This window comes from Cyprinodon tularosa, unplaced genomic scaffold (assembly GCF_016077235.1).
Source record: "Cyprinodon tularosa strain WSP-4 unplaced genomic scaffold, ASM1607723v1 ctg11, whole genome shotgun sequence".
Taxonomy (NCBI): Eukaryota; Metazoa; Chordata; class Actinopteri; order Cyprinodontiformes; family Cyprinodontidae; genus Cyprinodon; species Cyprinodon tularosa.
In genome coordinates this window covers 3307738-3451916 of record NW_024037893.1, presented here as the reverse complement: position 1 = coordinate 3451916, position 144179 = coordinate 3307738, and the positions used below count along the sequence as shown (strand labels likewise).

General features: G+C 38.7%; 1 protein-coding gene across 5 annotated transcripts; it reads left to right on the top strand.

Moving 5' to 3' along the window:
* Positions 1-49382: 49382 nt before the first annotated feature.
* Positions 49383-128502, top strand: sema3fb (sema domain, immunoglobulin domain (Ig), short basic domain, secreted, (semaphorin) 3Fb). 5 transcript variants are annotated; one of them, XM_038296162.1, is made up of 19 exons: positions 49383-49865; positions 51739-51898; positions 102624-102784; positions 104618-104680; positions 105023-105142; positions 107270-107359; positions 110608-110701; positions 114357-114476; positions 114644-114783; positions 115857-115971; positions 121530-121599; positions 121690-121834; positions 121962-122184; positions 123328-123416; positions 123517-123558; positions 125021-125178; positions 125515-125582; positions 125675-125808; positions 127128-128502. In XM_038296162.1, the coding sequence occupies exons 2-19, from the start codon at positions 51778-51780 to the stop codon at positions 127578-127580; spliced, it is 2406 nt and encodes an 801-aa protein (XP_038152090.1). In that variant the 5' UTR covers positions 49383-49865; positions 51739-51777; the 3' UTR covers positions 127581-128502. The 5 variants fall into 5 exon arrangements, with proteins under 5 accessions (XP_038152090.1, XP_038152082.1, XP_038152075.1 ...); XM_038296154.1 differs by having other exon boundaries at positions 49384-49865; positions 125500-125582; XM_038296147.1 differs by having other exon boundaries at positions 49384-49865; positions 125491-125582.
* Positions 128503-144179: the final 15677 nt, after the last annotated feature.

Here is a 144179-nt window from a genome sequence, read left to right as displayed (position 1 = left end):
CAATGGTTGACGCGCGTATAGGTGCAGCAAAAGGTCCTGCAGCGCGTTTTGGTGCAGCACGTCGGGAGCGTTTAAGCATCTGATGCACCGCCAACGCGCTGCTGCTGCTCAGATGGAAAAATTGAAGTTTTGCTGCTGGACGCGCCGCATCAACCAATCAGAGAAGCTGATCTGGGAGCTGGCTGGGAGACAGACAGCGCTCTGATGACATATGATATTAACGCAAATGAAAAAGGCTGGATGAATGAGGAGATGATGAAAGGCAGGTGTATGTGAGGAGACCAGGTGCTTTTTTCCACGCATCACCATCGCTGCGTGCCCATCTCACAGCCGATGTGAAAAAAAGATGAATCAATGAACGCTGTGCTCGCCGTTATCCCGGGGGGTCTGACAAAGGAACTTCAACCGCTCGACATCGGTTTGAAGCGGCCGTTCACAGTAAGGCTGCGAGCGGCGTGGGAGCGATGGATGACAGACGGAGACCACAGTTTCAGGATAAGTGGAAGGCAGCGCCGTGCAAGTTACGCCACAGTTTGCGGATGGATTGTAGATGCTTGGACTAACGTGTCTGCTGGCTCTGTTGTTCAAGCTTTCGAAAAAGCCGGCGTTATTTCTGAGGAGCTGCGCTGCACGGAAAGTGACTCTGACAGCGAAGAAGGGGAAACTGGCATGTCTGATTTAGCGCAGCTGTTTTATTCAGAGGAATGCTGAGGATAACAGAGGATGATGACTTTGATGGGTTTGATTAATACTTTGTAATAAATACATGAATAAAGCACAATCATACTCAGGTTTGCTCCCGCGTCTCCTCCTCTTCAGCGCGGTGGCTGGCAGGTGTTTTTTCATCTAAATAATCAAAATCTTGCAGCTATATTTGCTGTGATCAGTTGGAATAAAGTAGTTTTAATATGTTTTTAAGTGAGAAAGTCCACCTGAAAACTTAATAATTGCAGTCACTTCATCCAGATTATCTATTTCTGTCGGAGGCGCTCAGACCCCCACATACCAGCGGTGCACCGACAGGAGAAATCCTTTCGTTCACCGCGGCTGCTGGCAGGTGTTTTTCATCTAAATAATTTTAGCTGCAGGCACCAGGATACCGGTAATAAAAGCGAACATATTCCGTCGGCAGGTTTCAGGATTTTAAGTTAATTTAGGAGTGACCACAGCGCTGTGTCATCTGCGATGTGTCTGTCTCATGGCCAGCTGCCAGGTTTGATTAATACTTTGTAATAAATACATGAATAAAGCACAGTCATACTCAGTTTTGCCCCCGCTGTATTTTTGAATACGCAGTAGAGGTATTTAAAGGTAGTAGAGGACATGTACCTGTATATAAAAAACGCGCCCTATGGTCCGGTGCGCCTTATGTGTGTGTTAAATACAGAAATGGGACACATAACTGAGAGTGCGCCTACTAGTCCGGTGCGCCTTATGGTCGTGAAAATACGGTATATGGTTGCCTTGGGCCAATGCAGCCTAGAACCCCTACTGCCCTCTAGACTTAATCTGTGTTTTGCTGCTCTTTGGTGTGGTGGGTTACAGGCCATCTTCTGTCTTCGCAACTCCTCCAACTGTGAATGTCGAGAAGATTAACCCGTTCATTCTAATACACTCACTCAGCACAAACACACTTATTTCTACACATAGTCTTAAGCACCAACACATAGGCTGCTGTAAAGTACACCCATCCAAGCTCCACCTTTGTAATCAAATTGTTCAAAGGTCATATTAACAAAGGTTACTTTTACATCAATTTGGCCAACCTAACTTGACACCTTACCACATCGGGATGTAATATAGTCAGTCCAGGAATTTAGAAACGGTCTTGGCACTTTGTAAATAAATGCAATGAGAGCTCAAATATGGTGGGAAATGACCATGATCCAGTCATGGCTCCTGGATTTCCAAAATGGGAGCATGTTTTGAGGGACAGGTGAACCTAGATGCACTGGCACTATTTGGATTCTCAAATTAAATATAACACTAATTGTTCTGTAAATTTTACAAAAATGTACAGTTTTAAGTCCTAGCATACTATTATATTAGTTATAGTCTGTTGGTGACCACGAAGCCAGAACTATGAAAATAAATGCAGGAAGGGCATCTAGCATAAAATATATTTGAAAGGACACACACTCTGTTTCCACACTTCCGTCCCAGTGTGGGACAACTAAAGATTTTTTTTCTATTCTTTTTTAAAAAAAAGTCCAACACAATACCTGCTGTACATATAAAAAAAAATGTCATCCAGTTGGTATTAGTGATCATTGCATGCTGGATGTGGTAAACATATAGTAGCGTGCCTTGGTTTCAGTATGAAATTGTTATGCCTTGGAGGCACGGCTGACTGATAAGGCCTGAAAGATGACAGTGGTGATAGCAGAAGTCCTGTATTCCAGTTTTCAGTCTGGCAATTTCACAAGAAACTCATACGATGAAATCAAAGGTCATGAAAAACAGATATAAGAAGTTTACATTTCCTTAGGATTAAATTATACATGTAGCTAGGTTGATAACTATTATTCCTACATAACATTTGGGCTGGAACAACTTATATATTCTTACTTAATTTGATGAGGGGAGTAAGGAGGGGGGGAAAAAAGTCAAATACTATTAAGTATATTCCAATTAAAAATCAGCAGGGTCCGAATAAAAAAAACAACCAGTAAAGGTCTGAAGACATTTTTAATTATAATCCTTTACTAAACAGCATTTTGTATTAAAATGAAATGAGGTGTTTCTGCATCCATGTTACGCATTGTCTTTTTAAATAGAAAAATATATATAAAAAAATTATAGAACATTTTTAAAGTTTAAAATCTAAAGTGTTTTTTTTGAAGAGAACATCAATCTTTCGGTTTGGTGTGTATATAGAAAATTTCCTGATTCACATATTTTATAAAAAAAAAAAAAAAAAAAAAACCTGAACTGACTGTGTGTTCTTTTCTTCCTTTTTTATGGCTCAATGAGAGAAGTGGGCTTTAGGCTAACCTTCAAGTTTTATAAACCTGGGTTTGAATGGTGGAAAAAAAATAAAATCAAGCACAAATCAAGGTGCTCATTCATGAGCCTGGATCAATATTTATTTTTGATTATGGTCATGGTGGAGAATCCTGCTTCACATTAGTAGGTTGAGCCAAACGTACTCTAAATGTGCAGGGTCATTTTTGAGCACGCTATTTCACTTTTCTGTCACCAGTTCACCGCAGTTCTTCCAGCAGTCTACACTGTTTCTGCTCTCTTTGTGTTCTCCTTCTTTCCCATTGTTCTGCTTGCCAGAGGTTTGCCTGCGGTGTCTAAAAGTGGCTAGCAGAAGCGACCCAGACTGACACAGCTCGTTGGCTGATTTCTATCACTTGTAGTCTGGTCCAGATGCTCTGGCGGTTTACCATATTAACAGGAGTCGCGGTGCAAGTGGATTTGGACAATGTCGTCGGAGTCGTCAATTGGTCAGAACTTCTCTATCCTTTCTTTGCCCTGCAGCTATATTTGCTCTGATCAGTGGGAATAAAGTAGTTTTAATAGGTTTTTAAGTGGGAAAATCCACATTAAAACTTCATCTGTGCAGTCAGTTCCTCCATTACCATCCTGCCTTCAAATATTTCTGTCGGAGCCGCTCAGACCCCCACAAACCGGCGGAGCTCTGTCAGTTGGAACCTCATTCCACATTAGCCTCTGACCCAGTCGCCTCCTCTCGGTTTTCGGCGGCGGCTGGAAAGCGGTTTTCATGCAAGTAATCCAAACTGCAGTCACCAGGATGGTAAAAGCGAAGATGTCTTGCCGACAGGTTTGAGCATTTTAAGTTAACTTAGATTTTAAACTGTTTCAGAAGAGTGATCATAGTGATCTATCAGTGATGTGTCTGTCTCGCTGCCAACTCCCAGATCAGCTTCTCTGATTGGTTGATGTGGCGTGTCAAGCAGCAAAAGTTACATTTTTCCATCTCGAGCAGCAGCTGCGTTTGTGGCTGCTCAGACTCGCTGCTCCTGCTGCTCAAAACGCACTGCGGGACATTTTGCTGCGCCTTGATGCACCTCAATCATTGACATTGCAGGTAAACTATCTGCCACTGCTGTTTTTGGTGTGAATGCAGCATTACAGTAGCAGATTTTCTCCTGACTGGCAACTTCATTCCTTTGCTTTAATTCATTTATTTATCTGAACTGACAAGAGTTAAAACTTTGTGCTCTATCAACCATCTTTTTCTAAATCAGCTTGATTTAAAATCCACTCAAAGACTACAGCCAAAGGTCAGTCTAGGAGCCAGATATCTGCTACACTGTAATACAATGAACTGAAAAGAAGGCAGCCACTTCCTCTGAACATAATACCATTTGCATTCTGTAAGGCTGTAGGTTGAAATATTCAGGCTAATAAAAGTAAGAATCCTGAGCTTACTCATTTAAACGCTAGATCAGGCCATCTGGCTTGTTTATCCATACATACCACTAACGTGACCTGGCACTTTCTTTAAGTTTCCCTCCCTAAAGCAAATGCTGTGACCATCTACCAGCCTGAGTCCATTGGAATTGTTTCAGATCACACAAAGCAGGCTGTATCACACTTTTTTTTTTTTTTTGCTCAAACCATTAGGGACACTGAATACAAACTATCCTTTTAAACTGTTTTAAAAAAACATCATGTTGCTAGTTAACCCTTTTATATGAATACAGTGTGTTAAAGTAATGTTTCCTACATGTGTTACTTACCCTGGGGAGAAAGCCTATGATAAATTATTTTCTATAATGAAAGAGATTTACAGGGAAATTGTAATTAAGATGTAAATGTTTTAGTATCAGATTACTCTTGTAAAAGCATTTAGTTACGGGAAAAGAGAAATACATTTTTTAATGTGTTTGGGGGGTTTTTGTATTTTTTTTTTTGTTCCTAATTTTAGTTTCTAACAGTTGTTCTAATGTATTGCATTTTACTGTATTACTACATTTTGAGTTATAGCACTTATGCTGATAATATTCAGTTAGTGTATTGCTGTTGAAATTTTAAATCTCCTGTCAATATACAGTACAGTATTTTTGCTAATGTGGGCTTAAACACAAACCAAGCAACACATCTACATTCTTACTAAATTAGGTCATTAAAAAAACAGTACATGTTAAATTTATTTGAATTTCTTCTTATCCACCAAAGTTTAAAGTTTTACAAGGAAAGTCATAACTCAGAATAAAGTATAGATTTTGTGACCAACTCAAAATTCAGGCCAGGTCGGGCTTTGATGTCACTATGGATGCAGATTGGGTCAGGCTAGGCTGTAAAAAATTGTGGCCTCCAACTGGTGTTCTGTTCAATTTCTTTCATCTACATACATTAATTAAGCTGTGAATACACTCAGTCAGGATGATACACACCCTGCAGCTGCAGGACGGATACCACATCAGTCTGCTCAGATCCGCTACACCCTTAGCATGATCTGCAGGGCGCATACCTGTGGGCCAGACCTGCTCCTGGCCAGTGCTCCCTGTCGTGTGCACTGTCCTGATAGCAGTTTAACAAAGCGTTCTTTAAATTTGCAGTCAGAGCAGTGGTGCACAACCTACTGACTGTGAAGTAGCAATATTACCTTAAATTATTTCATCACATTTCAGTTTCTCGTGGCCGACAGTTTATGTGTTGGTCTGGTTTTAAGCCTATGGTCAAGCTGTATTTACTGGGTCTGATCTAAAATCATTCTCACACGAGATAGGTATGTTCGCTTATATTTTAGCAGCCAAGCTTTGAGATTAAATCTCACTGGTTCTCTGTGTGATTCTGCATAAGGGTTAAAAAACTAAAAACAAACATGACACCCATCCCTAGCTTACAACAAGATCATCCACCTTTTTTATACCTTTTTTATAACTTGATATCAGGAATTTGCAAAGATGGATTATGTTGGAGTTATTATGATTTCTGTTGTTTTTTTATCATTTTATTCATTTATATCTTTTATATCGCTTATAATCATTTGTTTTTCTATGATACTGTCATCAGTGGGAATGGTGTATGCAGGTCATAAGACGGTCAAATGTTTTGCAAGAATGCTTTCCTGTTTTTCATTTAAGAAAGAAGTTAAAAGTTCATGACCCAAATAGATTTTAACTGCATCAAAAGGACTGATAAACACAACAGACAGGCTAGAGAGAGATTTGAGCTCATTAAAGTAACACACATTACATTTCAGCAAAATTATCTGTAACTGGTTCATCACAACCGTTTATTAGTTTTCAAAATTTCCAGCTAGTGTTTTAAAGTAATTAAACTCAGCCTTTGTCCTGCTAACATTGTCTTTATCATGCAGTTAGCTGAAGTGCTATGCTACTGTAATTAGTAACATAGTAACATAACAGCATGTGTGGGTTCTCTCTGGGTACTCCGGCTTCCTCCCACACTCCAGAACCATGACTGTTCGGTTAACTGGCTTCTCTAAATTGTCCTAGGTGTGAGTGTGTTTGCGCATAGCTTTGTGTCTTTGTGATGCCCTTCAACAGACTGCCAACATGTCCAGGGTGTACCCTTACCCATAGACTGCCCCACCGCAACCCTGACTTGGACTAAACGGGAGAAGAGGATGGATGGAGGAATGGAAGTGTTTTTCTATTCAGTTAGATTAAGCAAAAACCTTCTTTATGGTTTAGATAATCCCAAAAATGTAGTAATATAGATAAATAAAACTTTCTAAAAGGAATAAATTTAAACTATTGATAGGAATTTTTTTTGATAAGTTGAGGCAAGTTTATTCATAGATTGATTAACATAATTGCTATTTATGTGCCAAATAGACTTAATATTTTTGCATATAAGGAATTATTAGATGTAATTTTACGGTAAAGTTTGTTTTGTGTCCGAACTTATAGAGAATAAAATGAAAGGAAAAACAGAGGAGAGATTAACTTTCTCTAGTCTTATTACAAATAGCATGGTCTTTTATAAACACATGCCCATTCTTCCACAATGATAAATGTGAAAAGATAAATTTGACTTGGCCAGCCGATATCTCAGTTGTCTGTGTGACAGTCCTGCTGAGCGTGACTGAGCTGCTGGTCCACAGCTGTCCTCTAACTTAGAGACATTATCATAAATGACTTTAAAATGTAACATGTGTGCCAACTGTGAGGTCAATTGTGGGGAAAGCATAAGGCACTAAATAGGACATTTAGGGTTAGTAATGTTTTCTTTTGATTAATATCTAATGCATTTTAATGTTCTCATATATAACCTTTATTCCAGATGAAAATCTTGATTTAAAAATCCTACCACACAAATGATTGTGTTAAATGTCAGCAGCACACCTGAGAAAAGTGACTCTCAGACTTGCTTTTTCACCATCTCTCCATGTGAGGTTGAGGACCATTATATAGAAGAGTCAAAGATAAAAGGGGATGTCAGTCATCATCTGCAGCAAGGCTGCCCACCTGCTCAGAATACCACACAGCCCGGCAGCTAATGAAATGCTTGAGTAGATAAGCAGAGGGACATTGGGATACAGTATTACATCAAGAGTCGCCAATGGTTGGCTGATTCTAGTTCATCTATAAAACAAAATGATTGCAGGACATAGCTGAGAGACAACGAGATGATTATCTACTGTTTGATGAAGCTGCCAAATTCCTGCACTACTGTGATGACTAGATTGATATTACATGCTTGGAGAGTGTAGCACAGAACAGGAGGTGAACAGAGCTCAAACATGAGCACTATGGGACATTTTCTGGCATGTGATATGCATTCATACTACTTACAGATTTTTTTTATTTTTATTAATAGAATAACAGCGAAGAAAGAAGCAATGCGTTTTCTTTTTTTTTAGATGCCTTTATTTAATACCATTAAATAGATTTTAGTGCAACAAATGACTTTCATTAGTCCACCTTTTTTAAATCTAATCCATCATATGTTGATGAGCGAACTGCATCGAAAGGACTGATAAACACAACAGAAAGGCTAGAGAGAGATTTGAGCTCAGTGGAAGTGTGGTGTAGCTGAAATCAGCTGTCAAAAGTTATGCTTAAAGTGTGCCAAAATCCATGTGGACCAAGCAAATGTAAGGAAAATGTTGCTCATTTCAGATGAGGCTACAACTCAATATACCTGCAAAATATTGTGTATGGTATAAAAAATCTGGGGGCAGCAGAGTGGACACATGATCTCCACCATAGTACATAGTGGCAGGGACAGTTAAGCTTGTCAGAGCTGATGGGAAAATGGATGTAGATAAATTTAAAGTTTAAGCTTGGTTGGGACTGGGGTCGAGGTCGGCCTTGAAGCACAGCCACAATCCATGGCATGCAGTAAGAGATACATAACACTTAAGACTCGGGAATATTAATGGTTTGAAAAGGATCAAATGTAACTAAAAGTCTTTGGTAAGACTTAAAATTTTCTTTAATGCATGTGTAGAATTACCACCAAAAACTTGTAGTTGAATCTAACTGTAGTCGTCAAAAAATATTCATATACAACATTTCTAAGCATGTCTAAACAAGAAGGAATGAAGAAAGGTGTATATTTGGGGCCACAATGATTTCTTTAAACCCAACCAAAGAGGGAAAATGTCATGGCATATCTTTTTATTTGGACCATGGTAATAACCTATTTAAAAAGGCCTTGCTTTTCTATGCTGATTGTGTTTTAAAGTAAAAAGTGTTAGATAATGTTAGATAGTAAATACAATATAATCCAGTTTTTTTTTTTTAAGTATGCAGCAGCACCGATATACACATTACAACTTTAAATTACATGTGCTGTCCAGCTGTTCTATGTTGTAGTAACATGTAATGAAACTCCCACCTGAAGCTAATTTAAACTGGTTATTTGATTAGAATACAAATACCATATGTTTAGGGTCTCTCTAGCAATTATTCTTAGAATTTAAAACACTCTTCTGCTTTCATCGACCTCAGCAGGACATGGGGGCCTTTTTATTTAATGTGGGTGGGAAAATGGTGGTGGGTGGGTGGGGGGGGATTACAAAGTTGGAGCTCACTGCTGACACTTTGATGACTCAAGCTCGCAAGAGGAAAGCCTGCGGACATAAACAGGTGCTGCAGCATACGTTCAACTAAGACTTGGACATGGTTCTTTAACCTGTTCATTCAAACCCTGATGAGTTGTGACTTACAGTATGTTCCATGTCAGAGTGGGCAGTTGTTCACTGTCAGTTTCCTAAGAAACAGAACAGTTGTTAGCTTTCACTGAAGAATCCTGACACAGATGTTCCCAAAGTGAATGTTTTTCTTTTACTGTAGAACAGCAGAGAACCTGATTTTTAAGCCAAAGCTATATTTGGAAATAATCTTAAACTAGTTTATATGAATAGGCCTGTAGAATGACTAACATATAAAGATATATATATATATATATATATATATATATAGATATATATATAGATATATAGATAGATATATAGATAGATATATAGATATAGATATAGATATATAGATATAGATATATAGATATATAGATATAGATATAGATATAGATATAGATATATATATATATATATATATATATATATATATATATATATATATATAAAAATGTATATCTCTGTACTGGTATGAACATTAAATATCAGTAAAATTTCATACAGTTTTCTCGTTATTTAAAAAAAAAAATCTGCATTTCAATCATGTTGAATATTGTAGAAATTTTAAACACAAGAAACTCATTGTTTCAATAAGTGAATTGGACAATTAACTCAACAATGCCAACAAAGGTTTGTTATAAGACTCTAAAGATGCATTCACAAAGTACACAGTTGCAGTAATCCCTGTTATTTACGCGTTGTTAAATTATAAGCATGATATTTTGGCAACAATTCATGTGATCACCAGCGACAACACTGAGGTCATTTTGACGGGTCATGAAATAGGAAGAGTTCATATAGTCTTAGCTATTATCTGTTCCGCTCAGCAAGCACTAGGGCTCAATCACAGTTGCTTTCCAAGGTTTTCTCTGTGTGTCGACGACCTGAAACTGTTAAGGCTGATTTATACCCAGAAACCAGGTCATCTGCGTGTGTCGCAGTGAATGCAAACAGAGGAGGCATCGGATTGGTCAAATCGACATCCACTCTACTCATGCGTATTCCCTGTTTGGTACCTTACGGCTTGTTTTGTTTGTATGACCGCCATTGTGGAAAACGACCCGTGAAGATGGACCAACTAGAACAGTGAGGTGCGTAAGAATGCTGGGACCCTTTTTCCACCTGGATCCCCGCTCTTTTTCACCCTCATGTCTAGGGTTGGGAATTGAAAAGATTTTCACGATTCCGATTCCCTTTTCGATTCTATGAAACGATTCGATTCTTTATCGATTCTTTTTTCGATTCCAATTTGGGGGAAAAAGGAGAACAAACAGTTTGATTATCAGAATAAACTTTGTTTACTTAACTATTGCACAATCTTACAAACTCAACAAGATCAAGATGTCCACAGGAAATGTGAAACTGGAGTAACATCTGTGTTTAAATGAAAAATAAATATACAAGAACAAACTTAATAACCAACAATGTCTAATAACAAATGATAATAACCTATTTTAAATAACAAAGGATAATATCGTATTTTAAATAACAAAAAATACTAATTATAAAACAGTAGTAGGGAAAATTAACAATTCTTTTGCAGAAAGATGAGCATATCTGCTTTTTCTGGAAGGATACGGGATCTTTCAGGGCTTATGGTGTCTCCAGCCGTGGAGAACACCCTCTCAGATGGGGTGGAGGAAGGCTGCACACAGAGGTAGTTTTCAATACGGAACCGGTTCTTAACAGGAACCGGTTTTCGATTCCCGTCCCTACTCATGTCGCACAAACTTGCTCCCACTTGCTCACTGCCTCAGCCGTATCTACACCCACAGCTAGTTCATGTTTGTTCCTCTTGCATTGTGGAGTGGAATAACATAGCGCAGACCACGCTTAAATGTTTGGCATAAATCAAAAATATCTGCAACAAGCTCACTGCGACACAGTGCTGGGGGAGTATAACCAGCCCTTTATCCTACTCTGGGGACAGATCAACTGGACATCTAAGATAAGGTAGGTAGGGGCTCTTGGGCTCATACAAGAGTGCATAGCAAAAGACCGGGCAGAAGGACCAGGGGTGGCCGGCTACACTCTGCTCCGGAGTCAGAGGAGGACAGTGGAGTCTAGAGCAGCAGGCAGAGCAAAGGGCATCAGAGCAGCTGCCAAGGATGATGAACACCTATTTTGACTTTGAAGTCATTGATTTTTTTTTTGTGTGTGCTACTTTTATACATGGAAAGCCTGAATTGCCTTATGATTACAATAAAAATTTATTTTTATTGTGAAAAAAAGTTATGATATAGATAATCAAGCATTCAAAATGTAAATAATCATTGTGAAATGTTGCACTTTGGTGTTAAGTAACTTCAATAACTAACATGATGTGTTGTGAATCTGAACTATATAAACAAATTGAATTCCAACTGAATCCTGATCCCTGTCTAGCAAAATCATCTGGATTCAATGATCCAAACAGAACCAATGGGATCAATCATCATACTTTTTGAATTCTTGTTATTTATGTCGGCTGAATTATTGGATCTCCAGATTCTTTCCAGGCATCACAAAAGCTTTATATTATATTTTAAGTAACGTCACCTCATTATCAATATATGAAAAGGAGTTTTTTAAATTACCTTCTTAATTAAAAAGTTAGGCAGTTAGTGACACCAATATTATGTAATGCCATTACTCCCAACCTTGCCTAGAATGCTCTATAACTATGTCTTTCACTAGGAACCGAGTACCAAAGTCTGTATTTCTCATGCCAATAAAACTTACTAATTATGGCTTGTCTTCAATGTCAGTCTTTCCAGGTTGGAATGCAGCAATTACTCAAGGCATTTATTTAATATTTACATACATTTTTACTGGGCTTCTGTGGGTTAACACCTTTGAGTATCTTGTTCAAAATCAAACATTGAACAATGCTTTATAATTCAAAGGTATCAACAACCCTGGCAGAGGAAGAGAGTCCTTATGTTAAGCAATCTTTTGACATAGGTATGCTTATTTAGTAGATGATTTGGCTTCTTTAGACTTAAACAACTTTTATTGCCATTTTCTATACACAGAGTGTATACAAAACGAAATTTCATTTTGTACAGTTCTCATGACATTTCCATTTCTTAAGGTGCAGAAGAAGAGAAGAGATTATTAAGATATTATTCTCTCTTAGTCATACCAAGAAATATTCCTTAAATATTCCTATAAAAAGCTTTTCTTTTAGTGCATATTTTTTATTATGCCAAACATCAACAAAAGAAGCCCACTGTTCTTATTCACTGGTTTCTATAGTGACAACACAATTAAAAGGAGGCTGAGTTCAAGTACTGCAAAAACTAGCATTAGCATTGCTGTGATCTTGCACATGAAAGGAAGACACGCCAGAATTGCTTCAGTCGTCTGCCGATACTTCCCGCGTCTAGACACACACAGTGCTTGGCAGAGGATTCCTGCTCTTAAGTATGGGATGGTTGCCATGGATACCACATATTAAACACCAGTTTCTATTCATTTGCCCAAATGGAAATGTGTGAAGGCCACACCACCTCAGAAGTCCAATACAAAAGCATCAGAAATGAAAACTCTGGAGTCTTTCGCCAGGTAGAAAATGGCATCGGGGGAGGGGGGGTTGTTAGTAAACTGGCTTTTATTAACCTCTTCTTATTAAACATAATCCTTATATATGGCTTTGAAAATGATTTAAAAAACCTTAAGATATAACTAAATTAATAGAGCTTTAATTTGGACTCAACTGAATACAGAGTAACTGCATACCAAGTGATTCATTGATGTGGTATGTGGAATGTATTCATTGAAATTCTATTTAAACATCTTTGAATATTATTTCTACGTCAACCTTATAAATGCTGGAAGTTTAGAAAATTTTAGGAAGGTTTATTGATTTCCCTTTCATTTCTATTGAAACAAACAGTCTAACCTCCTCAGCAGATTGTCAAAAAATGTCCCCCCACCTATGGCTGACTTTTGCCTTTTCATTTAAAATACAGGATTGGTTGTTTTAAAAAATATCAGTTTGATAGGTCAATTCAAAGAATGCTTATTTTTGAAGGCCCACTAAAGGAAGAATGTAAGACAGCTATACAACCGTAAGAAGGACGGCAGCCACCATTAGTTGCTGCGGAGAAAAAAGCATTTCCTCTAAGGTTGTGTTAAAAGTTTAAAGGGGGTTAAAGATTTTGATGCAGAAGATATCTCTGTCAGTGTTTTCATAAAATCCAAATTAATTGGTTCAAGAACATACAACTCTTTTAACCAAAATACCTGATGAGGTCATACTATATAATTTATCTTTAACTGTTGTGATGTTTCCATTTAGTTGTAATTCACACACCCACACACACACAAAAAAACATTTCTTAATGTATGTGTTAACTTTTGGTAGTTGATGGGGTACCCCTATGATCTTTATGTGAAAAAGTAATAGGAACTTAACAGGCAGTCTGTCTTTTGGAAAAACCAAACTGAAATAGTCAAGGAGATAATTTCAAAGCAGTCGATTACCTTTTGCGCTGTTTTCTATCAAACCTTATTTCTGATCATATATGCTATTTTCTGTTATCAGCACGTTTCAAACCAAATGAGCTAAATAAAAGGCCAATCTGACAGAGGTGGCAGGTTTAAGGTGCAAGCTGTAAGTTAAATATTTTGTGATATAGTGCAGACTTATGAATCAAGTTATGAATTAAATTTTAAAAGTTTATTTAGGATTTAAATTACCAAAAAAGTGACATTACTTTGCAGGGGCTGCTTTTTTTTTAACAATTTGCATGGTTTGACTTCACATGGAGTCAAAAAGAGCAAATCATTAAGGACAATTAAGCCTATACAGAATTATGCAGATTTTTGTCATGAAGGTGCTGTCCAAAAAATGCTTGCAGTAAGAAAGGCAGTAGGAGGAGGAAGCAGGGCTCTTCCTATTGGTAGTTAATTTAGCATAGGGACATTTTGTAACGTTTTATCTGCCCCATAGCAGTTATGTGGTTGTCCAATATATGTGACAGGGCATGTAGGGAAAGCCCACATCACACACTTTTGCAAGACCACATTATTTCTTCATATGTGTCACAAGCAAATGTATGCATTTTCATTTGTTTAGGGTTTATTATGGACCGCTTCTGCTCTTAGCTACATTTGTCTTACTTTTGTTTTTGTAGTTCTTTTTTGAAAGGCTGTAGTCCCAAATTGACAAGCATTATCCTTGTGTGTTTCTGTTACATAATGGTCTGGGAAACATCTGGGAACCCGCCATAGGAATTGCCTTTACTGAAGGCTGGGCCTTATCAAAACTCCTTGCATATGATTGGATAAGCCACTTGTCTGTCATCTTTATTGACGTGCTATTTCAACCACTCACACCGAAGCTAACCTGTGACGCTGTGAGAGGAGGAGCCGTTTGGTAGATCAAGCTCTTGCCAAATCCGGTCGGAAGAAGGGCGAAAACATCGTTTCCACCAACAAAAGCCTTCAAAGTCGTTCTCTGATGTTCTTTTAATTAAACAATATCAGATAGATTGGACAACACAGAAGAAATAGCAGCATCAATGCTAACGCTTGCTTCCTCAATGCGAGCCGCCATTGTTGTTGGAATCTCACTGTCGCTTCTCCACTCCAGGACACACCCACCCTGCGTCCTGATTGGACAGACCATAAATTCGGTTGGGGAAATCACTTTCAATGAGCGGGTTCCCAGATGTATGTGAGTGGAGCTGGGCGGAGCGAGACATGCATCTGGCTGTTGTCAGGTTAAGTTTTCTTACTGTTGACCCTGCAAAAGGTGAAGGATTAGGAGCTAGGAACAGGAGGTATAATTTGCATAATTTAGAATCAGCTTTAATCTTACCACTCATTTTTGTACTAATGTAAGGTTTTTACATTGTGATCTAATGGTTCCCTCACTCCAGAGGTGCTCCCAATTCCAGGAGTCCAGGAGCTATAGTAGTAGCCTTACAAATGTCCCCACTTTTCTTGATGGGCCCTTAGCTGGTCCTCTACAATTCCTTTTTAAACATCAATCTTTGTACTTAAATATTTTTTTCTGTCATGATTTATGGACAGTAGGATCTAAAGGGTGGAGTCAGTTTAACAAAAATGCAAGCCGAGGAGAAGGCCAGTGGCTGGAAGTTGGAGGGGATTTGGCTGGGGGTCGCAGGGGAGTAGGCTGCCATTCGACTGGCGTTGTACTGGATAGGGCAATTTTGAATGGCTGCTACTGTATTTTGGCTGCTTTCCGTGAAGCTTGATCAAAGGTGAGACTGTGTTCTGGTGCTCAAACAGGAGATGCTTGTATCCTAGCGTTCACCTAGTTTTGCTTCGCAGGACTCCTAAGATTTCCTCTACATAGAGAAAACATGTAGTTTGTTTGCTCTGGGGGCAAAATGGACACCTTTAAGTCCCAATGTTTCCCTTTATCAAGGTTAAACTTTAAGACAAATTTTAGAATTTCAGAAATGTAATTCTTTTGCTTAAACAATGTCACTAACAGGTAATTTTAGCCTAACGGTCCTATGTAAATATAGGCCAAGGCTTAACCCATGTTTACAGGGCCTAATAATGGCAAGCATAAAAGAAACCTAGGTGTTATTATAGACAGCCTCTGAAAATGTGTTTCTAAATAAGGACAATATCTCAAAAAATGCCAGAATAAAAGCAATATTTCAATAAAAACAAGGAATATAAAAACTACAACTACTGCTAATCACATATGTTATTTAAAGTTTTCCTTTAAGAAAGCTGACATGCCCAGTTTGTCTGCATGTATGGGTGTTGGTGTTAGGTGGGTACACATATGCCATACATTAACACTTGACATTAGGCGTGCCTGGAATTCTATTAGTAAATCTGACAATGAATCATTGGAACTGACTCATTGGTGCCTGTGCTGCTACTTTTAGTTAAACTTGTTTCATCTGTTCCACCACAGATCAAAATGATGTAATAATAAGTTTCAGATTAAATCAGTGAGATGTATTTCTCTCAATTTTGGGTGGATTATATGTGACTGATTACAGTAGAAAATAAACCTGAATGGGAAAAATGAAGACATTTTCAAAGCAGGGTAAGGTTACAAACAATATTAATAGCTTTATAAAATCTACTTGAACACTGCCCAATCTTTCATTGTACAATTTAAAAGTGTACAGCACAACTGTAAAGATACCATGAGGTCACAGTCTACATAATCACCATGCATGGCAAAGAAGAGCGTCAATCAGATTAACACCTAAGATTCAAATGGTAGCTCTGATAGAACTCGGGACTACAGCTTAGACATGTGAGACTTTGTTAACAGCACTACAACTGGTCATGTATCTAAAAATACCTGGTCTTAAAAGTACAAAAGAGGCTTTTATATCTTCAAATATTATAATGTAAATGTGCTTCACAATTATTTCACTTGCTTATTTTAATTTCTGGAAAAAGTTTGGTGTCCCAGTACCTGTTGTTGCAAAAACCTCAACATGGCAAATCAGTGTGTTAAATATATTCTGCTGAAGACCTGAGACTGGGACTGGGTATCTCCTTCCAGCAGTCAGAGGCTACAGTAAGATCATTCAGATTAAAGCATATTCAGGTATCAGAATCGGGTGGTAGTCTTTAACATTCCCCAGAAGACTTGCTGGTGTAATCTGTTGTTTGACTCTAGAGTGGAATGCAACCACTCACCATGCTATCCCTTATTTATAATCAAAATAGGTATACCCTTTATTGAAAATTGAGAGACATTGATGTTTGTGGTTGTAACTTCGAAACACAGGAAAAAGACAAAAACAATATGTTAGAAATATGTCTGTAAGTGCTTGTAAGTAAATATTATTCAGCAAACTAGGATAGTTAGTGTGATATGTTATCATTTGGAAATCTTCACCATAAAATTGTAGAATATGAAACAGGCTCTGCAAAACAGTTGTTTCACATAATCTACGTATTCTGTGTGCCCCCTAAGACAAGAGTTCACAAAATTTCATTGTGTCTCACTAATGACAATAAGGATTACCTTTAAAAATAATTTCTACCACCCATGTGTTGAGCCTAAACCAAAAATACTGCCTTGATGTCATAACCCTCTATTCTTTCACACTGTCTTTTGTGTTGTAAGATATGTCTAATCCAGTGTTTCCCAACCTTTGTTGACTTGTGTACCCCTTTGCAAATTTTTATTACCATGAGTATCCATCTCAGTCAAAAGTATTGATGATTATCCAAAAGTGGACTGTACAATAACTGATTATATATATATTAAAAAATATTTTACTTAATCTTTTAATGTGAGCATTTAATTCTTAGGCATTTTATGCTTTCCATCTCAAATATCAGGATCGGGAGGTGGTCGTGAGAGGCCGACACACAACGCACGATCAGGCTGAAAGTCAGCCCGATTGAAAAGTTCTAACACGACTGGAAAGGGCAAGAAATCGTATAATGTATGATCGGCTTAATACCTTGGTGTGATGCTGGGACTGCCTGCTGGAGTAGGGGGATTATATATATTATATGATCACCTGCTCCAAGCTCTATTTTCAGGCTCCATTTAGGTGAGATGCAGGTATTGGTTTTGTATTTAATTCCCTCCTACTCTGCTTTTTTTCAGAGGTATTGCTGAGCTGGAAAAATGCTGCTGAAAATTATTTCTAATTCCCAAAAAAAAGGTGAATTCTAAACATACAGTTTTTTTCACTCAAAAAAAACTTCCCCTCCACCACGATAAGGTGGCAGCCCTATATATATATATATATATATATATATACATATATATATATATATATATACATATATATATATATATATACATATATGTATGTATATATATATATATATATATATACATATATATATATATATATACATATATGTATGTATATATATATATATATATATGTATATATATATATATATATATATATATATATATATATATATATATATATATATATATATATACATATATATATATATATACATATATATCTTCGAGACTGGACCAATTGATGTGAGAATTTATCTATATTTCTTCAAAGAGTCATTGATACTTCAATCCCAAAAGTAGATCCATGCTTTAAGCGAATGCGATAAGCCAGCAAGTAAATGTGCTGTTAAATCCTCTTTTTCTGACACTTCTAATAGATTACATGAGTTAAAGACAAAAGGCTTTAAGTCTAAAGTAGAAACCCAGCCAAGCCAAGAAACCAAAACGGTTTATAGTTCCGAAAGGTTCATGCAGAGGACTATTTAATGAAGCGTCCTACTTTTATGTGACAGCAATGGTAGCCATCAATATTTTCAGCAGTGTTTTACTAACAGGGCCCGCAGTTCTAAATCTGAGCTGAAAACGGTTGGAAGTCATGTTGATGGTATTTAAGGGAGCATGGGGAGCCTCTGTATTAACATGAGCCTTCACAGAACCTGCTTATATACCATGTAGGTAGGATCTGCTGCAGTATTCATCACTTATCATTACTGGAAGTGTATAAAACTTAATGATTTGTTCTCTTATAGACAAGCTTTAACATCTGTGCCCTGCAAGCATGGGAGGATATCTGATCATGATGACCTTTCCAGCTGTCTGCTGACTCTTTAGATCACATCTCAACAGATTCTTTCACAGTGGCTCTTTGTTGTTGCAGCTGATGAAATATATTTCTCTCCGGAGAGGGATACAATTTAGTTACTGATTTCTAAAACCTTGCAATAATTATGTGCTGCCATTTATTCAGAATGCAATTGGTTTTGAAAAAATTGAAGAAAAAAATTTTTATTTATAAACTGCATGCACTGAAAGTGTGGATGTCCTTCAATGTTCTGTCAAAGACTCTAACGAAAGAACAGTTATGCTTTATTAAATTATTAGGGGCCTACCTCTAGGGGCCTGCCATTTTGCAGTATGTCAGGTCAAGCTGTGTCACACCCTCAGTTTGACCAATCAACCACGAGCATCAAATAGTGTTTCACCGATTCCATTTTTTGGTCCCAATACCAATACCTGATACCTGGCTGTGCAGTATTGACCGATATCTATACCGATACCATCTGTTTGAAATTGGTGCGTGTGTGTGTGTGTGTGTGTTTGTGTGTGTTTGTGTGTATGAAGAACTGCATACCACTTCGATGTAAAATAATGGCTTTGTCAAGCTGCTACCTACCGTTGTGAAGCAGGAAAAAGACTTATTCAAAGTGAATCCGATAGAACTTTTTATTGCTTACGTGGAATGGGTGACAATAGTTGAATAAACGTTTTGCTCTCAAAATGGTATCGGTGCCCGATTTATTGCTGGATCGGGCCCCGCCCAATACTGGTATCGGTGCAACACTAGCTACAACAAAAGCTTAGTTATCATCATGGTTACATTTAAGGGTGAACTATCAAGCCAGAAAATGCATTATCTTAATTTCAGGTTGTGTTTGGCTTGTCCCTCAATTAATCTTCATTAACAAGAGTAGGCCCAAAGCATGAGCATATTAAAAAATCAAGAAAATACAAAAAGTGCTTGATTTCCATCACAGGCTAGAGATATGAGATTTTCTTCAGAATGATAATGCTTTTAATAAATAATAAATTCAAGCTCGGATAATTAAACTTAACCACCTCTCCCAGATTTCACCAAATCTGCATTAATGGCGGTGATGTCCTTAACAGAAAGATCGGCCCCAAATCTAACTCTACTTTGAGCTGCTGAAGATGAATCCCAGCCCCTAATCTTTTAAGATTAAACAGGTATAAACACTGGACGGATTATTTCCTCACTAAATTGTAAATGAATTTTCTTTTTACATAGTTTTTATTTTATATTTGCCATTCTTAATTAAACATTGGAAGGAAATATGAAAATTTAAACATCTGATCAGTCACCTGCTAACATTTTATTTAGTCTCATCTTCATGACGAAAACTCAAACCCATGAGTCGTCAAGTTCTCGTCATCAAAGTTCAACGTTTTGCCCGTCAGTTGTCATTATCGTCATGAAAAAAAGGAGCATCAATTAAATAATTTCGTCATTGTTGACGAAAACTACACTGCTGTGCAGAATGCTGTTAAACCAGAACAGATCCATTCATCCATCCATTTTCTTACACGCTTTCAGTACCAAAGTTGTCTCCAACTGGAATTGATCTTGGCCAAATGTCCCAATTCAGCCAAATAAACTATAAAAGCTTAGAGGAAATCATTCAGCAGCTAAGTTCCTCCTCCTGCTGCCTTGATGTTCTACCCACAGCTTTCTTTAAGAAAGTTTTGCCTGTCATAGCATCTGATTTGACACAGATAATAAACACGTCCCTTCTGTCAGGTGTTTTCCCGCAGTCCCTAAAAACAGCAAATATCAAACCACTGCTGAAAAAGAACAGTTTAGACAAACTACTACTCCAGAACTACAGGCCCATATCAAACCTCCCCTTTATCAGTAAGATTATTGAAAAAGCAGTGTTTCAACAGTTAAACACTTTCTTAGATATGATCAGCCGCTTTGACGTGTTCCAGTCAGGTTTCCGTGCTCACCACAGTACAGAGACCGCCCTTATCAAGGTGTTTAATGACATCCGTATAAATACAGACTGCGGAAGAACCACAGCGCTGGTACTATTGGACCTCAGTGCAGCATTCGATACTGTCGATCACTCCATCCTGTTAGAGCGCCTGGAAAACTGGGTCGGCCTCTCTGGTACAGCTCTCAACTGGTTTAAATCCTACTTAAAGGACAGGGACTTTTTTGTGTCAGTAGGCAACTTTACATCAGAGATGACAAAAATCACATGTGGGGTTCCCCAAGGGTCCATTCTGGGTCCCCTCCTATTCAATATCTACATGCTCCCTCTTGCTCAGTTAATAAAAAACAACAACATCAGCTACCATAACTATGCAGACGACACACAGCTTTACATCACCATGTCACCAGGTGACTATGAACCAATTCAAGCACTGAGGAAATGCTTAGAAGAAATCAATGCCTGGATGTGCCATAATTTTCTTCAACTGAATAAAAACAAAACTGAAGTAATAATCTTTGGACCAATAGAGGAGAGATCTAAAGTTAGCACACAGCTTCAGTCGCTTCAGCTAGTAACCACTGATCAGGCCCGAAGTCTAGGTGTAGTGTTGGATTCAGACTTGAACCTCCAAAAGCATTTAAAGACAATTACAAGGTCGGCTTTCTATCACCTGAAGAACATTTCCAGGATTAAAGGACTAATGTCTCAGCATGATCTGGAAAAACTAATCCATGCGTTTATTTTTAGTCGAATTGATTACTGCAACGGTGTTTTCACAGGTCTGCCTAAAAAGTGGATCAGACAGCTGCAGCTGATCCAGAACGCTGCTGCCCGTGTCCTCACTAAGACTAAGAAAGTAGAGCACATCACCCCAGTTCTAAAGTCCTTACACTGGCTCCCTGTATCTCAGAGAATAGACTTTAAAATACTTCTGTTAGTCTATAAATCTCTGAATGGCTTAGCACCTAAATACATCACAGACTTGCTATCAGTGTATCAACCCTCCAGACCACTCAGGTCTTCTGGCTCCAGCCTGCTCTGCATACCTAGAACCAGAACTAAACATGGAGAAGCAGCATTTAGTTCCTATGCTCCACTTATCTGGAACAAACTTCCAGAAAACTGTAAAAGTGCGGAAAGCCTGAGTTCCTTTAAATCAAGACTAAAAACACATTTGTTTAGGATTGCCTTCGACTGTTCCAGTTAAACATTTCAACAAAAACATGTTTTCTTTAATCCAACTGTTTTTAATATTCTTTTTTTGTTTCTGCATTTTTTATTTTATTTTATTTGTTTTTTATTTTTTCCTACTTGCTTTGATTCAATGTTTTATCTTCCTGTATTTTAATCATCTAAAGCACTTTGCATTGTCTTTGTACTGAATTGTGCTATACAAATAAATTTGCCTTGCCTTGCCTTGCCTTAATCCCAAGTGGGGTCACGAGGGGTGCTGGTGCCTATCTCCAGCTGTCTACAGGCGAGAGGCGGGGTACACCCTGGACAGGTCGACAGTTCATCGCAGCCAGAACAGATCAAGGATTTCAATATATATATATATATATATATATATATATATATATATATATATATATATATATATATATATATATATATATATATATATATATATATATATATATATATATATATATATATATATATATGTATACAATACACATGTATACACAGTAGACTATGTGTTAATGTGACGTAGAAGGTCTGGAGATGCTACGTTGGTGTAGCTTCTAGATTCTGAATAGGGGAGGGAGAGAGGCAGTGTCAGTGTCACAGAGTTCTCTGGGCCTTGCTGATAAGGCTGGTAGCGGATGGGAAGAAACTGATCTTGTGGTGTGAGGTTTTGGTCCTGATGGACCGCAGCCTCCTGCCAGAGGGAAGAGACTGATTATGGTTGTGGCTGGGGTGTGAGGAATAAGCCACAATCTTCCCTGCATGCCTCAGAGTCCTGGAGGGGTACAGATCCTGGAGAGATGGAAGATTGCAGCTGTTACGGCTGTCGCCGTCATATTTGTGTTTCTCTTTCTCACCTCTACTAAGTAGGTTGCATGGCCCTGTGGAAAATCCCGCCTACTTCCTGCTTTCTGGGAATCTGACTTCAGTCCCATCCATTGGCTCCCTCAGTTCCACCTTCAACCAATGGCTCATCACCACCTGCAATCACCTCCTGCTCATAAGGAGACCTCACCTGTTGATTGAGGCAGCTTGTCACAACTAGTTGACTTGTGGGCCTCGTGTGAACCAAACATTGTTGGTTAGCAGCTGCTTGTTTGTTTTAGTGGAGTAGGTCACTTATCTGTTTGGTTACCCATTTGGGGTTTGTACGTAGTAGCTTGTGTCAAGTGTTTTGTTGTGTTTGGCTTATGTGCAATCTTTACTAGCTTGATGCTAGAAAGTGGGTGGAGGTAGGGCCAGAGTCTGGACTGATTGCATCACTGAGGTTTTTCTTTGTTAGTTACATTAGGTGTATTGGTTGCTGTGTTTTTTTTTTTTTTTTTCATAAGAATCCCCTTTTGGTTTAAATCTGTAGTTAGGCACAATCCTCCTTTTGAGGATCTCTTTTATTTAACTTTGTTGTTTTCACAGCACCCTCAACCACCCTCCTTTTGTTTGTTTATTGCTTGCACCTCTTGTTACCAAATAAATAATAATTTTATAAGAACTTACCAGTTTCAGCCTCTATGTTCATGCCCCCACTCCCCTAGACATACAGGGGGCCGTAACACAGCCAATCACCTTTCTTGCAGACTGGTTGACACGCTGCAGTCTGCCTGGTCCTTGGCAATGGCACCAGCTCTAAGATGGTGACGGAGGAGGTGTCGGTGGACTCAATGATGGAGGAGTAGAACTGCAACATCATTGTCCTTGGCAGGTTGAATTTTTTCAGCTGCCGCAGGAATACACACTCTGCTGTGCTTTCTTGGGAGTTGATGTTCAGCTGTCCTTTCCTACAAAGAGCCACTTATGGAGCTAGTTCGGCATTATTTTCTCTAACATTAAAAAGTATTCATGGATTAGCCTTTTTAAACCCCAAGTCAGCCTCTACACAAGGCTACAAATCACCTTCTGTTCCTGTTCCTTTTTTGCTGGAGAGTTTTTCCTCTACACTATCACTACAGTACATGCATGTTCAGTGTGAGGGACATGACAAAGTAAAAAACACTATACAAACGAGCTTCTATAGTTGACATGCTCATCAATCACTATGCACAGATGTTTTCCATGAGTTTTCAGTGGGTTTCTCTGAATAACTCCAGTAATTGTTTTAGCTGGTGAACTTGTTGATGATTTACATTTACATAAGAATCAATTGCATCAGATTTCCCCACTGTCAGAGGTGTCAAACTCTTTATATATCGGGCTACTTCAGCACTATCAAGTTCTAAAAAATATTGCTTGTAGCTGTAAAAATTTAAATTTTTGTTCAATCATTTTATTTACAAAGAGCACAGTACTATGGTATTATAATGTAAACCCCCCCCTCCTTTTTTGTCAGTTTTAGACACTTTCAACACTTTAAATGAAAATATGTTACAATATGACATTTATACTCTCTCGGCTTCCCCTGCAGTCCTTAAGTTTGACACGTGGTTAAGATGAATGGTGAAAAGCTAGGATTTTCATACCTCACTCTTTCATTTTCTCTGACAGAAAGGAGTCTTTCAACTCATTGGTCGACACTAATCATCAAGTTCCACAGTAATTTTCTTACATTCTGTAATTAAATCTATAACTACCAACTATTTATGTTTATTTCCATGACCAAATGTGTCAAATTCTTTGACACATTTGATATCACCAGAGACCAATGTTACTGAAAACATCCCAGAGGCGCTCAGTGTTCAGTACCGCAGACACTCCCTTCACATCATGCAATCCTAATTTTTCAGTTCACACCCAAATGCAGCAACAGACAGACAAACATGGAAGTCAGGTTTGCAAAGTAACTTTTACAAGCTAGATATGGAAACAAAACCAACAATTGGAGTTTTTGTGTGAGTGTGTGTTTTGGCACTTATTTCCTTTTTATTTATTTTTCCAAAGCAAAAAAAAAATCTTAGATCATAATTTAACTGTGAGTGCCCTCCACAATGTTGAGTCTAAAAAATGAGAAACTGAGCAGCCCAGACATGCAGAACCCACAGCCCCCGAAGCATTACTGCAGACAACACAAAACTCACATAAAGACGATGAGTTTCAACAGCACTGGAAATACAAGGTTACTAAGTCTCTAGTCAGCCTCAGTACTGCCATGCAGGCATGTAGTTTTACTTTGTTGTACACTTCAGGGAATGGGGGGTTATTGTCCTGAAGGACATCAAAGTGTTCACACATCCTGAAATGCCACAGTTGCAGATGGCTCATAGATAATATTGAGCACAGGTTTGCACATCCGTTCATTCCATCTATATTGGAATCTTGCTAAGATATTTGTACCTGATACTGAAAGGCAGGTATGTGTGGTTTCTTTTTGGCTCATACCTACAGTCTAACTTACAGACACATGAGTTACTCCTTTCAGCATGGCAGAGATCAACAATAGCTGCCACTAGGCTACATCTGTAAGGAGAAAGTTTTAACTCAAAATTGATTTGTGATTTTAATGCTGGATTTGTAAGTTTTTGTAAATAAGATTTTGTGCATAACTTCAGGTACTTGTAAATGTGCTTAAATACAAATACAAAGATATAATGAATACAAAAAAATATATACACACAAATCTGATCTAATTAAAAATTCATATAAAGTTCTGACGCATTCAAACCATATACTCCAGCCTGCTGGTACTTTTGCTCCAATGTCCCACGTGATCCTCCCTTTCAAATTAGTAATTGCGGGTAAAAGTGGATTGGTCATCTCAGACAGAAATTGTGGGCAATGATGCCAAAAAATATAGATAACAAATCAATATATTTCGATTTATACCCAAAATAAACGTTGAAGTTGTTTGTAGGTGGGAATGTTACTTTGTTAAACTGAAATATCTTCCCTGTTGTTAATATTTTTACCAAATTTAAAAAAAGATCTCCAGAGTTTTCTGATACCTGAGGACTGACAACCTTTTTCCAAAGGACTTAACACTTTTTTTCTGAGAACTGACAACATTTCTCCTGAGAACTGACAAATGCTTTCATGAGAAGGGAGGATGTCCTAAAATATACTCCCTACTAGAGGCCATTTCTTTTAACATAGCAATTCAATTTGCAAAGCACAAAAATGCATGTAAATACACAACCATAGAACATTAAAAAGTAGATATAGGTGCATATATTATAAATAAGTTATCCGATTTTCGAAAGAAAATCCTCTTTGCCATTTTGACACAAGTATCGTGTAAAACAAGTTCTGGAAGAAAAGGCGTTAAACTGCATTTAAACTCACCATGTAGGTACCCACAAATCAGGTAGCCCTCCACAAGGGTGAAATGTGTCTCAAAAAGCTTAGTGCACTCGCAACTTGATTTGTGAGCAACTGTCATTTTGTCCACGTGTAACCATGTCCATCTGAATTGTGCACTTGGATTTGATGGTTTATATATGTAGGAACATTTTTGAATTTGTACTCATCAGATTTGTGAGTATTTTAACTTTGTATTCATATATACTTTTTTGACAGGCCAGACTAGACCAGACTGTGGGATTTGTTAGATACTAAGAGATAATCTTTTTGTCTGGGTTGTGATACTTCCTTTTTGTTTTAGCCCTGGCTCGCTATTTATATGCGGGATGATTACTGTATGCTAGCTGTTGCTGCATTCTGAAATAACACCTTCTTAGTTTTACACTGAGTTGATCTTTGTCAAGTTAGTTTTAAAACTAAGCTCTTGACACTACATTTAGGTTAAAATATGTTTATTTTAAAACTTGCATGCTAATAGTCTCAGTTTTAAAAGCAGTGTGTTTAAGTTCAATCTGAGACATTCTTGTGTGCTTACCTGTCATCACTCACTATATCAACAATCAAATCATGACTGGAAGCAGAGGTTAAACTAACCCAACAGGTTTGGAAAGCTATGTTTACTTCAACTTAACGTGGTGACGGAAGCTCAAAGGGCTCAGTTGGACATGGGTTTAACAGATTAGGTCAAGACCTTATTTTCCTGTCGCAAGGCAGGAAGAGCATATTTCAGAGGGAATGTTACATTCTTACTCTTCAAAAGTTTCTTGGCATTCTCAGGAAGCATCCATTGTACAGAGCAGAGCAGCAACAGATAGCAAGTGAGCCAGAGAATACGAAGTTTAGATTGTTGCACAAATCTCAATTCCTGACATCCGTGTACACAGTTCTAGATGAGGCAGTAATGCTGGAAGTATTATGAGCTGGACTTCCGGTTTTCAAAAATAAAGTAGCTGTGTTTTAAGAGAAAAATATTTTCATATGGGGTTTTTGTAGGAGATGAATTTGTTTTCTGGAAAGACAAATGTTAATGTATATTATGAGGGCGCCGCACAATGGCAGCCCACTGCTCCTCAAGGGGATGGGTTAAATGCAGAGAATTAATTTCGTCGCTCTGTACTTGTGACAGTGGAATGACAATAAAGTTGAATTCTATTCTATTCTATTGTATGAGAAGGTTAGAAATTCACATGATCTTTTTTTGATTGAAGTTGTTAAACAATACCTATAACAACTTTACCTTTAATATGTCTGAGATAACTGAGCAGCAAAAAAGACTTCCATTAGCCCTGTTGCCTTTGAGGAAGAAGTTTTTGGGTTCAATTCCCAGCCTGGGGTCTTTCTTTTTGTAGTTTGCATGTTCGACCCGTGCATGCACGGGTTCTCTCTGATTACTGTACTCAGTTTCGGCAGTTCATGTCTCTGCTTTTGTCTGACCATCCATCCATGCAGTCTGACCAGTAGATGTTGCTAATAATAACAAACTGTAGCTTTAAATGAACAAAATAAAGGGCTCATAAGGTCAAGGCAACTGTCAGAACTTAGAACTTTGGACCCAGAATTTCAAGCAGATAGACTGATGTCATTTATAATAGCGTTAACTGACAACATGTTGAATCTGCGACTCAGCAGCTAGGACAAAAAAGGCCAGAATCTCTGTAGAGGGAAAACTTAGGTTAGTGACAACATAAATCTGACAGAGGGTGATTACGAGCGTGTGAGTCACTGGTTTTAAAGTTCAGGCCGAGTCTAGAGGAAGAAGTGGAATCCAGCAGGATGATTTCCCACAGCATGCAGCGGACGCAGCACAGAGTTCCAGGAGCCGAACCGAAGAAGACTGCTGAACTGGCCGACAAGCAGAAGCAAGCAGACGAGAGAAAGCGGGAGTTTCCAGAAGGCGGTGTCAATGGGTTAAACAGGAGTCCAGGACAGAAGATCAGAGATCAAAGAGGTACCAAAGGTAAATCCAAGTTGGTGTTTGGAGACAGATCCAGGGTCGTAGGCAAGCAACTCTCACCAGTAATGAGCAACTGGGTGGAGCTAGGTGAATGGAATTAACCATTAAGCAGGTCATCAGCACCAGGATCATGAGAAAAACAAAATGTAACTCAGGCAAAAATGTAAAGAAATCAACTGCCTGGAGAAACACAACATAATTGATCTAATAAACAAAAGGTGTACATATACTCTAGCTGATCAAACCATTATAACACAATAGGGGTAACAAAACAATCAGACAACAATCTACAAGCAAAAAACAACATTGCAGTTACTGTAAGTTAAGTTTAACTTAGCAAGGATGGAATTCAATACACATTAAACTTTAAATGCAAATCATTAGTTGAACACAAAAAATAACTTAAGCTAAAGAAGTTAGAAGATTCCTCCTCCTCAGAATGAGCTGGTCGTGGTTTCTAAGTAGGTCTAGTTCAGCTGCTCTGGGTGCTCTGATGGCCATCTTTTTAGTGGGGAAAACTCAGAATAACACTTAAAGAAACAAGATTTAATAATGATGATTAATAACTAAACATGATAATTGAGTGGGGAGAAGTACAGAAATATTCACCTTTACAAATAGAACAGATGTATTTAAATCAATCAATTAACCTAATGTAAATTATGATGCATCCTTTTGGCTGGAATGAATAACTTTGAGTTATGGCCGTTGTATCCATTACCATACCTTATGCATTTTGCCACCGCATGTCATGCCACAATCATTCAATGCAATTCAGATATACTTTATTAATTCCCGAAGGGACATTCAGTTTAATGTACTGTATTTTCTGTACTAGAAAGGGCGGATTATACTTCTGCAACCGCACACATCAAATGTCACTTGCGTCTGGTCACAAACCAGTTTTGCTGGTATGCTTCTGCAACGTCAGTCTGGAATTTCTAGGGACGCACAGCAGTTTCCTGCCAAAGCGCTTGGGGGAGCCTATTGGTGGATGGTCACGAGAACTTCTTCGCCGGCGGGAGTGTTTATTTTCCAAAACAACATGTCTGAGGCATCGTACAAGTGGTTGTTTTTCCGAGCCTCCTCAATCAACCTTTCATTGTGGTTATCCCTTGTTATTATTACTCCTCAGTTTTAAAAATGGCGCATCCTGGCACCGAATCGAGAAGAACCATCACACAGACAGCTAGAAAGGCATACCAAGGACCTATCACAGCTGCCGTAGCCAGGATTTTTTTTAGGTGAGCGACGATGGTTGCAGAGCCTCTGTGCGGTGGGATGCTAATTTTTCTCTTGCTTTGAACCATGCGGCCTATGCCAAGGTGTGGCTTTTTTCTTCAACCACTAGGGGTCGGATATCAAACAAGAAGGCACTAGTTTTGATTTAGCACAAGCACATGCCAGCAGGCACGATGAAGAACAAATGTCCTAAATTCTAGCAGTCTTCTTCATCTCTACTCTAGTGGTAACATGTAAAGCTACCACTACAGCTTTGGTTTGTTATGCTGTGAATTTGATTCACTTTTTATGTTGTTTCCAAATTTTTGAGTCAACTCTACTACCACTGCATTGTTTTGGGTATGTCTCTACAACCGTTGCACATTAAGAGACAAACATTTTTACCTTAAGCTTAGTCAGAGCAAATGCACAGCATTCACAAACTCTATATTTCAGGTTGTCCATAGATTCCTAATTACATTTCTCTCTGGACTTTGATTTGCCCATTGTAACACTTAGTAGCCATGATCTAAACCATACCAATGCACCTGCAAATTAAGGCTCATTATCATCATACTTGATGAAAAGTCCTTGCCCAGCTGCAAGTAACAGATTATCTTTTATATTCTGGAATTTAACATAATAAATTTTTCTACTCAAACCAATTTTTTTTCCCTGCTGCAAAAAGATCAACCCCACACTATGATGCTGCCAACTTTAACAAAAGATATACAGTGTTGTGAATTTGCTGGTGTTGTGTATGTAAACAGTACCGCATGACTTGTGTCTAACAGAAAAAGTGAATAATTATGTGAGTACTTAGGGGACTACTTCACTTTTAAGCATAGGTTTCTTCCCACTCTTCCAAAAAGTCCTGGCTTTTGCATTGTTTGACTAAAAACCAAAACACATTTTATCCAATTTGGCATTTGGTCCAGTTGAAAATGGGGTCGCTTGAGGTCAGTAGCAGTTGGATTAAATGTAAGTGAGTAGTGGCACCACTGGCAATTCCCCCAGGCTACGTATGAGACTTGCCAACCAAGAAGGACCAGAGGCCTATTTTTGATGGACATATCAGAAATTTGACTGGAAAGCCTTCAGTCAGTTGGGAAGTGATGCATGGTGATAAAGTAAAACAAATTAACTGTGGGGAAATTAAAAACTGAAATAATGAAATAAAACACAAACTAGTCAGGAATACAGTACTGTTGAGCCTATCTTCATATTAAACTTGAAAGGTTGTTTTGAGGCTACAGACTGGGATGCACTGTGTCAGCCGCATGGAGAAAACATCAATGCAATAACTGTGTGTGTGACTGACTACATAAACCTCTCCCAGCCTTGTTCCAGTGCCAAATGAAAATTAGCCAGACACGATTCAATCTGATTCAGTGAGAAACTTCAGAAGACTCAGGTGAATGATTGCTTGGATCAAAGACAGACAGACCACAGTTTGTTAGACTGAAGGGTCAAGTGCCCAATCAAGTAGTCAGCAGCAGACGAGCACAACATGGGACGGTACTCTTACAATCTTTCCTGTCATTGTTGAAGCTATGGTCATCCTAATCTTGAATGTAGGTAAACTTAATGTCTGCATACTTTTGTGGGTCAATCAATACTGATTGGCTTTCCTCCAGTTACATTTTCTAAATATACTGAAAAAAACTGACCAGCAAGTAAAGTCATACACACTGTTTTGCAAATATGTGGCACATGGAAAGATGTAAATTAAACTGCTGTGTTAGATAAATATGTTTTGGTGATAGTAAAGCAATGCTTCTCCTTCCATCTAACTTCATGAAATGTTCATGAAACTGTTTGAGATACAGGTATTGCATAATATAAAGTTGTACATGTACACACCTGCATTGTTAGAAATTAAAGAGAAACTGGTTAATGTTCTGTACCTTTAGAACTCCTGCTCAAATACACCATAGTACTGTTAGAATGTAAATCATTCCTACTACATGCATAACAAAATATAGTGGTGTGGGTGGTGAGTGATGTGATCAAGCTTTTATGCTCAGAGGGATTGCAGCGACACAAAATCAACTTTGTCCTAGTCTGGTACCTCCCAGAAAGTTTGGCATTAAAAGGAAGTATGACACATACTGAGAATGACTCAAATTTGACCCACCTCAAGGACCTGGCTGTGCATTTTTTATTAATGTAACCAGAGTCATTCCTCTTCTGAATGAAATCACCATTCAGAATTTGCTAGTTGGATTATTTGCCAAGATCCTGCTGCTTAGTTTTACAGTGACAGCTGAAAAAACTCCTGACAGCCTGCTTTGGAGAACAGAGGTGTATTCAGAATCTGAAAGGGGGCCAGTTTCTTTCCTTTTCCTTTAGGATTTATGTCAAAGTTTTTTTTTTTTCTTTTTTTAATTACAGGCTATTTACCTTTCACATTAAGTCAACACTGATGTAGAGCAGTGGTGGGAATAAGTGCTCACCTGTTACATAGCATGGATGTAAAATGTTCTATAACACAGAAAGTCTTGGTAATTTTGGCATGGGTTTCGTTTTTGCTGTTCAGTTGAGACCTTTGGAAGGTCTTCATTCCTTAAGCCATATGATGTGTTAAAAGTGGAAGCAAATGAAAGTGATTTCTTTGCAGAGGGTAGTGGTCCCTTCAGGCAACTGGAGCAAAACTGGCAGTTAAGTATTGGTAGGCCTTCAGAGACTAGGAAATTAATGCAGCTTCACGTGTGGCCAAAAATAACAGAGGAAACTGTTGCTCAAAGGCCAAGGCCACAGGTAAGGGTAACAAAATGTGCTCCAAGTATTTATTCATTCTTTCTTTCTTTCTTTCTTTCTTTCTTTCTTTCTTTCTTTCTTTCTTTCTTTCTTTCTTTCTTTCTTTCTTTCTTTCTTTCTTTCTTTCTTTCTTTCTTTCTTTCTTTCTTTCTTTCTTTCTTTCTTTCTTTCTATCATTATTAGGATCCAACATGAGTGTTTTTCTTGACTTCTAATCAAATAAATATATATATATATATATATATATATATATATATATATATATATATATATATATATATATATATATATATATATATGGGCTGCTCAGTGTCGCACAGCAAGAAGGTTCTGGGTTCGGTTCCCGGTCCGGGGTCTTTCTACATGGAGTTTGCATGTTCTCCCTGAGGATGGGTTCTCTCCGGGTACTCTGGCTTCCTCCCACAGTCCAAAAACATGATTGTTAGGTTACTTGGCTTCTCTAAAGTCCTCTTACTGTAGGTGTGAGTGTGTATGTGAATGGTTGTTTGTCCTGTGTGTCTCTGTGTTGCCCTGCAATGGACTGGCGACCTGTCCAGGGTGTACCCCGACAAATTTATCAACACAAAAACCCTTTAGTTAGACAAAAAAATAAAAAATAATTAACATAAAATTAATAAAAACAAAATAATAACTTTACCCTCTTTTGTAAATCACGTTACAACTAATTTTCCTCTATAGATCATAATACTCATTATCAAAGAACTACCCTTAAAATACTGAATAATATTTTATTTATAATACACTATATAAATATATAATATTTTTTAAACATAATCTTATAATATATTAATATAAAACTTTTTGTTTGTCATATTGATATTAAAATGCAATATATATTTTCCAAAACTGTATTATTAGGATACAACAGGAGTCTATTTCTTGACTTCTAATCAGCTGCTGATATATGTATATATATAACAAAACTTGGTGTTTATCATGTTAATATTTAATTTCAAAATATATAACTTTGCATATGTTTAATCCAGTTTGAGGTCAGTTTAAATAGTTTCTAATCTGAATAAATATGTGTAATCTAAGTGAAAGGTAATTTTAGAATTTGTTTTTGGTATTTTAAGGGGTTGTGACATATAAAAGATTATTGTGATATTATCTCTGACTCATCCTTTATGTGATTAAAATGAATTCTAAGAAGCCTCCTATTCTTTCTGACAGCAGCTGTCTGAACTGTCGTCTGATCCAAGATGGCCGCCCTCCAGGAACATCGGCCACACTGCCGACAGCGTCCAATGAGGCGTCTACATATATAATGTCTATGGGTATAAAGACTGACTGTTGCATAACTTCCGTTGTAGTTTTATATTTCTGTTGTAGCTTTTGTATTTCTGTTTTGGCTTTTATATATATCTGTTGCGGCTTTTGTATTTGTGTTGCGGCTTTTGTATTTGCATTGCGGGTTTTGTATTAGTGTTGACACCTCTGGGTCACTGTACCCTCCTATTTTGCAAATAAAAACCCAATAAAAAATCTTTGGAGGGAACTCAAACTCCATATTTCTCAGCAACAGCACGGAAACCTCACTGATCTAGAGATCTGTGTGGAAGAATGGGCCAAATCCCTCCTGCAGTGTGTGCAAACTTTGTGAAAAAAATACATGAAACGTTTGACCTCTGTAATTGCAAACAAAGGCTACGTCACGAAATATTAACATTGATTTTCTCAGATGTTCAAATATTTATTTGCAGCGGTATCATACAAATAAATAGTTTTAAAATCATGCATTGGGATTTCTGGATATATTATTATATTATGTTTCTTACAGGGGACATGCACCTACAGTATGATGACAATTTCAGACCCCTCCATGATTTCTGTGTTCAAATACTTATTTTCCTCGCTGTATGCTGGATAAGCCTGGATTGAATGTCTGCAGTTTAATTTCTGGATAAATACAGCTGCTTTGTGAACATACAAAATAGAAATACCTGCTTTTCAGATTTGTTGAGTTAAATATTTAAAAAGGGACACACACATTTTGACAAAGTGTGCCACGGTGACTAATTGTAAAAGACAAATAATTCCCCTTCCATGTCACATATAGGAACTGCTTTGTGGTGGTCTATCATACAAATTCTTAGAAAATATTGAGTAAGAAGGGAAAAGTTCAAGAGAGTAAACATTTTTGCCTGGTCCTGTAACTAGCTTGTTAAACCAACTCAGGTGCACTCAATCAATTCCACCAGGAGATTAGAAAAGTTCCCTCTAAACAGACATAACGTGTTGAAGCAGTTATACTTGTAAAGAGTTTTTCTTTGTAATCTTGATGAGACAGTTTTCCTTTTCTAATTTAAATGCTAATAACTTTGAGGACATCATTGATGGAAAGGGTGCTGGGAATTAAGTTTTTCTCCTATCTGGACTTGGCACAAGGTAAGCACCTGCCTGCTCAGTTCATAATTCAGCTAAATCTTTATGGGAAAAGCAAAGCAGTCACAGTTTTATTTAAGGGCATGTATTGGTGCCTGCAAGGATTTAATACATATGAAACTTTTAACAATCATAATAAATATTTGGGGGGTGTTACTCTATTAAACAAATAACTTTGTGGTTCACAAAATGTTACAGTTTTTGTTTTCAAAAGCATTTTTATTGAGTAGCATGATTTATTCTGATATGCATGTACTGTAAGTATAAAATCTGCAGGAAAAAATCAAGAAGTTTAGTTAAAGATTTATTTTTTTACTTGAATATGTGTTTAATCACAATATTTATGTATATCCAGGCCTGCATGGAAGTGCAGTTAGTTTTTAATATTTGGATTCCTCTTTTTGTTTATCTTAAATTGCATAAAGATTATTTGCCTCTTGCTGAGTTAATCTGTGCCACACTTTTTCTCAAGTAATACCAATATAAACTTGTAGTACAGTACATAGAAGCTTTAAGAGGAAATGAAACAGTCAACCAAACTAGCTTAGTTCACAATATTGTGTCTTACTATGATCAATAGATATGTTCCGAATGTGAAAAATATTACTGTAAAAGAAAAAACAAAGCTTTATTTTAGAATTTTTTGCTAAGGGCGCTTACATGTTGCAGTTCTTCAGACAATGACGTCACAGGGGTGGTCAACGCTTCAGCTTGCAATTAAATACATTAAATATTGCTCCATACATCACAACCATAAAACAAAACATTTGGTATCATGGGAGACAAAGCTGAAAGGACACCAAACCATCTAAATTACATTGCTTATGCTTTTGAGCCCATTCAAATTGTGACTTGAGCTGTAGTAAGGAGAGAAGAGGCAGTTTTGGATCCAAGGCTCTTACTATCATGTATTGAATTAGTTTGGTTGATCGATTCATTGCCTCAACCATGCACCCTACTCTTCCTTCTTTGTTTTTTGATACTGCACCACAGTAATTGCTCTGTCAATGCTGACTATAATGCATATTAGGTCACTTCCTGTTTAAACTTTCCCAGGCTTATGTTCTCTGGTGTTCAGACTCTCTTCATGTGAGTTTAACCCTTTTTTTTTTGTAATATCTCTCAGTTAAATTGCAAAGGGGCAAGTCTAAATGCATTTTCTATTACTTCAAGTATCTACAGTGAACACTTCCTGTTCAAACTATTCCTTTCCTCTCCTTTAGATATGATATGTATAACAAGTGTAATATTTTTGTATTTGTGGGGGTATAGGTCCTGGCTCTGAGTTGTTAAGCATTCAGGAATTGGACATTTTCCCTGTTCAGGTATACACTCATTGAAAAGCTGACTCAATAGTCAGAAAGCCGCATTAGGGACTTCAAGGGCGATAGCCAAATATTTTCTTTGGACCAGAATGGACATTATCAAGACCTTCCAGAAACTGTTGTCTGAGGATAAGGTTAAATACAGTAAGACTGTTATTCACACTGGCAGTAATAACAAATAAATTTCTCAAATGTGAGATAAATAAAGTTAGATTACTTTTGATTTATGGTTTGTTTTGGGGAGATGGCATCAATCCCACTTGTAACACCAGATGGTGCAGCTCCTCTGCACCATCTGGCCAAATGTATTAGTCCTCCAAAACCCTGACAACAGTCCAGACCTGGAAGCTGCTTCCCTTGTCACCCAACTTTTATTCCAAATAGAGTCTTGCCCAAAGCCAAAATTAAATAGATTCAAACTGATATGACTCCAATTCAGAAGAAGGTTACAATCATTAATTTGGTTTATTTAACGTAAAAAATTTGTGAAGTTTTGATTGATTTACGTTGTCTTATAGAAACCTGGTTGTAGCAAGAGGATAACGTTGGAATAAATGGGTCAACTTCCTGCAGCTTCTTAAACTGTCTTGTGACCAGAAATTCTGGTTGAGGAGGAGTAGCAGCAGTAGCAATCTTTTTGTCTGATTTATTTAGTCCTAAGCCAAATAATACTCACAAATATTGGATATTTAACTCTTAGTTTCCCACATCCAAACCATTTGTATTCTTAAATTTGTATGGTCCACCAGACACTTTCTCTCAATTTTTAGATTAGTTTTCACTCTTCCTTTTCGGTTTGGTGGTAAATATTTAAAAGGTCAATATAAATGAATAAGTGAATTTGACATTGATGTCAAGATTGCACCCTTTATTGTAATTACCTCAGAACTTAGAAACCAGAATTCATGTGAGCTAGACAGTGATTACTTAAAAGGCTTCTTTAAAATACCTTAAAATTTTACTGGATTTACAGACAGGGAGCTGTGGATCTGTAGCGGCTCAAGTAGGGCGGCTCACCGCCATCACTGGAAACTCTGGTGGAGAAAAACATAGGTGACCATGATAATCTGGCAGAAAATGATTATCCATGTGAGTCACTAACCTGGTTTATCAGTGGAATCCATCCGGAGGGCTGCGAGCTAGATGTGGGGGGCGCCACCCAGGGTGTCCCTGATGCTGTAGTCCCGGAGGGCAAGCATGAGTCCTAGTCAGGTCAGGGAAATGGATCAGAACAGCAAGGATCAGAGATCCAGAAGTCTATAGGCCGGTCAGGGATTCCGAATAAAAAAAGGAAGAGGCTGGTTCAGGGTTCCAGGAATCCAGCGGTGAGTTCAGGAAGAAAGTTCAGATAGGAACAGGCAAGCTCAGTAGTTGAGATGCAAAACATGGCAGGATATCAGGAAAACCACAGTACGCTAAAAAATCGCTCTCTTCACTGAGCCAAGACAGGAATGGGGCACAATCAGTGGATTAGAGGCAGAACATGATCAGGAAAACAGGAATGCTATGAAACACTAAAAAAACCCTCTCTACCTCTCACTCAAACTCGATGATCTGGCCCCGATAGCTGGGACTGAGCCGTATATAAAGAAGCAGGAGCAGGTGGGTTAGATGAGTGGTAATGGGAAACCAGGCAAACTTAGGCAGGTGGATGAAATTGGCAATTAGGCCAGCTTTCAGAGCAATTATGGCATTTAATGCTATCTTAGACTCTGTTGTTTTGTTCAAAATGTGAATTTCCCCACACATTCTCTCTTTTTGATACTTCGGAACTTTTGCAGACATATGGCAGCGATTAAAAAGAAATAAAAGTATTTCCCCACAACCTTGTCCTACCTTTACTAAAGGACCTTTCTCTTGATCAAAAGGACTTGTTCTATTATAGAAATACAACTAATATTATTTTCTTATCGAAATTCTTGAGAAAATAGGTGCTAATCAAATGTGTGAGTGCTTATATTTGTAACGATCTTTTTTGAATAGATTCACTCAGGTTTTAGAGCTCATCTTATTACTGAAACAGCACTGGTGAACGTAATTAAAAGACATACTAAAAGAATATTGATAAGAGAGTTGCATCTGTACTTGTTCTGTTGGATCTTAGTGCTGCATTTGATATAGTCAATCACAATATTGTTATACTTGAATGTTTTATAGGAATTAAGACAGGGAGCATGGAAACACACAGAAGCACTTCATACACAAGCCATATTCACAGCTCTGCACTGCACTGGCGATGCTGTAATGTTTATCACATGATGGTTTTCCCAGATAGTAATAAGCACCAGGTCAGGGGACTTGTGGCTACTACATGCTGCTAATGTAATATCCCCACTCACAGGTTGGGCTTATAAGTCAAACAACTCCTGTATAAGTTTTGGAAAATGTGCATGCAGTTCTACACAGCAAATGTTCCATGTGTGCAGCTAACACTACTCTGTGTGTTAGCTTTTGCTGACCCTCAATGATCTCATATCGTATTCATATTAAGCTCTAAACAGAACTAGAATGTTTCAGTAACACTTTACAATAACCATTATAACCATCATCTGTGAAGGGAAAATATACCATTTATAAGTGATTAACAGATATATTAATGTTTGAGAATATTTTAGAAACTGTATCTAAACTATTTATATAAGCGTAAATAGATCATATTCCCCAGCCTAACCCTAATCTGACTGATTTTTATTGCCCTGCCATGTTTATCCGTTACATGAGTGGACTTAAGACCCGAGCCTTTATTTTTAATTAACTTGCCTTGTCATTTTGGACATACTCTATATAAATAAACTGAATTGAATTGAATTGAACTCTAACATCAGTGGGCTTGATATGTTAATAAAGGATCAATTAAAATTTTATAAATAATTTAGATGCAGTATAAATTAATCAAACAATTAATCAATAATAACAATAATAAACAATAATAAAAACATCTGCTCCTTCTTCTACTACTACTGAAACAACTATGGCTCTCAGTATTAAAGCTGTGAGGAGGGCGTATACAGGGTCAATTGACGTCACATCCACTGGACTGTGCTGGATATTCAGCCGCCAATTTGCAACGTATTGTGAAGCACACCTCAGCATTGTTGTTGTCTTGCCCCACTCTGAAAATTTGACATGGGTGCTGTAGAGAATTTACTGATGAAACAGTTGAGAATACAAGACTGCTCAGACCAAAAACTTAGGTACACAAGTTTTGAAGATGATGGTTAAAAAGTTTAGGTGCCCATCCTACTTTTTCTGTTAGTCAGTAAGTTCTGAGCACCTTCCCTGATAATTACTACTACAGTATATGAGTAAAAGAATCAATGCCCTGTTTGTACAGCAAGTTGAGCAGCATCACATTCATGCAGGTTTTGAGATCTATGAGGCAATTAGAAAAGCAGGAAATAGAAGGGTTGCTAAATAAGCATAACAGGTTTTAAGTTCATAACTTCAATTTGACCTGAAAAAGAATCCAAGTGCAACACAAAGGCCATGGTGCATGAGAACAGAATATATATCTCTTCTCAACTGAAAGTTGGATTGTGTTGCAGGAAAACTCTTGAAATGTGTCAGAATCCCAAATGCAGGTTTAACACCTGGCATTTGTTCAAGCCTGCAGGCTGAGCAGGAGATAGTTAAGTTCACACCTCAGTGAGATTGCAGGTTCTTTTTGCTTAACATTACAAGTTCATTCACCACTTAGGTGTCAGCAACTCTGGTATCATGTATTTTTAAGATTTCATCAGACTTAATGGTTCAGGCTCACCTAAGAGCAAAAAAGCATGTTTTTAAATTCCCACCAGACAGAAGAGTGTACTAAAAGAAACAAATGCCTGGCTGACAGCATATTTTATTCTATTGTTAGATTTTTTCAATTGGATGAGATTTCTTCACAGCTGCACAGACTTCTTCTGTTGATTTTTTTTTTATTTTATTTAGATTATCAAACACATTTCTATATAACTGACAAACAGTGAACTTCAAAGGTGATATTTAAATGATGATTTCATTGCTCAAGAGAAAAAATCTATTCCATATTAAGTCGCATAGTTGGAGAGCAGATTCTTGTTTTTTTGAAGCCCCTCCGATTACTGTCTGTCACGGACATACTGTCCATGGATATTACCTATCTGTAAAGGATGACACAGTGGAACCAAATGATGGAACTCAGGCAAGGAAGGCAATTGCACTAACCACAGTACAGCAAGTAATCCCCAAACTAGAGTTACTTGTACCTAAATTATTTCAAGAGACTTGCACATAATTACTTGTCCAAAAACGTACCCAGTAATAGGCAGTACCAGTTCTTACCCAGTTGTAGAGGCACACTAACTCCATTTTGCATGGTGTTTATGATCAAAAATAAGAGAAAACATTGAAGAGCTCCATGTTGAAACAGTGAGCACTGCATACCAATATGTACCCAAAGGCCAAAATATTTCCTCAAAATATTTTCATGATCTCCACGACTTTAACGATGATATTCTGTGGATAGATGTCAAAAGTGGAAATCTGGGAGGGGTGTGCCCTCTTAAATCTGATATCAAGTTAAAACAACTTTTTAGGAAAAAAGTATCATATTAACAGTGAAATATTGTGGATGAATATGATGGACTGTGGCAATTTTGGTTCTTCAGGAAGAAAATAACTTGCCTTTATAAATCGAAAAAAAAACTTTGCTCCCAGCAAAAAAAATCCTGAAAGAGACGATATAGCCACAATGAAATCAGGTAAACTTGGCGTATGCAGAGGGCTATGTTTCAAAGCTTACCAGCAAGTTCACCTTTTTATGGCCTACCAAAATATTTTTGGCTGGCCTTGAGAAAGTCTATACTTACATCAACGTTTAGCACGAAATTCACATTTGACTTTCCCCCAGAATTCTAAAAAGAGTGGGCCAAACTTCCTCCACAGAAGCGATGAGAGGCGACAACGTCTTCTATAAAACGTAATGTCCAGTTGCCTGGACTGAACTTTTTCAAGCTTGACCATGACCTGGATGACAGAATCTTCACAGATATGTTCCTCCACAGTGAAATTAAAAACTCATTGTCAGTTATGACATTCCAGTTTTCTGGCCCATGATGATAACTGTTTTATGAGCAGATTAAACCCCTAAGATTATAGCATTGCTTTGGATCAATGTGTTGTACAGTGTCCAGTATCGGAGAGACCAACGCTCTGGACTCACGTCCTCCCTTTTCACAAAAGGAAGTAGCAGTGCCACCACCAAAAGAGGTAGCAACGTGTGAAGTTTAACAGAAACACAAATGAGCAGAAATAAGCAATATTTTGTATATTTAATTAGAAATTATAGGTATATATAAATGAGCTGTTTAATATGTGTGAAATATACATGCAGCATTAAGCTTATTAATGATCCAAGATAATCCAAGATACAGTAAACACAGAATTAAGGAAACATCTTGATATAATTAGCTGATGTAGGTGACCAGTTTTTGTTGATATTAAATCTCATTTTGTGACTGTTCGACCTCTGAGCAAAAAGCTTTGATCTTCACTTCCTGGTTCTTCGTCCATAACTGACTTTGTGTCATCAGGGTTTCTCCGTGTAACTTGACAAACCATTCAAAAATTTTGGTTATTTACTGGTATCTCATCCACAACTGTACCCTCTCCTCTAAAGTTCCTCCGCTCTGGTGTATTCTGACATACAGCCAATAGCACCACCAGGAATTTGGGGCCCAATGACGGACATTGATATGAAATGTAAATTCTCAGCTCTGTGAGCTTTCTGGCTCAGTTGTTTGTCCTCTGTGATATTTACAGACACGCGATAGGCTCATTAAATGCTGGATTAATCCTAGTTTCCTCTTGAAAAATAAAAACACAAACAAAACAAAATAATTATGTTCCGTCTCGGACAGCACCCAGGTGGTCTGCATCATTAATTAAGTGATTCCCTTCCAACGCTGAGGAGGATTAACTAAATAGTTGCAGCCAGCAGTTAGCTATCTTATTTTCTTCAACAGGTTAATAATCTATTGTTACGTTGAACTATTCAGGAAACAAACCTTTCTGGAAGAACTGGTCACAGTATCGGACACCTTTCTCCCTCTGTCCTCTTACTCCTTTCTTTCTGTCCGTTTTTGAAATCCAGACGTTGTTGCGCTCGATTTTTCAGCAGTAGATGGTTTTTTGACAACACTGCTTATTCATACTTTTTCTTGTTCACCTGACACTGAAGCCCCAGTAAGAGCAAACTGCCGGTGACAGAAGGGGAGACCTGCTGCGATGAAGGACCTGAGGAAAGAAAACATTTATTGCAATATACATGGGAGGGGAGATGTCAATATTTTCAGGCTTTGTTTCACTGTCTTCTGCTGAAAAATGAGGGAGAACATGAAGATAATTTATTTTACAGCTGGATTTTTTTTATATATATTTGAAATATAAAGCGGGACATATATTTTCTTTTACTCTTGGGACCCCACCTCAAGGGCCCTTAGAATCTTCCTAACTTGCCCTCCCAAACCGGCGCCCCTTCGTACAACCGCCCACAACCCCAAATCTCTGGTCCACTTGCCTCTCCCTCGGGGTTCTTTTCATTCATTACAGTAAAGTCAAATCAAACCAAAGTCCTGTGCAACTAAAACAGTCACTTGTTCTCTCCTATAAGATGATTCACCTTGTTTATTCATATTTACTTGTTCAGTTCTAATTTTCTAATGGTTCATATTTTTCTAATGTTTCTTTCCTTAGAGTCCTTCCTGCATGTGGGTCAAAAGACTGGAAAAAGCATGGCAATCTACTGTGTTGGATGGCATTATTAATATAATCAGCCTATATTAAGTTGACTGGTACTGTCATTCATAATACCCTCTTTTATTTGTAATGTAATTACTGTAGTTACCAAACATTTATCAGATTCTTTACCTCGCTCACCAGTACATATATTTGTGCATGGCATAAAATGCCTCTTTGCGCTCTATTCCCTGAATATACCATTGATTACCATTAAATAACATTGATCAGCTGGCTCACTTAAACACACAATAACATTCAGAGGGTCCTCTGCATGGATCATTTATGGTTGAATGTGGGTATGTAGAGGGCCAACCATCAGCTGGAGCCATGTATGCAAATTTTGAGGTACAGTAGTGATTAAGGACAGTTGCTAAGTTTTGTGCTTAAGTTTGGTCTTCTTAATCAGGTTTTTTTTAGACGCTGTTTTTAGCGTCTACATACACTTTTAGAAGGAATTTGACACAAAGATTCCTAAATAAGGTTATCCTCTTTTTTTTTAATCCCTTAATAAATGAAATCATCTCTACAAAACTGCATGTACTGTAGCAGTAAAAAGCCAAACAAGCCACCCTTGAAAACCCTCCCCTCTATCTGAACTTCAGTAAATGCTTTCACAGGAATGTAACGGTCTTAATGCCAGGTATCACAAATGCTTAATGGCAGTTGTTGCAAGAGTGACACAAGCAGTTATGGGCCAGTCACTATTTGATACATTAGATGATGGATGTTTTCTTAGATGGGATCATCATGGAAAAATAGCATAGTTCTGGAATGTTTGAAACATTTAAGTAAAACCAAAACCTTAAAATAGAAGAAATCTCAGTTGTCTCCTCATTGAATTGATGTTGTGTAGAGAAAGTTCACTACTTAGAATCATCAAGTGATTTCTCTTCGACCTCTGCCAAGTCCCTTAAAGATAAATCTTTGTGCTGAATCAGACTGGAGAGTACTGTCTGCATTTGGAAGAAAAGACAAACCTGACAGCTCCTTTTGACCCTACTGAGCTGTCAGCCAGAACCTCACAAACTTTCCCTCCACTTCTCCAACAAGCTTAATGGTGTTTTGCCATGAAGAGCCCAGAGTGAATGAAAGGCAGATAATGTAGGTGGGAAGCGAAATTGAATGGAATATGATTAAACATGAGGGGAAATGTTTTATTTTCTCAATGAGCTTTTGAAATCCTTCCTGGGCACTAACTCTGACTTTCAAGTATCCAATCAATGTTTGAATAGCTTAGCAAATTAGGAATTTTCATGTAATTTGCTGTGTGCCATCAAATAAATTATGTTTCCGCTCCATTTTTTTAAATCACCCAGGTACAAATAAGATAAGGGTTTTAATTTCTGATAACTCTCACCTGACAACTGCTGTATTGTCTACACTCAAAGTAATTAAACTAAACCTGACAGGTCAAATATTCGATCAAAAGAGAAGTTATTATAGTGCTGCACAAAACTTGTTATGCATAAAAGTCTTAGGTTAATACATGTTCATTTTAATCTTTTTGATACACCTTCAGAAATCCTAATTAATGCACTGTCACTCACTTGTTGAGAAAAAGGAACACATGTAGGCCCAGCTTAGGGCAGTTCTGGAAGAACATTTTCCCCTCCTTGTTTGTGAGTGGAAGTTGATGCTGTACTTGTAAAGAAATAAACAGGCAAGTAATTGTAAGCTGGCAAAAGAGAGCTATAAGTGAGTAACAAGAGAGTAACAAGTGAGTTTTTTTTTTTTTTTTTTTTTTTTTTTTTTACCTGTATAAAAAAAATTGGGTATTTTCTTACAAATAACAAACTTATTACTCTAAACGGTAGTGGTATTAATCTCCTTTTTTCATTCCACAGATGCTTTAATTCAGTTCCATTCATATCAGTTCAATTGAGTTTAAAACTGAGCCAATTTACAAGAGCAACATCTGTTAAATCCTGGTTTATTTTTAGAGTTGGTTAATCAAGTCTATTCCTTGCATCAGTCACGCAGTGGACAGCTGATTGAATCAAATCATTGCAAAGTTAATGGTATTTTGGAGGATTTTCATGAATTTTTTAAAAGGCCTGCCCTGTTCACTTAAAAAAAAATGCACATGCACAATCCTGTACCCGAGAGGGATTGCTTATTAAATGCGTGTGAGAGCATGCATGAGCCCAATTCTTCTCGTAGACGCTCTGTTTAAAGGTTGCTGTTCACATAGCTAATACAAGCTTACTGTGACCGAGCATCCGCTCTAACCTCTAAATCCCTCAATTACTATATAGAGCAGGGACTACATAGTGGACTTTATAGTGAACTCAGTTAACTGACTGTTTGGTCAGATGATTACAACTTTTTACTACCTGTTGGTCACATAACTCCTCCTCCAACTCTGGTTAGCGACAGCCTATGGTGACAGCAGGCCACTGTGACAGCAAATCCCATGATGCTTTGCAAAGAGAGCTCTCCGTGCAAAGCATTCCGGGATATATTTGCCTCTTTTGAGGCCTTTCTTTTCTTCTCATTAACTCTAGAGACACTTTTTCTCTAACTACCCTCAGCCATTTTCAAAGAACCGCAGTGAGCTTCAATGACTGTCTGAAACTGTAGCTCACCACAGATATACACCTGAAAGTGAGCATGCCCAAAAAAAGAGTTGTCTTCCTTTTATGTTATGCTCATGAATATTTAGATGAGCTGTGCGCTGATTGGTTGGTTTACAACGAGCGAAGCTGCTGAGCAAAGACGCATCATAGCAACAAGCACTCACTCACTGAAAAATCTAATTGTTATTATAGTAGTGTGAACAGAAGATTTCTTTTTCATGTCCTACTTTTCATAACTAAAAAAAATGTCCAGGGGGAATTTCAAAATCATCCAGGATTTTGGTCTACTACTGTGCAGCAGAACCAAGCCGTGAGCTCCTGGGCTGGTCCGGGGCAGGAAGCCAGCGGGGTACGGAGCGACTGTACCCGACCCGATGACGTTAGCCTGGACAATAGCGGCCCCCTGCTTCCTCCCACCTACCTTACCGTGCTTCCCCCTGCCTGCCTTACCGTAACCAGTTCAGGTTCGGACCACCCGCAGAGCTGATGGCTTGGTTTGAATACCCGGTCCGGTCCAGTCAGTGACTGGCTCATTTTCAATAGAGAAACTGCCTGCTTTGTAATTCTTGTAAAAGTAAACCCCACTGCAGGCTAAACAGCTAAACTGGTGTCTTACATCTACCCCTATTGATGTTCTTGGGCCAGTGAACCGGTGGGCTGGTCTGTATGTCAATTTCGAGGTGTGACAAAAGTACAGGGCAGAACCAAATAAGGCAACATCCCGGAATTGACGTAAATTCGGTGCTTTGTTTGAATTTGCCCGTTTTATGGTGGAAGTTTAGAATTGAGAGATTTGCAGAGAAAGGAGGTGTTGATGGGATTTGAACTTCTCTTTACGTCCATTTCATCCACTTAACTACTGTTATTCATCTATGACAGTGTAAACTCAGTTTTGCATTCTATGACCCCTTTAATAACTTTGTAGGATTTAATACCAAGTCATGTAGAAAAGGAGTGTGGCTTCTATAGTGAGAAAATATGTATTTATATTTGGAAAATACAAGTCGTTTGTTTGTTAATTTTCCTGTTGAAACAGTGTAGATGACCCGTTCTTGCACTTATCTGCCTCAACCACACCTCCACGCACATGTTCCCTGCATGGCCACCCATATAAAAAGTTTAAAGTTTCTGGCTACTCCACTGATTAACAATCTAATATCAGTTTACAGAGTTATGCAGCTTTGTAAAGGGCAGAATGATAATAGAATTAAATTGTAATCAGTATAAGCTAATTTAGTTTCCACATTACTAAATTTAGCAGGTTTATTTTGTACCACAATACTCTATACAGCTCATTCAACATATTCATAAATGTAACAATCATGATCATAATTTTAATGACAGAATATAAATTTTTTTTGTTAAGGGTCATCCATCCGTCCATCCATCCATCCATCCATCCATCCATCCATCCATCCATCCATCCATCCATCCATCCATCCATCCATCCATCCATTCATCCATCCATCATTCCATCCATCCATCCATCCATCCATCCATCCATCCATCCATCCATCCATCCATCCATCCATCCATCCATCCATCCATCCATCCATCCATCCATTCATCTTCTCCCACTCATTCCGTCGGGGTCGTGGTAGGGCCGGTGCTTATCTCTAGCAGTATGTGGGCAAAAGATGGGTTACACCTTAGACAGGTTGCTAGTCTGTGTCATGCCAATGTACACCATATTCCTTTTTTTTTTGTGGCCTGATATTTTTCTTCCCTGTAATTGCAATATTTTCACTAAAGGAAATACTAATACAAGAATCCAACGGTGGCACCAGTATCAAGGTATAATATGTTGTAAAATCTTTCATCATTTCCTTCTGTTTTGAGCCCTTTCAGTGAGATGCTGGAAATGGAACAAAAAGTAAGCAGTCAAACATTGCTCACCCTCTTGGGTGAAAGAAGGATTCTTGCCCTTGCTACAACAAAGACATGTTTGACTGTGAAAAAATCCTGTAAAAGAAAATTCCTGTAAAAGGGATAGCAGTGTATGGCAAGTTAAGAACTGTCAAACACCAGTATTATCAAAGGGTTGGCATCATTATTTCAACCACTGTTCCTGTTGTAACAGAAAGCTCTGTTTTACATCTTTAAGCTTTTTCTCACGGTCCTTTCCTCAGAAGAGATCACTTGAAACAAACACTTTAATAAATACTTTATGTGGATCATGTATTAAATGACTGAAAAAAAAACATGACAACAGATTTAGACAGAAACTGTAATCTTACTCTAACCAGAGAAATTGCTCAGTTTACAAATGGCAGCGCTTACCACCGGGCTCACTTCTTCAGAAATTCGGCCCAGAATAACAGCTGAAAAAGCATCTTATACCTCCTCAGGGTCTCCCCCCTGCCACATCAACACATGTCAGATCATTACATCATACACGTTTGTAAATAAGGAGACATCAATGGCTCCAGCCATATCAAGATAACACACAGTGTTCTAAATCCATTCCGAATGCACAGTCAAAGAGTTAAGAATTATCCACTCTGTCTGTGCCCACATTTCTTTTCCAAATCTTTGTTATGAACATATTGAAGATGATAACTTTTATCCTGACTGAAGAACTGTCTTAATTAGATGAACTGCAGGGGAAAACATAAGCCCTAAGATGTAACAGGCAGGTATTATTAAGGTTTAAAAAGAACATACATACATAACAGAAAACATTCCTGAAACTTTATAATTGTATGCAAGCTTGAAGTTAAGAAAGATAAATTCATTGCACGGACCAAAAACAAACATGGAAAAAGACTGAGGCAGAAGCAGTCTACATTAACATGGAAAAGTTCCAAATGCTGTAGTTAAGCTCAGAAAACTCTGCCGTTAATGCATAGGAAGGGTCACTGAAGGCAGAACTAGCAACAGCAGAGTCCTTAGCTCAAATTTGAGATCATAATCAAGGATTTATTGAATGATTTATCAAGTGATAGGGAGGCTCTTTGTTAAATGTGTTGACTGTGTCTATACTATGCATAGTGATTACATGCAAAAGGTAGTTCAAATCTAACTTAATTTTACATAGTTGTTTAAAAAACAGAGGAGATCTGACTGTATGATCTGGATAATTTGTCTCTGTAAAGTGCATTGTGCAAGTGAATTGGCATTAAATGGATAAACTGAATTGAATTTAATGTTTTGTATCGATAGTATGTATATAAATGTATATAAAATGTAAATGTATATAATGACAACTGAGAAAATACTTTCTTACATATAAAACAACCACAAGAATAAAACCTATCCACCTCATAAACAAGTGAATGTTAAACAAAGATGTTTTTCTCTATGATTTATGAAGGAATAATTTCATTGGATTTCCAAGGTGTGCATAACTAAGAGTATACACTTAGACACTTCAGTTCAAAGAACACAGGATAGCTTACAGTACGTCTCATCCCATGGGGTTCGAGTTTGGTTTAAAAAACGTGTAACTGTCCATGTCTGCAACTTAACAAGGACCAATATCCAGTAGCACGGAAAACATTTTAAGGATGAAGAGTAAACCTAAATAAGTTATGTGTTATATCTTTTTTATATGGTGCTTGTGCAACCCCCTTTCTTATGATGCCTTTGCCAACTCTCCACATGGCCAGTGTCAAATTCCTCTTCCTCCAGGTTTTCGCTTTTCTTTCCCTTAAATCAAAGATTTTACAAAATGTTTTTTTAATAGGTAGAGTCTTCTTCCATGGATGTCACCCATTACAAACTGCAGATTAAGAGAGAAGTGGCCACAAAAACCCTCAGTTAAAGTGTGCTTTAAACTTTTTATTTGAGTCATTTTTTTTTCATGTATAGGCTTCCTTTTATTTATATGTGTTTCTTACTTTCAAAGTCTGTCAATCAAAACACATTTCCTTTTTAAAGGAAGGGCTGATTTTTACCCCCCAGCAGAAAAACAAAACAAAAAACAATGCTTATCTGTAAAGAAGTCAAGTTAGAGAAGATATACTTACTAATTATTGAGGTAAGAGCTCTTTCATTCTTTTCGCTTTGAAGAACATGATAGAAAATTACTGCATTTAGAACATTTATATTCTATGCCAATGTAGATAAGTCCAAATAACAATGAAGAATATAACCAAAATAATCAATGATTTTAATGTTATCAAAACAATGTTTGCTTTTCCATTTAAGAGTAAAGAAAAAAATACAATAAAATTATTACATTTTATTCTAATACTGTGCAATCTTTAGATGTATGAATCTCTTATATCTCTTGAAGTAGACAGCAGTATCAGATCAACAGGATTAGATTCCACAGGTGGAGAGACCGGACCTGAGCATCGTCGCTCCCTGCACGCACATGGAGGGCTGCGGCGGTGAATCATAGCTCCCCGGCTGACGGAGACCGAGGGGCGGCTCGGCTCGCTCCAGCCCGCCCCGTGGGTGTGTTCAAGGCAAACGGCCTCCGCATCCACCTGCTAGCGCCCTGCCTTTCTCCACAGTCACAGGAGCTCCTAACTTTTCAGGGCAGCAGCACGCGTCGCGCGCGCTCTCGGACCTTATCTCACACTGCGGAGACTTCTTCTTGTTTTCCTTTCTGCTTGTTTTTCTTTTCCACTTCTCCCACGAGATGTTGGCTGCGCTCGTGCGAGGAGAGCATGTTTTGGCCTCACACTGCCGGACAATTAATAATTAGGGGAACATTGTATTTTCTCTTTGCCTGACTGATCACTGTCAACTCCGGGGCCAACACACGCGCTCTGTGCGCAGGTACTCAGACGGCCCCTGCACCGCAGCCCTGAGCTGAACACTGACTGCTGAAGAGTCGCGCAGGGATTTTCTATTATTATTGATTTCAGCTTAGAGAGAAACACACACAGAGTGATCGATCTGTTGGGATTGGTTTTTCCAGTGGCTTGCAGGGTTGGATCTGAACTTGGATTACGGAAAGCTCTGAGGTAAGACTGATTTTACTTCTACTCACTATTTTTTTAATGGTTATACTCTTAAGTATTATATAAATAATAATAATAATAATAATAAACTGCCAGATTTGTTAACCATTTCGTGATCTTGTCAGTGTTTTTTTCTCTCAAAATTTTATTTAAAAATCAAACGTTTAAATTGGTGAAAGGCATTAAGATGTAGCCTATTTCTGAATTAATTCCTCTTCGATAAATTCCTAATATTTGTTTAACAGCTAAGCAGTTTATTGTGCGCTCTAATTCCTCGCCAGACTGTTTACAGTTCTGCCTCCCAAGTGTAGCCAAGGCTTCCAGTCTGTCACACACTGATTTCAGTCTACAGCTTTTATTTCTCGGGAACACTGAAATATCCCGCCTAGATTTCTCTGTTCTTTTCTATTTTCATTTGCAAACTACATGCTTTGAATTATCCCTTAACCAATCTTCTGATTAGATAATCATTTTAGTTATTTTAATGAAAAAAGGAAACACTTGTCAAAATCCATATGACAAATTAATCCTGAAATGTGCCTTTTGTAAACTTAAGAGGCTATTTTCCAAGTGATGAGCACTGATTAGGCTTTTGGGATTTATGATTTTTTTAAGGTTTAAGTCAGATTTTTTTCTGCAGTTTAAGATACATTAAACGAAAAAAATGCGCTACAGGTTTCTAGAAAAATGATTAAACAACTCTCTGTTACCTTCTGTATAACTTTTTTTTTTTAATAAACTAAACAATGTGCAAGAAAATGCCTGTTATTTCATTTAGAGACAGAGAATGTTGGGAGTTTTTAGTAGTGATGCATTTAGTATTTTTGGTGAGCTGATCCAAAATAGCTGATTCTGATCTGGTGCTGATTGATTGTTGTGTCTGCAATATAATACACAAGTGTGTCCTTCTCACAAGCCACAATGTCGTTTCAGTGCTGGGGCTTGTTTGATGTTGTGTGCTTGTGCACATAAAGACTTGGCCTCTGTCTCAGAATAAACAGCTGGACGGTTAACAAATTGTCTGTAAACAGTTGAGGTTTAAACAGCTGCAGCATGCTCATAAATTGGCCATGGGCTCATAGACCTCTGAGGATCTTTATGAAGGTGGGTCCAAATAGTTGGGGGGGCTGGATGAACCCAATTTGCCCCAGCCCTTAAAAAGTGTAATCAGTGAGAGGAATGAGGTCTTTCTGTTGATTTATGATTTATGAATCATCAGCAATTACCCCTGGTGTCCATTAATCATTCACTTAAGATGGATGCTCCCTCTGCATTGTTTTCAAGAATGTGAAGCTGCTCGACTAAATGCTTTCATCATTTATAAACACCTAACAAATTCTTTTTGCAACAATTGAGATTTATCGTCCAAATTGCATCAATCAGAATATTTTATTTTATATCTATGGGGTGAGTATAGTCATAACCTGACATTAGGTGAATTCTTAATCACAGGGCAGGAGCAGTAGCACACGTGTGCTGTCATGAGGTAGGAATGTCTTCTGGTTGAAGCAGGAGAAAAGGGCTTCTCCCAGGAGAGTTGGCACACTCTCTCCTCCAGTTTGTCACACTCTGGAAAACAAACATAATTTTTCCCAAATGGAAGCCTGTGCACATCGCTAAAAACTTGGCTCCTCTTTGTCAGGGCTCATCAGTTTTTATGGTGCCTTGAAGAAAATCTGGGCGTTATTCCTGCACCTCAGCTCTCACTGCCGCCCTAAACAACAGTCATGGGGCCCTTGGGAACCGCTGGTTTGACACGTCGCATAAATTGATAAATGAAACCAGACTTTCTGTCTATGATGTTTTGTTTTTTTACTTTTATGAAACATTTGCACCAGTATCTTCTTTTCACCTGTTTGTGTGTTTGTCTTTGCAGATTTTAAGAAAAAGGGGGCTGTTGGAGGTTTTCTTCACCATGAAGCTGGATGCTATGTGGACCCTGCTCATCCTCCTGGGACTGTCCAGCTTGACCTCGGGGAATACAATCAGCAGCAATGAAGTGGTTGCTGCTCCTCGAGTCTTCATCTCCTTTAAAGGTTAGAACTGAGAGTTTTTTCTCCACATGTGCTTGCTTTAGATACATAGCCATAGAAACATATTTATAATTGATAAATCTTATACATTCTGTTACCTGACAATTACAGATGTTATGGGAGTTATAAGTAATTGATATCTGTAAGGTGAAAGAACATTTACAGTTTTAGAATTTCTATCAGTATTAAGATTAAAAAGTAGATTTTCAGTGTATACTGACCAAACTAAGTACAACTTCTGAAGAAAAGCATCCCCAGAGTATGACGGTACCACCATTGTGTTTCAGCCTTTTAGTTTTGTGCAGTTCTCGTCTTCTACAACTTTTTACTTCTGCATTTGGACACCCTTTCGCTGGCTGTTTTGTATCCACCAAAACGTAAATGTTTGGACAAATAAAAGCTGTACTTCAGCAGATCTTGCCACGTGAGATGTGGATCTCGGCTTCTCCAAATAACCATGTACCTCATATATGCGACTCTCATTGCTGCTCTCCTCATCAGCCTTTGATTGTAGATAAATAGCCATGTCTTGGTGAGGTTAGACATTTTTCATACACTTTGCATGTCCAGATGAATGATTAGAGTGTGAGATGGTCAGAGCTTTGATTATAGTTGTGGAACCTAGGTCTGCTCTAAAAATCTCTGTGCTCCTCTTTGGTTCTGAAGAAAACTTGTTTTACTGTGTTTTATTTAGAGGCTTCAGAGTAAAGAAAGTTGAATACAAATGCATGTTAAACTTTTAGAGAAATTATTTTTATCTGTTTTTTATTTTCCTTTACTTGCACTACTTAGGGGTTTGTCTCTAAAACAAAATTCGCAATTAAATACATTGGAATTTGCTGTTGTAAAAATAATAAAATGTAAAAAAGATAAATCAATTTGTAGTATGCAATATTTTTTTCATGCTTTGCCAACTTGTAGCTGGTTGAATAATTAGCCATATGACTATTTCCTAACTACAGAGACTTTGGCTTTAATAAGTTGGGAGGAGTTTTGCACCGGAAGAGTGTGTAACGCCTCACCAGAGCAACACTGAGAAGACCGCAAACAAATCATGAAATTCCTGTATGCCCCCCGCCCCATCATCTGTCCCCCTCCCTCTCAGACCTCAGGCTCTGTAATAACCACCAGATGCTTCCAATGGCTTATATTACACAATTAAAAGACACAAACAGTGACTGAGCAGGGACAAAAGGGGTTCTGTATCCCGAATTCTCTCCTTCAAAGAATATTCATGACTATTGTTTTTCTTGATTAAATACAGTACCCTTGCACAACCCAGAATTTGTACAACAAAGGTTGACAGGACAGCAAGGAGTGTTCAATGACCTGCTGGGCCCTATGTGTTTCTTTCTGGGTCAGGCAAATGTGTACTCTATGTCAGAGCGGGTGTGTGTTTCACTGGATGCCCAGATTAGAAAAGATGGTTTCTTTGGGATTTTTAAGGGATGCCAGAGCGGAAGGCGGCATTATCAAGAGCAAACTGCCGGGATCCGTCGAGCAGAGCGTTGTCCCCGGGGCCCCATCCTGCTCGCAGATCTAGCTTTTGATTAGCATCCAGAGCAAAAAGCAGGAGCACCCTGTTTGCTTTGCTCTCCGTTCCCAGCGCTCCCTCGGTAGCGCAAGTTGACTTAATTAAGTGGACTGGCATGGTTCATTGTTAAAGGCGTTTTCCTGCTTTAATCAAGTGGGATTTAACACTTCAGTGAGCCCACATCCAGAGCTCAGCAGAATTAGGAAAAAAATGTCCAGATATTATTTCCGCTTAATGCAGTGTTTATCTTTCAGGGGAGGTCCAATTGTCCTTTTCGCTTTAATCTAGAAGGCGTCTGATTAAAGGATTTGCAGTATTGGTTGATGTCTGAACTCATCCTGATTATATCTGAAAGAAACAGCAGACTACAGTGGAGGACCAAAGAAGGAAAAAAAGCTTTACTCTGCTCCTTACCTGAGTCTGTTTGCCTCTCCAGTCAATATGAATTTCACAGTCTACTGCTGCTGTCTCTCAGAGGAATACTCCCTGCTTTCCATTCAATAATATGACTCTCTCTCCCTTAATTGCTTTTTGAGAGGCCCGTATTGTTCTTAGCTTGGCAAGCTTTCTGCACTTTCCCTTATGCAACCTTGATGTGTTAGGTTCGGTTTGATTTTCCCTTTTTGCTTAAGTTTGCCTCCAAGCTGCAGCCCTAATGCAGCAAATCATGAAGACAGATCCCCCTCGTATTGAGGAATTTACTTAAAAATGTTAATCTAGCAATACATCATTCCTAATCCTTCAAAAAATATATATATTTCTTTTCACTCATTTAGACTAAAGTAAAAATTTTATTAGAATCTGCTACATTTGATAGCTATCTTATATATGTGCTTATTTCACGTTATGACATTTTGATATTTTGTGCACATGTGGCTAGCCTGCAGCTGGCTGCTTAACAGACATGCAATCAAGGTTTTCAAACAATATTTGCTTAGAGCAATTAGAGGGCTATTAGTATTCACCTTGACTATGTACATTTATTTGTCACTATTAATATTTCATTTGAATTTTAATTCTTGTAAGCAACGAATAAGTGTACTCGCTTTTTTTAGTAAACTAACCACCCTTGCACGGCAACAGGTGTGTGAGGGGTAATTGTGCTTTAATACTTGCTACATTCATCTGGTGGAGATGCACATTAATCAAGCAGTTTCATCATCATCTCAATAAAAGGACTTCAATTGTCCTAGATTGTTTACTGTTATGAAGGTGTGTGCAGGATTTAAAAAGCTTTAAAACCACATAATAATAATTTCAGTAAGATCACAGAGAAAGTTCTGGAGGGACCAATATAATTGAGTAGAGCAACCCTGGACCCTGCCAGCAGAAGAAAACTACCCAACATTGTTAAAATTGGCAAAGCAGTGTTTAATGGCCATCTGCAGGCTGGCTACTTGTAAGTCAGGCTAAATAACCAGCAAATATCAGCTTGACATACTGCATGTATTGCTGTATACAACCCAAAAAGGTATTTTATGTAGAGGGTATAAATCCTGTATTTTTATTTCAATGTTTTCCAGTAAATCCGCAATATCAATAAACAAGGGTTTATTATGAAATTACGTGTCAATATTATGAAACTTTGGTACTTGTCACTTAAAGTCTTTATGCTATGAAAATCTGACATAAGCCAATCCCTCTCTGTGATTTTAAAGCTGCTCATGCAAGTTCATTAGTTTGCCATCTATTAGCATTGGTTTTTGCTCATAGAGAGAAGTCTGTTGTTACAATAAAACCTGCACGATCCACTTAGTGTTGTTTTTCAACACATGTTCCAAACTGATTAATTCGGTAGCTGAGGAGTGAGGTTAAGAACCATGACCTCCATCTGGGCGGCACTCACTTTCCTATTAAAGCAGGCAAAGTAAATCATGAAGCCTAATTGCTTTGCCTTAACTGCACGTTGTCTGCTCAGCTTTTATGACAGGAAAACACCTTCTATTATTTGAATAAAGCCCATAAACCCTCAGTCAACATAGGAAATTGCAAACAAATGTGCTTGTTTCTGCCCATTTTATGAGATTTAGTTTTTGGAAAAATAAAATGTAGTTTGGAAGTAGATTTTTGTCAGGTCTATGATATCCTCTGTTCTAATAATCTGAGAATAAAGGACAAAAGTAGAGGGGGGGGAAAGAAGGATTGGTATAAATCAATGTCATGAGACCAAGCAGAGATTTTCAAATAAACAGCAAGAGGGAGTGCAGCAAACTCACCATGCATAATTGGGGGACTTTTTAAGGTTAGCATAGACAGGACTACTGTCGCCAGGAAACCCCCTGAGAGGCTCCTGTTAAAAGCCCATGTGAATCAGCTGAATTGTAACTCTCTGTTTCTTAAAAAAAGAGAGTTTAAAACATTGAAAAGTAATGCTTCATCTAAATTATTCTTATTAGGAGAATTTCTGAAAAAGTAAACTGCTTGACTGCTGTTCTTTGTACCTCAAGCATTGTGTATTTAAGGGTTTCTATATACACTTAAAAAACCCAGTTAAATCCTTCTGCAGTGTCAGTCATGATGTGTTTGGCATGCTGGGGGCTGCAACTAACATAGGGATCATCTTGTGAGCTCCCACACTAATTAATAACTTTGTGTTGTTTCCTGCTGGTTTAACCAACCTCAGTTTCTAAAACTGAACAGCCAGGATGAGGAATTTTACACACAAGTAAACTGATTAGCGGTTACCCTTTTATATGTGTTTATTTATTTGTTTGTTGTAATAAATACGCTATTTGTTGCTCAATGCATAAAAACCCTGACATACAGTTTTTGTTGTCCATTAGTGTTCTGTGCCCAGGAACCATTGCTTTGGAGAACCACATGTTGCTGTAGAAAGAATTGCAAGTGTTTTGCGTATTTGATTTGAACAACTTTTCACATCTTGAGATGGAAAGCTCAGTCAGACTAAATGGGAATATATAAACCAGCTGTGTCCTGACTTTATATTATGTGGGAGAAAAACATCAGATTAAAAGTACACCCACTCTAAAAAATTATTTCTTGTACTGAAATGGAAACATAAAACATAATGTATTTTTTTCTGTTAATTACCTTCTCAATAACTCAAAATACAACATTTTAGTTAAATAAATTAACTGGTTGTGATTTGTTAGAAAGCAATATTGAAATCAACAAAGATCCAAAATGTAGAATGGGTTTGCCTTTTTAAAAGAAAGGCATGCAGTTAGAAAATTGGTCCAGTGAATAAAATAAAAATTTCCATCAGCATTGACAATCATAGCTGCAGCACTAATTTCGTATCTGTAATAGGGGGGCATAGGAAGTCAGTTCAAGGGTTATAAATGTCCCAACGTTGACACATTGTCAGTCTCTGATCTACACCTTTCCTATGTAGCTCTAGCTTTTGTTCGTAATTTATTTACTATAGCTTGAAAACAGGGTTAAAACACTTTACATTGAGGTGATTTTTCTTTGATTCTCTGTGTTTTACACTGAAACTGAGTTGTCGTTGAGTAAAGACATCATTCTCTATTTAATTTGGTCTGAATTTACTGCCACCAGATCATCCTAGTTTGTAAGACTTCCCATCACCGCAGTGAATTGTTGAATTTACATAAGAAAGATCCTTGTCTCTCCAGGACTCCCGAGTTACGCAGGGGTTGTTGTTGCATGGCTCCATTACTTGCTCTGCTGATTTACATGTGCCACCTTTTTCTTTTTTTAAATTTTCTTTTAAAAACACATTTCTCTTTATGGAACATGCTGTGAGGCAAACAAAACATGACATTTTTTTAAATGGAAAAAAAAAATCAACCCCAGGGAAATGTGGGAAGGGGGGGGCTCAGGTTATGTGAAGAATGCAACATCACTGCTCTCAGTTCACAATCCAGCTGTGAAATATGTGGCTCTATGCACTGAGCAGATCCAAGTTTAAATCAACTATGTTGTTTATGCCATTCTACCTCATATGACCATCCCCAGTGAAAAGCTTTCATGCCCTCCGCTTGGAGCTTTTTGCATCAAAAACACAACAGGTAAAACACCAGTTCGGAATAAATCGCAGCACCGGGTCATGAATATCAACAAAGGTTAATTATATTCCCTTCTGAATAGCTGTGAAAACCTGATATACAGTCAAGGGTGGAGCCAAGTCTTGCCTCACAAACAACTAGGGATAATTTACACAGCGTTCCTTTCACCTCTCTAGTTTGGTGTAAATTAAACTGGAAACAACTTCTTTCACAACTACAGCCAAGCCATGGAATTAAGGTTTTGTCCTTTAAATGCCATAACATCAGATGGATTACAACACATTCCCTCCTCCCCTTCCTCCGCTTAGTGTTTGAGCACACGTGAGGGCAAAATCCATTGGGATGACACAGGAATGTGGGTCAGCATTGCTACAGTGCAAATGCTCACTGGTGGCGTCGCAGGTGGTAATAATAGAAAGCAGTCATAGCTTTATTAGTTCTACAAAAGTTTCTCATCGGTGTTCCCTCCACAAATTTTTTGTTTACTTTTTATACTCAGTGCAATAATATAAAATTGAACATATTTGTAGGTGTTAGTAAACAGACAAACTTTATTAATCTTCCCATAGAGAAATTCTCTGGTCACCACAGCTCTTAGGAGAACACAAACTAGGAAAAGAAGAATATGCTTAAAAAATATAGCTAGAGCAAATTTGTAAAATCATAACCAGACTTAAATGTATAAACTCCTATGCTACAGTCCAGTAAGAAAATATTTCAGTGATCAGAGCTCTCTCTTACTTTTCAGTGCACACAAAATAAAATCACTTCTGGCTTTTGATGTAAACTTAGTGATCTGCAGCACCTTTTAATATTCACTTGAAAATGTTTGATGTTTTATTTTTTTGCTGTTTTGCAGAATAGGAAAACATGGCTTGAATACAGTGACTTTTCCCCAGCTAACTCTTGGATCAGCTTCTCTGATTGGTTGACATGCTCTGCCAAGCTGCAAAAACTCTGTTCAGATTTTCCAGCTGCAGCGTCTGACGCTTTGGACGCACTTGAGGTGCATTAAAAGCTCACAAAGCTCACAACGCCCCGCACCTGATGCTCGAAATGCTTGAAGAAGTGCCATGCAGCACAGTTAAAATGTGCTGCAGGACCTCTTGATGCCCCTTGACGTGCATGCATCATAGACTTTGCATGTAAACAGGACACACCTGACACTCAAAACAGTCAGAACGCAGCATCAGTCTTTTTTTACTAATACATTTATCCTCAGATTAGATGACTGTAGAATCTCCTACTGTATATATCTACTGGGGGAAATGTTTACTTTATTGTTATAATTTTTCAAAGATTTGATTTTGTGGATTTTAGTTTGTTAAACCTTAATTCTAATAGGATAGAATAGGATTTAAAAATACTATTGTTAGGTAAATAATTGTTAGCTGATTTTGAGCTCAGGGTCTGGCCCTTTTTTACTGCCATTCTTCCACATAAAGGTAAATGGTTAAACAGTTTTTACCGTTGTTGTTGACAAAATGCAGTCTTGGGCTGCAAGTCTTAAGATTTTATTCGGTGTTGGCTGTCTGCCTCCAGAGTAAGAGACATTATTGTATGTGTGTATCTGTGTTTTACATCCAATTCACAGCCATTAAATGTTAATGCACTGTCACCAATAAGTACTCTGTAACCAATGCTCAACATTTCTTGTGCAGGTCTGACAAACCAGTTAAAAACCATCAGTCTGTTTTTAATATTGCTGTTCTGTCTGACCGCATGTAAATACTGTGAAACCGCTGCCCCAGCAGGCTGGCACTACTGCTGGTATTTGGCTGTGATCACTAATTACTGTTTGCCAGGGCAGAGACCATATATCCCCACGCTAGCGGGAGTGGTGCCTGAAAGCATTGAAACCACTATTACTCTGGCTATGTCCCAGACCTCCATGTGTCTCCAAAGCAGCTGAGCTCACTTACTGTATTTTTACTATAAACTCTCCTCTCCCCCCGTAGATCAACAGAAGTCATTCAGAGATCTGTGGTTAACCACTGAAAGCAATCTGGAGGGTAGTGATGGTGATTTAAGTGCAAACGCAGCTTGGTCCCCAGCAGCTTGCACTCTTCTGTGACCCATCTGTCTTAATTGGAAGGATGTGGACAGCCAGAGGCTGTCTTAAACTGCGAGACGGAGACTTTAAGAACTTGAGTGGGTGTAGAGAGGATTTGTGAGTAAATCAAAGAAAGGCTGTAGTCTGAGCTTCCGCGTTTTAGATACATACTTAATCTTTTAATGTCTAAAACCTGAAAACAGGTCTTTTAATAGTCCAAGCCAGTCTGTGTTTTATTTCAGTTTTGAACATATTTTTGTACTTTTATCAATTTTACCTGGAATTTCTTCAAAAGAAAGTGTGATCCAAGATAAAACATGAGTGAATGTTCAGTCAAGCAGTCAGAGGCAATCTTCGAACAGCACAGTGTATGTCGAATACCAACAGCGCGACAGGTCAATAATCTGGGATTGATTACCTGTCTCCCTGTGAGGCCCCTTTTGTTTTCAACTCTGCCCCCTGCTTTGGTGGGAGACTGCTAGGATCATGATTACATTTTATTTCCAGACCAGTTAGCCCCTTGTCTTCATTGGAATGAAATAGAAATTAAAGTCCTACCTGGAGGTTTGTTACTAAAATACACATGTACAGTGCTGTGCAAAGGCATATAAGATCCTACTGCTCTAAATAAGAGGAATTCTCAATGCAAGTGACTGCAGTGGATTTTATTTAGAGGGATCAGAGGAAAGGAAGGTCCATCTTTGTAAAATTTTTACTCATAAAAATGTATACGGTAAGCAAAATTATATTCTCTGACATTACCATGATCTTCTACTTCTTTTTAGCGTATCACATAAAAATACAATGGGGTTCAAGGCAGGATTGAGATAAGAAAGGGAAAGGATTATATTCATATTTTGAGGTTATGAATGTGAATTTATATTAAAATACAATTGCTGAACAAGTTGGAATCTATATTTAATGCATACTTGCAGATTTTATTTTTGAACTTATTGAAAAATAATCCTTTGCTTCTAAAAAGTAAATAATTAACTTTGAGTACGCATTTATCCTTTTGAATCTTATAAAGAAATGGTCCTGTATTTACCTACTGAAGAAGAAGCAATTGCTACCATTGTCATCTCTGTATAAGTGTAAGTATAAGTGTAAAATCATTATTCTGTCTGTACCTTTGCTACATCAAAAAGTGCCAATTTTCCCTGGAAAAAAAATCATGGCCATAGTGTCATCTCAATGTGATGTCCAACCATTACTTCCCACCTGACACAATTTGGCTTATACTCCTGGGAAATCTTTTACTCTCTCCTTGCTTTGGTTGGTAACCATACACAAGCCTTTCTTTATTATGGTCAATGAAATGAGACATTGTATGTTACTGCTATAGAGTGTAGCCACTTGGCACTTTGCTTCACTTGAATTTCGAGGCCATATGACTGTGAGGTTGTAAAGTGTATCACTGACCACTTGGGTGGTCCTTATGTTTGATAAAACAAGAAGTACCGTGACTGCTTTGTTTTTCTTTTTTTTTCATATGGAGAATAAAGGCAGGCTCAGTCTTAATATTGTGGAATGATGAAAACTCTTAGAATAAATTAACAACTCGGAACATTGTTTGAATAAGCCATATGTCAAAGTGGTAAGTTTAAGAGTCAAAGTATAACAGATTTGTGGTAAAAGCATAGATGTCTTGAACTGTGTATACTCAAAAGTTTTTTTAAAGGTTTGTTTTTATCTTAGGCCCTATCCACATGAACCTAGTTTGAATGTAGCTGACAAAGTTGTTGGTCAAATAAGAGGCGTCATCCAGACAAAATCAAATGAAAAACTGTACATATTTGAAAAATCCCAGTGGGCAACCTTGACGACATTGTTTGAAGAGCCACTTTGCCATCTTCAAATTGCCAGGTTGTTGCGTATGAGACAACACAGCACTTCCCTTTCGCTTAACACACACAAAAGGCAGAATTTAGTTGTAGCTTGTTTTGAGATGCCATTCAGTCTCTTGTTCTTTTGTCAATTTCTGACCCGGCGTTTTTTTGTTTTTTTTTAACCTTTTTTATTTCAAAGGCAGCATTGCGCTTCATTGACATAACACGTCTTCCAAGTGGTGGCTTACCTACTTTCATCTGATTACATCTTTATCCTCAAACCCTTCTGAGTGGGTAACACCTTTGGTTCTGTGTGATTGTAGCCAGAAGTTCAATGGTTGGGGGTTGTATAAACTGCCATTGATACACCTGAGCCTTAGGGCATAAATGTGCTGCAGCGACATGTTGAATCCAAGGCCAAATAAGTCTTGTATAAATGGCTGACGAATTACATATCTGGGATTTTTTTTCTCCTGAGATTAATATATAAAAGGCAGTTTTTGTCTTTCTAGTGTTTGTTTTTTTCTTTCCTTTTTTTATGGCATTGAAAAATTAGTAAATTGCACAGAGATGCTGGTGTAAGGTATTGAAGGCACAGGGACTTACTCACTCACTAGATTCTGTTGAAAGTAAAATGTGTTGTCCTGAGAACTTCTGGATAATGCTTTTACCTGCTGGACAGCTTCCTGAGTCAGGTTTCAGGCTCTGTCAGTGGCTTGTGGGTGAACAAGACCGAGTGTTTTATGGCCCAGTGCCCAAAAACAAACAAAAAAAAGCTTCATATTGTTGTCTGGCCCTTTAGTCCTTCCTAGGCATGTTGTTGCATCAGCCCCCCCTCCCAGAAACACATCCACTTATCAGACTAGGAAATATCAACCCAACAGATCCAGGTACAGACATTGTCCCTTCACTACCTGATAATGAAACTGTCCTATTCAACAGTTCTTTTTGTTTTGTTACAGTTCCATCTGTTAAATAGGTAATGACAGCTCGTTCTGAAGCCTTACTTACTATCAATGATCAGTAACAATATACCTGCCATTCTCTAAAGCAGGTGGATTTCATTAACATTTCCTGCAAGACTAGCATCCTTTTCTCGCCTGTAAAGAAACGGGGCATTAATAGAGACTGGATGAACAGGTTGAAGTCTTATCCTGGCTTTGTCTCTTTATTGCTGCTGTGGTTTGACTTTGTATACTCGCATCACTCATGTTTCTTTTGTGGCAGAGTAGGGTGTCAGAGACAATAATAGACCAGATGGATTTCATGATCCATTGTATCCGGTTCATACCTGCACCCGCGTTCAAAGGACATTTATACTTCCTAAAGAGCAATGTTATGTCAATTCTTATGCAAAAGTGCACCATAAAAGAAAAAGAGTTCTTTATATAATGGGACATTCTTTGATTTCACTGTACTACTACAGCCGTCATCCTTGTTTTTAAAGATCTGTTGACTCACTGTCCTTCTTTAGGATTTCTCATTTCTCCTTTATACAGTGAAAAACATAAAAATCTGATGGAATCAAGTAGAAATGTGCAGTCCAAATGACCTTCAAACCATTGTTTTATCATGTTTATATGCATGCTTTTTATTGTACAGCTGACAGAATTCCCTCTGTCACAAATTTAAAAAACCCTAAGTACAAGACTAGATTTGGTTTCTCACTTGTATGCTTTCACTGACTTATTTTCAGCGTGCAAGTGGCTGAACAACAGAGAAAGGGAGTAGAGGAGCTCCCTCTCAGCAGCTGGAGGCTTTGAGGTCATCTACTGAAGCAGTTATTTTATGAGCCTTATCCCATATCCCTGTTTACTTTTCTTTATATATTTGGCCAACATCTCTAGTTACTTTATGGGATGACTTTTTTTTATTACTTTGATTAGTTTTTTTTTTTTAATCTTGGGAAAATACTTCATCATATAGATAAGTGTATTGCTAAAGAACTCTGAGTTTTAGCCCATTTTAGAATATTCACCTTAAATGGATTTTTGCAAATTATCCAGAGAGAGACCCAAAATTAAAAGACCAAGAACCTTGACTTAAAAAAAAAACTCCAGAAAGTCTTACAAGATTTTGTTGTCTTTGCTACAAGACTTGTTGACAAGTAATCATAACTTTTGTAGTGTCTTGATGATCGCATGTTATTCCTGAATGATGAACTTCCTGTCTACCAGAAGTACTTACGGTCGTTTGTTTAAGGCTTTTCTCAATACATGTGTTAAACCCCACAGACACTAAGTACAGGGGAGTTTCTCAGAGAGGTCAAGTTGAGGGGTCAGAGGCCTGACTAAGGAGGTCAATGCCACAGACCTCCTCTGGTTGCTAATGTCAAGGTAATTTCTTTCCCTCTGTCAGTTGGGGATTACATTTCAGAGGTGTCCCACTCACACTTGTGCCCGTTGATATATATTTAAGGTCAATAGGTACACACTGGGTTACGAAGGATGCCATGAGACCTTGGGAGGAACATTTGTAAGTTCATGTACAATAAATCTATGGTCGATAATTGCTTTTGTCAGGTCTTAAATCTCATCTGATAAACTATCGATGCAATATGTATTGCAGCATAAATACATTAATTAGCAAATTAGACAGGACAATATTATTTGTTTTGGCAGCTCTGACCATCCATCCATCCATCCATCCATCCATCCATCCATCCATCCATCCATCCATCCATCCATCCATCCATCCATCCATCCATCCATCCATCCATCCATCCATCCATCCATCCATCCATCCATCCATCCATCCATCCATCCATCCATCCATAATGATTTGTAGAGTTTTTCTATGCAGTTCATTATAACACAAACTGCTATGGAGAGATTAAAAATGGAATAATAGACAAGAGAGCCATCACAAAAAAAGCAAGCAACTGCAAATAAAATATCACAGCACCAACCCTTCTTTACACTTTTATGCACATACACACCAACCAGCTTTGATGTTGGGTGCTTGAAAGTGGAACTTATTGCATCTTTTACTGTCTGTTTACATTACGTTTCTACGGCATAGCCAGATGTCATTAAATAAATTAAAGTTCCAGTTATGATGGAGCAGAGCACTGTGCATTCTTCACCACTGATCTTGGTATACACCTAAAATTAAGAACTGAATCATATCAAAAGCTCAACATACTCAAAGACAGATGACTAAATTTCCAAAAAATCAAATGGACCAGCACAACATAGCACAATGGGAGGATAAAAGCTTCAAGTTTTTATTTTATTTGAATTCAAAAAATTTTGATAACCACCTAAAATTGTAGTTCAACCAAATAGCTTCTGAAGGCACATGATTACTGTAATTCAACTTCAATACAAATACAGCAGATTTGTAAAGATCTCTGAGGTTTAGTGAACAAACAGTTGAAGACAGGGGCAATAGAGACGGCAGCTTAAACCTGTTTTAGTCATCCTAAGAAAATGAACAGTCACCAATTATGGCTTAACTCCAAACTTAAAAATATGTGACTGTCCAACAAAATGGCAATCCAGCAAAGTAAATGTCCTTTAGTTATTATGGGTTTGGATGACACCTTTGGCCTTTTTGGGATTTACAATAAGAAAGCCTTTGTTTAGAGGTCACCAATCAGGTCCCATATTAATTTGGCCAGAATAATAAGGAAGTATTTTTCGTCTTACATGGAAAACTATGTGTTCCAAAAGATTAACACTGTACATTATTTTGAACCCACCTTTCCCTATAGAAACATAGTGGTGGTAGAATCATGCTGTGACATGAAAGTTTATCATGAATAAATGTAGCTCAAATATAGGGCAGATCTGCAATGGAGTAGAAAAGAGACCACCTTGCGGTAGAACAACCTCTCTAAAAATGGTTTGTATAAAACATGAAGGTTTATTCCAAGTGAAGAACTATATAGAACTAAAAATATTTTCCAATGGCAATATACAGCGTTTTATTTGTTGGAAAAACACATAGAATCCCTATATGGTAACTTAACAAAATGCCACTGACGAGGTTGTAAATCTTCTTCAGCTTACAAAGAAAAAAAGCTCTGTGAAAGAAACACTAAAGAGTTCAGCCATCATGAGCATTCAGGCCTTTGACAATATGTGTACTTTGATGTCTTTGTTGTAGTGTTGGTTTGAAATGCTGATTTGAATATTTGTCTTTTTGCTGCCTTATGCATGGAGTAGGTGTTAATTGCAGTGTGTGACTTTTTACACCCACTGAGGCCTGTGCAGGGTCATAGGTGCCACCTCACACACAAACACACAGTTTTAGTCAACAGCCCATCCTTTTAGGCGCCCTCCTGCTGCGAGGCTTCCTTATGATTGGTGAAGGTGGGGGAAAAGAGGGGGACCCTGGCATTCAGTGTGATTCCCCATGTTGTTGTTGTTGTTGTTTGCCATTGCCCACACACTAGAGTCCTATAGCTGCAGGGGCGTTTGTGTAGGTTTGCCTCCTTTTCACAGAAGTTCATTCACATTCTGGGAGATCTGGGGGTGGGCATCAAGCTTGCATTAGGCTTTTTTCTTATAATGAATGGAGTGCATAGCATCCTGCTGGCCTTTCTATGTGCTTCCTATAGATGCTTTAGCGTAGGTCCAAGGAGCACCACGGAGCTGTAAAAGGAAGACAGCAGTTGAGAGTAGGGGTGAAAAATTAGTTTCTTGGATTTGGACAATACAAGTTAAGAGAAGCAAAGAGGAATGTTTTCATCATCTGTTCACTTGTGGTATTCTGCCTTTAGAGAAGTAGATAATGTATTGTATTATAGGGTCGAAAAGGATTAAACACATGAAGTTTTTTTGTGAAACTATTTTCTAATACCCAGATCTTGCTCAATAAGCTCAGTCACTTACATCCCTTTGTTGATTCCCTGATCTCCTTGCTTGTCTGAACAAGATGTACACACTCTCAAGCTCTCATTGTTTTCTAAATCTTCAGAAGAGAAGGGGGTGGTGTTACTGTGTTTGTAAAGTCCCCATTTAACTTCTTAACTCAGATGCTTGTTTTACTGATTATCCCTTCAATAGAGGGTTAATGAATAGTTTACTGCCAGTTTACTGAGAGGATCTTAGCCGACTTCTTTAATTCTCCTCCAGAGACGTCCTGTGGCGTTTCCCAGAGTTCCGAGGCAGCCTGCTTTGCATTTTCTTCTGTTCTGTCAGGGAAAAACTTACCACGAGTCCAATGCGAAGCCTCTGACAGAGGGAGGGTGAGGGAAAGGAAACAAGAGGGTGGAGGTTAGGGTCTCATTTCTGTTTCTTTTCCTATAACCTGTGAATGGGACTCTCTGATTGGGCCACATTTATCCCCCTATCCAAGAAAATTGCTATTATTTCTTTAAAAATGTTAATTTTGTGTATTGTGCATCAAATAATCAGTAATCAGTGTAAAGGAAACTAGTAATTCATGTTAGATTTTTTGATAGCTTGTTTAAAAGTTTTTTTATTTTTAAGAAAGGAATCAAAAGCTCCCTTTTTTAGTTTTTAACAATTAATATCAAAATGTGTTTAGAATCTGTTCTCACTTGATATGTCTATTTCCAGTTTGACCAGATTTTATTTTTTAGAATTTGAACTGGAGATTATCAAATCTGTACAGCATAAAACATAGTAAAATTAGTAAAGTATTTCCGCAGCCACTAGTAGGTAGCTATTTAAAGCATTTGTAATGTAATGAAAAATGTTCATACACTTGTCTGTCATTGTTTCCTTTTTGACTGTCTCAATAATTATCCAATATTCAAAAATCACTCTTTTCATGTATTTCACAGTTTTTCAGATAACCAAAGTGCTCTCAGATAAATAATTCAAAAGAGCCCTTTTTTCTGTCTTTGCAACCGAGTTTTGTCAGTCAGCTTGATTTACAATCTTCGTTAATCAAACCTTTTAACAAAACAACGTAAATAAATTACTAAGCAAATGTTTTCTATTTCCAATATGAAGGATCTAGTTTAAAATGTGTAGTGTTCAGACAAAACAAATATTGGTTATTGAAGCAAAAGCAAATACTTTCATCATCAGAGCTTATAATGATAGGCTGCACTTACATCATGCTGTGAATTTTTTAAAAAGACTGCAGTTTAAAGAGAAATGTTGAAGTCTTCTAATATAGTGAGGTTATTTGTCCTACCCATACCTTTTAGAACAAAAAGCCCAACAGACTTGCTCAAAAATATTCCTGACTGTAACTCTGCTCCAAAAACATCTTGAGTTCCTTATTTGACTAGTGTTGCGCTCCACTGGTGTGCAATCAGGCAGCCATATGTGCATTTGTAATCATTGTAGTTGTTTTTATGCTAGACCTACTAGCTCTACCTCAGGTGCTTAATGACTTATACAGTCACCCACCTTTTTAAAGGATTTATTTCCTATGCTTATAACTCTGTCAGACACAACTCAGAACTGGAACTGGACTGTGACAATTGTTTGCTGTTTTAAAGCATGTAATTAAATCAGCCAGCCTTCCCTTTTTCCACCAGGGCTGAGCACAACATAGAGAAAGGTTCCAGAGGGTCCCAGTGCCCACCTCTGTCACGCGCAGGACCCCATGGTGAGAAATGGCTTTTTAATGGAAGCCTCCCAGCAGAAAAAGCTGCTAGTGGAACCAACCCGAGGGAGTATTTAAAAGACTGGCAAAAAGAGCAGTAATGAATGAGCAGCTCTTCCTGTTTTCTTAAACGTGGAAGCAGTATTGAGTAAAGGTAATTGATCGGAACTAATTAGCAGTGCAGAGATAAATGATGGTTTGGAGATGTGTGACTGTTAATACAGCACCATAGGGATTGAGTGTTTGGCAGAATTAACTCTTGAGTGACTCACAAGGCCAGAAATCAGCGTTGTGTTCGTGTTTTTGAGAATTTTTCCTTTGCACTATGGGAGGAGGGGAACATTTTTTAAACTTTAACTTTATTTGAAGTCTGTACATGTTTATAAATAACTAAATGTAAAAATTATGATTGTTTTTTTTTTTTTTTTTTTTTTTTTACAGTGTCCTGTCTGGCAAGGTGGCAATAAGAATAATTGTCTTGATGCCAAAAGGAGCCCAACAGATTTTACTTTCACAAGTGTAGCGGTATCGCAATTGCCATACCGCTCCACTTGTTTCATGTATATAAATTGCTTTATTATAATTATGCAGGGAGTTTTACAGTTCATATGGACACTGCAATGTAAGTAGAGCAGAAAAACAGAAGAAGAAGAAGGAAAAAGAAAAAGAAAAAAACAGGACAAAAGATGAAAGAAAGAGGAGATAGGAAGGAGACAATGACAAAACATTTTCAGTCTGCTTCATCACCTGCAATGAGATGAAAAAAAAAAAAAGAAAAGAACAGCACAACCAAAAAACATGGTACGAGATATACAATAAAGCAAACACCTTGAAACTATCACTAAAGTAATATTATTAAGTCTGACATGTACTCTGTGTTACCTGAAGATATGAATGTGGGGTTTCTGTTTGGAAGTGAATCTCTAAGTACCTGAAGCCTAGCACCTGTAGTTGTTTGTGAGGGTGAACTTGTGCATGTAAAGTTTTAACCATAGAAAAAAATGCTCAATAGTGGTTGTGGAGAGCCGGAGAGGCACACCCCCCAGAGCACTGAGTCCAGCGCCGGGAGACCCAAAGCCCCAGGCGCCCAAGGGGACCCCAGAAGCGAAGGCACCAAGGCGGGGCCAGCCCCGGAAACCAGACCCCACCAAGGCAGGAGGAGAGACAGCCACGAAGAAGCCCCCCAGCCACCGCCATGCCGGCGCCCCGGGGAGCCGCGGGGACGAGTCCGCGGGCCCCCCCGGCAGCCGGCCACCCCGAAGTAGGGCCGGGCGCCGAACACCAGCCCCCCCACGGCGCCGACCGAAACGCCCCAGCCCCACAGAGCACCGAAACACGCCCCGCCCCCCCGCACCAAGCCCCGGCGACCGGCCGCAACACCCACCGCGACCGCACCACCCAGGAAAACACTAAGGCGGCCACGCCCCCGGCCGGGGCCCATGCGCATCCGCCGCGAACCGGCCACGAGCGCCGCGGGACCCCCCCCAAAACGCCCCCCCGGCCAAAAGCGCAGCCCCACCCCACCAAGACCGATGCCAACAGCGCGCAACGAAACACACCGCGCACAGAATCAGCCCGAGAGCAGAAAAGCCGCCCGGCGCAAAACCGCAAGAAGAGCAGACCGCAGCCGGCGCAACCACCCCCTCCAGCAGCCCGAGGGGCAGCACAAAGCCAGAGCGGAGCGAACCGCGCCGCCCCCCCCACCGGACGATGCCAAAGCAGCCCAGCCACGTCCGCCACCCCCCCCCGCAGCCCGCACCAGGCCCCGACACGCGGCCAGAGCAGCTCCGCCGCCCCGGCCCCCCACCACGCGCCGGTCATAGCCACCCCAGGCCCCCACCCGCCCCGCAGCCCCACCCGCCGCGATCAGTGGGAACAGAGCAGCCCCGCCATGCCTCCAGGAGGGAAAACCCACCCGAATACCCAGCCAGCGCAGCCAGCCCGCCCAGACCGGCCCCCCAACACTACCCCCCGCCGGAGCCGCCCGGACCCCCACACACCAGCGGCGCGCCGCCAGCAGGACCCCCACCCAGCAGGCCCGCCCGCCCCCCGAGAAAACAGACATGCCAAACCCCCCAAAGAAAAAAGAGAAAAAAAAAAAAAAAAAAGGGGCCCCCACAATGCGACAGCGGACACCAGACACCGACCCGCCCGCAACCGCTCCCCCCCACCGAGGAAGAGAAAAGAGAAAAAAAAAAACAACAACAAATAAATAGGTAAATAAATTAATTAATTAATAATTACAATTAAAATAAATAGGCAAGAGGAGAAGTGCGAGCGGAAAAACCGGAGCCCAAAACAGGACCCAAGACCCGCACCCCACCATGCCGCGCAGCTCCCCCCCTCCCCGAACCGATACCACAGAACCGGCATAGGAAAGAAACACCGCCCAGGAACCGGCATCGTAGCGAAGGCACCGGCACCGACCCCGAAAATCCCCGAACAACACCCAGCCCCACCCCGAAGCGGATCCAGTCCCAGGCCCCAGGGATCCGAGGCCCCAAGGGCACCCCATCCCCAGACAGGAGCCCCAGCAAAGCCCCGGCCGGCCGGGGCCAGCGGAGAGGCCGCCAGGAATGAGCCAGCAGTCCCCCGGGCATCCACCCCCAGCTCCACCAGTGCACCGGTGAGCCCCGACGCCAGCCAGCGGAGGGAGAGCAGGACGGGGGGAATGGGCTCCGCACTTAGCGGAGACTTGAGATGTATTTGGGAGAGGGTGCGGTTGAGACCCCAACCTGGGAAAGAAAAAAAAAAAAAAAAACACACCATCTCAATCATGCCTTCCCTCCCTAGTGCCCCCACTTGAACCACAGGAAAAAAAAAAAAAAAAAAAAAAAAAAAAAATAAATTGAATAAAATAATAATAATAATAAATAAAGAAAATAACAACGCAGACACACATTCACACATAACACTCACATCCAATAATACCAGGACCAAAAACCGGGTGACACCGGTGGTCGGTCCCGGGACTATCGGATGACCCCATAAGTGAATCTAAAATCCGGATGTGAGGGGAGGGGAGCGGCGACACCGCCACACCAACCCATCTCTTTCCTGCTTCAAGCCCGGCCCCCCACCCCGCACACGGACCGGACCACCCCCCGCAAGAGCCCCCCCCGGGACCGGGGCCCACCCATCCCGCGCCGGCCACCCAACCAGAACCGCCCCCCCCCCCCCGAAAAGAAAGAGAAAAAAAAAAAAAAAAAAAAAAAAAAAATTCAACCAGGCACTTCATGCCCCTCCATCCAACCTTCTTTGGGGAGAGCAGAGGTGACAGCCCCGCCACCAGCAGGCCACCTAGGCCCCGCAGCCAGCCCCAGCCAAAACCACGGACCAGGTGGCCCGCTCTTCCTCCAGGCCCCAGACTCCAGGCGGCAGCCGGAGAACAGGGGTGTGAGAAGACCCCGATCCTCACTGCGCCCGCTCGAATGTGGTGTTGTTGCGTGTTGCTCTCAGATGCAATTAAAACTGGGAGTACCAAGAGGGGGTGTCCGGCACACTCCACCCCCCCTCCAGGAGATAGATGGTGCCAGCACACCCTCCCCCTTCGACAACCCTCAACCCTCAATGTCTAGATGCGAGAGGGGATGGAGGAGGCAGACCGTGGTGAGGCCCATAAAATAAGCCCCCCCCCCGGTGGCCCTGACCCCCACCCCCCGAAAATGCCCTACATAGATGTGTGTTGTGAAAATGATGTAGATGGAAGTGTCTAAAATGCAAAATAAAATTGGGGTGGGGGACGTCATCAGAAGGTGTGGCCCTCCAGTAACGACCCCCTCCCCAAAAACCTACATGTGTGGCCGAGTGATGGAGCAGGCAGAGGGAGGATTTCGGGGATGGGGAGCAAAGGACTGGGGTGCTTGCTGCACTCCCAGGGAGCCAGCTCCCCCGCTGACTCCAATAGGCACCCCCGTTCCCCGAGAGCCCCCCCAGAGAAGGGGGCCCCACCAGTTTCACCACCATAGCCCGGGGGCACGGGACCGGCAGCAGGACCCACCAGCCAGCCGGGCACGGAGCCGACACCACCACCCCCCCCCGTCCTGTCCATCCAAAAAAATAATAATAATTAAAAAAAATAAATAAATAAATAAGTAGATAAAAAAATAAAATTAAAAAAAAAAAAAATAAATAAAAAAAAAAAAAAAAAAAAATAATAATAATAAAAATAAAATAAAAATAAAAATAAAAATAATAAATAAATAAAAAAATATAAAAGGAAGATAAGAAAAAAAATAATAATAATAAATAAATAAATGAATAAGGGAAGGGACAATCCCAGCCGGCCAGCCAACGCGCAACACGCAGAGCCCCCACCCCGGACGAAGCCCCACCAGGGGGCAGCACGGACCAGGACCAAGACAGGGAGCCAGACCCAAAGCCCTTCAAAGATCTTCTTCCCTCTATCACCACCCCCCACCCCCCCTCCGGAGATGTAATCCCTCCCCTACAATAACAATCAAGCTACTCACCACACAAGCGACAGAAGACATCCAGGCCGAGATCATACCTACTCCCCCTCCCTCCCCTTCCCCCACTTACAGAGTGCAAACCCGTGAGGGGGTAAGCACTTGCCATAGGTGTTAATGTCCATGCCCCCCCCAGCCCAGCAGGCCCCGAGGCACCCCGGCACACCAGAGGCCGTGGCAGCAGGGACAGACAGCCAGGCGTACACCGGCCCAGAACCCAAGCAGCACTCCCCACAGAACCCGAACCCCCGAACCCCCACCGGGGACCCCGCCCAAGGGCAATGCGCCCCAGGGATCCCAGGCCCAAGGAGCCACCCCAGACCCACCCCGCAGTAGGGCCGGGCAATGCCCAAAATTATAAAGAATATTATAATATTCTCCCCCTCACCGGAGAAGAACGGCCGCAAACAAGCCAGTGCCCAACACCCACCGCCACACCACGAGGACCCCTCCACCCAGATGCTCCTCCCCAGAAAAGTCAACATGCCTGCCCTCCCAGGAGACAGGCAAGCCCGCCGAACAGGAATCCCCCCGGCAGCGCACCGCCGGCATGCGGGGGCCCGAGCAGCCCCAACAGAAACAACACCGGAAGGCCGACAAGGACGAACCGACGGCACCAACCAAGCCCCCAGGCGGACTCCCCCACCCAAAAACACAACGAAACCACCCCGCCCCCACCGACCACAGCAAACACAGCCGCAAGGCAAAGCAAAGGACAGAGCAGCCCCACCCGGCGCACGCCAGAGAGCCAGAGCAGCAAGGCCGCCCCAGCCGCCAGAAGCCGGCACAAGCAGCAAAAAGAAAGCAGCAGACGCGACCCCACCACCCCCGCCGCGCCCGGCGCGAAAGCAGCACGACCCACCCCGCCCCGGCCCCGCACCGCCCACAGGCCGCCGAGAGGAGGACGGCCACGCCGGCCACGGCCCGTCCCCCCCCCGCCGCCAAACACCGAGCAACCCTCCACTCCCAAACCGCGCACGATGCACCGCACGATGCACCGCACCACCAGTCGCTCTCTGTCACTGATTCCAGATATGCTGGTTGTGTATTCAAATTGTTTTATTGTTTTTTTTAGTTCCTCTTTGGTCAAAATCTGGTCAAAACCCATCAATGAGATCGCACCAAACAGGAAGTTAATTGCACAAAGGATCCGGTAGATTTCCAAATAAAACACATCCGATCTTAACCCATGATCCTTTTTTTAACTAGTTTAATTAGTTTCTCCCGTATGCCACGACGTAATGCATTGATCTGAAAATCAACCTCAGACGCAACGCCGCAGTGGCGAGGGTTTGATCCGTCAGATGGAGTTAAATCACAAAGAATTCAACGTTGAATCGGGGCGGCAGCTAAATGCTAGGCGATGGTTAGCAGCCAAAACGTTGCAATTTCACATAATCCTGACGAGATCCGAAAAACCGTAGCAAAAACTAGCAAGCGGGTGATTATGTATGTTCACTAAGTAAATATTATGTAAATAAACCCTACACTTCTCGCTATAAATGTAATCAAAACCCATTTAAATGCAGAAACTGATTGAAATTATTGATTTTCCCACTAAAAGTTAGAGAAATCTCAGCCATGTTTATACCCAAATGTTACAGTTTCACATTATCTTGAAAAATCTTTGCAAGGAACGAACAAGCAAGTGAATATGTACATTCCCTGAGTAAATATTCTGGCAACAAACTATACATTTCTCACTAGAAATGTAATCAAAACTCATTTTAATGCAAAAACAAACTCAAGTCATTAATCTTTCCACAAAAAAATGAGCGAATGTCGGCCATATATATATATTTTTTTTCTTCTCCCAGCTGGAATCTTGAAAGTCACGTGACTAGGACGTAAAACAATAGAAAGCGTATAGGCAGAAGAAACGTAACAGTACCACAAAAAAAAGGCCATTAATGTACCTCCACTACGTTTTGCAGTGTGGACCAACGTAGTGGGGGTACATTTTCCCATGAGACTGGGTTGTCTGTGCAGCTGTCCTTTCCCTGTGTGTGGTGCATACCCACTTTAAGAGCCTTATCAACACCTAAAGGGCTGGAGAGAGAAATTATGTGTCTTACTTTCACTAAAGGTAAAGTGACCAAAAATAACTGTAAGGGCCTCTGCACCTGAGTTTCTCAGTGGTTAGCAGCCTTGCAGCTAGAAAGGCTGATGGTTGATTCCAGATCCCCCTGTCACTGTGCCAACGGGGAACCATCATAACAGGCCAAAAACCTTTTCCACAAGTAGAGACGGTCGGCCAATAATTATCTTTCTTAAAGGAACTGAGAATTAACTTGTAAATCTTATTTGTCAAATGTTGAAATAATCTTTAGTAATTAGTTACATTTTTATAGCAGTCACTGATTATTACACCGCCTGGAAAGCGGATGCATTTTCCATTCACTTTTTTTTTTCTCGTTTTATTTACTCTTTGCTCGTGGCATCATGCTCTTCATAAAATTGGACTAGTCAGCCACATTGGGTGTTAAAACTACCTGTGTATGTTAATTCCCTTTTAAGCTTTTTAACTATTTCCTTTGTAGTAATGATTGTATGTTTCAGTAATGTGAACATGCACAGGTGTTCACTGAGTGTAAATAAAATCGTTTAGCTTAAAATATTATGCCTTTCTTAATTAACAGTTTTAACTGCATTATTCTCTTTAAGCAACAAAAGCAATCTTGCAGAGAAAATTTATAAAATTATTAAAATTATTACAAGCATCTACAGATTCTTTTAGGTACTGACAGGTGCATGACAAATATTACAATAGCATTAACAAGCAAAACTTATCTTTGGGATTATTTTGTAGAAATAGCACCTTATCCAGGTGACCCAGTCAGTGACGAAAAACTGGTAAGCACCTAAACATTTTTATGCTTTGAAATCTGCTCCAGTGTTAGGGGAAACACCATTTATGACAGTGGCATAAATCATGTGGTTCGAGTTCAGGCAAAGGTCATCTCATCAAATCAAAGTCCAGAGGGAGACAATTCGGGCTGGTTTCTCTTTTCAACTTTTGTAATTACTGTTGTCTACGAGCTTTAGTTAGGTGTGCTACTTCTGCAGGCAAATTAGCTAATTAAGTAGATGCACTTTTAACGGAACACCAGCTCTACATTTAACTATTGTGGGGTGTGTGATGCGTCAAGTTCAGTTTTCAGTTGTGCTCTAGTTCCCAATAGGGCCTTTCTATCTATTGCATGAATATTTTTCAGTTATTCTAATACAAAATCTATAATACAAAAAAAATAGTATTTTTTATTACTGCTGTATTTCATCTGATTTGAGTGTTTCTTGGAACACCTCATCCTTGTTCTGACTGGAGCTCAACCAACAGTATACGTAAGCTCAGAGAAACCAAGCCAACGCAGGAGCAAGAGATCGTGAGATTTCTTTGAATAATACCTATTATAAGAAAAGAATCCCAGCTCACTTTTTCTACCTTGTCAAAACTTGGCAGAAAGGATAGAGGAATGAGAGAAAAATAATATTGTAAAGAGTTCCAACAATTAATCTGTTTCAGGTTCTAACCAAGTTTTTAGCAGAATGGCTTTGAATTTGGTGATAGGTGAAGATATGATGGGTCTTTTCACAGCGGGAAGCAACCTCTGCCTCCCTAGAACCCCAAGAACATGTCTGCATCTGTCTCTGCAGGTGATGTGCTATGTAACTACAGTACTTGGCAGGTGGTGTCTGCCTCTTGAGATGTCAAGAAAATCCACTTTCATGTGTTAAATCGGGGGACAAATCTAACTCAGTCTTAAAAGGAGTTGTCATGACCCCAGGCATTAACTGCTGCGACTGAATTTTTATTTGTCAAAAGTTTCCTCTCTAACCCTCTTTCTAACCCTCTTTCTATTTTGGGGTCCATTCTTGTCATTTAATCTTGTAGATATGCTTGTGAACATTAACACATTGTCTCCAGAGTGTGATGATTTTAATAATCTTGAATTAATTAACGCTAGTTTCAAAGAAGAAAACTTTATAGTTTTACAATACTTTTACATTTAGTCATAAATTCTTTTAATTTGGTCTTTGTTAATATAAAAAAGTAAATGTAAGGACTATATTAACTAGAAAAACTTAAAGTTAAAAGCTCCTGCCTTTTAGGAAAGGAACTGACATAATGAGTTTTATTTAAATTTTTATATTTCTTCGGGAGAAATATGTATGAATAGATTAAAAAAAGGAATATTTCTAAGCCCATCTGTATGGAAAATGCAACACCCATGTGTTGCAATGCAAAAAAACATTATTTTTAAATATTATTTTAAAACAGACAAAAACTAATGGATTTACCTTAGTGGTTTTATATCTAAGATTAGCCATTAGGCTAGAATAAATGAAACAGATGTTTTTGTATTGTAGCAAAAACTTGAATACTGAGATTTTACAAAATCTGCCAATAAATTCAGTATGTTTTACATAAAAGTCTTGCTGCCTTCTCTGATTGAATTGCTATCACTGATACAGAAACGAACTCAGCTTTAATATACTTCTTTTTGCAACATTATATACACCAAAACTGTTGTTGTTAGCACATTAAAAAGTGTTTTTTTTTTTTTTTTTTTTTTTTTTTTTTTTTTTTTTTTTTTACATAGTTAGGGTTTTGTTAGGCTGTTTTGTGATCTGGACTGGTCAGTTTTATATCACAAGCCAAACAGTGTTTCTGAACCTTCCAGACACATTCTCTAAGAGCATTTGACCATCATCAATTAACCTAACAAGTATTTTTTCAGATTGTATGAGAAAATAACTGTGCTTGCAGAAAGGCCTTGCGTGCACAGACAGAACCTCTGATCTCCACACCAAAAAAACTGAGTCAACAGTGCTAACAACCAAAGCCGCTGTGCAAGCCAATTATATAAACAGTGAAAAAAGAAAACATACTTTATAAGGGCAATTTAATGTACGACTCAGATAATTACAGACTTGCAGAACTTTGTTGTAACTCAAAACTATTAAGGTATTATCTGTCTAAACAGCTGTATTTACAGAATCTGATCTCTATTCAGAGAGGTGTTTTTGAAACCATTTTGAAAATGACCATCTATAGTAACATGTCTAACAGTTTCTAAGTTCTTTTTTGGCTGACCACTTATGATTTTGTTTCACATGGGCTAAAAACAGTTTGACTGTAACTATGTACACAAGATTGTCTCCCATGTTTCTCTGTGTTGATACGCTGAGGTTAATCATACATATTACCAAATATTTTCCTTGCACTGATTTCTGGCAGCGGTACTAGTGATACATCTCACTTAAATATTCCACATTCTCAGGGTAAACTTGCTTCGGGAAGGACAGTGTTTTCTTCAATCTGGGACTCGCTAGAAGATCTCTGTTTTGACTTGTCTTGCTTAATTGCCATGCCAATTAAAATGTTCTTCAATAACATGGTACGGGAGGCGAGGAGTTCTTGACAACTGCAAGCTGCTGTGGCTTGTCCGTCGCTGTGTGTTGCCTGCAGTGTTGGAGAGGAGAGCCTGAGGGAAGTTATCAAAGATCTGAAAGGATGAGCAGCTGAGCAGGAGAACAGGGTGTGGTTCTTTTTGACATGTGAAAAAGAAAATGACTGTCAGAACATTCAAAGGAGAAACAAAGTGCATCTCAGGGGTCGTTTCATGAAGCAGGTTTAACAAATTCAGATTCAAATTCGCAACTCTGAATTGGTCTTGCCTAAAGTCGGGAACTCCGAGTGGTCGGTTTCAAAATGGCTGTTATCAATTAGTTCGATCAATTTTAACCAGGTCCACTCAGAGTTAAGTGCGTGCGCAACAAGTATGAAAAGCCATTATCAGTGGAGTACCAATTTGATGAGTCACCATGACAACAGGCACCAGGAAGTGCCAATTTCACCCCACTGGAACTACAGATTTTAATGTAGAAATGCAAAAAATAATATAAAAAAGAGAATGTGTTTAAAATACAGAAAAACTGCGTGACAGCTACAAAGAAGAGGAAGGTGGCGAAGGAGAAGATCGTTGTTTGAGTTAATGAGTAAGTTTATAGGAAGTTGGCTATGGCAGGCTGTTTTTTTCATTTATTAAAAACACTCCTCTCTGATGTAAATAATATTCTTCCTGATCAAAATCCTACTCCTAGACCTAACTGTAATATTATATATTTTATAGATTACAAACGGCTTGCCATAGCTGTTGTTACCGTGAAAATATTACGGGATTATTTCTTGAATGGTAGTAGATCAATTATTATTATAAATTATATCTATTTAGGTAAAATCTTCTGGCAACAAGTGAGGATGAAGAATAAAAACGTTCTAATATATTTAACCTGTAGATCATCTCATGCCTCCCTTCTCATGTTGATTTGGTCTTCTTCTACACAGTAAATCAGTGGCTGTTTGCAGCCGCACTTCGGATGTTATACCAATAAATTGCCGTTCTAAGCAGCTATCAGTCCCATAGAATAGCTTCAGATTGTGTATGTATGTGTGTATATATATACACACAGGTATATTTATACAAAAAGTTTAATAGTCTTCCTATTGGTGTATTAAATCAAATGCTTCTCAGACTTTGTAATCTAGTGCATGAGAGTCCAAATACAACTTGATTGATCAAGCTGTTTGAATGTGTTGCTAAGAGCAATTATAAATCAGCAGCATGATTTAGAATTGCATGTGTACCAACAAGATCTTTTAAGAAAATTGAGACCAGCGCAAAGTATTTTTTTCTCACCGACGCCTAACATTAACGATCCCAAAACACATGAGCACATTTATAGCAGTATAAAGGGAAAAGTAAAGAGTCAAGGTGTTGCAACAGCCCAGTCAAAGTCCACTCTTCAAGTTGATTAAAGTGCTGTGGCAGGACCTTAAGAAGGCAACCTCAATGAACTTCCGCTCTGACCTGAGTGACTGCTAAAGTTGGACAGATAAATACATCAGAAAATTATTGCTGCTAGAGGTTTTTCTACAAATTGTTAAACCATTGATTTGCATCCTTTTTGGAAATAAACCCGTATCTCTTTGTCAAGAGTTATATGGAAACCTTGTTAAATATCAGATCAAACTAATCTCAAAGTAAGGATTCTGCCCTATGCAGACAATGGCACCATCTATGCCATCTATGTAGATGGCCCTGTATAATTTTATTGCATTTGTTGTTATTAGTCAGAGCACTGATTAAGATCTCCTCTTCAAAATAAGTCTAAAACTCTAAGTTGGTCATTTTCAGAAATAGAACAACATAATAAATGAATGCACATCTTTCAGAGGTTTGCTATTTTGGTCATAATTGTCAGTTTTCTTTGTGCATCATGAAAAAATTCTCTAAATATTCAACCTGTTGTGAAGTTTGTTTTTCTTAATTTACTGATTCAAAGATCGCCTTCCTATTCTGTTGCTTGTCTTCACCATTTAGGGAATTCCTAAACTTTGGATGTACTTGAAACCCAATGCAATATATACTTCCGCTCAGTCATGTAGCTCATTACCTTTTGCCCAAACTTTTCCCAGAGCGAGCTGATGGTTCACAGACCTGGATGTCCATCCTGTCAGTCAAATGTCAGGGCTGTCATGTGGATCAGATTTTGCAGCCAAAGTAAAGACTAGTCCGACTAGTCATTAAATTCTCCCATGGATGTCAGGTTTTGAATTTTGCCCAGTTTCCTTGTATTTCCACAGCTGTCAAACCATGTGTATGACTTTGGGCTTGCATGGTTGTCACCTCAGGCTCGACTGAGTAAGGATACACTCTGCATTAATAAAGCATAATGATGGAGGGATTGACATATGGAACTTTAAGTTACTGGTTCCAATTTTATTTATTTATTCAGCTGTGGATAAGTTAACAGTTTTGATTATTACAATTATAAATTTTAGAGTTTTATTTAAGTAAATATCAGGTCAGAATGGATCCGATTTCGACAAACAATAACATAATAAAGAAATAGAATTATTTGATAATTATTTTTAGGACAGCTTACGAAAGCCTCATGACGACGATGTATTTTTTGCTCTAACACTTCAGGAAAGCTATAGAGTAAATACCTGACTAATGATTAGTTTGCAAGTAAATGTATTTTCTACCACTATTGGGTACTGCCTGGACCTCTGCTGTGCCCCACAATTTGCATTACATGGGAAGCTCTTCAACCCTTTTCACCAGAGGTCCTCTTAAATGCAGAAATCAGACCAAAACAAATTATTCTTATGAAGATGGTGTTAAAACATTTAAAACTGCTCTGCTTTTTGTTTGGTTTTTTGCATCTAAACATTTAAACAAGTTTTCTATAGTGGGTAAGAAACATAGAAGTGTAAATAAATAGATGAGATCATCTAGTCTACCATTAGTAAATCATAAATAAATGTGATATTTGTAAACCGATTTGGAAATTGGTCAGACACACAGCAAAAACACAGTCAAATTTTGGTAAATCGGAAAGTGGTTCCACCCTTTGGAGGCAATATAACACTTTCATTGACATTGACTATAAAGGGTTTGTTATTACAGAGGACGAATGACTTGTTTTCTTTGTTGTATACTGAGCTTGTTTCCTCCCATTTAGACCTTTTATGTCCTGCCTCTCCATCTCCACCTACTCCCTGTTGCTTCCACTGCCATGCCAGCTTCCAAAGTTATGAATCTCCTTTTCATGCTCCTGTCAAGAGGAATCTCTTTATAAGGTTCAAAAGTTTAGGGTCAAAGCCAGGTTATCATGGACCCAAAATCTTTGCGAAGTTTGTTATCGAAATATTTTTTGAAAAGGGCCTATGGAAAGAAGATATATTACACAGTATTCCAGGTGGACAGTTCTGGATAAACCTTTTTTGTTTTTGTTTGCTGATTAGAGTTTAAAAACAGCTGGTTAACATCAGGGATGACCCTTAAGTGCTACGTGTTCTGAAGACTGCTGCCTGTGACAAACCCTGATCCCATTACATTCTCTCAGATAAGAATGGCATGGTTGAAGAGTTTTTCATACCTAGAGTTGTGTACAGATTTAACACTAGCTGAAGTAAAAAAAAAAGAAGAAAAGTCCTTCAGCCGCTTTGCTTCTCATCAGGGCACAGAAAGGCCGTTCTTGATGAAAAAAACATAGCAGGATTTTTTCCGGATTAACTTTTGAGTCCATGTCAAATATGCTACCGAAGAATAATGAGACAGGACACCAACCTTTTCCTGACATTTACAGGTTTATTACCCAGGTTTGTTTTACTTTATTACCAATTTGTGTTTTTTGCTTTCAGTGGAATGCAGTAGCTGCCCATACAGATTAGTGATCTCCAATACTCCATGATCTCTTGTGCCAACAGGATTTAGCTTCAATAAAAGACACTGATGGTTACATCCGACTGAGAACTTACTTTACAATATTTTAAGATATAGTTTCAATTTACTACATTTTAATTTTATTTTTGCAGTTATTGGCATGTCTTAAATCCTGACAATATTTTGAGGGCAAAACGAGATTCTGGATGTATACTTACCTTGCTTCACAGCATTGAGAAGAACAAAGGTGTTGAACTATCGTATTCATTTAACAACAATTGGAAATTTTACAGTAAGATTTTAACCTGCTCATTTACAATAAAAAGAGAGATAATGTCTTTTTTTTATCATACCATGTTTGTCTGTTCAAAATATCTTGGCTCTCAGTGTAGAAAAAACTATTTGGATATTACATAACTGAAAACATTCACATAGTTGTTGGACCAGTTAGAGGATCATAGGCTATGGGCCTATGATCATTGCCCCACCCCACTTGTTGCTGTGTAGTGCTCCTCAGCTACTAAAAAGTTTCCTCACATTTTAGAAAGATAAGTCAGACTAATTGATATTTCCAGCTTAATAAATAAATAAATAAATATATATATATATATATATATATATATATATATATATATATATATATATATATATATATATATAGTTGCTCCAATTTAGTTGCTCTTATTAATATATATATATATTATATATATATATTAATAAGAGCAACTAAATTGGTGATTCTTTTTTAGATATTTGGACAAAGTAGTGGCAATTTAAAGCATCATGTATCTACAGAGTATATGTTGTACAACGTGAATCTTTATCCATCCCAAGCCTTTTCTCTTGTATGAACCCAACCTATAAATTGCTAATCTTTCCTAAAGCTAGAGTTCCCTTAATAGCCACACCTCAGTGTGAGTCCAAAGCTACCCTTCAGCTGATATTGATCAGACCGGAAAGGGGAGCCTCTAAGTGAAAAGTCCTGGCAATCAATGATTGACGGTTATTATTTCCCTCATCAAGGTCACCTTGCCAATTTCAGCATGTTGCAGAGCTGCAGGACAATCAAATGATGAGGAGGAAAGAGGCTTTGTCAGTCTGCTCAGATTCGCTGTACTAGGGGAGGATCTTACAATCACAGCAGGACTTTAACTCCTGGAGGACAACACCACATGCCTAACAGAAGAAGAGGGGAAAATAATGGTGGGACACAATGCTGCTGGGATTTTCTTCTTTAACACTGCAATTTAAGTTTATATTCTCTGGTATTTGACATTTTGCAGAGATTGGAGTGCTGGTTAAATTATGTTTTCGACTAGTTAAAGATAGCATGTAAGTAAATTACCATAAGTGATTCAATTTTTTTTCTCCATATTCATGCTGCAGATATCTGGTGTTTCTTTTACCCAAAAAGCAGGGAAAGCCTCTTTGAAATACACCACTCTTTAAAAGAAAAAAAAATCCAATTCCTGCAAGTACTGTACCATATCAGGAGCGCAGACTGTCTCACTACACCATTGATCAACACATTTGACAGAAACCCACCCAATTATCTGTTTTAATGCTTAAATCGATGTTGAAAAACTGTTGCAACCAGACTTTCACTCAGTTTTTCTAAAGACATGTTGACACCTACCAAAGAGCCTTTGTTAATTCTGTTGGCTCACACTAGTGCAAGCCGACAGAATTGACAAAGACTCTTGGATAGGTGTTGAAATGTCTTCAGCAAAACTGAGCAAAAGTCAGGTTGCCTCTGATTTAAACCTGTTTTTTGGTTTCCATAACCCTAATGACTGAGAATTTACACAGGCACTGAAATGAAGTATTACTGAAAACAACAATCTGTTTTAAAATGTATAAAAGAATTTGAGTAAATTACCATCTACTATATGACTTTAGAGGGTTAGAGGATATTTTTTATTTTTATTTTTTTACAATTTTAAAGTTATTGCATGTTTGTTTTCTGGCATAACCTGAGTACACATTAGTTTAAAGTCAACTGATAGCAACAAATTCTACTGAGGGTTTTTCTGGAGGAAAGGTTCTGTCAATCACAGCAAATCCTCCACATCCGAAAGCAATAAAGGATCCCCAGACCACCACACCACCTTTACCATGTTTCCATGGTGATCGTAAACATGATACCACAGTGTTTCACTAGTGGTATCATGTTCTAAAATGCTTTCCTTAGTTGTAAAAGGACACCCCTTTTGTCTCATCAAAAAACTACAGAAAAGTTTTCTAAAAGTCAGAGTTAATCAACAAGTTTTTGTTTTGTTGTTACTTCTTTTTGTTATCAGTATCAGGATGAAATAATTGGACATTTTAGATGTCGGCCAATAAAATCCGATATCAGTTTTTTGGCTAATTTTGGACAGATATCTGATATTAATATTGTATCGGAACATCCATGTTTCTTACAGCTCTTTCATTTATTTGGATCTCAGGCATGTGCTGCTTTTTAAAGTAATTTGTCCCACTTATGTTGTCAGACAGTTTCTGTTTTGTAATGTGTTTGATCTACATGTCATAATGAGGTATAGGTGTGGCATCTCAAACTAAACCAATTTATTTACGTGTTTAAAAATATAATGTAATGTGAAAGAATCCTTTAAAAACAAAATTTGGTGTTTATAATGATGATCTTTGTCTGGTGTTAAGATTAGTTTGGTCAAATGTTGGAAAGGAAATATTTATTCATGTTAATCATATAAATTCTGATTAACCAATATTCTCTTATACCTACAGAAAGATGCTTGTTGCAGTTTATTTGTAGTTTGGGATTTCACCCTAAAACCATGTTTTTTTTTTATATTACTTCGCTAAAGTAAATCACAGCTCATACCTGTACTGCTAATTCTTCAGGGAGACGAGCACAGAGCTATTTGCAATTCTTCCAGAATTCGTTGATTACCGGTACATTTTTACAGTGTGTGTGTGTGTGTGTGTGTGTGTGTGTGTGGGGGGGGGGGGTGCATGTTGGGGTTTCTTCCAGCCATTGGGTTCCTGTAATGTGGTTTTATTGTTGAAAAGAAAATGTATGACTGTACAGTTTGAGGTGAGCCAAAACCACCTCTGGGCTTACATTTCCCCAACGGAGGTTTCTCCTTGTCAAAGTTTAACCTGTTTGCACCTGAAGTAGGTAAATGCTTTTTGACACGCACATTTCCTTATAACATCCCTCAATAAAAGCTGGTTACTAAATGAGGTCCTGCTGGGCTCTGGACAAAATGTAAAATCCATTAACTTCACCATTTATGAGGTCCTTTCTTGACGCGACATGTCGGTTGAGTTTTGTTCATAAACATTCCACCTCTAAGGTTTAAATCTGTTTGGCTGGGAATGTGAGAAACTAACAGCACGGGACTCCAATGATTTAGAAAGCACATTTCCTGAGTTGGGGAAGAAATGAAGTGTTTATGGTGGGGCAAAAATAGGCTGAGGACTGGAAGACATTGGGGATGCTTTGGCTGCACATCGTCCTTTTTTCTTTTTTTTTTTGCTTTAAGCTTGAGGCTTAAGGTTTTGGTCAATGCTGCCAGAGCAAACAACTCTATATTTTGCCTCTAAAGAACAAATCTGAACCTTTCACACCCTTGTTTCCTATAGAATTTCTCTTCTTTCCATCTGGTTTCACTTCATTTCTGCACAGTTTTCATATACAGATCTATCAATGCCCTTTTACCCCTTTCATGTTTTGTCTTCAAAATGAACTTCAAATTATTTTATTGGGATTTTATGACATAGTCAGAGAATGGGTTCATAGAAATGGAGTACAAAACAAGTTTTACATTTTTGTTGGAGATATAAGCAATGCACCATATGTAGTTAAAAACAAACACCATACCTAACACTTAATTCATCATTCCAATACAGAGAAAAAAAGGTAGTGGTGACATCTAGATTTCAAGTCTTTCTTCAGCTGGAAAAAAAAGCAAGGGTGGTGGAAGACGGATAAAAGTACAGGGCAGTCCTAGAAAAAAGTTTGTCAGAGACTGTAAAACACCCAAGACTGGGATGGTTTGGAGTGAAGAATATGCATGTATTAAGATCTGTCTAAAATTTAAGTTGAGAGTATGTTGTAAATATGTAAGATTGCTACATCCATTCAATCTATATCCAGTCAATCTGAATCAATTTGGGTTATTGTTTTAAATGAATAAGTATGTGCAAAGCTAATAGACACATAACATGAAAAACCTTTAAGGTGATGAAAGGTTGTTTTTCAAGTTGTTTACTTAGAAAGTCACACTTCTCAGATGTTCTTCCCCAAAACAAATATAAAGCAATTTCTCCTATTATTTTCCAATGAATTACTATTTTTTTTTGGTTGTAAAAATAAAACAGATACAATTCCTTATTTGTAAATAGGCAGATTATAAACATATATTGGATTAATTATCCCAGACACGATAGTCACTGCTGCCCTTTTCACATAATTTCTATTCTTCACAGCATTCCTGATAGAGTCCTGCCTGTATCAACCCTCACATTTTCCACCTTTATGCAAGACACTCGACATCCCTGTGTATATATTTGATGTGTACAATCAGCATGTGTATGAGACGGAGGAATGAGGTCTAATAGGATAGGCAAAGCGGTCTCATTCTCACCCACTCCGTCTGCTTCTCTCAGGACATCTCTGCAGTTATCTGGCTGATTTTTTCACCCTGCTTCCAAGAAGATTACCAGTGACAAACTGGGATGGCTAAATCGGCTTGGTAAACCCGCTGACCCAACAAAGCTCCAAGCGCCACCTCAGCCACTATCTCCTTAACACCACCTTCTAAAGGCACGGCATTTGGTCGTCCAAAATAACAGTCTTAACAAGATGATGCTCTGAAGAGATATCTCTGTGATAACTGCATAGGAGGAAATATTAGAAAAACTTTGCAGCTATGTAATACAGCATAAACTGCATAACATAGAATTGAAGTGAAACTAACATAAGTGGATACTATTTGCAATTTGATTTATATTAAATGCTGTTCTTAATTCCTGGATTTATTCTTTGTTATTTTTGGGGTTTCAAACTTTTTTGTTTGGCATTTATGCAAATGTACTACTTATTCCTAGATTAAAGAAAAATGGGGCCACTCAGAAAAACAAACAAACGGTATAATCAGATTGATTCTGTGCTTCTTTTGGAAACCTATTATCTTGTCCTGTCTTCCAATGAGGATTAGATTGCAGAGCTTTTCAAGGTGCTTTAAAACTACCACTGATTACGCATGCCAGGCTTACACCATCAGGGTGTGGGTCAGTAAGTTTACTGTCTGTGGGATTGTTGGATCTAGATGACTTTCTCTTACTGTTTGTGTCTGCTGAATTTAGAGAAAGTTGGCCTTGTGAGACTTGGTTCCCATGGCTGCATGCCTTCATGGTGCAGCTTTTTTCAGCTTACTGCAGGAGACAGACCCAACGAGACAGCCAAAAACACAATGCTGTTTGAAAAAGGCTGATCATCTTCATTTCAGATGAGTGCCCTGCTTGTATAGAAAGTAAGTGATGAAACAAAATGGACTAAAGCTGCTGGTATACACATAAAAACCTGGGGTTTGCTGTCTAATCCCACTTCCTATCCCCAAAGCCAGGGTGTCGGGAATGAATCGGAACTCAGCTGATTGTCTGCCTCTGTTTAAAAAGGACACAGAGAGGGGACGGCCCATCAACATCAGCCTTCTTGTCAAGCCTGAGTGATATACACAGAGACTACACATGGCAGGTTTTCCTGTCAACAAAAAATTCCAAAGTCTGCCCACCCAAGAAAAAGGAAAACTAAGGGGTGAGGTGGGGCGTCGGTGAGGATGAGGGAGCAGTGGGAGACCGGTGGTAGGTAGAGAGTTGGAGCTAAGTCACAATGGCTGCTGTCACAATGTGTCAAGCATTGATGTCATTCTCAGGAAAGGGCTGGAACAACTGGCCTCCCTCACCATGACCCCCTATACAAGTAGGGCATTCATTATCCCTCTACCCCCCTGGCAAAACAGAGGGCTTCTGCTGTCAGTTTCATATATGGTTGCTGTATCCTGTGTCTTTTCAACCCTACACCATCCCTTGGCCTTTGAGGAAACACCTGAGAGAGTCGAAGCTGACTAAAAAAGATGTGTGAAAGGATATTAGTGAGTGACCTGCAGTTATTCAAGCATTTAGAAAATCAAAACTTTCCACATGCTTTGTATACTATCGAAAACACTGATTTACTTTTTCCAGAGTTAAAGAGTGGGAAATAGTGCAAGCTTTACAAATACCCGCTAAAAGACACACAAATCTTAAGCAAAAGTTAAGATTTCAATTATATTATCTTTGATGAAATGACTTGCTTTTATCATACCAAAAATATCACAAGATGAGCGTTTATTAAGGTTTATGACAATGGCTGTGTCCGAATGTCCACCCAAACCCCTAAATCCCTCAATCACTATATAGAGCGGGGACTATATAGTAGACTTTATGGTGAACTCAGTTACCTGACCGGTCAGACTGATGATGATAACTACTTTTTGGGTCTCTGTTGGTTACATAACTCCTCACACGGTGCATGTGCCATCTATGTTATTTGTCGCTGCTATCACTACCCGAGAGTTGGCGGCTTTCACAACGAATCCCATAATAGGAGACCTCTCGCAAAGCAATCTGGGATATACTTGCTCGTATAGTGACCATCCATGAGCACTACTTTTCAAGGTGCATTGTGGGAAATTTTGCAAATACTACTTTTTCCTCCACTAGATGTTCGGACACTATTTTAAAATTGTGTAACCACTACATTGTGGTTGGGGTAACGTTTAGACACAGCCTCTGTTTCATTAAGAATAAAGTAAATCACTATCATGTCAGCTATAAAGAAAATAAGGAATCACTTATTGGAATTTGACAGCACAGCCTTAGTGTTGTAGATGTTAAAAAACTAAGCTGTAAAGATCTTTCACCATGCAAGCCAGTGAGATCTTACAAGAACAGACACACTTTCAACGAATTGGTTTGTGGCCAAGGTAAAAGATAAGCTTCAGAAAGTATCCTGTACTGAGTATTTTGAATTGTACAGATGGATCTATTGTTTATTTGAAGATATGTTTAGAATCTATTGGTACTCCGTTTTTATCAAAGGTATAAAAGCTTTGTAGTTTAGTGTAGTTTAGCTATAGACCTCATAAATATGCAAGACACGTTTTATTGGAAGAAAATAAGTGATCATTAAGTTGTTCTGGGGTGATGACAGAGAGGACAAATGAAGGCTGTGCACGTTTAGATGAAGTTACAGCGTTCGGGTACTTGGTAAAAAACTGATATGGTCACAGACGACAAAGAAGTTGTAAAGGTGACTCAACTAATGATTAACCATTAATTTGGGTGCGAGCAGAGCGGTTTAGTATCCATCTAATCTGAAAAGAAATAACAGGAACTGATGCACGTAAAATATTATTGACAAATGCTCACAGTTTGTGTTAGCTTTGAAACATGGAATTAGTTTCTATTGTCAGGATTAGAACACTGGTAGTGCCTATCCAGAATACACCAATCCTTGTCGTATTCATTTTGCTCTCCTGAAAGCCTCTTCATTTTATTCAGCTCAACTCAGCTGGATATCCTGAAAGCACCTATACTTCTTTGATCTTCCTGGTTTGATTTAAGTGAAAATAAATGACGATATGATACTTGAAGGGAGGTTGTTATTGTGTTTTTATTGATCTAAAAATGTCCCGTTCATAATTTTTCAAGTTTGTACGTATTGCAGAAAAAAAATATGATTAGTTTTCACCAAAAACATTTTCAAAATGATAAAAAATTACATATATAGCACAAGCTGAGGATAACATAGCATCATCTTTCATTCACTATCACCTTTCTTGTCTCCTGGCTGATAGTGTCCTCTATGTTTACCCGAGACTGGACACAGACATCAGAGCTAGACATGTCATCAGTTTTTCTCTTCCCCCAAGTGTGTCTAGTATGTGAGGATTATTGTCTGACATTTAGCTAAGGCCTGTCTAGTTAAGATAAGGGAGGCTAAAGGTATCATAGCTCTCTGATCCAGGGTTATATGTTTAGTCTTTGTGGTCTCTGCTTCAAGAAATGGTCGGCTGTTGGGTTTTCTGTACTTTCGCTGGCCACTGTGTAAAATAAGCTAAAAGATGAATTTTCCACACAAAAAGCACCCAGAAAACCAAAAGGTATGCAAATAGTGATGGCTAGACAGAATCAGGGGTTCATGAGGAATGGGGATACATCATGGGAAGCAAATAATAATCCTTGCCAAGTTTGCATTAAGGAGATTACCATTAATGGCAAAAATGTTGCAACCTTGAGTCATGTTCTACAGATACTGGGTCTGCTTATGGCTTTTAACCCCACTAGAAATAGGCTCATTGCAATTCTGGGCAGGCTATGTTTTAATGCTACCTTAGCCCATACAATCTTTGTTTTTTTGATTCTGCAAGGGCTTAGAAGGGATAACTCTGACCCTGAGTTAATCCAAGATTAAACCTGGACATTAATCACTACCAACACTAACCAATGATCTCTGACCTCCTCGTGTCTCATGGCTGCCACGCTGACCGGCATCAGCCAAGGAGAGTTTTATCAAGGTTCCTTACAGAAAAGATAGCAGTTTGTCTGCCTTTTCTGAGACCCCAGAATAATTGTGAGGAATCACGAGAATGGATGAGAGAACTAGATAACTGGCATGGGAACAGGAAAGGATGTGTTATTTTTGTTTTGCAGACTGTGAAAACCCAATTCCATTAAAACAAAACTTTGTTTTTGCAGATGTGTATTATTAGATCAGGGATCTCAAGGGAGGATCTCTTTCCTGACCACATCTCCAAATTCCACATTCTCCACACATATACATCTGTTTTTATACGATTTCACTAGACTGTGAGAGATGGACTTTCATTTGTTTGGAGAGACACCAAAAGCTAAATGATGGATGTCAGTTATTGGTCATTTTGTGCTAAGTTACAGGGCAGCATCAGGGGCTGATACACCTAGTGTTTTCCATCATTGTTGCTCTTTGGACAAAAAGCACATCTGTCTGCTGTTACGAGAGTTTACATGAAAATGGAGACAACGTAACCCCCCTCCCTTGCCGTCTCCCTCTGTCCATCAGCACACAGGGCTTGGCAGACAACAGGCAAGGGGCTTAGGTGATGGGAGCCAGAGGCCTCGCGATAAGGCCATCTCTCCGCATGAGGGCTCATCGGAGCTGACAGTGAATACAAATTGGTGCCATTAGCGAGGGCAGGGGGGCTGTGGGGGAGTAAGGCGGCTGGGCACTACAGTGGCTCCTAATTATAGACTGGGTGAGACCCCCCTAGGTCAGTACTGAAAGTGTCAGGGCTGGGGGGGTGCAATAGCAATGAGGTGGCTACGGTGCTGCAGAGCAAGGTGTCGACCCCCACTCCCCTCTGCATGGCGACTTGTGGATAGGCAGTGGATGAACAGGCTTAATGATGTGTGATGTGGGAGCACTCTTAGTGTATATTCATCTTGCAGTTTACATTAAACACCAGTTGTGACAATAGAGGGTCATGACCTTTCCCAGTGGGGAGCCTCAAAGCAAGGGACGACATAAACAGCCTCACTTTATAGGTATTTATTTTTTATGAAGGAATTTGGTTTAAAATTATAACTACTACTTCTCTCAACAACCACAGTTCTAGATTTGAAATTATTTTCATTTAACAAAATTAATATTAATTTCTGTCCAAAAAAAGAGAAAATTAAAAAAGGGTATTATTATCTACATTTTCAACTGGGAGTTTAACAATTTATATTTGCCGATTAGCTCCAAGTCTTTACAATGGGAAACGCCTGTTTACAATGACCATAATCTTCAACTTCCCCAAAGACTCTCCTTCCAGACTCTAACATGGCCAACCCCAATTCAGAAGGGATATAACTTTAAATATAAATCTTCCATGAATTAATCATATTTTTTTTAGCTTAAAGGAGCATGGTGCAAGTTTCTGAGGTTTTGCAGATGCTTGACCCTACTGGCAAAAGCTAAAATAACAACAGTGTTGGGCACATGAATGGGAGAAGAGGAAAAGTCCCATAGTCTGCCATTGCAACTGCAGAAGTCCTTTGTCTGGAGGTGTAATGTAATTAGGGTTAAGACAGGTAAAAATATTGAAGTTCACTTGAATGGAACATCACCATATTTCACAAACCAATGGCAATTCCCAGGGCAGATCTGAGCTCCCACCTTAATAACAGCTTCCCTAATATATCCTCCAACTTCATCTGTTAACGTTTAGACTCCATTTGGCCTGTTTATTACACTAGACAAGATTTTTATCTTTTTACACTAATATGGAGCCTGTGATGTGGTTTGAGGTGCACTTGTTGCTGGTCTTTTGTGATCCATCTTAAATACCACCGCTCCGTTCTCTCTCTGTGGCAGACACTCAACTAAGCAGCCAGATTGAAATAGAGCATGCAGTGCTACACATCCACGTACACTAAGAGTTTGGCCCAAATCCCACTCTCTCTTATTAGTTTATTTATGGAGCTTATAAATGCAACTGTAGTGAATAGTGAAAGACGTGTTTTGCATGTCAGGCAAATATATTGGCATGTATGGGAAAATTTTTGCTATGTATCTTTAAGATGCATTACTGCTTGGAGTTTGATTTTATATAAATGCACATAAATAACTCAAATATTCTATTGAAATTTTCCATTATATTACACTGCCTTTCACCTATAATATAGACTGCAGGAGAAGGGCACCAGCCCCACCATGACCCAGACAGATAAAATCCATCCATTCATCAACTTCCTCTTATTAATATCAAATCAAAATCTCTTATATAATCTGTAAATTATCTGTTAATTCAACCCAAGACATGTCAATTTACAGTGTATTTTTAAAATGTTAGCTTTTCAACAAAATAATGTTTTTAAAGATGTCACACCCTAACCGTTTTCTGCTTAGGTGACAAAAAGGAAACAGCATTTTTTTTTGTGAGAATTAAGTTAAATAACAATCACCTTCATTTTTTCTCATTCTCATTCTCTGCGCCCTATATGTTTTTTTGTTTTACTTTTAAAATTGATTAATGATCAACTAAAAACAGGCCCCACTGTTCCAGTTCTAGCATTTTTTTTATCAGTATGACCATGTCATAAACAATACGCACAATAAGTGTTACGATTTTTGAACACTTATAAGCTAAAGTGGTCTATAATAAACAATAAATTACCTTATTCATTTGTTAACTTATCAAAAAAAAAAATCAGATTTTTGATTAACATATTTGGATTGTTCTAAAATTAACTTGCATATAATGAAATTGTGAAGACTTTTCGCTAAGCTTCTGTTGTGTTCACATACACACAAACACCCACATCCACATGCAGGATGCGGTAAATCTCACAGCACTTAACAAAAGCATTCCTCCCCTTTGCGTTTGGACTGTTTGTCCTAATCAGTGGCTCAGATCATATCTCAGAGTTTGTTGCCCTTGCTAGCTTATTTGCCAAAGTATTTCATCCTTTTTGATGTGACACTGTCACCCCTCCCTACAGGGTGACTAAGCCAAGTTAAGCAGCTGTTGCGTTCTTATGCCGTTATCGTTCCTTCTCATTTAGCAGCACAGCTGACCTTATGCCTACTCTCCAGTAATCACACAAGCATTCTTTAACAACTCTGTCACCTCTGTGTTGGCTTTGAAACATATCGCTTACACAAACCGAAATTACCCATGTAAATGTTTGACACGCAGACAAGTCCGGTTTGAAGTAGCTGTTGAATGAGGCTGTGAGCCTCAAAACTGGCTGATTAGAAGTTGCTCCACTATCAAGAATTGCAGGTGGCATATCAGGCCCTCAGCGGGCAAACACTTGTTCAGGAACATGAGATGGTTCTTTAATCTCCATCTGCTAGTTAGTATGCCCAATGATTGCCCCTATTTCAGGTGCTTCCTTATCCTGAAAAAGCAGGAAGTCATTGTGAGAAACTTGGTGCTAGATTAAGATAAGAGGGAAAAGCAGTGGCTGTCAGATACAGGCATCTGGCTATAAGCCAGAAACAATCTAACTGTGTAAACACGCTGCTTAATTTGCATGTTAATTAACTTTTTTTTTATTGAACTGTAATGAAAGCTTTAATTTGAAAAACACATTGTCACACTGCATTAAGGAAACACAAGAAACATGGCAGACAGACGTTTGTCTGCAGTTAGTGTTTTTTTGCTATGACTAGTTTGCAGGAAAGTGAATAATCATTGACACGCACCAGTGAAATACCACACGGTGGGTCAGAAGCTCAGCAATTGTGTTTAAATGTTAAAACTGTACGTCCTTAGACAAAGTGGCTTGTGCTTTTGTTTATGCGGTCATTTTCCAAACATATTTCCAAATTAGATCGAAGTATCATCTGCAGAGAATTACTGTAGAGCTTAGAAGGATTAGCTTGTTTGTACCAGAAAAGTAAACAGAAATCTACTTAAGCAATCGGGTTAGAGAAAGATAAAGACGGATTGACACAGGTCTACTAGATCAAAAAGCAGATTGTAGCTGACTGTTTTCTCAATCTAAAACTCAACTTTACTGCAAAGATGTTAACCAAAAGAAGACAGCAGACAGATGATGCTCTACTGAATTAATGGAAATTACTGGTTCTAGCAGGTCTCTCAAACCTGTGTCACTGTCGCCTGTGGCAACTTATCTTATTAATGCACCTTATTAAAAGCTGACCCAACTGCCAGACTTGCAGTTCCCCACATAATCTCTCTGAAGCTTTCTCATGCAGTTCCACCAGTCATTCTCGCAGAAGAAGCGGGTCTTCTGAGATTCAAAAGAATAATAACAACCTTTTAACTGCAGTCTTGCTTCTTTGCATTGACAGCATTCAAAATATTTGGCAAGGATTCTTGACAAGGGTAGCCTTTGATGTGTGAGAGCATGTCACCTCTCCCGCCCTCCCTTAAACACCCTAATTATCACTCCTGCCACTCCGTTGTGTGTGAACTAACACACCTCTCTCTGACGGGTTGGAAAGCGCCTCGGGTTGCAGTACAGGTAGAACAGCTTGCTTGTGATGCGCCAAGGTTTATGCATAGGGTATTTTTGTATCTCTATATCACCACATAACAACAGTAAATATCCTTATTAAAGAGAACCTACTTTAATTTAGAAGAGCAGTGGCTGTCCCATGTGACATCCACTGGTAAAACGGCCATTACTTATCATGGGCCCATGAAAGGAATGCATGTCCATTTAGCTTAAAAAACTATATCTAGTTTTCTGACTTAAAGTTTTGACAGAGGAATTCATTCTTCACTTTCCCTCTTCGTCAAGTAGTTGATGATTCTTGCTGAGCTGTCTAACAACACTTGGTTACTCAAGTAGTGAACAAGCCACTAACCTAACCAGAACATAACATATATGTACAAAGGATATGTACTGTTAGAATATTAATGCTGGTTTAAATTTAGCTGTTAATGTTGGCATCTGTTTTTTAGCTTCACATTGGTTTTCAACTGCTATTCATTTTTAATAAGTCTTGATTGTATTAGAATTGAAATTTCCAAATTTGGGGTTGTTAGATGGTTTTCATTAGGACGTGATCCGTAAGGTATATGGAAGGCCAAAGTATGTCATGAAATATGTAACTGAATGTCCACTAAAAAAAATAAATGCACTATAAATTAAGTAAATGTAGCATTTATTTGTTTAATACATGATTAAAATATTAAATGTACCATTCAATTGTAAGATGCACAATTAAATTTCACCATTAAGTAGTTGAAATTTGATTTAAAAAGATTAATTCAATTATTGATTGTCATTTTAAGAATGCATATATCTGTAAATGAGCATAAGAACATAACGCTACATTTTTTATTAATATATAGAGAAGTGTTTATAAGTATTTTTAGGGAGTCGCCATTCTGTTTCCTTTGATAGCCTGAAATGTTTTGGAACCCCTGCATTAAAATTACTACAGTTAAACACTTGTGGAATATTCCACATTGTTCCATTGTTCCATCTTCCACATTGTCCATGTTCCCACCATATCATTAGAAAAGCATTGGAGAAGTATTTAGTCTTCTATAGTTCTAGTGAAGACTTCTTCAATTGTATTGTAATGAAATGGATTGTCTAAAGCTAAGAGTGAGCTTTCTAATTATTGGACTGCAACACTAAGAGCTTTGAACTGATTTGATCATTGCTACACAATTTGCTTGTAGTTTCCTTCCTTTTGAGGGTCAAAAGATGGCCCACAAACTTCTCCCTCTCACTGTTACCCAGTCATCTTCCCTCTCCTCACCCTACTCATTTTTTAGGAGAACCGTGAGCATAGACAAGCTTTGAATTGACACAGTAAATGTCCTGCAGTTTTGATTTCCCTGATTTGAAACCAGAGATATATGCAGCGGGTAGGAACACCCATATTAGAGCCTGTGGTGATAGTAGTCTACACTGCCAGGATCAATGATTAAGTTTTAAAGGATCTGTTTACATGCATCAGTTTGGCTCTATAACCAAACCCAACCCATGTTTGAATCCCTAACCTTTCTCTTTAGTAAATAAACACAACTTAGAGGGCGAAAAATATGACAGTGGTTTAAAAACGGTGGAGATTTTGTCTAAACATAAGGTCTAACATTTCAGTTATCCTGTAAATAATTTGATTGGGGTTTTTTGGAAAGGAAATTGAAGGATTTCAAGTGGGATTACCTGTGCAGTGCTAAGGTGCTGTGGAAGCTGTTACCCTGAATTAATTAGAAGGATCTGCTGCAAACTGATGCCCAGTACATGGTAATATCCATTAACAGATAAACATGACACCTAAAATCTATCTCCTTTTCTTCTTCTTCTGATAACATGGTGAAATGATTTCCTGTACACCTGCAGTACGATGCAGTTTCTTACATCTACATATGAGCTCTTAAGTGAGCTCTGCTGGTGAAGTTTTTCTGCTGAAACATATTTCCAAAGTAAACGTTGCCTGTTGGCTATTAATTCAAGATGGAGAGATATGTTATAACATGCTCACCTTGCTGCCCTGAAGATCATCGTCAGCACCCAGGTATTTTACGAGGAAAAGGCATGCCGCAGAATGGGGGGGCTGACTCAGTCTGACATTGATCCATATCGCTGTTTCTATGTTTCCCATGCTCTGCTTTTACAGAAAGATACGTGTTATGGTCAAATGGAGTTGTTTGTATCTTGTCACTCAACTTTATTGAGCTTTTAACTATGTTATAATACTATTCTTTCTTAAAAATCAAGCCCAAAGTGGTTGTGCGTTTAGAAATTGTTACCTGATCTTATTTTGGATTTAAGAAATCAATGACATGCAGTAGAAAAGCAGCCAGCACTTTTTCTGCTGCTTTAGTTTATATTGGAAAGTCCTTATAATAGTTTTCACTGCAATTAGCAGTTAGCAATTTCACTGCAAGTAGCAATGATTTTAGGCACATATCAATGTGATACAAATGACATATACAATAGCACAACTATTAATCCCAATTTGCTATGAATAATACCTGACACCAGGTTTTGCTTGCAGTACCGCCTGGAGAAATGTGGATGTAAAGAGGTCCAGGTTTAACTTTGGCTTGTTGAATCAAGAATGCTGCAGACTGACTCAGATTTTTTGATAGGAACTATTATAAAGAAATCCCATCTTTATCTTTTCCCAATGTCCTGAAATCCCTAATTATTGACATTAGGAGAGCAGTAATATCAATCTCACTGTGCAAGGAAAGGAAAATAATTCTCCCAGCATTTTACTACAATAATGAAGAGCTGACATGTTGAACTCCATTCCACATTTTTTGTGAAGTTTGTGTTACAGTATAGATAAGCTTAGTTAACATGGATAGCAGTACTTAAATAATGCCCCCCATGTGCATCACTGGAGATTGTATATTCTCACCATAACTTAACTTGGATAAAGGCTGCCAACTTTTTAAATACAGCATGTAGCGTTACAGACAGTGGCTAAAAAGTTAAAACAGAGGAACTTTGAGGTCCTCACCTCTGCCTTCCTGTTATCTTCGCAGTCTCACTTGCTCTCCCAACCTTAAGGAACCATTCTTCACCAAGTATCTCACTGGTACTGGAGCTAGCCTGCTGTTTTTTCTTCTAATTGTAAAATTAGTTTCATGTCTTCATAGATATGGGGCTTTTACTGATCAGAACAACTATTAGATTTTTGAAATTATATCTGGTCAATCACTGATCAGGGCCAGCTAAGCTGTTATCTTGGTGTTTCTTTCAATTGGCACTAGTTTTAGGAAATTCTCTGAAATCAGCAAAGTACCTGATTGGCAGAATTAATATGTAATTAAAGACAGGTGGTTTTGCATCTACTACCATTTTCTCATTTTCTCAAGCAGTAAGCTACAGCGTGAAAGTTGCCATATACTGTAAAAGATAGAAATACAGCTCTGGACAGCTAGAAAGCCAAAGAACACAAAGCATGTTTATTGCTAAAAAAGCATCACTGGTAGTGACAGTTATCTGACTATGTCTTTTTCTTGTTGTTGCTTTCAACAAAAAGAATAATAGTTCATATTGTTTTGTGGTTACAGGCAGAGAAACAACTGAAATGCCCTGTTTGCCCCTCATGGGTAGATTAAAGGTATATTGGAGGATGTTCATTTTCCGGGTGGATCTTCCAAATAAGTGGTCCTCCAAAATGTCAATCATTCTGGTCATGTTTACGTGATGCCATCTTACGTGCCCGTCCCCATTTTCACTTACCAGTGGTGAGTCTAACAAAGTGGAAAAAACAAATCTTCTTTTGGAAAGGAAGCTTGTATGAGCGAAGCAAACAGCAACCTTTAAACAGAGCGTGCACAAGGAGAAATGGGCTTGTGCATGATCAAGCATTTAACAGGTGTTCCCTCTTGGGGGCGGATACAGGGCTTTGCATGTGCATTTCTTTTTTAGAGTGGAGAGGGTGGGTCTTTTCAAAAATTTGCAAAAATCCTCCACTATACCTTTAAGACATACAAACTATGTGTAGCTATGTGTGAAGATTACGGTTTTCTTAGTTTTTTTTATGTGTGAGACATTTTAACGGTTTATGCAAATCATATTTTAGCTGTTTTAACATCAATGAAAATACTCAAATGAGTCAATTCCTAAAAGTTGAAGAAAGACTGCACTATTGATCTATGAATTTAACTTTTACTGTAAAAATCACTGGATATGTCTTGCTTACCAGGACTTTATAAATGTACTGTATCTTGATCAGTCTCCACGATCTGTCGATCAGTCAGTTGTTTGCATGTATCATTTATCAGGTGTCTTATGCTGACACTGAGTTAGAATGACTGGAGGAGCCATTCAGCTTAGCTCCCTGTTCTCAAACCTCAGTAATGACCTTTCTAACAGCCACAGCAGAGTGTTGAGTTATGGGATCAGTCAGTGGGCTATGTCAGCCGACATCACCACAAGATGCTCAGAGAGAGGCCGTGATTGTCTGTGTTCAGCAGACTGAAGGATGGACTGGATCAGTACTCACTTGTACCCCTCTCCTTTACTCACACTTTCTGACATTTGAACCCCTCAAAAATATTTATTAGATTATTAGTTTAATCCTGAAATGTTATGACTGACTGCTGTATAAATGTAGTTGAACAAAGAAAAGTGATCAAAGATATCAGAATGTGACTGGAAATGGGGGTTGTGTTCCTTTAGTGGTGCCAGTCCTCAGCAATGTGTTTCTTAAACAATGCTCCCGCTGTCTGTGCGCACCCCACCCACTCAGTCAACTAACACACAGTAATGGGCTTCTTTAAGTGTTTATCTGGTTTAATAGACACACTCATGCTCTTCTTTTATCCTTTTTAAGTCTTGAGGATAAGTCTCAGTGTGCTGCTATGCTCTAATGTGTCTGACAAAGAGCAAAGAAGCTCAGCTTCCCTGAGTCTTTCCTGTAATTGTATTCTGCAACTGCAAAGTTGTAGACGACTTTTTTTTTGCGGAGGGGGGTTTCAGGGTGCAACCTTATATGTCTGCTTCGATAAACAGTGCAGGGTCATTTGCAAATTTGATTTAGCTGCCAGCATTTTAAATGATTCTGGCAGTAAGACCAACTCGTTTTGGACCCCTTTGGGAATGACAGCTCATTTTAACCCAGGTGCACCAGTTTCTGCTTATGCAGTGTGCTGGTAACATTAAAGCCTCTTGACTGTTTCTTTTCTTTTTTTTTCTTTTTTAGCAGAACAGTCTTTTTGCTTGTCCTTTTCAAGCTGACTGTGACATGCTGCTTGGTTGGCATCAGCCTCAGTCCAGAAACCTGCTGGGCGGCCTGACCTTAACTCAGTCTGCTGCCATTATACATCCTCGGTCGACATTTCAAACAAGCACAATGCCGTGTGGCCTCGCCTGTGGTGACGGTTGACTTTGAGGTTAAGCCAAAGAAAGCTGACAAACCAGAGAATATTTGATTGCAGGAAAAACTTTGCTCTGGAATTTCAACAAATTTATTCTCACGCCCTTAAAAAGCAAACTGGTATGAAATGTGAATACAGTAGATTGCAAGTTTCCAAAAGTGGAAGTAGACATTATTATTTTTTTTTAATTAAGTAAGTTAACATATCATGTATGAATCACACATTTTCAAAATTTTAGTGTGCTTATTTGGGTCTGATGTAACGATCAGCACAGAGCAGCACAGAATGGAAAAAGGGAAAGGCATGTTTTTAGTGCAAAAATCAAAAAAGTTTTGTTTGCACTTGAATTGTGCCCTGTCAGCTCGGGAAATCATTAAGAACAATATCAGATGTGGCTGCTTGCAGCTTTGGGAGATAAGATTAAAGAAGCTATTGACAGAACTATTAGTTATTAAAACCAAAAATCCGTAACTGTAGTGCACATTTCCCTTACTACACCATCAAGACTGTGAAAAATTGTTATGGTGACAGCATCATGGTGTGGGGTTTGTATTCAGCCAGGGCACAGTTGATAGAATGATAGATGGCACTACATAGCAGAGCAGTGAGAGCCATAGCTGCAGGGTTTAGATTGACACATAATTATGTTAGAATGGAAGTTGAAAACCTTAATTTGAAACTATGGCAAGACATGAAAACTGCTGATCACAATCACCTTAAAAACCTATATTCATTGGACATGAAAGCTGCCGGAACCATTTCCCCCCAAACTACCTTTGTTATACTTTGTATAAGACTATAATATAAAAGTCTAAATTAAATGCTTTGAAGTGTATAGTTGTGGTTTGAAATACAGTGAAATTTCAAGGGGTATGAATACAGTATAAGTCATTCATCCTGTGGCCTGGTCATAATGAACGGTCATAATCTACAAGTTTGGGGTTTTTCACCAACCGCATCCTCTTAGAGGCATTGTCAGATACTTCATTTAGAAGCCATTTTTAAATAGGGAAACAGGATTCAAACACGCTGCAAAGTAGATTTAATGCAGCCCTTGTGCTCGTTATCAGATGGCTGCTGGATTAGATTACACGTTTGTTTCCTAATGTGCAGTTCTCTATAGGGCACACTGCTGCTTTGTGCTGCTCACATTCCCTTCTCAGCTGACAGATGGTCTTATCCAGCGTCTCTCTAATAACAAACACAAACCGAAGAGCTGCTGACAACCTGTTTCAGGAAGGACTTGAACTGGCCCTTGGGAAGTGCATGCAGTTATGTGTTTGTGTAAAATCCGTTCTTATTTGCGCACCCGCAAACACACAGAGACTCATCATTCAGCCCAGGTCTCCAACACAAATAAGCATGGGTCCGACCTTGTGTGACAGAGCTCTGACAGATGCCAATCACTCTGTGAACCTATAAACATTCCTTTGGTGGGCACAGTTATTACATTGAACTATACAAATATAGCCAATCTAATGCTATTAATCCTTGCTTATTGATGTAACCTCATGTTAAATTTAGACCTCACTGGAAAGACAGCTAAGATCAGATTCCTTGGGGGAGTCTGTTTAGAAAGATCCGGAGATGGAGTTTATTTTAAGTTCTTAGGTCGGACACATTGATGGCTATGCATGCTTAGGTATCCAGACCTCAAAAACGCCCCAAAGGAATGTTTCTTGTGAGTTTTAAACACACAGAACATGACAACAAATTTGGGGCTTGTGGAAAACACAGCCTTGAAGACTTTTAAAAAGTTCATAATAACCCCCTGAGTGCAGAAACTACTTTGCAGACCTGGTGTCCCTCATTTCCTCTTTGGTTTCTTTCATTATGCCCTAGGAAACCAATGTTTGGATCCTTGAGTAAAAAGCCAAACATAACTAACTGTATTTGACAGCTTATCCTTCTGGTTTGTTTCCACCTTAGCTTGGCAGCACCCCATTAGTGCACAAAAACCTCAAAGATTCCCTCAATGGTGGTTAGAAAGTAAATCTTGCTGCTGAAACGGGACTTTCCTGCTCCTTGAGTGAGAACTTGTTTGGCCAACAATATGTGAATGCCAACCATCCGTGCCTCTCATTATAGATGACGAAGGAGTATGTTTGTCTATGGTGGGGCGCATGACCTCCGCTGTGGCCTCTCTGCTCCATCTGTAGTTGGCTGCTCAACCGAGGAGGACGTATCAAACAAACACTCCTACATAGAACTGACAGAAGATTTTCTAACTCTCAACTTGCCAGTACATGTTTGCTACATCTTTTTATTATTGGCCCATGCACTTTTATGACCTTTGGAAAATGGTGTCCAAGCAATAAGAGGAATGTTTAAACCCATCAGAGGGGTACAGAAATGTAACCCCACTCTATGATAAAGGAATCACTTGTGAACACATATCAGTCAAACTGCTGCATCTGTTTTTCCTGACTTCCCACAGAAAGTCACACTCAGTCTCTAGTGGGAGATTTCCTAGATCTTTTGATCCACTCAGGAGGTATTAACCCATCAACGCAGTGTGACATACCCTCAGTAGCACTTGTTTCTAATGCGCGGTGTTGGGTTACAGTTGTGCTCATGGAAAACCATCAGATAAGTTTATGTAGCTATGCTGCAGTGGTTTGAGGGATATGTCTGTTGTGCATACATGTGTGTATGAGAAAACATACATATATAAATGTGTTCAGCAGTCATATATTGCACACTTTCTGTCTCTATGCAGAGCTAAGGTCTACCGGTACGGCTCATCACTTCGCCTACCTGCTCAATGCATCTGACTACAGGATTCTTCGAATGGATGAGGACCATGACCGAATGTATGTTGGCAGCAAGGACCACATTCTCTCCCTAGATCTCCATGACATCAACAAAAGCCCACACATTGTAAGACTTCTATTTATGCCTAGCACTGTGACCTTAATCTGGGATAAGGCAAACACCTTTACTGTAGCTATTGTATTTCTGTATTGTTTCCTCTCAAAGGACTCCACATTTTGCCATGTTTCAACCCAAGGTCTCATTGCATGTTTATATGGTACAGAGACACAACAACTGTGAGGTGGATGCATGTTTAAGTACAGTTTATGTAATTCATAGAAAATGACAGTCCCCTATTTCCGACTCAATACCTGAAATTATTTCACTGCTGTTGAATCAACATCCATGTTTCCCTAATTTCTCTGATAGAGACATACAAGAGAATGTCTCTCTTGTATCTTTAAAGCTGCACTATGTAATAATGTGATGACTATTTGTCTGAACAGATCGGTAGTATTGTACATTAAATAATGTAAACTAATGTACAGCAGTCTTTTCCCTGCAAATTGTTACTTTCATACAAGTCAGTGTAGTATAAGTCTGCCAATGAGGTATCATAAGGTGATTTAGCATCTCCATGATTTAGAGCACTTAGCAGATATGGTACTTACAAGTCCAATAACAGGTCTGCATCAGTTTTGCCTCTTTGCATTTGTTTGAATTCTTGTTACGCAGCAAACGCCCTGACCAAGTTCACTCTGCATGCCCTGTATCATTCCAATTCTCATTTCCTCTTGCTTTCCTTTTCTGCCAAAGCATCTCTTTGCCTGTTTTTTGCTCACTCTGACATGTCACAAACTTCCAAAGTAAAAAATAAACACTATCATTATCTGTGGGTAGTGCACCACAAGGTGCGTGACTATTGATTCTATAAACCTTTCAATGGGAAACTGTACAGCTACTTGTATTACTGCAAGAACAGAGCCACAAGGCTGCCACTGTGTCAGTCACATAGAAACTTGCAAGTGTGATTTTCCGACCAGAGCCAGTAGGGAGATGACAGATTATTAATCGTCTTTTAAGCACTTAAAATACTTAGACTTAGAATAGTGTGTATTGAGGTGGAAATGTTACCCAGTGTTGCTTTAACTTAACCACATTAGATAGAGATTATATATAAGAACATACATTTTCAAATCCTAACCCAATCCCAACTTTGACTATGACATTCTAAGATACAGAATGCTCATGTATTAGACTGGCCTTGTCCAAGTTTATATGTTGACTCTGAAGTTTGACTCGGTCATAAGAACAATTAAATTCTATGGTCTAAACTAGTAGTTCTGCAAATCATAACAGCAAATCTAATTGTTTAGATTTGCTGTTATCTTGTAACTGTAACCTTTGCCACAACCTTGGGTGATTTGCTGCCTCCAGCTGGTTGTCTGTCAGTGTTTTGCTCAGTTTAGCTTCCCATTCCTCCATAATCTGCTACAAATACCCTCCTTCTTCATGCTGAGGAAGATAATCCCCCTCCATCATACTCCCACCACCAACAAAGGGGATATAAAACAAATGAATGCCTTATTTCGGAGATTTTGACATAAATTTGTTTAGAATCATGTGTAATATTCTGTCCACTTTACAATAATGTTCTCCATGTTTTTACTATCAATCACAATCCCAGTTAAAACATGTTGAGATCTGTAAATGTAATGTAACAGAATTTTATTCTATTACCTCAATGGTAACCAAACTGGTGGTTTTTGTCCGGCTTCACTTTATCTGGTGTGTGGTTCATTAAACCACTGTGCCTGGGTTCCAGCCATTTCAGCAGGACTGGTATTGGCTGATGTGGATTTCCCTTAAGATTTTTAACTTTAAAACTTCAATAAATGGATTAATGTGTGACAGGTTTGATTATAACAGTAAAGCATGTTCTTGTGTCACCTTTTGCAGATACATTGGCCAGTGTCTGAACGAAGGCGAACAGAATGCCTTGTGAGTGGGAAAGATGCCAGTGTAAGTATCCTTAAAGATGCTTATAAACATGTTTTTCCCCCTCTGACTTGAGAATAAATGCAGTTTTAAAGGTATTCAACTATCTCCATTCCTCCTCGTACTTTTAATATGGATGACTGGTTTGTCTTTTGTAGACTTGAAATCAGCCAACTCAAAAATAATTGGCGAATAAGGGACTTAAGGCAGATATTTATAGGGTTGCATCAACTCTGATAGTTTATGGAATATTCAGAAATTTGCTTGATTTTAATTTTGATAAATTAGATTTATGTAAATCTTAGAATAGCAGCCCCATTTGAATTTCACTCAGTGAATGATTTACTGCAATTCCTGTTTTTCTAGGAGGAGTGTGCAAACTTTATCCGCTTGATAGAGTCGTGGAACCGGACACATCTGTATGTCTGTGGAACGGGAGCCTACAATCCAGTCTGCACCTTCGTCAACCGCGGACGTAAACCTCAGGTTAGAAAGTAATACCTGACCAATGCAGTGCCAAACAAGGAGAACTAAACAGATTAAACAGCTCCATCATTAAGGACCAAGTGTGGTTTCCTTTGTTGCCTCACCTACCCAAGTTTGCCTTGCATCCACCCTACATTAGTTGCCTATTATCATAGTATTTGTCCATCATTGGTAAACCCGTTCTTGATTACCGTGTGTCCTCATGTGGTTAAAAGACCAGCTTCTCAACACACAGCTGCTGCCAGCAGGGAGTAGTTAGTACTTCTCTGTTTAGTGTCAGCATTTAATGGGAGCCTGGACTAACTGCTTTGCCACACTCCCTAGTAACACCTCACTGTTTTTGAATGTCACCCTTATTCACACAAAATTATCCAGGGATTTGTTTTTTAATAAAAAGCAGTAAATTAAACTTATAAATGCTATTGGTGTTTCCTGTAGAAATCACAGAGATTTCAATGGCAACCACCAATTGCACGAGTCCCTTTAAAATCCAACAGCTTGCCCGTGAACACACCACCAGACTAATGATGGACCTCCATCCAGTTGCTCACACATCCATCCACCGCTTCATGCATTCATCCAGGCCAGCTGCCAGACTACAATGTGGAATGTTTGGTAATTGCAAGTGGGACTCCCATTATGGGGTGCAAGTGGAAGGTTCCAGTGTTGGTCCATTAATGGGAGCGTTATTATTTTTTCTGGAACACCAAGCAGGCGGGCTTGAGTCATGCCCCCAACAGCACCTCTCTCAGGCGGTCCAGCTCGTAAACTAAAAGACAGAAAAAAAAGCAATTTACACGTGCCTAGTCCTTATTAATTCAGAGTGCTTGTTGTTTCTGATTAGACATTTTAAGGATGCTGATGCAGGTGTGTGCTCATTGGTTTTTGGATGGTGTTGGACAATTTCTTGCCTTTCCAGTGGGTTTTAGCAGCTTGTAACAGAAAGAGTGAGTCATTATTGATTAGAGTGCAGAAAAGGAGGACCACTGTTGCTCACTTACGTATCACCATCTAACCAAATATAAAAACACACTCTATCCCCTGTGCAACCATGCACCACCTTAAGTAGTGCTTTGATAAAAAAACTATTTTACCTCCTGATTTTCTGTACATTTTGTCCAATTATAACCAATTTACTTTGTTTGGTTTTCATGCGGCAGACCAACAAGCAGCTCACCATCATTGTCAAGTAAAGGAAAACATGTTGGGATTTATTTATTTTTTCTTACAAAGGTTGTAGTGTTCCACATCATGATGCTGCAGCCTTCTACTCTAGAGGCTGGAAAAAAATACATACTATAATTTAAAGGTTTTTACCCTAAAGGGCTGATATTGTGGAACTGGCTTGTTTTTCTTACAATGTGGGATTTTTTTTGTTCAAACCAGAAAAGCCCACGAGTATGTACATTCCACAAATCGCAAATTTGGCTCTTCTCCTTTTATTTACATAATTAATGGATGGTGCTAACATAACCATGCTTCTATGGAGAGTGGGATGATTTAACCAATCAAGTATTCGTTGTAAGTGATACTGCTTGTTTACATTTTTTAGCCTATTATGTAAGGAATCAGGATTAAAAACATTTCCAAGGCTGCTAACACCGCAGTATGTACATACACATATTCAAATTATCATGCGTTCCTTTGCAAGCACATATGAAAAATGGTCAGAGCTCTAAATGTGGTACTCCAGAAAATTATTTAATTTGACTTTAAAAATAATTTCAGAAAGGGTGTATATGCAAAATACCAGGCAACAAAATACCATAAGACTCATTTAAATTGAAAATTTTAAACAAGAAAAATAGCTACAAAATCATCCCTAAAACTTCTAGTTACTTTGTGATGGCAGCACCATGATGTGGTGATGACAGTAAGAAAGGTCCTCCCACTTTACAGTATCTATTACTTTGGGTCGGTCACATAAAATTCCACTTAAATGTATTGGGGATTAGGAGGCTAAAGGCTAAAGGCTTATAAAGACTTTTTCCAAACACTCTACACATATTGGCGGTTTGTTTTACTTGAGTAATTGGCTAAAGCAATTAACAAGTTTGCAAAGAAGGGCCTTGATCCTCCCTCGCCTGCCGCGTAACATCCCGATTGTATTGCTGTTTCCTGTTTTAGACGTCCATGTATCTTCAGATGGCCGAGGCCAGGGGAAGGGCTAGCCGCGCGGCCGAACCCAGCGCGGTGCACGAGACACTTGGACTTAAGGTGCGATGAGGGCCCTGTTTGCAATACGGCCCCAGCAGACTGCTGGGGTCGTGGTCACCAGCAGCATGTCCCCATTCTTTGTGTCTGAGCACAATGCCATTTTTAATCAAAAGCCATCGTTCATTTATCTTTGTAACATTTAGCATGCACCTGTTTTAATTGTGCTTAGTTTTAAAATTTGATTACATGTTTCACTCATTTTTTCTCTGTGTCCACCTTATTGTCACAGCACAATGTCTGATTCATCAATGTTCTTTGTTCATTTTGCCTTATATCTCTGTTAAATGCCATGTTTTGCATGAGACCTGCATTATCTTGTGAAATGGGCTTATCAGGCTGCTAAAAACACAAGACTCAATTTTAATTCAACTAGCTTTGGCTCCGTTTTAATGCATGGCATTCAGTTTCATTTATCATACAATAAGATACATATCATAAGCGGTATATATTATAATCATTCATAGCTCTTATCTGAGTAAAACCAGCTTGCCCCACCCATCAGCTCTTCACCCCACAGAGCCCGAGTCAGCATCTGACCTACTCCCACAGCAGGGCATGTTAGCCCAGAGCAAACACCAGCCATCTGTATTCAACTAGCTGCACTGTGAGGAAAGTAAAAGAGCAACATACTTGAACATGTCTTCACTTGAAGCGCTTCGGAATATGTAAAGTTACTTTAGAAGGATATTTAGGGCTTAAAGGAAAGAAGGACACTTTGAAAATGGTTTTAGTGCCTTATGCCTCTCCAACCTGATCTTGTTACATACTCCAAGCTTAATTTTATGAGGGTTTTGTAACAGGTGAACACTGGAGCTACAGTATTAGCTGTGAAGTAATGATAAAAACACTTTTTCAAGAAAATAAAAATCTGAAAAATTTGGCATGCATTTTATTATGACCACTAGAGTCAATACTTTGTGTTGTTACCATTTGAAATCAGTTACATCTTGATGTCTTGGGGGGTCGTATCTATCAGCTCTGCATCAAGACACTGTCTTAAACTTCCCTAGGGTATAATGCAGCTACCATTATGTTCCACTGTTTGTTTTGGTTTAGCATGATATCAAATGTCAATTCTGCAAAATGTATTTCCTGTTGTCATTTGACAAGAGCACTTTCTTCCTCATATATGGTGTACATGTAGTAATGGTCTTGTCCCATATACTGAGTCTTTGCTCTGGCTGTATGCATGGTTGTTAAGTTTGGATTGCGGTTGAGCATCACTGAAATTAATCTTAAAAGTGAAACCCAATGCAGCTCACAAATTACCACCAGAAGGAATTTGAGAAATGCCACCAAAGTGGTCGATGCCAAGAGACCCTGAGAGACAGGACTATTTTTGGGAATGCGTTATGGGTTTTTAAGCATGGATTTGGTCAAGGAGAAGGGAATGGAAGCTGTCTAAGCTAAGGCTAAGGAAAGCAATAGATTTTATGAGGTGGAGGGTTTTTTTTACTCCCCTACTTGAGCCCAGTGGATAGAAGCAATATCAGTTTAAGACGTTTGCTTTAGCACTAACCTAGTAAAGCCAGCTGAGGCGGTCGGGGACAGGATGACTCGTTACTGAGGTGTGTGCAAGTTGTATTTTTACCCAAATGTGCAATATACTGTACTGTATGAACCAATAGGAACTAATAGAAAATTCTACAGCAATAGTCACTGTTCAGCCCTAAGAGTGGAGTAAGACTATGTAAGAAAGCTATTGCAGAACTAAGCAAGTTCACATGGAAATCTAAAAGAATTACACTGTTACATTAAAGTTAATATAGTTTATCTGCAAAAAGGGTAAATAGTTACACTTTAAGCCGGACATACGCTGTGCTATAATTTAAATTTTTGCACGTACGACGAAACCACAGGGTTTAAAAGTTCACAGCTCTCGATGTATTCTCACACACTGTGCGACCTGATGCGACCTTACGACGGCTGACTGAATTTCAAACCTCTTTGATTTTCTCCCGATCTTACAATTCCTAATTGTGAGGTGGTTGTGAGAGGGTGATCGCCCTTCATTAGCCCCTGTAATCCACACGACGCACCACACATGATCAGGCTGACTGGAGAATCTGCCCGAAAAGAGCAAAAGTCGTACAGTGTATGCCCAGCTTTAGTTCTCTTTGGAAGGTAGTTTATAGCAGTCACCTTTATTCAGAGTCATGAGATTTAAGGAGGCAGAATCCAAAAGTCCACCACACTTTTAAGAATATTTGTCTAAAAAACTTAGACCAATTCATCATTTTCATTCCAGTTTAAGATTATGTGCTTTTTTTATTTATTTATTTATTCATTTTTTACTTATAGTCACACTATAACACCAGGAAGTATTTATAGAGTAGAAATATGCCCAAAAATTGTGCATGAATACTTTTTCAGAGCGTCTAGCTAGACTTTATTTCTTGACTGTGAACTTTTCTGCAGGGTAATTATTTGAGGCCGTTTTTTTTTTTATATTTTTGCGTCAAACAGATTTTTCTTTAAGTGCAGATAATTATCTGTGACTCTCTTTTTCTCTTGCACTTTACTTTCTGGCATGGCTCTGAGTCAAGTGCCAGCACCTTCTTATTTGCTCAAGTGGTGATTTTAATCGAAGATGAATAGGGAATTGCAAAAGAGTATGTGTGTGATTCATTGAAGTGTGTTTGGCAAAGAGCCACAGTCTCTTCCCTGCTGTAGTGTTGATGGACACTGACAAAGATGGCTCCATCTCCGTCCCCGCCGGGAGTGAAAAATGACGAATGGACATGCGAGGCTGGGCCAGAGGACATGTCATCACATGCCACAGCTTTATTTTACCCTACCCATACGCAAATTCCTTCCAATCACTTACATGAGCTTGTGTTCTAAGATGTCACAAGTGTTGAGCATCAGTCATCCAGCCTCCATCCTTGGCTTGTTTTTCCTCTGCTGGATTACAGGTGTCAGCAATCAGCCTGTAAGCATTGAGAACCAGAGAGGTGCTATGCTTGCAGCTTGTTATACAGTGAGGCACAGCCCATGAAATGCTTGTTTCTGGAGTAGACCTGGCACAGGGACATTGATTAAAAATTCCTCGCTTTCACTGCATGCATTTTTCTGTATGAACTTACACTCATTATTCTAACACTTCATCCCCCACCAGGCCCTGTGGGTCCCACAGGTGTCAGACGCAGCGCACATGCTCTCTTCCTTTCCCCTACCCCAGGGAATCACAGTGGCAAGATGAAGAGTGCTGAATTTATTGCCATCTCCATGTGATTTTTCTGTTTCAGGAAGAGATTTTCCACTTGGAGCCTGGAAAAGTGGAATCGGGGAAGGGGAAGTGCTCCTATGACCCGAAGCTCAACAGCGTGTCAGCTTTGATTAGTGAGTATTACTTGGTCATGTGAGGGTGTGGGCGTTGATATTATTCCGTCAACATCCTATCAAAAAATATCCTGTGGGATTTTTTGGGGGTTTCTCTGTGACCTTCAAGCTTAAAATTAGGATTTACTAGAGTTGTTAGGCTCATTCAGCTAAGAAGTTGAAACAATAGATTTATTTTTTTTTAAACCACAATCTGTGAATCTAAAATCTATTTCAAATATTCCAGTGCAGATATGATAAGTGTATATTGTGGCCTTTATTTATTCCTAAGCTGGACATAACGCCAAATAAGGCCCTGGAAGAGATCCCTTGTATGCGTTTGCAATATTTATCAATTTCTCTATAAGTGATTATCATTTTAGGGTCACAGGGGGTTGTTCCCCAGTAACTATCACCAATGTTCATTGGGCCAAGGGTGGGGTGTACCCAGGGCAGGTCACAGACTCACCACACAACAATGCAGGAATGCCAAAGGACAAATAACTGTGTAGTCAAGTTAGAGAAGCCATTTAAGCTAACATGCAAATTTAATGAATTAGGATGAAAACCAGAGTATCTGGATGGGGATAATATTTAGGTTATGCTGAAAGACACCAAGTCATAATGGAAATCCAGAACTTTCTTTTAAAGAAGTGCACCTTTATGTAGCTCTGCTTTAAATAAATAGTATTGGCTACTATTTATTTGAAACAGAGCTACATAAAGATCAAGGTTCAAATACACGATATAAAGTCAACATTTAATAATATTTCAGCTAAGCAGCATGTAACGTATTTATATATATATTTCCAATATTTAAAAGATGTACACAAAAAATTTACTCCTAAATAGAATACTCAGTATCTAAGGTTACCATGCCAACAAGCTTGTCAACAAAACAGGTTCTCTGCTTCAAATATCCAGTGACAGATACTAGAGGTGGGCGATACCGGGATTTTTTAATCGATCCGATACCAAGTAAATACTGGGTCAGTATCGCCGATATCGATACCGATACCGATACTTTTTACATTTAAGCTGCACTTGCCTGTTGCTTTTTTTCTATAAAGTTCTCAATCGTGGAATAAATAAGAGATTATCTAATGTTAGCTTATTTTAGCTAACAATTTTTAATGGGATAAATGTACTGGGTTTTTTCAAGGTCTTAACTACACTTTCTGAGTAATATATGATGTATAATGAAGTGCTGCAGACGATGACCACTGTTATCTACCTGGATATTCTCTGGAGGACTGAAACGCTTGGATCAAAGATGTCTGTCTGAGGCTGGAGGCGGGTCTTTGGTCTCTCTCTCCATCCAAGTCTGAGTGAGCACTCACCCAGCAACCGGCAGCGCGGTTGTCTGTGTGACGTAGTGCTGAGTGGGCAGGCCAAGCTAAGCCTGCGCGCTGATTGGCTGGCGCCGCTGAGCCATGTGACTGTAGGAGAGGGGAGGGGGAGCAAAGTGCTGTTACACATATGGGGAAACTGGTGACTCCGCAGCAGTCAGCGCGCGCGAGAGAGGATAAAAAGTATCGATCTTGTTAAACGAATATTGTTCAATATAAATACCAGCGTTGGTATCGATAGTATCGATCCTGGGATCGATCCGCCCACCTCTAACAGATACAGTAGTTAGCAGGAATAGTTTAAGGAAGAGTTTAAGAAAGACACCAATAGATGATTTTTTTATACACTTTATGTAGAGTTATTAAACACTAACTGTGTTTAATAACACAGTTTGTATTTTGTTGAGAATTTTCCCTTTAGAGCTAATAAAAATACAGCATCTAACATCTAAGATAGGAATATTGCATCAAACCATTTAAGAATGATTTGACATACATCTTAAGACTATATGAAAACATATACTGTAGATAGACATTTCAGATATACTTTAGACAATATGTTAATCATTAGGCCAAAATTATGTTTTAAAATTGTACCTTTTGTTTTTGACCATAAGTGTAGTAGTTTGACCATAAGGCTCAGTCTAGATGCTATAATTTCTTATGATATAGCAATTATAACCACTCTCCTCTTTCCCTTGGTCTCTTAGACCATTGTCGGTAGTATAAGGGGATCTGTCTGCAGGGTGAAGCAGCGGGTGAAAATAACTGGCACCGCTTTCCCATATTTGCACTGTACCAGCTGACCGGTATCAAATGAGGACTGTCGTCCAATATGGATTTGCGTCTTGCCTCCATCATTTAACCTCATACAAGGGACACCGTTGTTATTGTTGATAAGGATTAAAAACTCTGTGCAACAACAAAAGATTTAGCATTGACCACCAACTGTTCAGCTCCCCACTACATTAGACATGCAGTCATCCATGGACATTTTAATGATACATCATCCATCTTCACATTTCACTGCTGGGGACCATGACATTGAGTTTAAAAGTGGTAGAAAAATATATTTTTTCTGCTCTCCCGATAACTGACAACTTTACACCTGTATTCTATGGGGACTCTAAGAAGGAACCAACACATAAATGTACAGCAAAACTGAAAAAAAAGTATTTCCACTCACAATATATACAATATAGACCTGTTTATTGTATTGGCTGACCCAAAGTGGTCTTTAATTGGGACTAAAATTATGCATTTTATTATTTTTGAGAACTAAAATATCTGAAAAAATGTGCTTTGTGATTTGTATTTATATTTTGAACTGTTGGGGTTTGTCTCTTGCGGCTTTCCACATCTAGAGACATTTTTGCTATTTTCTTTGCAGAATAGCATAAATCCCATTAGATTAGATGTAGAGTTTGTTAACTATATTTTTTAAGTTTAATCACAGATCATAACTTGTATTTAAGTTTTTTTGATAATTGCTTTTTTTTTTTTTTTTACCAAACCATTGCACAGTAGCTCTGGATGTAGGTTTGGGGTCCATCTGGCTTATGAACGTATTTTCCGCTCTTTCTCCATCCATCGCCTTGTCAGGCTTTCTGGCTTCCTATTCCCTGCTGAAGAAAAGAATCTCCTCAGCATGACCCTGCCACCACCATCCACTTTCTTTTTGGTTAAGTTCTCACTGCGGGTTGCACGAAATTCCAATTGGCTCTTCAGTAGCTCCTTTCTTGGCAATCTGCTGAATTTGTCTTTGTAGTTCAAGACTAATATTTGTTGTATCAAGACATTTTACCACCTGAGCTGTTGATCTGCGTAGCTCCACCAGAGTTACCATCAGTCTTTTGGTTGCATCTCTGATTAATGCTCTCCTTGTCCAGCCTGTTAGCTCATCATTGTTTATGATTTAGTAGGTTTGCAGTTGTGCCATTCTGTTTCCATTTTTAGATAATAGATTATAAAGAGCTCTGTAAAAAGCTAAAATCTGATCTGTCTGTATTCAATGGTCTTTATGATGCTGTTTTTTCACTGGTGCTCTCCGATGACTAGACAGAACCACTGGGTTAATACAAAAATTAAATGACAAACAAATGCACTCTATTTGTTAATCTATTGCCTTTTTCTTTTTCTTGACACTGAATTTTATTAAGGGATATAAATTAGATCTACATTTGTTCTATTGTTCTGTTTACATGATCCCAATAGACCAGGGTGGATGTTATTGACAGTAGCGTCTGCTTCACACCAAGATATGTTACATCATAACATTAGAGTGTGCAACTGACCTGGGCTATTGTTTTTTTCTTTGTCATTTTCAGATGGAGAGCTGTATGCTGGTGTCTATGTTGACTTCATGGGAACCGACTCAGCCATTTTCCGTACTTTGGGGACAAAAACTGCTATGCGAACTGATCAGTACAACTCCAGATGGTTGAATGGTAATTTTCCTCTTTCAGTACATTTTCCCATTTTACGTAATATGCAATACAAACAGATTCATAAATGTGCAGCATAGTTAAAGTCTGTTGTTGTGGGTGCATGTGTTTTAAATCAACCATCTATGAGGTTTCCAACAGATGTTTTCCCCTTTTCTTTCATCTCATAGATCCCACTTTCATCCATGTGCATCTTATCCCGGACAGTGCGGAGAGGAACGATGACAAACTCTATTTCTTCTTCCGAGAGAAGTCAACTGAAATGGGTCAGAGTCCGGTGACCCAGTCCCGCATTGGACGAATCTGCCTGGTGTGTACACAGAGTGGAGTGGTTTTGGTTAGTTTAATGAAAAGAAAAAACTGTAGCATTGAAATGAAGAGTGTGCTGTCTCCTGAGGCAAGTCACCCACTGTGTTTGAACATCTAGCTCAAAGCTAGTGTTTGGCTCACGCTAATGCGCAGGAATCCACATGTGTCTTTAACCTTTCTGTCTACAATGCATCCTTCTGTCTGTGAGACTGCTCCCTGACCTCTGACCTCATGATCCCCTGGCCTCTTCTCCCTGGTAGTCCTGACATTTAAAAGTGCTTTTGTCAGTACAGCTACAGAAACAGAAAGCTGCCTTTTTTAATTAAATTGGACTTCCTGCGCAGATGCCTGCTCACCCCGTAAATCTAAAGCAAACTGAGGCAGAAAAATAAATCATAGCAAATGCCTCCAGAAGGATGATCGAGCATCTTGGTGAGCTGATTGTATTTGTAGAGCTTATTGTGTGTGTGTGCCCACCTCCAATGTGTTCTTGCTTGATCATTACAGTTGGAGAAACAAGAACAGGTCTGAATGAGAAAATATGGCATACTTGCTTGCTTGTCATCTCAGCTGCTCTTCATTGTATTTGTTTAAATACGGGTCAGGCAGTGACCCGGCACACAAACACTCATCCTTCTCCCACCGGACGCTACGTCGGCACCCTCCAAAGACACGGCCCTGTCACTGTGCATTCGCCTCACATCTGGATGCTCTTACTGCCATTCTTGCACCACCAATCGTATTTGGAGTGGAATTACAGTGAACATTTTTAAAACACTCTCACTCCTAAAGTATGGCTGCAAGACGAAGGCTGAAATCTGTGACTGCACTGTGAACCAACAGATAACGTCTATCAGAAGTTATCCTTTTAGGGATGAGTTCTGTCCTCTCCCTGTAACTGATAGAGGAGTAGTAAAGGAGAAAAGTCTTCACTCCAACCCTTGGTGTTCTTGTGTGTATGTGTATATGTGGGAGCTCTTGCATGTTGGTTTGTTTCCACCTGGGAAAAGCCAGAAGGATGCAACTGATGTAGAAAATGTTTTTTATGCCCCTCTCTGCTTTCTTGGCAAACAGAATGATGATGGAGGTCACTGCTGCCTGGTCAACAAGTGGAGTACGTTCCTGAAAGCCAGGCTCATCTGCTCAGTGCCCGGGACCGACGGCATGGAAACACACTTTGATGAGCTCAGTGAGTACAAATACTTTTCCCTCTGCCAAAAATTGTCCTACTGTGGCTCTTCCAGCTACAGTCTTATTGGGGGTTTGTGTTGTCAATCAGAGTGAACATTTGTAATTGCTTTTAGAGGTCAGTTTCACTAGAAAAACCCAACTTCAGCTCATTTAGAGTGTAGAAATCTCCACAGTTGTTAGCTTTTTTTTTCTTAGAAATATTTATTTTCTACAAATAAAAATCTAAAAGAGCTTAGTGACAATTTTAGACCACCATTGTTTCTCAACTTTTGATTTGTTGATAGAGTTATTCTTAATTTAAAGTATTTTAATAAAGTTTATGTGACACCACTGAACGTGACGTATGGAAGTAAACACGCTGCACCAGTTGTGTCTGATGAACAAGTGGTGAACAAGCCCAAACAGCCCTGCTAATATTCAATAATCATGGAGCAGCACTGGTAAGAGAGATTCTGCCGGACAAAAGAAAAAAACAATAAAGCACATTGACTACACCCTGGCTGCCATCCACGTTGCTATCCATTGATTACTTTCCTGATTTCTATCACTCTGGTGACATCATCAATGCTAAACCAGTGTGATGGCATCACTAGATGCAGCAGTTTGGGTAAGGAGGCCATGAAGCTTTATATATCCTTCTCAATAATAAGTGGAAATAAATCTTTATTGGCCTTTCAGCAGCTATACCCTTCTTATAAATGCTAACCAACATTATGCATAATTCTAGCATTGTGTCCAGATTCCTGTTTGTTGAACCACTGGTGATAATGTTCACTTCATAGAGATTTGAAGGTCTCCTTGCTAAAATCCTAATCTGAGTTTCCTCTAAAGATTCTCAACCAGATCAAAGAGCCAGGTACCACTTCTAGTATGAAATATGTAGATAAATAGTAAGATTACTTGACTTTCGCCAGGGGGGGGATGATGTCTTCACTGATTGGAAAAATTTCAGATTTTTGACTTTCCTAACAGCTGAAATCTGACATTTTCTAATAAGAATACACATGTAAATCATAAAAAAGAATGCATAAAATATCAACAATATACTTAAGACATGCGTATTAGAAGACTTAATATATTTCTGATCATGTACACAATGAACTGTAAGCCCTTCCCCCAGCTACTGTTTCTCAATTAGAAACCCTCCTTCTCTCCTCCCTGTCTCCGAATCAACATTTAACAGCATTACAGCTAGTTTTGATTCTGAATCTGGTCCAAGGCGGTCTCCACAAGCTTTCCGCCTGGAGTATGATATGATTGTTTATTCTTTTGTGAATGCTTTAGGTCCCTTTTCTCCTTTCATTATATCATCATAAAACATGAAGTTATAATGTAGCTTTTTTTTACTGAATTTATGTTTTTTTTCTTTTTGTGACTATGCTCCATGCTTTTATAGACAAATCTTTATGCAGTTAATCATTTTGAACTGGAGATTAATGAATCAATTTATTCATCCTTTATCATATTTTCATTTGTTTGTGTAAACGTCTGAAATATTAAACAGGCTGCGGTACCTGCTAGCACACATGTAACCCCATGATTTCTATCAAGAAAGTGAAGAGCAGACATTATCCCAGTAGTGTAGGTCTTTAAAAAGTCTGTGGAATATGATTTCATGTCTGCTGGGAGGGAGGTTGGCTGATGTCGATCAGTTCAGATGAATGACCTGGATTATATATGATTGTCAGACTCTGGGGTCCCCAGGAAAAAGCTGCTTCTCTCTCGGTCTGTCTCCTCTGTTTTATAAGGCCAACACCTGAGGCTGCTTTAGCTCTTTAAATAATCTCAAGAAAAGCACCTAAAGGTGGTTCCTGTAATGTAATTTCATTGTGATACCGCATGCTGGTTCTGTAGCAGCCTGCAGTTATAAAAGTACAGTTTAGGTATAACAGTTGTAATTGTTTAATAAATGTGAGCTTTTCATGCATGAAGCCAGTTGACATGAATGGCTAAAAAGGTGCTCTGAGTGAAAATGGGCTGGTCTTCCTTTTGCAAACAAGAGTTCTGCTTTTACTGGTTAGGTCAGTGTTGACACAGACACAGTCCTCCAGAGTGATTCTAAGAGACGGAAAGTCGTCAATGTTTGGCACACATGATTAATTGTAGGATGGTGCTTGAGGAAAGGCCATAAATGTTGAGTAGAGCAGGGTGGTGAACGAGCAAGGACAGACATGTATGGGGGGACTGAATGGGAGAGGGTGCTCATGTCAGGCTGCTAAGCAGATGCCTCTGCCAAGGACTCAGAGAAGGGATAGTAAAAAGGAAGTGATGGGGTTTCAGGCTTTTGACCTCGTATTTAACTATTTGATTTGAACAGTTTTTAAAACGTGTGGTTATGAGGGAAAATCTTTAGTCTTTAGGGCTGGACAATGATAAATAGTGCTTTTTATCATGCCAAAGGGAAATCCAGAGTCAGGAAACTGTTCCAGGTGTGATTCACAGACAGACAGAGAACCGGGAGGAATCAAAAGACAGGTCAGGCAAACAGATCATAACAGGGACAGGCAGGCTCAGAAGTCCAGAGTCAGAATGGGTCAGGATCAGGCAATCAGAACACAGGAATACTAGAGAACTCTTACCAAGACTAGAATAATCTGGCACTGATGGTTGGTCTGAAGGCTGGTTAAATAGGGGCTGAAGCAGGCAGATGAGATGAACAGTAATGAGAACTGGGCAGAGATACGCAGGATGATTGAAATGAGTGATCAGACCAAAAATCAGCACCAAGACCATGACAGTGACACTGGTTTGGCACTTGACCTTTAAGCAGGAAAACCACTGTAAACATAAAGCCGCACATGGGTAGCATATTCATGTTTCAGATGTGCCTAATTAAAGTCTACAGTTTTCATAACTCAAAACTAATTTCAAGGTTTGAAGTATTAAACCTTTGGCTTTTCAGCAAATGTCACTCTCCAGATTAGGGATATAATGCATTAATGGAAATTATTATCAGACTGCCCTCAGTTTCTTTTTAGTCAGCATATCATACCTGGTTTATTCACAAAGTATTTGAAAAAAAAAATGCTTTGTGAATATCTCATAAGAACAAAATAAAGAGGGTTTAAAGAGAACTTTTAAATTGGTTAATAAAGGATCCTCTCTAGGGATGATGTTCATTGTATCCTTCAGGTAATATATAGATACAGCAAGAAATTGAAGAAAATAAGGATGAGAATGTTTTACACCAATTGGACATATATACACATATATAAATATACTAACATTGTGAAGTAACCTTTTTGATTATTAGTAAGTCCCATGTAGAGCATTTTTTATGGTGACAAAAATATTGCCTAAAGACTGTAATGAATCTTTAATTACTATTCATTGATACCATTTACTTATTGCATTACACTCCCTAAAATGTCAGCAAAAATAATAAAGATTATAATTGAATTAATTAATCAACATAGATGACAAAAGAAAAACTGTAATCCAGAACCTAATTCTAATTAAGCACATTTCTTTGGTGGAAAAAGTGTATATTGCGGTCAATGTTACAATGCTTTTAGAGAAGGTTACTTATAGAATATGGTTTATTAAGATGAGAGAGATTCTAAAACTGAACACATTACTAAGGCATCAGAAAAGCTTTGTAGTTTCCTGTCTTTGAAGCCATGATCTCATTCTTTTCTCAGAAATATCTCTGTAAGAGTAAGTGCGCTTTTGCACTTGTGCTCCCCTGCGTGTAGATCGATGATTTCTGCAGCGGAACAGCTGTATGTCATGACAAGGATCATATGTTGCATGACACCGATGGAGCTCATTGGTCTGCTGCCATGCTAACCCATGACCGTTCCACTGCTCTGGCTTGGGGCAGCTGTGGGAGAGATTGAATGGGTGGGAACCTACCTCCACTCAGAATATGACAGTGTGCCGGATCTTTCTGAGCTGCATGGTTTTCTCCAGAGATGAGCTCAGAGCTGCATATGGTCCCCAGAGGAAGACAGTACAGCTTCAATAATGTAAGAAGGACCAGAACCCAGGGGTTTAGAGTCAAAGATAATTCTCACACCAACCATGTATCACGATATCCACAATAGTAAGCTGACAGCTAATTCCTCATGCTGCTCTAGAAGAGACAGCAAATGCATAAATCTGGATTGGAATACGTATTCTTTTCCAGTATGTCATCAGCGCCTCACTTTCAGAGCTCTCTCTATATTTTTAGCTTGACTCTTTTCCCCACAACTAGGTTAGGAGCTCATGTTGATGGCCTTTGTCCTGTTGCAGGCAGTGAACACATTTGTCTCTTGGGAGCGGTATTCAGGTCAGGTTCTAAAACAACAGAAAGACGCATCACCTCTATTGGGCATCAAACAAAGGATAAGCTAAATCAGGCAGCGTTGGCATCAGAGCTCTGCTTACAGAGTGTACAGAGCACCAGTACTGGTGCTAGTGTTTGGGATTTAAGGACTCGGAGAACCAAACTTAAGCTACTGTTGTAAGAAGTGACACAGGGCCTTTGGAGGTATTAATACCTCTGACTTTATAAAATAATTTCATACAACAACCACAAGTTTTTCACCCATTGACAGCTGGAAATAAGCACCAGGAACCCTCATGATCCCAGTAGGGATAAGCGTGACAGAAGATGGATGGATGGATGGATGGATGGATGGATGGATGGATGGATGGATGGATGGATGGATGGATGGATGGAACTAACAAAAACGAATGAACCACAAGCTTGTGGCAGCAGCAGAGCAACACTAATTCTCAACAGCTAGGGAAGGAAGAAGAAAGGACCCCATTAAGGAGATAAAGAGAAATACAGCCAATATAGTTCCTGGATAAAATGCAAATGACTCCTTTTTTAGCTCCTTTTGTTCCTAAAACTTATTCAAATATATTCAGCATTTACAAACTGTAATTGTAAATGATTATTTGAAAAATTAATTCTGATGGCCTTTTTTTTCTCTCTTCATTTTTAGCTTCTCTCGCCTTCTCTCTAAATAGTGTCGATGTCCTCACTGATGAAAACACAGCCTCTCAGTGGGGTTACTCTGTTAATGCAGTTATTTTTCCTATAAAACAAGATTATAACTTTGCATTTAAATCAAAAACTTTTGGATGTTTTCTTCTGATTTTACAAGTTTTACTTGTGGCAAATGGGAGATACTTTTCTTAGAATTTGTCTTGCTGCTCTTTGTAGTAATAACAAAAACAAAAAAAGATCTTTGTAAAGATTGTGACTCATACTGTCATCGTTTAAGCCGTAGATTCCTTTAACAAAAAGCAGGTTTCCTTTTTCTTTAAGCCATATTAAAAATGTATGCATTTGGTAATTTACCTCAAGTTGCTTAGCAGTTAGATCAGGTTTGTTTTCAGGAAAACGAAAATCATCTTTATTAACACAAGTTCCTAATTCAAGCTTTCATGTGTTAGTTTTTAAAATTCTGATTATCCAAATAGAGCTGAATTTGTGAATATTCTTCCAGCTGAAAAAACAAAGGGACTGGAGTCTGTCTGAAAACACTGATGAGCATGTCTTTGTGGAAAGTGAACTCTTTCTTCACACATTAACCTGATCCGCTCTGTTCTCTCTTTTAGGAGATGTTTACATCCAGCCAACACAGGACACCAAGAACCCTGTCATCTTTGGAGTTTTCACTGTTTCTGGGTTAGTTATCTTTACTAACAACTAAACCTGCTCATTTCCTATCACTTCACCAGTGAGAAGAATTCACTTATTTCTTAATTTTCTCCACAGTTCTGTGTTCAAAGGCTCGGCTGTTTGCGTGTACTCTATGGCCGACATCCGCATGGTCTTCAACGGACCCTTTGCCCACAAAGAAGGTCCTAATTATCAGTGGGTTCCCTACACAGGGAAGATTCCCTACCCTCGTCCCGGCACGGTGAGTAACACCATCCTCCTCTTGCATTTAAAACAAAACTACACTGCACTATGAGTGGCAGTTTTTATGGCAGACCTCTTTTGTTTTTTTGCACTAATGCTCAGGATGTTATTGTTTCCTTCCTCAGTGTCCTGGAGGTACATTCACACCCAGCATGAAGTCAACAAAGGATTACCCTGACGAAGTGATCAACTTCATGAGGAATCATCCTGCTATGCACAATGCCGTATACCCAGTGCACAAGCGCCCCCTGGTTGTCAGAACCAATGTAGACTATGAGTTCACCAGCATCACAGTGGACCAGGTGACGGCTGCTGATGGCAACTATGAGGTGCTCTTCCTGGGAACTGGTGAGTTTTTGTTGAAATTGAGAATTTTATTAACTTATTCCAGCAAGAAAGAAAGCTGCATCCTTTTACAATATTGTTTTTTAAATTTCATTTACTCATTACTCATCATAATTGTTGTTGCTATTGTTATCATGTATAGTTATCATATATAGAACTGAATAATCAGCTCGCACTGCAGACACACAACATTTGCGAAGAATTATTGCCACATCCGGCACTCCTCATCTCAGATCTGTTTGGATCATTTTAAACTGATGGAGAACTCATGAACCCTTTGATCTAAGTCGCCATGCTGAGTGGCACTGTGGAGAACAGGATCCCCCTCTGTGGAAATAAATCCAATGTAAGTGGGGTGATTGTCTCCCCAGCAATCATTTATCTTTTGGAGAAAAGCATTCTTGCCTTTTGTGCTCGAGTGGAAATTTAACCAATCAAAGGGATTTTGCCCCTCTACTCACATGGAGTAAACAACAGGAGGGTTGTACCTGGAGGGCAAGAGGGGATCAACAGCAGGGGCAGAGAACAGAATCAGCAAGGGAGGAAGGAGGGTCACAGTTAGCATATCCATCACTTTAATCGGCCCTGCTGCTCTAAGTGTGATCATCCATTTGCTTGCATGTGTTGAACTTCTACCGCGGCCTAAGAAGCCACAACACAGTCTGCCAACCTCCCATGTTGCGTGTTGCACCTCTAAACTCAGCTCCTTTGTGCTCCTGTGCATTACTGAGAGGAGACTGATGGGCAAACAGCCCCTGCAGAGGAATGTGTGTCCTTTGAGCTGCTTTCAGAGATAGTTGGAGGTATTCAGGTCTACACTTGGACATGGTTCAAAGGACATAATAAATCTCAGGTATCCTCCTCGCTGGAATCCTGTACAGAAATTAGACGGAGCAGGGAAAGGCCAGAGAATGTTACTAAACAGACAGGTTAAGACAAGAGTCATCTAAAGAAAAAGTTGACGTCATTGAAAAATAACGCTAAACCGATGAGATTTATTTGTCAGAGCATAGTAGTCTGTTGATACTGGGATTATTCCCAATGGTTGGAGCTGAGAGAGTCAAACAAGCCCCTGATAAGGTGCTGATAGACTGGTGGTGTGACGTAGCAGACATGTGGCTGAGGGTTGTGTGTTGTGCTCCACAGACAAGGGATCAGTTCAGAAAGTTATTGTCCTGCCCAGAGATGACCTGCAGACTGAGGAGCTGGTTCTGGAGGAGGTGGAAGTTTTCAAGGTGAATCCTCTTTCCAGTACATCCAACTATAACTTATATAATTTGCTTATTTGCGTGTGAAGCTGACAGTTTTCTCCCGCTTTTAATTTTCACCATCCAGGTCCCCACTCCTATAACAACGATGAAGATCTCATCGAAACGGGTAAGCATGTGCCAACACTGATTGTCTTCTGGTTTTCAACTAAACTGGAAATAAACCATTCCAAAAGCACTGAGCACATGTATTGGTAGCTGTGGTAAATATGTGTAAAAATCTTTTAAATTACATTTGGAGTCAGTAAATGCATTTCCATCAAAATTGATGTTAAATATTCCTTTATAATGAGTGTAGTTGAGCAATTATTCAGTTTATATTTTACATTACCTTTATTTTAACTTAATCCAAGTTTTCAGGAACTTATTACACATTATCGTGTTTTTTCCTGGATTAAAATAGAGAGATTGAGAGCAATTTAATTTACCCACTGACTACCAATATGGAATTAACTAAATATTTGGTTGGGGCCTGACAGTACTTTACTGGTCATTTGGAAGTGATGTTAGAAAAAAAAAATCAAAAAGCCCCATTTTGTTGTCCTTTGAAACATTTGCTTGACTCCTCTTAAAGTAGAACTATTCTTTCAGAAAACACCAGTAAATACTCTACTGGGTCTGTCATAAATCAAAAGAATCTACGTGGTAAAGTAACCAAAGTCTGTTTTTGAAAATGGTGGAGTATATTTATTTCTATATACCAGGAGAAGTTCGATAAAACGTTTTATTTATTTTTTTAATTCTGGAATTAATTTGGTTTATTAAATCTTTTAGGATGATAATGATCTAAAATAAGCTCTCAAATGAATGTGGAAGTAACTTTCCTTAGACCTAAAATTTCTTGAAAATCAGTAAGTCCTCATTATAGAAAAGCTAGGACTGGACGATCATAAGAGAAAAAGGATGGAAAAAGGATTGGTAAAAGTACCTTTGCTTAATGTTCCATTTCTGTGAAATGCTGTGGAAGAGGACTAAAAATTGTCAAAGGGAGTTTTAAAAAATATTAACAAAGGTGACTGCGTTATTTCTAAATATCTCAAAATACATTTTATGAATACTATCTTTATAAAGCAAAGCGAGTAAATAGACTATTATTTTAAGGCTTTAAGAGTTATTGTATGTCTGTGATGTACATTTAGAAACATCACACTCTCTGGCAACTTATACTTATCTGGCTCTGTGAGGCTGATTCTTTTTAGTTCATAACTCTTAGAAAATCCATAGGGGAAACGGACAATGAGGAGGAAAACATGGAGAAGACATCAAAAGTTCAGAGTGGTCTTTCAAAGCAATGAAAATATCAAAACCTGGCCTCCATGTGGTGATGTCAATCTGCAGATTTAATGCTCGGGTTACATGCAGCCTGCCAGGTGGATCTTTTTCAAACCCTTGATCATGAAAACCATTAGAAAGGCAATTCTCTTCAAGAGTATTTGACTCTGCTTCATGTTTCTACGTAAAACAGGATCTTAGCATTCTTTTTTTTTTGTATGGCTTATTTGAGAACTCCAATTAGTTCTAGACTCTTTATGATTAATAATTCTTAGTACCGTTCTCTTCTCTGTCCACAGCAACAGCTATATCTATCCTCTGCTGTGGGCCTAACCCAGATGGCCCTGCACCGCTGTGATGTGTACGGTGAGGCCTGTGCTGACTGCTGCCTGGCCAGAGATCCTTACTGTGCCTGGGATGGCAAGTCCTGCTCCCGCTACTCTGTCTCACAGAAGAGGTAAGCACCAATAGCAGTGGCAATAGAAGCACTGTTAGAGATGTCACTAACTGACTAACTCAACCAGTTGGTCCGGTGTTACTCAAATCGAACTGCCTGGATGGCTGAGTGGCTGTTTGGTGACTTGTTGGCTTATTATGTGAACCTAACTAGACTAAGGTGTTTTCTGTACAAGGATTGTAATAAATCATATGAGGCAACAAGACAAAAAGAACTTGGTCTTTCATCATATCTTCTTCAGTGGCTTTATGTATTATTGGACGGCTTTGAATCGCTTGCGGTTGCTTTATGATGTTTTTCTCTCCTTATTTGGCAATACTGGTCTGACCCCTTTAGACGAAGCCGGAGACAGGACGTCAAATATGGGAACCCCATCCGACAGTGCAGAGGCTTCAACTCAAACGGTACCCAGGCTTCTGCAATCATATTCAGTCAACATGTCATCTGTTTAAAACAAGAAATTCATACAAATGAGTGCTCTGTCTCTGTTTTACAGCCAATAAGAACACTCTTGAGATGGTGCAGTATGGCGTAGAGGGAAGCAGCACCTTCCTAGAGTGTCAGGCCCGATCTCCGCATGCTATCATCAAATGGCATCTGCAAAGAGACAACAGTGACCGCAAGAAAGAGGTTGGTCTCATTAGTGTACTCCACCTGGTAAAAGTATTCCTACATCATGAACTTCATATAATTCTGCCTGAGAAGAAAGGGATTATTGACTTCAGGTCCGAAACAATAAATCAAATTAATTGTGATAAATCGATTATTGAAATAATCGTCATCTAATTTAGTAATTGAAATAATCTTTAAGTGGAGTGTTGACTCTAAAACATGCCTTTAGCTGAAAGAGAACCCACTGAGAGACACAAGTATAACAAAAATGTAACAAAAATATGAAAACATTTTGCATTTAAGATAAAAAAAAAAACGTTTCCGTCTGTAAATATGCTCTGTCCAGAACTCCTCAAGAGGAAAAGTTTTAGTTTCACCTGGTTTAATTTTGTAAAATGTCTTCAAGGAACCTTTTGCTATCAGATAATTAATCGATTACTTCAAAAAATAATCGCCAGATTAATCTATTTGCTAAATAATCGTTTGTTGCTTCCCCAATTGACTTGTTGACACATTTTAACTAAAACAAATTCATCATTAGACTTTAACTTTCCTAGCATACCTTTACTTGGTCGGGTTTGGACCAGCCGCAGAGCTGATGGCTCAGTTCAAATGCCCGGTCCGCTCCAGTCAGCGACCCAGCAGCCCCATAGTTATGCTAGCATTGCTATCAACAGCGACAGAATCACACTTACAGTTCTCGGTTGTGATGGCTTTATGGTCGGAACAGCCCCTCATTTCAGTAAAAGACATTCAGCAAATTCTACTTTGAACTGTCCAAGATTTTGAAAGCTGTCTTCGGTGAAATGCTTAGAGGAAATGAACAGCTGAGCAGGGATCTTGTGATAGACAAAAAAAATCCATGCATGTCGAGTCTTTGGATCCAGGGCAAGACTGAAAAATTTTACCTTTCTCCATGCAGCCTGGAACACTGCATTTCCACCTCCTTCAGACCATAATGTAATGGTTAGCCATGGAAATCTGACAGCTGGCTTAGAGGTGCAGAGTGGATCTCTTTTTTTTACAACAGTCATTTATGTTCAGTCAAAAAAACGGCAGCCCAAGTAACTAAAGAGCAAAAGGGATCTAAGTAGTAATGTTGCGAGCATTACTGCTTCCAACAGTAATGCAAAATATTCAATCGGGGGTAGCGCCATCAGAAATCAAGACTTCTCAGATTTTTATGTTTTAAATTCTAAGGAAATTCTTTTGTTCCTTTTTGTTTGCCTGACTTTGTCCAGCAAACCCCCAACAAAGTATATAAGGTTTGGTTGATAGTAAATTTTTATCTTAAGTTTCAGCACAGTTCATCACATGCTGTCTCTCTGCCTCCATAGCTGCGCTCCGATGGACGGATATTGAAGACGGAACAAGGTCTGCTGCTGCGTTCTCTTCAGCAATCGGACTCCGGCATGTACCAGTGCACGGCCACAGAGAAGAACTTCAAACACACATTGGTCAAACTACAGCTGGTTGTGCTGTCAGGCCGTGCTGTCAACAACGCCCTGGTAGATGGTGGCGGAGGGCTGGTTCCGTCGTCCCTCCACTCCAGCGGCAGCCAGTGGACCCCCAGTGCTGGCCAGTACAAGGACTTGCTGACCATTCTGAGCCAGCCCGAGATGAGCCTAATCAATCAGTATTGCCAGGATTACTGGCAATTTGGAGACCCCCTGCTAGGAGCCCTCAAAGCCAAAGACCTGAAGGAGCTCAAGGAGCAGAAGAAGCCCCGCAACCGTCGGCATCATAGGCAGCGAAAGGAGGAAGAAGAGCAGCAGGGAGCAGAAACATGAGGAAACTGACTTTGTGTTTGAAACATCTTCAACACAGCTTTCCCCCCACCCGCCTTCACCCCCACAAAAACTGGGGAAAGACTTGGTGAGAGTAGCAGCTTCTAAGAAAATAATCTGAAAACTGAATGAAAAAGGCTTCCAAACAAACCCCCCATACACCCCCATCAACAGTAAGATATATGACACAGTATTTATTGTAGGTTGTAAATAGTATCATTCTGTGGATTTCTTTGTACTTACAGGAAAAAAAGACATGGTCTTTGTGTATAGGTACCAATGGGGGGCAAATATTGTTATTGTTGATTTTAATGTTACTGTCGTTAGGAAAGTCATTTGTCAGCATCGTGTGAACTTTGACCTACGGGAACATGTTATGGAGCATGAGCTGTTCAGACTCAGAGCAAACTATACGACAAAGTGTCTGTGTGAGATGTGTTGCTGAGAACAGGTGATGGGAGCCTTTTTGTACTATCATGATTTTTTTCTGGACACTCCAGAGGAGCCTGTAATGTAACCCCCCTGTGGCTGCAGACCGACAGACTGACTAAATGATGGAAGAGGATCAATGAAATGTAGTCCTGGTTATTGTTGGGAAACTCTTCTTTCTCAGTGGGAACCATTGTAGGGTTTTTCTATTATGTCTCTGTAGATGGGAGGACTAATTGTAAAGCAATGTGTACTGTTTATGCATACCAGGACAGTTATTAATTGGGAATGTAAGAGATTTAACAAAAAAAAAGAAACCAACTTATGTTTACTTTCAAAAAGTAAAAATTCCCCCATTGTGTGTTGCCTTACACAAATTTTCAATCAGCTTAACTTTTTCACATTATTTAACATTACAGAGACCTAGATGTGTTAAAGGTATAGTGTAAGATTTTCACAAATTTTTTAAAAGACCCGCCCTCTAAAATAAAAAAAAGCATATACACAACCCTGTACCCGCTTCAAAGAGAAGACGCCTATTAAACGTGTGTGAAAGCATGCATGAGCCCATTTCTCCTCGTGCACGCTCTGTTTAAAAGTTGCTGTTTGCATCGCTCTTACAGGCTTACTTTCCAAAATAAGATTTGCAATTTTTCCACTATGTCAGACTCCCCACCGGTAAGTGAAAATGGGGAGGAGCATGTAAGACGGCCTTATGTAAACATAAACAGAATGATTGACAATTAGGTGGACAACTTATTTTGATGATCCACATGGAGAAAGAACATCCTCCACTATACCTTTAAGATTTTTTAGGATGGGCCAACATGAAGTGGTGCATAATCGCAGAGTGGGCAATAAAAGCAAAACACATTTTTTGACTGCTTTACAAATATAGATTCTGAAAAGCTTTTTAGACTTTTTTGTTAATTCTCCATGCACCAGAAATACATTTTTTTACTACAGCTGCAGCTACAAGACTGTGAAAGAGCTTTACTCAATTTTTAAAGAATGGCTAATTCCTCCTAGCAAAACACCTTAAGCATGTTCAGAATGGATGATGAGCGTTTATAAACCACATTTTCAAGCCTTGTCACATATGTCAGATTTAGTTTTGATCTTTGCTATGTATAACAAACTAGTACCTAACTAGACGGGTTTACTTTAAATCTTTCCAAATAGGTAGAATGTAGCTTAGTGGCTAAAGTAGTTCTCTGGAAATTGAATTTATTATCCAGCTTCCTGATTGCATATTTCCATGTTCCCCATGGGCAATACACTTAACCCATAGTTACCCACTGATCTGCTGTTTAGTAAGGAATTTATGTGTGCAACTGGGTAAATGTGGCTGTAGTTTACAGATTTTTTGAGGGTCGGAGTGTCTAAAAAAGCATAATATTACTTCAGTCCATTCCATCTTTGAGATAAATGTTGCAAAATTTCCTTAAAAGTGGCTCCAATTATTTCATTGCAATATTTAAAGAGCTTGTTTCTCGATGCTGGAGAAAATGTATTCTCACAGAATGATGCTGCCACCACCATGTGTCAGTGTGGGGATGCTTGACCTAGAACTACAAAAGTTTAAAGACATTTAGTTGCACTGTATTTTCTTTATAAGGTATCAGCTTTAAAAGTGCTAAACTCGTATTCATTATTTTGGTTCCACATAACAATTATGCACTGCTTTGTGTTAGTCCACCCCAGGAAATGTCAGTAAAACACATCAAGGTTTGTAGCTCTATGGGGAAAAAATTTGAAAAAGTTCAAGCTGTTTTACCACTTTAAGGGACTGTACCTAAGCCACTGCTATATATTCAGACACAGCATTTTTCAATATCAGTAAACATAAGCATTAGCGTTCTTTAAACACAAACCTCACGTCCAAGCTGTACTATTTTGCACACTAGGGCATTATTTAGTTGCAATTTTCAAAGGACATTGGTGGGGGCCACATAAAAAAACAACACTTGGCCAGATAAGATGGAAGACTAAAACCGTTTTGCAGTGAAAGTTGTTTCATTAAGGCAGCAGTTGTTTGCAGTCGGCAGTTCTAAGCACAAAAGAGATTCAATTTATCTTTCATCCTCTTGAGATTTTTCATATGTGGAAAAGATGTCCATTTAAACAGCAGAGCTTTGTAAAAAAAAAAAAAAAAGAAAGAAAGAAAAAAAACAACAACAAACAAACAAGCAAAATAAAAAAAAATAAAAAGGTGACACCAAACAAAATATCCGGAAGCTGGCTTTCATTATGTGCATGAACCTGTATTTGTACTGTAATAAGGTAGTACGTGGTAGGTCTTTGTTATTCATCTCTGTTGGTGTACAGTGTGTCAGTTCTCTGCTCTCAAAAACCAAGGGAAACAAATGCTTTAATGTTAGGATTATAAAATGTTTACAGTGTAAAGCATGATACAAGTGTTCATTAACATAACTACAGATTCAAGTAAACATTTTTACAAACAATGTTTGGATACAATAGAAAGTCATACTAGATGCGTAATGTATGTTAATGTTATTGATAAAAGCAAGCTTTATGATTTAAAATTGAATGATAGTTCTGAATGTCGATATTCACTCTTGTAGGCATGGGTCAGTTTCCAGTTTTAAATATGAATGATCAAAACCTGTAACCATTCTGTCCCGTCAACAGTTGTCGAGCACAAGATAAAAGAGACAATGTTTTTTCCTGTTGCATGGTAGCACTCCCCCTTCTCACTTATCATTGCAAGCTGTCAGTCACTTTAATGTTTGCTTAACATTACTGGGAGATCTAAACTCCTCCACCAATGGAAAAGACAAATTCACTACTGTTAATGTTTTTATTTTATTATTATTTTTTTTTTGAAAATCTGAATTATAAAAAATGTCTAACCCTCTCATTCACACCTTTTGAAAAGCAAAGTTTTTTTTTTTTTTTTAAGAATGAGGATAGTATATTACATTAGAGTAGTAAGTAAACCATTTTGTTTTATTTAGTTAAATGCAGTTAAACCTGAACATTTTCAAACACCATATAAGTGGATATCAACACCTACACTGTAGCACAAGACTATTGTAGAGTTTAGTTTTGGATCTCTCAACAGTTCATATGCTAAATCAGATTGACTGTTATATCCAACAGTGTCAGCAGGCATGACTTAAACATAGTAACATGGGATTTGTATGGATGAAAAATCAGAAACCAGTTCAAAGGTCTGTTAGATTAAAGGACATCTGTTGATCTTTTAATAATGCTGGCTAATAAAAATGGAACAATTTTCTCCTCAACAACAGGAAAAGATATTGTTATTGATAATAACTTCAGAAACTTGACTTCAAAATACTTTATCCATTTTTTCAGGCTCATGGTTTTCTGAAACAAACAGTTGCAAAAAGACTCCAAGTTAAAATATCTGTTGGTTAAAAAAAGACTTATGTTGTAAATTGTTGTAAATGTTGCCAAATTTTAGTTGTCAGTTAGCTAATTTAACCTATCTCACCAATCTCCATTTGTGCTTCCAAATAAAGCTTTTCACATATCTTTAAATACCATATTAACATCAAATTAATATATTTTTACATTATATTATCACAATCATATCGGCCCATGCCTACGTGTTTATGAACTAAGCTATTGAAAAGTCATGCTTGCTAATCCATAAAAAAATACTTACAATAACATTTTACATAATAGAAAAAAAACATTGGAAGAAGCTAATCATTAACATTCACATAATTTTAAGAAGGTTTAGACATGTTTTTCCAGGCTTGTTCACAGTCTGAATGGGATGCAGCAGGGACGCCTCAGTTAGGACCCGCCTATAGTTCGTCCAGAATATTTGTGTCTGCTTTCACTGTGGGATATGTCTACATTGACAGAATCAAACTAAATCACTTTGTCTAAAACTAGATTTCTTAAGTCAGATGTTTTTCATGAAAAAGCACAGGTTGGTTGTTAAACTCCTTTTTACAAATATTATTGTTATGCTTTGTGTACATTTTCCTTTTCCTTTGTTGTTGCTGACTAATAAATTAAAGTTCTATATTTTATAAGAATGGTATGCTCCAACGTCTTCATTGTGAATTGCTTGATGCCGAATGTTTTTTTTGTTTGTTTGTTTCATGCTCTGCCCAGAAACCTCTTGATCCTTGGAATAAAGTTGTACTTGTCAAAAAGATTATGTATGCACATTTGTGTAAAATAAAGACACTGCATTTGAAAGGTTGCAATGAAACTTTTGTAATGAATGAATAGAAATTTATTTCAGACAATTTCAGACAGACAATTTGATAAACAACAATAAATGAATCAACCAAATAGACACAAAAAAGACTAGTTAATATCAACCAAACCAAACACCAATTTCCAAACTAACTAAATTCACCTGAACATAAATAGAAACAAAACCTCTCCACCTAATAAACCCGTTGGTATATGCAGCCAGAAAAGTGACATTGATTAATGAAAATTTTCTCAAAAAGGGTATGAAGAAGTAAAACTTATTTTTCGTACCCCCTCTCCCTTTAGTTGCACTTAAATTAACTTAATATTCACACACACACAAAAAAGAAATATATGTATAAATACATATACATACGTATAAATCAACACATAGTACATACTGTACTTACAGAAACACATCAGGCCAAAATCCACATTTACACCCTAGTACATTTTCTCTCAGAGTTCTGTGAAATACAGAATATGAAGTGCAGCATCATTTAGGAAATGTTTAGCTTTGCTGTGAATGTCAATACTTCTGGATATTTTAGTTTGAATGTATTTTATATGAGGTCTCTGGCAAATCTTATTGTCTATCATTATTCCTAAGAACTTCATTTCCTTAACTCTGTCTTCTGTCACATTATCTATCAGGATGCGTCAATTTATTTTAGTTTTGCAGTTTCCAAACAACATAAACTTGGTTTTATCTAAATTTCACGACAGTTTGTTAATATCAAAACATTTCTTAAGTCAACATAACTCAAGGTTGATATCAGCCATTAGCTGATCCAAATTATTACTTGTACAAAAGATGTTAGTATTGTTTGCAAATAAAACAAATTTAAGAATTCTAGAAACTTTTCAGATGTCATTAATATAAAGGATAAATAATTTTGGCATATATATATATATATATATATATATATATATATATATATATATATATATATATATGGATGTCTGTATATGAAGTTTTAGAAATCAAACTAGGGAAATCTAGGCTAACATTTCACACGCTATATACAAAATAAATGTCAACATGTTCTTGCGAAAATATTGACCTGACAGTAAAATACACTACAGAGAAGTTGTTTTATCTTCCGCAAATAAACAGCATAATAAGACCTCAAGATTCCTGTGGAAGCAGCTTCAGTCCCATACATTGAGTTCAGATAATTTAATGAGTTTGCTGGGCCAATGCCATTGAATAAATAAATACATAAATACAAAGTGAAATAATGAAATGTAATTCATTTATTTTTTAAATGACTGTTATTATTCAATGTTACAGTTATAAAGGTATTTCCTCATCTTCGTCTTTTTTAAAATCAACACATTAAGCAGTCACAACCTACCATCCATTTTTTAGAAATTTATTGAAATGTAAGGTAAGTGTATGTACACATTTAAGTAGCAGGTTAATTCCAAGGAGAAGAGAAGGAAAAGTACAGCGCACTGGAATACAGGCAACACATATTATAAAACAGATTCAAAATGAATTATGAGTATATTGATAAACAAATTTGAAAGGAAAAAAGAAAAGAAAAGATGAACTAAAAAACAAGACTGTTTTGCAAGTACTGATTTAAAGTAGGAAATAAATGGGATTCAAAAAATTTTTTGTGTGTTTTTTACTTAATACAATAGCAAACTAAATAACTGATATAGGTCTGCCCATTGAAAACTTTCTCAAGGATAAGCAGGTTGTAGCTATTTCATTTTATGACCATGGAAAATACAACAACTCTAAACATGTTGCTTCCAGGTCTTTATTTAGAAAACTATGTACAATAAGAGATCATCAAAAAGAGATTATTTTGTTCGTTGTTTGGTGTTTTTTGTTATGTATTGTATTGCTCCATTTTATTCAAACCTTATCTCCAACTTTTTTGCAGTGAGGCCTTTATCTGATAGCCTTCATCTAAATCACACATTACAGTCTAACGACGTAGAGCATGTCTGCACACAACCACTTACTCCTTCCTCAATCAGTATAAAAGCTTCAGAGACAACATGTGAAGCCCTGCAAGATTTAGACAACAGCTGGGCTTTAGAAAGCTTATCTGATTCAAGGAGAATGGAGAGTGCAAGAAAAGTCAGACTGATATGATGACCACAGCATCTAAAAGTATTTAAATTCAGTTTCCCCCTCAGTGGCTTTCAGAATGATATCTGTGTCATCACCAACCGGATCTCTGCAGAGAGAGAGCTGGAAAACCAACAAGCTGCTTCACATTTAGCAAATTCAAAGCTTTCCACAATAAAGAATAACCAGAATTTAGAAATGGAAATGATCAGGGATTTCTGAGGACCCTTCTTGTCTTCATTGAAGTAATGTGTAGTGCCATTCAACTAAAGGTTCATTTGTCACATTCTGCTCATTGTTATCAGTGAGTCAGATCTGGTACTCACTGGAAGCAAAAGACTTTATATGATATCAGTGAAGTGTCACACACAAATACTGGCAGAGGAGATGAATAGAGGCTGCCTTGTTGGAGAAAAGACTTTGCTAGTGAATATTTTTTATATAAGAGTGAAATTACCACTGAACATAGCAGTGTACACGCCACCCCAACTGTAAAACATAGAAGTGGCAACATCATGCTGGGAGTGGATTTTCCTTAGCAGGGATGGGTTTGAGTTGGTGGAAACATGAATAGAGACAAATCGAAGGAAGGAAAATTAATTTTACTCAGCTGGTCTTTTTCACAGCAAGATAGCAAATGGATGAAAATAAATAACACATCATCAGGTATAATTGAAATATGATTAAAATAAAAAAAAAGATATTAGTCTGTCATTCATTTCAATTAAATTTGTGAACTGCAAAGGGCAGTGGGCTACCACTCTTTTATTGCTGCAGAGAATCATTGTTTTTATCCACTAATTATTCCAAACATTTATTCTGAGAATTTCTCTTTATTTCTGTGCAGTAACATCATTTTAAACAGCAGCTGAACATACCCTCTGATGTTGTATCAGTCAGCCATATATTAATGAAGCTCTTTGTTTTTTTTTTTTGCATTTTAATTATTAATTTTATCAAATATATTTTGACACCATTTGTGCTCTAGGCTCCAGTTCCGGTTTAGCAGCACCTCTTTGCTTCTCCTCTGTAAACATTACCTTTTTTGTATCAGCTAATCAACAGGGGGTTACATTTTGTGAGAAATCCACCAGATGATTCCTTATCAGGGACAAATGACTGACACTCCCTCCAGCCAATCGGGACGAGAGCTGAAAATTACCCAGCGAGATCTGCACACCTGAACCAAAGCGTGAGCAGAGAGACCCGCAGTCTGCCAGCTATAATGCCACGTTCACAACGGACGCAGCAGGCGCAGAAGAAGCAGCGAGTTTACATGCAAAGTCAATGGTTGACGCGCTTCAAGGCTCAGCAAAAGGTCCCGCAGCGCATTTTGAGCTGCAGGCGCAGCGCGTCTGAGCAGCTGAAGCAGCGCGTCGGGAGCGTTTAAGCATCTGACGCACCGCAAACGCGCTAAGCTGCTCGAGATGGAAAAATTTAACTTTTGCTGCTCGACGCGCCGCATCAACCAATCAGAGAAGCTGATCTGGGGCCTGGCAGGGAGAGAGACACAGCGCTGATGATACAGAGCGCTGTGATCGCTCCTCTGAAAAAGTTTATTAACGCCTAAATTAACTTAAAATGCTGAAACCTGCTGACAGAATATGTTTGCTTTTATTATCCTGGTGCCTGCAGTTTGGATTATTTTGATGAAAAACACCTACCAGCAGCTGCGGTGAACCGCGAGGAGGCGACTGGGCCAGAGGCTGCTGTTGAATGGGATCCTACTGACAGCGCACCGCTGGTATGTGGGGCTCTGAGCGGCTCAGACAGAAATAATATTGGATGGTGGGATTGTAATCTGGATGAACTGACTGCACTGATTAAGTTAATTCCCACTGATCACAGCAAATATAGCTGCAAGACAGAGAAAGGATAGTGAAGCTCTGCCCAACGCGCGTCAGACCCACTTTTGCACCGCGCAGCCAGAGCAGCAAAGCTGCTTCAGCCACACGTCAGAACCAACTTGTACAAGCAGCAAAAATTAAGCAGCAGACGCGATTTTGCTGCTCTTGCTGCGTCCGGTGTGAACGTAGCATAACAGTAAGCCAGTGCGGCTGCTGATGTGAGGCTGCAGTAAGTGACCACAGATGGAACAGAGGAACACCACCAGGAATTCACCAACAGATAGTGATGGTGAGATAGAGTCTCATGAGGCATTGAACCATTTTGGCGAATTGCTTCAACAATCCCCATAGTTCATGAGGGTTCATGTGAACATTTCACAACCTACTGGTGCAGTAACGACAGTTAGTAATATAATCTGTGATTTTTTTGCAATTGTTTTTCTTGTTTTTTTTTCTTCCCCCATTTAAGTGTGAATAGGGCAATGATGAGCAAAATGAAAGGTTATCCATTTTTATTGAAAAATAATAGTTTTTCCACAGTTTTTGGTTTCAATCGGATTCGTGTAAATTATGTGTTCAACCAATCTTTTGGCTAAACCAACCCAATCTATATTTATACAAGGGCAGACCAATACAAATTAGTCACATTAGCCAAAATACTTTTGTTTTATCAAAACTTTCAAAAGTCTGTTAAAGATAGGCTCTCTGTGTGTGCACCTTGAATCCTTCTCTCTCTCTGATTCTTTTTCCTGAAAAGAAGTCACTCGGGACAAACTCTTTAAATAACACTTTATAACTTATATGTAATTAAATAACCAGGACATGGCAACAGATTCTGATAGAAATTGTAATTTTACTCAGATCAGAGAAGTTGCTTAGAGTTACAGAAGGCAGCTGCATACCCTGGGCTCACTTCTCGGGAAGTGGCTCTGATTAACAGTTAAAGAGGCATTTTATACAATTCCAGTCTGCCACATCATCACATTTTACATCAAAAAGTTGGCAGATGAGGAGACATCCATCGCTCCAGCCTTATCAAAAATATTACACTTAGCTGAAGGACATCGCTCTCATTCCATTCCCAAATATCTGCCACATACAGAATGAAGAGTATAATTGTATATCCAGACAGACGATCTGTCTTAATTAGATTAACTATTGGGGGAAACATCAGTTCTGGCATGCAACAGGCAGCTAATATTAAGGTGTAATATACTCACACATCAATGATAATTATCCTTACAAGTCCAAGGTGGGTTTCTAACCAACAACCTCAGGAGTGGAAGTTCATGTCTTACAGCTGATGCCACTAGCAAGGTGACCGCTTTCTGGAAAGAATACTACTTAAAACCAATGTTACAACTGTAATCCGTGGCTTACTCAGACTTGTTGACACCTGGAGGGGTCAACAAGTTTTGAAATGTTATAAACTCCTGCAATACATCTGGGAACCCATTAGTGTTCAGGACCATAATGTTAAGGACCTCTGATTTATAGAGAAGCCTGGTATTCAAATGACAGCTTGTCCAGTTTCGAATTTTTTCAACTAGTTTCATTCATTAAAATTCAGCTCTGTGTTATCAGTGAGTAAAATCTGACACTGGGAGGCAGTGAAATGACTGTGGTGAATATCTATATGTGTAGTGACTCTCCAACACACAATAGTAGAGAGGCTGAACAGGGGCTATACTGTTAGAACTGAAGGGCTGGTATCAAGCTGCTCCTTTTTTCAGCACTTTTATCTGAAGACCAACAAACTTGCCATGGATTAAATACTGAGTTTGGTTTATGGAAGACCTAAAGTTGTGACACATATGACTTCAACACTGTGTTGCACCCCCATGTTTCTTTCAGTATTGCCACACACAACTATTAGGGGAAACTGGCAGTAGCTCCCTCTGGTCACCAGGACCTGATCTTAATTAAAAAGTGGGCAACACTGCCTACTGCTGCCTGTGTGTAATCGTTGCAGAATTCCACTTTACTTTTGCTTTTATCTGCTGAACAAAACTTTTAAATATGTATTACATTTTTTAGATTTTAAAGTTCTGATTTTAAGAAATTATTTTGAACATTTTCTTTTTCTTCAGTAGTTGTGGAAATATTCATACATTTAATCATCTTGTTGAATTGTTTACATGGGGCTGCTAAGTGGCACAGTGGGTAGCTCTGCTGCCTTGCAGCAAGAAAGTTCTGGGTTTGATTCCTGGCCCAAGGTCTTTCTGCATGGAGTTTCCCATGCAGAAAGACCCCACGCATGTTCTCCCTGAGCATGTGTTGGTTCTCTCTGGGTACTCTGGCTTCCTCCCAAAGTCCAAAAACATGATTTTTAGGTTAATTGGCTTCTCTAAATTCTCCTTAGGTGTGAGTGTGTGTGTGTGTGAATGGTTGTTTGTCACTGTGTTGCCCTGCGATGGACTGGCAACCTGTCCAGGGTGTACCCCCGCTCTCGCCCATTGACAGCTGGAGATAGGCACCAGCACCCCTCGCGACCTCAATTGGGACAGGCGTGTCAGATAATGGATGGATGGAATTTTTAACATTTATTTTTCTGTTGAAAAAAAATTGTTTCTTGGACTTTGACAAACTTTATTGTCATTTTGTATACACAAAGTGCATAATAAACTACATTTCAATACATACTACTTTCCAACAGGGAATGAGCAGCAGGTTAGCAGTGAAATTGACATTTCCATTTCTAAAGTTCAGGAGTAAACAGTGTGGGAGAGACATAGTGCAAAATTAATTGATGTGGAAGGTTCAGAGCAGTGCAAAAATAAATGGATATGGTGCAAAATGCATTAGAAACAATGAGTTGAGTTCTATTTTCAAGATTCACTCTTATTGCAGCAGGGGGAAATCTGTTTCTGAATGTGCTGGATCAAATGCATCAAATGCTGCAAAGCCTCTTCCCAGAGGGCAACAGGGAGATCTGTCCATGGTGGTGGTGTGAGGGGTCATTTATGATGTTACAGGCTCGGGACACGCAGCACTGGGATTAAATGTCTTTTATGGGGGTAAGAGGAGCCCTGATGATCCTCTTTGCTGTTCTCACCACTCTTCTCATGTTTTCACGGTCTGAGGAGCTGCAGCCTCCACACCACACAGGGAGACAGCTGGTCAGAACGCTCTCTATGGTGCTTCTGTTCAAGGTCGTGAGGATGACTGGAGGCAGGTAGGCTCTCCTCATCCTCTGCAGGAAGTGCAAGTGCTTATGTGCCTTTTTGACCAGTAAGGAGATGTTAATTGTCCAGGTGGGGTTGTCTGTGATGTGCACCCCCAGGAATTTGGAATTTCTTCTATAGCGGTACCGCTGTCTGCAGTTTTAAATATAATTCTAAAGTTTAAGGGGCACATAATGGTAATATATGGATATGTTATATGGCAATACCCTACAATCCTCTAATATGTTATATGGCTTTATAACTAACATCATTTGTTGCAGCCATGCAGCAAACCGTGCTGGTTAAAAACTTGTTAACTTTCTCCCCACCAGATGGCAGCATCACCCCTCTTCTCAGAGGCTGCTCATTCTTTGACATATCTGAGGTGTGGGTATATTGTCCCTCCCCGGCTTACTTCTTTTAAAACAGTTTGTCCTCACAGCAAAACATGTTTGTTTATTATGATTTAGGCAGTAATCACCAGTCATGGCTACAGTATTTGTGGACCTTGTACATTTTCAGCACAAACAGGAGTGAATGGATGTCCAGGTTGGCCAATCAATGTCTAGGTTGTCAAATTGCAGAAGCACATGCACCATATGTTGTACTAATAGGAAAAGTCAGAAGTATTTGAAAAGTTGCTTTATGGTCCCCCAAACATACTAGGTTGCTGTTTCAGCAGAGGGATTAGGTAAGCTGAAAATTTAATCAATAACATGGGTATAACAGTTTGCATATTATTTGGGTTGAATTTAATCAATGTTTCCCAAATTCTATTCTAAAAATGTAGCAGTTGAAAGACAGTCAAATACGTCAGACACATTTCAGCCAATGATAGAAATGTGCTTAGATGACATCATGATTTACATTTAAGCTGCTAGGTTGTTTTGGTCATCTGTGTTGGTTTATGATTATAGAATAAGCCATTTTTAGAGTAAAAGTTAAAATTAAAATTTAAAGATTTACATAGAGACTAATTCTAATACTTGTTCACAATAGTGTTGTTTCTAAACTAGCTTAAACTACATTCATACCAGAAATTCTTGATCCAAAAGAAGAAACCCTCATTTTTGATTTAGAGCAGAATCCATTTATAAGCCTTTGGGTTCTACAAAGGTAGAAAATAAAAGTTGGGTTAAGAAATATTCTCAGTTTTACTTTAATCAAAACATTCGGGAGCGATTTGTTACAATAATATAAGGTAGCAAACATTTTAAGAACTTAGGAAACATTGCATGTTACAATCTGTGACTCTTTTGCTTAAATTTTATTTAAATTGATTTTATTGCCAACAGTGAAATGTAGAATGACATTTTTACCATTTTATAAATGTCAATACTTTTGAACATATGGCTTTGTGTGCTTTAAATTAATTATTTTCTTTATTGAAACTGCACTCTGATAAATCTTTATTCAATGGTATTGAACTGGAAATAAAATAAAAACTGGGGAAGTACTACCTTATGTATTTTTTATATTAATGAAAAGAATGAATAAAGACTTTGCAAAGAAAGTCAAACATTTAAAGATGGTGCCAGGAGAAACCTTGGTGTCTTTTGATGCTACTTCTCTTTTCACGTGCGTACCTATATCAGAGGCAGTGAAAAGAGTCAGGAAATGTCCTCAAAGAGACAGTGGCCTAAACAACAGGACTAATTTCACTCCAGATCAGATCTGCACCCTACTGGACCTTTGTTTTTTCCACAACCTATTTCAAGTTCAGGGATAATTTTCTTACAGACAGAAGTATTGTTGTGCAATGGGATCTCCCATGTCACCAATTGTAGCCAATCTTTACATGGAAGAAATGGAAAGAGAGCTTTGGACACTGGTTTAGATATGTGGATAACACATTTGTCAAAATCCAGCTGAAATTAAAGGAAGCTTTCACAAGACACATGAACTCGGTTGATCACAACATCAAGTTCACCAGAGAAGATGCCAACGACAACAAGCTACCTTTTGTGGACTGTTTGGTGAGCATGGAAGGAGAAAGAAAACCTCAACATTGAAGTCTATAGGAAATCCACTCATACAGACCAATATCTTCTTTTTGACTCACACCACCCACTGGAACACAAACTTTTAGTCATCAGAACCTTACAACACCATGCTGAGCATGTCCTTACAAAAACAGAAGGGAAGATGCTCTTCAAACCTGTGGATACTCAAACTGTCAAATCAGAAAGGAATTCCAAAAGACACACAGCAGGACACCATCACATATGTTGCTGGAGTCTCTGAAAAACTTAAGAGGATTTCCTCCAAACTTAAAATCCCAGAACATTTCAAACCAAACAAGACCCTTAAACAGAGACTAGTGCATCCTAAGCACAAAACCCCCAGACCTAATGTTTGGAGAAACCAAACAACCTATCCACAGACGCATGGCCCAACACAGAAGGGCGACCTCTTCAGGACAAGACTCTGTGGATCATCTACACCTACAAAGGACATTATTTTGAAGACCAGAATATTCACATTTTGGACAAAGGAAATATGTGGTTTGAGAGGGGCGTGAAGGAAGCCATCTATGTTAAGAAAGAAAAAAAAACCTTAAACAGAGGGGGTGGACTCAGATTTTAGCTTTCTAAAACCTACAAGACAGCAATTGAGTTGATCACTTTCTGCTTTCATCACAGCCCCAGCCCCTTTACAGGGGAACAAAAGACCTCATCTATTCAGTCAGGCCAACAATTCTCTTTAATGACACCCCTTTCAGAGACATAGATAGGTATGGCGCTTTGCAGGCTAGCAAAAGAAACCAAACGACCCCCATTACAAAGGGGTGGACCTGTTCGTCCGTTTCAGTTTGCATGTTTTCTAAACAAAAACAAGGTATTGTCGGGCTACTGTATTTAGCCTTGAACTCAAAGATATTCCATTTTTTGAATTGGAAAAAGTTTCCTGGATGGGAAGCTAAACGTCTTCAAAGTTAGAAACAAAGTCCAGTTGACTGTTTTTTTTTTTTTTTTTTTATCTTTTTTTAGAAAGACTATGACCCGGATGACTGAGAATCTTCACCGGCACAATGAATAAATAACTTATTTAATGTTGTGGTTCATAATGAAGGTACTTGTGTGTTAACTCTCCTGCATGAACTAAGATTTATAATGATATCTAAAAGTTAATTAGCATGACAGAACAGACCACGCCCCATTTGACTGACTGACTGGTGTTCTAACACCACTTACTACACCCTGGAATTAGGTCATAAATCGTAGGAAGGAATACTGGAAATGTGCTGCAATAGTAAAATACAAGCAGATTTATTTGTGTTGCACACTGGAGTATTTTCTCTGTGAGGCTGTATTTTCAGTTTATATCAGGGATTAGAGTTTTATTTGGAATGTTTTTGTTTATATGTACAACCTCTTACCTAACCAGGCTTATGATGATGCACTGATGATGATGAACTCTGGTGATATAATGTTACTTACTCATCAGTTCAGTTTTGGGAACTAATTCACCTATTTGAATTAGTACCTGCCAAAGCTATTTACATCTATCAACATTTGTCACATTACCATCACATTTTTTAAAGATTTTCTCTTAGAATTTCTCTGTATTCAACTCTTTCTCTCTTTAAGAATTATGAGCTTCCCTATGCTGTCTGAAAAAAAATCCTAGCACAGGATGATGGTGTCTGGATCTTTTTTCATAATGAATAACATTTTGTTCTCATCTAACCAGAGCACCTTCTCCCACGTTTTTTTTTTGTTTTTTTTTTTTGTATCCCTTACATGTGGCAAACTGCAGAACAAACCTTAATTTTTAATTTTTTTTTTGTGGAAGATATAACCTATTATATCTAAATATTGCGTTATGGTATATTCAAATGTCTGTTCTAAAACTCTCCTTTTGGAAAGAACATATCTTGATTGGTGGCCTTTTCTCTTTGTTGGCTAAAGAGAAACAGAAGGAATTACCCTCCCTCACTCTAGCACTTCAAATGAAGCCATCCATTGACAAAGAGACAGAGCTGAAATTCCCTGGAGCTACATTTATAGTATGGATGGCTGCATAACATAGCACAGTGGTCATGAAACATGAAACAGCTCCTTAAGAAAAGCCTTACTCAACCCCAGAGCTCCCAGAAAATGGGCTCTTTTTGTTATTATTCCAATAAGGTGTGATTTAAGTGTCCTGGAAAGTGTCACCAAATTGCAAATGATGGGAAATGTGCATTTGCACCCTACATGGAGCAAGCTTTTGCTAATTGAGAGAGTGTAAAACTGATGCTCTCCTCCTGGTTAGAGGTGTGAAGCAGAGTTGCGATGATGCTTCTGTTTCCTATGTTTTCTTTAGAAATAATCCAAAATGCATTGGGGTGAAAGTGAGGACCAAAACCAAGAGATTAAATTAGTTTTTTATTACTGTTTAAGTCATTAAGTCAGTCAAGGAGTACATTACAAAGCCTAGAAAAAAGCAGTACAGGGGTGGCAGGTGATCACCGGTCCTGGAAAACATGAACAGTGAACATGAACAGTAACATCTGGTGGAAGGTGGCAAAATGAACAGAAATACAGAGAGAACTTCCTTGGGGAAAAAAATCAGTGCTTCAGGTTGTAACAGTGTTTATTTAACATCAAACACATTTGACCATTACACATTGTGATCAAAAATATTTAAATCATATATTCCGATCAAGCCTTTTCTAAAAAATCTAAACAATAATTCTTACAGCACCTTGCAGAAGTAATCTACCCCTGAAAATTGTTTCACTTTTTTTTTTTTTTCAAATTACAGCCTCATAATTCTATCTATCTAAAAGGTGAGACCAACACAAAGCAGTCCATAGTTGTAATGTGTAAATAAAGGTTCTTAAAAGGTTTCGCAGTCAGCACTGTGACAGTGTTGGCATTCTTGC

Coding starts and splice junctions, on each gene's coding strand:
- sema3fb (XM_038296147.1), top strand. CDS start 51,778: ATGAAGCTGGATGCTATGTGGACCCTGCTCATCCTCCTGGGACTGTCC. Junction 122,185..123,327: donor GGTGCTCTTCCTGGGAACTG/GTGAGTTTTTGT, acceptor TGTGCTCCACAG/ACAAGGGATCAGTTCAGAAA. Junction 123,417..123,516: donor AGGAGGTGGAAGTTTTCAAG/GTGAATCCTCTT, acceptor TTCACCATCCAG/GTCCCCACTCCTATAACAAC.